This window comes from Miniopterus schreibersii (genome assembly GCF_964146895.1).
Source record: "Miniopterus schreibersii genome assembly, chromosome: 7".
Classification (NCBI taxonomy): domain Eukaryota; kingdom Metazoa; phylum Chordata; class Mammalia; order Chiroptera; family Miniopteridae; genus Miniopterus; species Miniopterus schreibersii.
The window spans coordinates 8,409,163-8,543,301 of NC_138108.1; the positions used below are offsets into that span (position 1 = coordinate 8,409,163).

The window sequence follows — 134,139 nt, forward strand, 5'->3', positions numbered from 1 at the left end:
TGATTCTGATCATCAGGAGGAGATTAAGGCTACTGGAAAAGAAAGACTATGTTTAGCACCCAGATGACCACCCAGGTCCTACCTCTCAAGATTAAGGCATCCATTCCTCCAGTTGCTGGGACTGTTGATAGCAGAAGGCTTTCAGATGAGTGTCCCTCCAGAAATTGCCCTCTGTTAAGTAGAGCAACCTCATACAAGGTCATGCCTTCTTCTCAGGGGCAGCCCACATCCAATGACTGGACAATCCCAGGACGGTATAGAGAATCAACCCCTTTGCTTCAAGTCAGGGCAGTTCTGAAGGGCCTGACTGTGTCACTGACTGTACTTCCGAGGCTGGCAAATGCTCTCCAGGCCTTGAGAACCAGGACATCCTAGGTTCTGGTTGCCTCTGGTTCCCTGGCTCAGGCTATAAGCATAACCCTTCCTGAGATTCTCTGGCCATTCCAGAGTAGCCAGAAGATATGATATCTTTTCTGTACTCAGGCAGTCTGGGGAAAAAAATTGAGTTAAATTAAAGCTACTTGGCGAAGCTAATTAGTTCATTAAAAACACTTCAAAATGCTTTCTGCAAATTGATGCACAAGTTGGCTATGTATTCCACAAACATTTATTATCTTCTCTGGCGTGCCAGGAATTTTTCTGGGTGCTAACTTCTCAGAGGTAGGAATGCCTAAGGAAAAGTAATGGTTATTTCATAAAATGCACATTGACTGTGGTCCACATTCCTACCCCAGACAAGGGCTGTGCATGTGGTATGTCAGGGTAGAGATCTGCTTTGACTCTGTTCAGAGTTCTACCCCCTGACCTTTTACTTAAAGTACTGCAACTCATCCTGCAACCCGCTTGGTTCTGGATGCACTCTCTAGACATGATGTCAGAGGAGACCACTGTCCCCAGGAAACATTGAATGCAGAATCTGCATCCTTCCCCAGCCAGTTAGTACAATCTCCTCCAAAATGCTTTCCAGACTTTTCTGGCCTAAGTAACCCATCCACTTATGGTACTCTGGGCTGAACCACCCAAGCTGACCCAAACATTTATATTATTACTTAACTGCTTTGTTAAGTGTTATCTCCCCGGACTGTGGATGAGCACCTGGAAAGCAGGAACAAGATCCTAACATTGTCCTAGCTCCATAAATCTAACAAGTATTCTGAATTTGCTTTAATGAGTATTGAGTGAAATTCATCAACAGTTGGAAAAAGTGAATGAATCTTGACACTTCCCTCCTCAATGCCTGCAATGGCTTCCCATCACACACAAAGGAAAATCCAGTTGTTCTAGTGGCCAACAAGGCCCTCTGTGAACCAGCCACCTGCCACCTGCAGGACCTCAGCTCCTATGAGCCTTCCCCTTGCTCATGACTCGGGCCTTCTTTGTTCCTTGAACACACCAAACACTCCTTCCTCAAGACCCAGCAAGGGTTGCCAGCTTCAGCAAGTAAAATACATCATGCCCAGCTCAAGAGGAATTTTAGATGAATTACTTTTTGGTAATTTGAGTGTTTCATGCAATGTGTGAGACATACTGAACAAACTTTTAAATCTGAAATTTCACTTAAACCTGGGATTTTGCATCTTATCTGGCAACACTGTGTGCTTCTCCCTCTGCATGGACCCCTCTGGTGTCCACATGGCTCAGCCCCTCGCTTGCCCCAGATATCGCCTCCTTAGAGAAGCTGCCCTTAGCAGTGTCTGAGAGCACAGCACCGTCATCAACTCTGCCCCCTCTATCCCCATTCCCAGGCTAGTTCTGGCGCTTGCAATAACCTATCAGAGTTTATTTTTATAGGCTATTGTCCATCTTCCCTGCCTGGCATGTCAACCCCTTGCGAGCAGGGACTTGTTTTATTTACTGAAACATTTCTTGTTCTTGAGACAGAGTCTGGCACAGGCTAGGCCCTTAGTAACTACTTGTTGAATAAATGAATTCGAATGGCTTATAACTTGTTTTAAATTGTTGATTCCTATAGAGATTACTTGCAGGTAAATATCCAAGTTTTAAGCTTTAGCACTGCTCTCCTTCAGGAGCAGTATTCGCTCACCCTCCCTTTCACCCACCGTGACGGACTCTCCCCGCAAGAAAACCACTCAGACGAGAAGGGAACTTACCTCGATTCCTGGGCTTCAGTTCAGCCTCCCCCCTCCTTTGTTCCACGCCGAAAGCCAGCTTGAAGACACAGATGTCATTTATCCAGAGGTCACAGGAAAACATTTAAGGTCCCATCCTTTAATTGGCAGGAAAGTGTAACATCGGAAGCCCCGCTGACACTTGAATCGGAGGACTTGCTGACCTTGAGTTTCCCTGAGGTGACATGTGGGCCAGTTTCTCTGTGACTGACAGCCTGGGGGAGGCAAAACGGACATTAGAAACTGAGAGAATGACCCACGTGTTCCACTCCGTGCCTCACTTTTCCGTTTGTCCCTGGCCCAGGGACAGGGAGAGAAACTGCCCTCCGTTTTATTACGGAGTTCAGGCAGAAACGAAATTGTAGCTGATGCACAAACTACAGGGGAGGCCCCCCCATTCCCGTTTCTCAAGCCCCCGAAGGATGAGGCAGTTTCTGAGCATCTAATAGGCAGCACCCTGGTTTCTGCAAAGTGGCAACAAGGAAGGGGAACCCGAGCTCACCGTCTGGTACCCAACAGGACGCGTTTGCCTCTGGAATCGCTGCCCAAGGCAGGTGTTGGAGGGGCCCGTGCAGGTCAGCCTGCACCAGGCGGGCTCAGGAGGACCGGAGCTCTCCGAGCTCCAGGAGTGCAGAGGCTCTGTGACTTTCTCCTGCGCCCTCCGCCACCACCCCTCGGCCAGGTTCCACCACCCCTGCCTGCCCCCGCCCACCCACACTTCATTCCAGGCTCTGCTCGGGGATCTGGGGGTCCCTGCCCGGCGACCACCTTCATGATTTCTTTCACTTGTTCAGAAATGGTGAGCGATGCTCTAGCTCCTGCCCCGTGGAGGGCTTCTGCCTGGTTTTCTACTTCCTCCCCACCCGACTCTGATTTCGACCTTCCTTTCTGGTCTGCACGCCACCTCCAAGCCGTCTTTCAGAGAACTCCCTTAGCCATCTCTGCACCCCGAAACCTGCCCCACCTTCAATATCCACACCAGCCTTCACCCGGCTCTGAGTGTCCTAAAATTCCTAATGTAGAACTTGATTATACACCTGCTGCATTTTAGTTTTCTGTTGTCTTTTCTCCCCAACTAAGTCATAAGTGCCTTGAGATCTGGGATAACTATATGGAAAATAAAAACCAAATCTGATGATTAATATATATATATATATATATTGTCCTCACCTGAGGATGTTTTTTCCATTGCTTTTCAGAGACAGTGGAAGGGAGAGAGAGAGAAACATCGATGTGAGAGAGACACAGTGATTGGTTGCCTCCCAAATGGGGCCAGGGATCAAGCCTGCAACCGAGGTACATGCCCTTGGCTGGAATCGAACCTGGGACCTTTCAGTCCTCGGGCCAATGCTCTAAACACTGAGCCAAACTGGCTAGGGTGATTAGTATATTTTTAAATGGCCCCAGTGGCACAGCACCTAACACCTAGCACCAACACCTAAGTTGGTAGCTGTACCTTGGGCTCTCTTCTATAAGCGATAAGAAGAGAGGTCTTTGTTGGTTCAATGGCTTCCTGACAGTGGACTTTAGATAAACTTACTTGACCAAATTTGGGGATCTGCAGAACCCTGATGCTGGTTCAGTAAAGGCTGGTCTATAGCTTCTTTTTTGAGGAATCAGAAATAAACATCAGTGTGCTCAACGCTGATTATACATTTAATCCTTACAACCAACTTATGCAAGCAGATTGTTATCCTCATGTTAAGATTTTTAAAAAGCTTAGTCAGGTAAGAAATATGCCCAGTTCACATAGTAAAAATTGAAGTCAGGATTTAATATAGGCTTAGCTGACTTTCAAGCCGTTGAGTTTTGGCTACCAGGGCATCTCTCATTCATTCTGTGGGTATTAGAGATTTCAAGCACCCAAAACATTTGGAAATAAAGGGGTGAACAAGAGTGTGTGCTCAGAGGAGCAATCTATCAAATGTTTAAATAAACTGGCAGCATTGCACAGCTAGGAATTAGTCAATATATTATTTCTTTACATTTCCATGGATATTTGAAAACACTAAAACCACAAAGTCTTCAGAGAACAACACGTTTGCTCAAATTTTTGACATGCTGAACTTGATAGTGTTCAGAAAATATTAAACATCTAAATATGATTTATTATACTCCTTGGGGGTGGGAATCAATGTTTTATTTTTTCTATAGTTTAGTAGAGCTTTTTTTTTTAAAGGTCTTCCTTTCAAAATCTAAATGCTTAATTCAAATAAGTCCTGGGACTCATAGTTCTGTCATACACTGAAAAATGTATGGCTCGATAGCCTGAAAAGTAATTTACTTACATCTCTTATAGAAAATTAAAAGATCAAATTCTTAAACCACGAGAACACATATCAAACCTTATTTCCTCTCACACCCATTTCTCTTCCATACTGAAGTTGTTTTAAATCCTCTCATTTGCCCAATCCCCCAAATTCTTTCTGAGATTTAACCCACATGAACTCTCTCTCTCTCTCTTCTACTTCTCTCCTTTCTGGTTCACTGTTTCTACCATACTTCTCATTTGGCATCACACACACACACAGAAAACTAGCAGAGTTGTGACATTCTTAAGTGTGGAAAATTAAAAATGACCACAACCACAATATTTCATGCCTTTTTAAATCTATACTTTTTGCAATGTAATTCTGTGGCTTCAACCCTGAGGTTGAAGTGACGTTGTGCCTGTTTCAAGCTTAAACTTGAAAAAAATGCCTTATTTGTTTTTTCTCTTGCTCTCTCTCTCTCAAGTCTGCTGTAAGATGAGTGGAGGCGAGCCTCGTTGATCCAGCAGGTAGCCCTCCAACTCATCGCAGATGCATGAGCAAGCTCAGCCAAGAACAGAAGAACCACCCAGCCAACCCACAAACTCATGAGCTAATTAATGTTAGCTGTTTTAATCCACTACCATTTTTGGTTGGTTTGTTACACAGCACTAGCTAACTGCTACACTAATGAGAGGGGAAAATCAGAAGTGGAAGGAGAAGTGAAATAGCAAATACTCATAAGTACATTTCCTTTCAGTAGAAGCTGATATTTATCAAGGAGAGTTCCCAGCAGTCAGTAATCTGGGGTTTAGTGTTATCATTTCCCTCTTCTTTTGGTGTGATCTACCAACATAACTGTGGTCAAAATTTAAAAAACAACAAAAAAACAACTACCCATGAATTTCCCATTACAAACATAGAACTCTTTTCTAGCCCCTGCTTGATCATAACAATGTAATCTGTGATCTCCCTTATAATCCAAAGCAAAGGCCTTTTTCTACCACCCTCATGGCTCCTGGTCAGAGTCCACTGCTTGAGAGTTTTGCTGCGAGCAGTGCCTACATATCAAAGAAGCATTTATCATAATTGTGAAAGGTTTGTTTGTGAGCAACAGCAATGTGTAAGTTACTGTCTCCTGACAGAGCTGTAATGAAATCCACGTATCAGCCGCAGCCATTTAGGATATATTCCTTTTCTGAAGATGTTTGTTAGCCTTCGGACATTTTGGACCTAAATTGCTTTGAAGTTAAGGTATATACCTCTGAGATACTGCCAAAGAACTGCTTTTATCACACCAAATTCTATCCCTACAAGGTATTCTATAGCTTGGCTTTTAAAAAGCACAGCTATAATCTGATAATGATGACAAAGCATTTCCTCAAGATTTAACACACACACACATTTTGAGATAAATTGAATTAGGAAATAATATGTAATGTCACCATCTGGTGACTCCCTCAAAATGCTACAACTATCTCCATACAAATAATCAACATTTTATTAATGCCTTACAGCAAAAAAAAAAAGAAAGATAATTTTTACAAGAACATATGGGAATTGTTTTGTAGTGTTTAATAATCTCATAAAGAACTGTGTATCAAAATGTCTTTGGGGTCCTTTGCTTACAACACAGAAATCAACCGTAACTAAATTAAGCAACAAGAAACTTGTTGGGAAGGATATGGAATGGCTCTCATAATAATACTAGAGAAAAAGCTAAAAAACAGAATTCTGAAAGGGCAAGGAACATAGTAGCTCCAGGTATGAGGTGTCACCTCTTCAAATTGCCTTTGTCGTGATTAATAATCTTCAGCTATTTTCAGGCTGTTTATGCCATTTTGCTATGATTCCAGTTCCTGGAGAGTGTCTACCTGGCCTAAATTGTGTCCCATGCTCAATCTCTCCAGGGGAGGGCTGGGCCATCGCAATCAGCCGTCCAGCCAGGACTGTTTCCGATGGGGCAGAGTATTTGTGAAAGTCAAGGAGGTAGTTCCCCAAGGCAGCATCAGGGTTCCGTAACCCAAAGGGTGAAAGATGGTTGCTGGAAAATCAAACAACAGAAGTCCATGCTCAAAAAACTTTGGGAAGCTGAAGAAAGCTTAAGTTAAGACCCCTTCCCCAGTTCCTCTATCGCCTTCTGCTCTACGAAGCAGCTTTTAAATATTGTTCAAAAAACTCTGTGCACAAGGTCTAGGGTACAGGTAGGAGACAAAGTATTTTAAGGGTATTTGAAAGGAGAGGGTATTAGGTTTCGGTGTAATCGAGCATAGAGAAGATGCTGTCATAGTCACTAAAGCAAGGTAAGAAAGGGAATCGAGGACATGGGGAAATGAAAAATGGACAGACAGTGAAAGCAAAGGAAGGAAACACATCCATTACCGGGGGGAAAGCCCTGATCACGATTCCTTCCCTACGAAACCATTTAGATGGAACAGACCCAGAATGCGCGCTTGCTTATGTTAACATCGCTGCCTTGTACGTCTTAAATGTGACTTCGAGGATACCAAGAGCAACTCTAATTTTGGTGTTTTTTAAGCTGGTTCTATTAGAACTATCTCTGTCCTTTTGTGTTTGGGCCTAAACTGACTCTTTCCCCTCATAATGAATTTACTCTTGTACTGCTACTGGCGCGGGTGGAGGCTAGCGTGCCATTACCCTTTCTAGAAATATCTTCTCATGTGCTTACCGTTTTTAAACGTGTCCCCAGTCCTGCTATGAGTCAAGCCGAATGATCAAACAACCTGCTCCCATCGGCCCTCTGTATCCAGCCATTTACTGAGCTTTTCTGAAAGATGTCATCTTCACTGTGTTCCCGGACGTCTGTTTGTCTTCCACTAAGAGTGGAAATGACTTTCTTAAAAAGGGAGAATTCTACTGGCCTAACTTGAGGTCGATCCCCCACCTTTCTTTAAAAATATATGCATGTGAACACCTCCCGACACGAATGCAATGGCAGTTCCCAGAGTCACTGAGGCTGCTCAGCCTGGAGATATGCTCGTTCACATCATCACAGACTGCTGGAGAGAAGGGGCCAGGGCAGGGACTAGCCCCCAGCCAGATCAGCCAGTCATGAATAGAATAATACTGTCAGGCAACCGCATGTGGCCCACCTTAGCTCAAGTATCTCACATGCATGATCTCATTTAATTGCCTTATCCACCCTCAACTTAGGGTTATTTCTCTTACCTAGAGATAAAAAGACTATGGACCAGAGGTTGAAAACATTTATTCAAGATTACACTTGTAGGAAGTGTCAGAGCCATTCAGGCCAAGCCAACTGGCTCTGTGGCCCAGGCTGGAAATCACCACGGGGATGCCCAGTGCTGGAGGTGGAGGTGGAGCACCCAGCCTGGTTCTGGGAGACCTTCAGTCTGCAGGCTCAGTGCAAGTAAGGGCACACCCCTCGGTGGCAGGCTTGATCCCCGGCAGTTGGGACGCATGTAGGAGGCAACGAATCAATGTTTCTCTCACATGGATGTTTCTCTCTTGTTCTCTCTCTCTCTTTCTCCCTCTCTCCCTCTCACTCTCTCTGAAAAGCAATGGAAAAAATATCCTGGGTGAGGATTTTTTTAAAAAACCAAAAAACAAGCCTGTTAACATGTCAGCAGTTGCAAACCATAAGGGCCATGCTCAGTGTCTGGCCCTGAGCCTAGATAAACAGTCACCCAACAGTCTCAGATGGAACGGAACCACGGAAAGGAGGTTGAAAGAACCTATGTACTTCCCAGCCCACAACAGCCCCTCTCGCAACCAGTCCTGCACATGCCCAATCACGGTACCCATCCAGGCTCCTGATCCATTGCCTGCTGGACCAGAACCCTTCAAACCTGCTCAGCCCCTTCCTGCCCCCTCTCTCTCCAAGTGACCTGATCTGTGTTCCTCAGCCCAGAGCCATTTGTCAGTAACACTGTTCCATTCCCAATACATCTTCCCTAGATTGACAAGGCATCCATTGACGCTGGCTACCATGGCCACACAGAGAGCTTACTGCTGTACCCTCAGCCCCCAAACTGGACCACTTGGCTCCCGATGCCAGGCCAGATTAAATGCAACCTTACCTGGTAACTTAAGTGGCTGGCTACCTTCCTTGGGCAAGATCTCCCAAATGGCCACTCCCAATTGTATCAGCCCCTGAGGCCCCAGCCCAGTCTGAGTCAGCTTACTCCCCTGACCCACCGGCCTGTGGGTGGGGGCCCCACATACTTGGGATCAAAGCTTGAACATATTATCATAACGGGTTGCAAAGCAGAAGCCCGGTTTTATCGAGCAGCCCCACATGGTGTGAGGCAGGGCAGGCTGTAATGAGTGTCCACACAGATTCACAGCGCTCGCTGCAGTGTGAGTGCCCAGAATCAGGGGCCCTGTGAGCTGCCTGACTTCATATAAGAAGAGCTGGGGGCCATGGGGACTGACATGGCCCCTCTCCCTCTTGCATGCCCTCCCTCTTCTGTGTCTGCACTGGATGCTCTGCTATGGGGGACCTGCTTCCTCTTACCTCTGTCCCAGGTTTCCCCAAGATATCCACTGGCTTTTCCCGTTTTGAAATTGCATCTCTTCTCTGCTCATGGGTTTTTTGGGGGGAAATAGTTGTGAAAGTCCTTTCTGCAGCTGTCCCCTTAGCCCATCTCCATGAAGATGGAGCCCTGGTCCTTCAGGCACCAGGTTCTTAAAGCTGATGGCTTCACTCATTTTGGGCAGAATCGAAGCACATCACACGAGCCTCACAAAGAATAACCTCAGCTTGGCTGCTGCTCAATAGTTATCAGAAGCTCAGCCAGGAGGAGCAATATTTCCAGAGGTCTGCAGCTCTTACCCTAGAGCCAGGACTGTTAATTTGAGAATGAGAATGGTTTTCAGGAGACATTATATATGCATAAGACATTTTGAATATGCCTTCCCATAGCTTCGATCAGATTCTCTCCCTCACCCACCCCTCCTCCATCCTATTAGCGCTGCACCTGGAACATACCTGCACCTGCGTTCCTCCATCATCACCTCGGCCCAAGCTCTCAGAACAGCTTCAATGGCCTCCCGCTGGCCTCCTGACCTGTGTGTTCTTGCCTGTCCCAACGGTCAGACTGTCACCACAACCAGAATAATCCTCTAAAATGCAGGTTCAACTGGGGCGGCCCGTTAGCTTGAGAGCGCGCCACCTTTCCACCCACCCACTAAAATATTGTGCTTTTGCTGTATGTTCTTCCCCGTTTTTTTCTGCCCCCTGCACATGTTCTGCTTTTGCCATCCCAGACCCTATGATTGCTGTGAGCCTGATCCAAGCTGAATGTTTGGAGAGATGGCACCGAGATGAGGGAGAAGGTGAGGTGGTGATCAAACACTGGGCCTGCAGGCTGAAGCTGGGGGAGTGAGGGAGAAAGGGGAAGGGGGAGGAAGGGCTGAGAGGTTCCAGAGCCGCCCTGCAACTGGGGCGGATAGAAATGGTGGTTTTAAGAAGTGCTGTTGTCTGTTATAAATTACATCCTGTGTTAGTCATTGTAGTGGGTCGAATAGTGTCCCCCAAACACATGTCCACCCAGAACCCCAGAATGGGACCTTATTTGGAAATAGGACCTTTGTAGATGTGATTAGTTAAGGTAAGGTCACATTGGATTGGGGCTGACCCTAAATCCAGTGCTGGTGTCCTTATAAGAAGACCATCTGGATACACAGGCAGAGACGCAGACACACAGAGAAGGCTGGGCAAGGATGGTGGCAGAGGTTGGAGAGACGCAAGACAAGGACCGCCAAGGACTGACAATTACCAGAAGCTAGGAAGTGGCAAGGAAGGGTTCTTCTCTAGGCCTTTCGGAGGGGGCAAGGCCCTGCCAAGACCTTCATTTCAGACTTCTAGCCTCCAGAACTATGAGAAAATCAATTTCTTCTGAGAATAATACTCTGCCAAAGATCCCCCCAAGAAGTCACACATCATAATCAGAAAGATGTTTGTCTTTCAATGACAGTGTCCTTCATTTGAATGAAGTACTATGGCAAGACTGAGCCCAAGGTGCCCAAAAGGCACCGATTGAGTTGTATATCATGTCGCACTTGGATTATAGCTCTTCTTTATTCTCTTAGGAGAGAGAAAAATCCTTACCATTGTTTCCAAGATGGATTCTATGTCTTCTAGACCCTGCTGACCTCTCTAGACTTAGGTGTGACATTCTGTCTCCCAGTCTCTGTCCTCTTGTCCCACAGGTCTTCTTCAGGTTCCTCCAGGGCCTCCTGCTGCTTCCCACCCAATAGCTTTGCATATACCGTTCCCCTCCCTAGAATACCTTCCTACTCCTACACTTGCTTTAGGACCTCAGTTCAAGCACCACTTGCTGGGTGACGTTTTACCTTAATTCTGTCAACATAAGAAATGTCCAAACCTGTAGAGAATTTTTATGAATTTATTTGAGCCAAACTGACAACAATTGATGCGAAGCAAGATCTCAAAGGACTGAGAAAACGCTCCAGAGAATGGCAGTTTTGCAGCTTATTTCATGCATTAGAATCAGAGGAGGAGACCTAAGAAGGGCTACATGAAGTCCACTGATGGTAGATTAAGTGGGCAGGAGAAAGCAAAGTGGGGAAATCCCTGGGGTTAAACAGTAAAATGAGAGACACATACTTCTTTTACACTGCTGGGTTCAGAATAATTAATAATTAACATTTATAGCACATAGAGATGTATGCGGCAACACGGTAACAATGAGGAAAGGTTACTCTGACATTTTAAAGGCGTATTATCTTAGGTGCAAGAAGACAATAGACAGGTTCATTAAGTTAAGACTGACCTTTGTCAAGGAAGCTGCAGGTCTAGGATGGGACTACCCACCATCACCCGCTTTTAGTTAAGAATTTTATGTTCAGAACGTCCTCTGTGGTTACTTTTGGTCTCTGAGTTTATAAGCGACGCAGGCCTCCCCTGAGTCTTGTCATGTCTAATATGTGGTCCCTTTTCTATCTGTGACCCCACCCTTTCCCAGTCTATATTGTATCCTTCAGTTATTCTCACATAGTTCCTTAAACTTTCCTTTCTTATTATTTATCATGTCTTGTTGTTATATGTACCTATGATTACTTGATAGGTCTCTCTCTATTGCTGCTCTTTCTCAGTAAATATTTATTAAAAATGAATAAACATGTGAATGAATAGGTGAGTTCTGAAAGGGCCTTGGGTCATAAAAAGTTAACTGTGCTAAAATATTCTAAAGTAGGACATATTCATTATGATGCTTTTAGCTGCAAGTAAAAGAAAGTAACTCAAAATTGACAAGGTAATAAAGAATATTTATTGTCTTACATAACAAGGTGTTCCTTGGTAGAGGGCCTCTAGGGTTGGTTAATTCAGAAACAGTGACATCATGAAAGACCCAGGTTCTTTTCATCTTTGGTCTCTTCCATCCTCGGCATGTTGCCTTAGTTCACACAATGGCTGCTACAGTTCTGGGCAGCAGGTAGAAAAAATGATGTTTTCTTTCAGAATAAATCTCTTTTTATCATCAAGGCAATCTTTCTCAGAAGCTCCCCTGCCAATTGACTTCCCAGTAAATCATTTCTACCTCTAAATCAAGCATTGGCAAAGACAACGGAATTATCATAATTGGCCAAGATTAACGAGAATTTGCTTCTAAAATAGGTACTGGAGAGATAGATGGATATATGTCTGAACAAAATCCAGATTTTTTTTTTTTAGTGAGAAAGGCAAACGGCCTTTCCAGATAACCAACCACATCCGCTATACACTGATTGGCAATCCGTGTGCTGTAGAATGTCACACAGGCATATTGCCAGATTTTTATCTGAGTATAGAATTTATTATACAAATACCCATCTTGATATGTTAACAGGCATCGGATAGAAAAGCTATATTGAGCTGATTGTGTACTGTAGTGCGGCACAGTGTATGTTTTCCCATGAGTGATGGGCAGGAGGCATCGGATGTTACCGCGCTGTGTGTTCGGGAACACGCAACGACATTTTCTCATGAGTAAAGCAAAGTAAGAGTTCAGAATAATGGAGACACAGGTCTAAAGAGGGGCCCAGTGGATCATCTTGTACCTATGGATATATAATTTATGCATCAGCACTTTAGCATAGATGCCTTTGGGAGGTGTTCCACACTTCAATAGCAACACACACACATGATGGCCAGATCTTGGTTTCTAAATGCTGTTCTCCAAGAAAGGGAACCAGGGCTCCTTGAAGAAACGATTGAGTCCAGGGCTGGGTAGAGAAAATGCATGCAAGATGAGCCTGGGGCATCTTACAGTTCCCCAAAGCAAGGAAGTGACCAAAGGACACAAGGATGGGGGCATGTCAAAGGGACTGTCAAGTCTGTCTGTGAGTCTGCTCTTTTTTTTTTTTTTTAAATTTATCATTATTGTTGAAAATATTACAGATGTCCCCCTTCTTCCTCCATCGATCCCCACCAAGTGCCCATCAGTAGATGAACTGATAAAAAAAGCTGTGGGTCTATTTTTAACCACAAAGGGTTTTCAAAATGAGCAAGAGAAAGACAGAAGGGAGGGATGCAGAGAGGGCAGACCTCTAGAGGCTGTTTTAATTGAAGGTGGTGCTGGCTGTCGCAGGGTTTGAGAGATGCCAAGGGAATCCTAGTATCACTCCGCTCTACCTGCATCACCGAGTGATCCATTGCTCACTATTTAGGGTTTAAGACAAGACAAGGCCTCATTAAAATGCAAATATTATTTAAAGGAAGTGAAGTGAGCACTGAATTTGACTTATAGCCTTAGCAGGACAGTCCCCTAGAATGAAGCACAGAGCAGGTGACGTTGGAGGTGTGGAAGGAAGGCCCCGAATTCATCAGGCGCCCCAGGAAGCAGAAAGAGGAGGAGCCCCCCTAGGAAGGTGTAAGGAGCCTGCATGAAGATGCAGGAGGCCAGAGGAGGGGACACCCCCAGCGGTGAGGACAGGGAGGAGAAGGGCCCGGGGGCTGAGGGAACGCGTGGGCAGAAGTCTCCCGGTCCTGGACGTTTCTCCAGGTCGTCAGGATTCTGCAGGTCATCACGGACCACCCAAGCTAGGAGCAGTAGGAACAGCAGGCGTCTGAGAAATCTCAGCTGTACCGCATTTTGCTTACTTTCCTCGGGAGAGCCCCCACGCTTGTTCTCATTCTTTCAAACCCTCGAATCTAAATTAGACATAATGGTCTCAGAAAGACCAAATTTGTCTAACGCACTGTTTCCCATTTCTTTCATGCAACATGGGATGCCTATGAGGCGGCACAGAGCCTGGAAATCTCAGTTAGAATCATAATCACAAGCTCTGTCTCTAGGTGTTTTTAACATGCTTTTTTATTTTATCTTCCCAACAAGACTCTGAGGTCGTGTTACTACTTTAACAGCAAATAATGGGAGGCTCACAGATATATTCAGGGACTTACCTAAGATTTTAGGAGAGCAAAGGGGAAAGCCTAGATTTGAACACTGGTCTCTCTGACTCCAAGCACAGGTTCTCACCCAGTTATCCGCATGTCCTTCTTGTTTACTTGTGTGGCCTTGGTCAAGTCATTTGGGTTCTTAGATCCCAGCTGCCTTGTATATTATATAGATGGGTTAGACCAGTCTTTTTAAACTTTAATGTTCATATAACTCAAGTGGGGATCTTGTTAAAATGTGTATTCTGATTCAAGAGGTTTGGGGGAGGGGCTGACACTCTGCATCTCTAACAAGCTCCTGGGTGATGTTGATATTACCTGTCTAAGAACTTCATCTTCAGAAGTAGGGCTTGGGCTACTTCAGTGCTTAGATGTGTGTGTGTAAGTGACACTTGGCAGGCTTGTTAGAAAACTCAGAATCAGATGAATGTCAAAAAAGCTGACTTTGAAATGCATTCCCAAGTACACTTTTTTAAATCCTTACCTGAAGATATGTTTTTTTTTTTAGAGAGACAGGAAGGGGAAGAGAGAGAGGAACACCAACGTGAGTGAGAAACATCAATCGGTTGCCTCCAGTAAACACCAGCCTAGGGATCGGACCCACAACATTTTGGTGTACAGAATGATGCTCCCATCAACTGAGCCACCTGGTCAGGGCCCAGGAACATTTTTAATAAAAACCTCAAAGATGATTTTGCTGGCTCTATTTGGACTACGCTTTAAGAAATGCTAGGCTATTGATCTATAAGGTCCCTTCCTCACTCTAGAAATCTTTGAAGAGATGTTCAATGCTAAGATGCTGCTGGAATTAACAGCATATGCTAATAGAGGCAGTCAGTGGAAGCTCACACTTACAGGCCGCCTTGCTGTTGAGTTGCTTGCTCCTAAATCCTTTATGGTAGAAATCTATGAAGTGTAGACTGGGAAGGCTGAAGAGGGTCCTCTAGTGGTTCTTTATGGAATTTTTGCTTTAAAAATGACACTAGATCTCCATGTGTAGAACTTAAGACCTGACTTTTATTCTTTAATACAAACCAGTCTTTTCTTGAGGTCTTATAAAGATGGGCGTATCATTAGCCTCATTAAATCTAAAATGGTGTGTAAGCAGAAGTGATAAGTGGAAGCAGATGAAGGGGTGGGACTCAGGGTTCTTCCCCATGATGAAGACACTGGTGACCTGGGACATTGAGAACCACAGCACATAGCAGCACTTGGCAGCTCCTGCACTATGACCAGGTGCAGAGCATGCTAGGCAGCCTGCTGATTTTAAAAAACTGTTTTTTTTTCTTTTTTTTTAATCACTGAGAAGCCATTCTTGAGAGTTTGCAGGCTGGTTTTTTTCACTCTACAATCTGGGTGAGCTTTGATGACTCGGGCGGAGGAGGGTGTTCCTGAAATTTTGGAGACAACCCAACGTAGTTCTCAGAAAGCTTTCTAACCTGCTATGAAGTTAGGAACCCAAGAGAACAAATCCTTTCCTTCTACTTAAAAATGAAAAACTCAGAACATTTATCTTCACTTTCCATTCCCCTAACATCTGTCAATAGGGACTGGGAATAACTAAAATAAATGCTGTAACTTCTACACTGTGACAGGTGCTATAAGAGGTGCATCAGAAGGGTTGGTATGGAGCAGAATCAGCAAGGAACCCAGCTAGACCAATGAAGACTGACTATGTGCTTCAGAATTAACAATTAGTAGTATCACAGACTAAATGCTTTTGTCACACCCAAATTTATCTTTTGTTGCCCTAACTCCCAATGTGTCAGAATTTGGAGATAGGGCTTTTATGGAAGTGGTTCAGGTTAAATGAAGTCATGAGGATGGGGCCCTGGTCCTAGGATTAGTGTCCTCATAAGAAGAGACACGAGAGCACTCTCTCTGTCCAAATGCTCACAAAAGAGAGGTCATGTGAGCACATGGTGAAAAGATAGCCCTCTGCAACCCAAGGGGAGAGCCTCACCAGAAACTGACCATGCTGGCGCCCAGATCTTGGACCTCCAGCCTTCAAAACTGTGAGAAGATAAATTTCCATTGTTTAAGCCACGCAGCCTATGGTATTCTGTTATAGCAACCCAACCAGACTAATACAGGTAATAATATCTATGAAGTTCTTTAAACTTCACAAAGTGCTTTCCCCTAAATTATCATATTCCTTTCTCACAACAATCCTATAAAAGATATTGTTATTCTTCTTTTTGAGATGAGGAAACTGCAGCCCAGAGAAATGAATGACTTGCCCATGATCACGATTAAGAGGTGGCAGAAATGGAACAGGAACCCAGGCCCTCTGGCCTTCAGTGTCCAGCCTTCTGAGTTCTTCTAATAAGCAGTGGTCTAGAAGAAGCAGAGGACAGAGGAAATATACAAAGTGGCAAAGCATAAAAACTGCCAAGGCCCCAAATCTAGCTTCGTCCGTGAGTGGCTATCACTATTTAGAGCAGTAAAATTAATTTCATTTTTTGTTTATTCAACAAACACTTATTAGGGCCTTTTCTGTGTAAGGCATTGTGTGAAAACTTAAAGATATGTAAAAAAAAAAAAAAAATGTGCCCATTGCCTTGTGGTTAGAGCCTAAACCAAACTCTTACATCCAAGGCAGGATGTGGTCATGTGAAATAAGCAACCCATACTTAGAGCTACAGGAGTGCTGGGGGAGGAAACACCAATGTTGGCCTGGCTGAGAGGAAAATTGTGAAGCATGAACATTGTTTCAGAGGCAGAGAAGGGTGGTGGATTGTGCCCCAAAATGGGCAGTCCTCCCTTCCATCCGGCATGCCCTCTTGCAATGTGATTTTCCCCACTCTTGTTATAAACCAAACTGTGTCCCTCCAAAATTCAAGTGTTGAAACCCCAACCCCCAATGTGACTCTGTTGGAAGACAGAGCTTTTAAAGAGCTAATTAAGGTTAAATGAGGTCATGAGGATGGTCTCAGAACCTGATAGGAAAGAGATATCAGATCTCTCTATCATACTGTGTTCTCGGGAGGCCATGTGAGGACACAGGGAGAAGGTGGCCATCTACAAGCCAGAAAGAGAGGCCCCACCAGAAACCAACCCTGATGATACGCTGACCTTGGGTTTCCAGCCCCCAGGACTAGGAGAAAATGAATGTGTGTTGTTTAAGCTGCCCAGCCTGTGGTAGGTGGTTGTCGCAGCCCAAGGTGGCTGCAGTGTCTCTCATTGAAAGGCGGAGTCCGCTTCTCCCCCCAGAATGAGATAGCCTTGGGACTCACTTGAATGCAGCAAAAGTGACACTGTGCCCAAACCACGGCTAGTCCTTAAGAGGTCTTGCGACTTAATTTCTTATTGTCTTGAGCCATAGTGCAAAGAAATCTGCGTACTGCTGGACAATCCAGGTAGAGAGAAGCCTTTCCGTTTGCAATATGACAAGGGGGAGAGGCCCGGGAACATGAAAACACTAGAGGGGAGAGAAGACGGAGTCGCAGCATCCCACTGAGGGGCCACATGTGGGTGAGGCCTTCTTGGATCCTGTAGCTGGGAGAGGGAGGTCAGACAGCCTGGGTGGAGCAGAGAACCATCTGGGATGAACCCTGCCTGGCCAACCCAATGGCTCTAAGTAACCATTTTATTTGTTTACAATTCTGTACTTAAAGCCATTAAGATTGGGATAGTTTGCAATTCACAATTAGATTACTGATACAGGTGCAGTGAGAGAAGGGAACTCAGAACAGAGAGAATGGTTTGAAGAATGACACAGTGGTAGAAAAACTGATTGATTCTGACTGCTAAAACCTTTGGAAACATACCAGAGAATATAAGGCTAGTAAGGTGGATTAGCGTTAGATTGTGGAGAGCTTTCATTGTAATAAAATTTATTGAGCACGTACGATGTGACTCTCAGCTAAACTCTTTTCATGGATTAACTACTTAATTCTCACACAAGCTTACGAGTAGGTTGTGCTATTATTATTTGCTATTTTACAGCTAAACTGAGGCCCAGAGGTTGAACTACTTGGAAACAATTATACAGTGTGAGACTGGAATTTGAACACAGGCAGTCTAACTCCAGAGCCTGTGACCCTAATGTCTACGGAAGATTGCCTAGACCAAGGAGTTTGGACCTGAGTGAAAACCTGGGCCCATTTCAAGCAGGTGGCATGATTGAAGCAGTACTTTGGAAAGATTATGCTGGCAGCGGTGGAGAGAATCTGGAAGCTGAGACTAGTTAGGATGTGATTGGAGGGGTCCAGGTGTGAAGTGATAAGGGACTAAACTAGTTTGAAAAATAATGGGAAAGGGGTGAATAAGTGAGATTGGGAAAGAAACTATTAACTCTCCCCGGGAATGGCTGGATATGGGGTGAATCAGGGGGAGGGGAGGAGTCAGAACCCATCCCCATTTTTCTGGCTTTGGGGACAGGGATGGCAGTCACCCCTGTAAGACACTTTGGGGGGCAGGAGGAAGAACTGCTTTGGGAAGGATGAGAATAGCCTGGTGTTAGACTTGTCAGATGGGAGGTGACGATGGGGTACTAAGCGGGAGTTCCTGCCAGGCGTTTGAAGATATGAGAGTGGGAACTCGGGCCAGCGGTCAAGGCCCTCTGTCGATGCAGGCTTGGAATTCACCCAGAACTAAGCCAAGTTACACACATCTAAGTGTGTCAGTTAGGGGGTCCTTGGTTGCAAGCAACAGAAACTGAATCTGGCTAGAAGCAGAAAAGGCTCACAAGAGTCTGCTGTGGGCCTCTACTCAGGAGGGGCAGGGAACACGGTGGCTCTGGGGGCCCAGGCGGGAAGAATTCACAAACAATCTCACCAAGCTGGGGCGAGGCAGCTCCCATGAATTCCCCGCTCCCTCAGGAGTCAGCGTCCTGGTGGGGGGCCCAGTTAGCCTGGCCATACGCTCACCCCTTGGCTAGAGGCAGGAAAGACACCGTGACTTCCAGTTTCGATGGGGAGGCACACAGAGCAGGGAGGCTGATTCTCCAAAGCAAACCAGATTCTGCAATCAAGACAAGGGAAGAGAAGCCTGCCGGGTGGCCACACGCCAGTGTTCCCTCCTTGGGGAGAGCGTGAGGAGAGGAGGGAGCAGCAGGCGAGGGCATGGCACCCACACTTGAAGGATCTGATGAGCAAAGGCTAAAGCCTGGGTGAGAAACTGGAGGAGAGAGAGAAACAGAGGAGCTTCAAATAATGGGCAGAACACCAGAGTTAAATGCTGCCCAGAGACCAAGGGTGGTGAAAAATGATGGAAAACTACTGGGCTGGCGCTGGAAGTGACTGGTAACAGGGCTTTGGGGGGGTGGGGTGGAGGAGGGAGACAGTCAGTGACACAGGTAAGAAGACAGCTCGGACACCTACACGGGAGTAGGGAGGCAGCACCCGTCGTTTGGGTGTGAAAGGAAGGAGGTCGAGGTTGCTGTTTGAAGGGGTCAGTGTCACAACGACCTCCACGGTTTCCCGTCCTATCTGACCAGATAGTACAAGCAGAAAATAATACTCAGCCACACACTTCGTCAGTGTCTTTCCTCTGAAGCGCTTGGTGAAAAGTAGTGACGAAAATGGGAAAGTGGGAATTGATGCTCTGGTTTAATGTTTCAGAAGTTACAGAACGAGGAAATTGGATTTATTTGAAAGCCAGCTTGAAAGGGAAGTAAAACGACAAATGCCTTTTATAAGCTAAAAAATAAAAAATCCCAACAATGCAGCAGTCCCAGAAACTAATTGTATAAGTGAACTGTTATAACCAGTCTCCTTTCCCCTGGCCGACACAGTCTTGCATAACAGCATTTGCATCTATAATGTTGTGTAACAAGTCGTCTGTGGGGCAATGTGTTTTCAGTGGGGGTTAGATAGGAGATGAGCAGCTATTATCATCGAAACATCATTCTTCCAGACAATACACATCGGCCGTCGGAAGCTAAGGATAGTTTTAAACTTCAATACAAGGTCATACTGTTAGGGTGTTTGGGGAGCAGGGGGGTGGGGCAGGGGGATTTTCATCTTCTTCCAAAGCACTCAACACTGGACCTCTTCCAAGAGAGGAAACGAGACTAAATAGATCATTTGTTTTATTCTGTTTGGGCATTTCTTGCGTTTCTCCCAACTGGGGCTTATGGACACAAAGCCAAACTCAGAGACTGGCTGGAGCTGGCTAAACTCCAGGTTATTTTTTTTTTTTTTTACTTTTTAAAGGAATAAACAATTTGAAGCTCTCTCCAAGGATTAAGGGAAGCCACACAATTGAAGGAGACAAAGTAAAATTCTGCAGTGTATGTACAGTTGCAAAGAAAGAGGCAGGTGGGAGCGTTTAATGATTTGGATTCTTGAACAAGACCAAGGTAGAGAAGCGAGGAGTGTGCTGCTTGCAAGAAGAGCACATCTAGGAGAAACGGATTCCAAAGAGGGTCAAATACTAGCCGAGCTGCTGCTCCTGGACACCAGAGGAGGTAGAGACACAGGTTCTTTGGGGTAGGCCCCTAACGATGGGTGTCAAAGCGCCTGGTGACTTGAATGTCACTTGAAAGCTTGGAGATTGCCTCTGTCTCCTCTTACTGGCATCAGGAAGGCCGGCCAACCCCAGCCATGCACATTCGGTAATAAGCGTAGTTGGTATTCCCGGCGTATGCCGCTGGCAGAATGGGTCTTTGTCTTGAATCATTTCCCTTCGGGAGACGCTCATTGGCAGTCGCATCCAATGTCCAAGGAGAGAGAAAGGCACATTAGTGGTTGGGCTTAGTTTAGCGTATTAGTTAACACTGCATCCTGTCTGATTTCAGAATTGACAAGTCATGTACAGTATTGCTTAAAATGGTCCTTGGGCAGTACTGGATAGAACAGGGAAGTGGATGGCACTCGCTAAAATGTAAACAGAAGAGGTAAGTCCCAAAGGCTTCCGATGGTCCTTTACATATGAAGAATTAGGAACCTAAATACTCTCTAATTGGTAAAATAAACCTTTTTTCTCCCCTAAAAAATGTTGGTTCCATTAAAACAAGAGACTGAAACCCTTTAAAATAGTATTTGTGCATGTCTTTCAAAAACTTAGAGTACCTTGACAAAAAATTTAAAATTATCGCAATTTTCATGTCCTGATTGTGATATTATACAGTAGTTTTCCCAAATGTTACCAATGGGGGAAACTGGACAGAGTTTACAAGGGACCCCTCTCTGTGTTATTTCTTACAACTGCATGAGGATCTACGGTTATCTCAATACAATTTTTCAGTTAAAACAAGTGATTGAGATAAAAATGGATGTGGGCAATCGGGAGGTTTCTATAACCTGGCTTCACCCACATTTCTTGGTTCTAGTTTGTTTCTGCACTGGTCCCTCAAATGACTTCCTTCCATCTGCAAGAGGCTACTCCCAGCTTCTCAAACACACCAAGCCCATACCCGCCTCTAGGCTCCCCCGGGCCCACGTTACCTTCCCAGCCCAGGCCCCCCTCCTGACTAGACCATGCCACAGCACTGCACCCGAGCAGGACTTAACCAGGTCAGTAGCCACTAGGCACTTGTTCCATGTTCAACAATCACTTACTGAGCAACTACTCTATCTGTAGTATTGGCTCTAGGCACTAGGGACTGGGTGAGTTGCAAACTGTGCTGAACTGGTTTATCTTCCCTGCTTTCTGGGAGCATATAATCTCATGAGGAAGGGTGGGAGAAAACTAACCAAGAAAGAAGTTAAAAAAAAAAAAAATAATAAAATAAAACCATGATGAGGTCTATGAAATAAGCAATAGGTTGTGGAAGGAAGTGGTCAAGTGGTCAGGGACGGTTTCCTAAGAAGGTGACATTTGGCTTGTGACCTCAAGTATATGGAGGTAGTCATGAGATCATGAGATCATGGGTGGGGGGAAGGGGGACATTTCAAGCAGGGGAAAAACAAGGCAAAAGGATTTAAGTCCTGCTCTGTGATTGGATATGAATATTAGGTGTGGCTGTAAATAATAAGGTGGACTACTTCCTTTTCATTTAAGGGCCAAACCTCCCATAGCTCTAGGAGAGCTAGCCCAGATTTTACACTTAAGGGCGACTTTCTCACCGTAGCACAGGCGCACACAGTCTAGCAGGGTCGCTTACGGTGGCCTGTGCGCCCTAATTCCCAGCTGCAGATTCCAAGTTGCTCTAATCCGTGGGTGCAGCCTCAGCTCAAGGCTGTGTTTTAGGAGATTTACCACATTGCTTTCTCGTAGCTGGGGCCCTGGGCCTGCTGGTGAGGGTCCTGCACCGTCTGAGGGCAACATGAATTATGCCATTAAGTTGGGTCCCCACAAACCTAAGTTGGCCCGAAGGAGGGCTGAGCGAGGGAGACCTGGGGAACACAGCCGGGGACCGGCGGTGACTCGTCGCGGGCCCCCGGGGTCTGCGCCTCGCCGTTGCGCACCCGCTCCGGCCCCTTAGCCGCAGTCCCGGCTGGGAAGCGCTGGCTCCCCAGCACCCCGCGGGTCCCTCACGCCGTCGCCGCCCCCAGGAATCCAGCTTTCTGAATCCCCCCGTCTACCTTCGCCGACGGCGCCCAGCTGCCGCTCCTCTGTCCCCTTGGCCGGGGAGGTCGGCCCGGGGGCACCCTGAGAAGCACCTCGAGGGGTGATCCGCCCCTTCCCGGCCGCGACCTGGCGCCACCACCCCCATCACCCACACCGCTGGGCACCGTCCCGGGGCGCTCCCGTCCCTCCCAGGGGACAGCCAAGACGACCCGCCCTGCGTCCCAGCGACCCGCCAGAGCCCTCGGGTCCCTCCTCCTCCCACCGACACCCCGATCCCCGCGACCCACGTGCAGCTCGGCCCGAGCGGGCGCCGCACCTCGGGGTCGCCGCGTCTCCCGGCGCTTTCTGGGCGCAGTCCCACGACGGGGACCCCTGGGGGGGCCGGTACCCTCCAGGCGGCGGCCAAGGCGGGGGCGTCCCGGAGTCGGGCGCGGGGACGCGGCGGCCGGCCGGCACACAAAGGAGGCGGCGGGAAGGCGGGGCGGGGCGGGGCGGGGCTGGCAGGAAGGGGCGGGGGCGCGGCGGGCGGCGATAAAGCCCCGCGCGGCGGCCGCGGGCTCGCGCTCCGGGTGCACTGGCTGCTCCCGCTCCGCGAGCTCCGCAGACGCCGCCGCCTCTTCCCCGCGACCCTCCGCCTCGCCGCCGCCACCCTCCGGCCCGCGGCTCCCCGCCCCGCCGCCACCGGCTCCGGCTCCGGCTCGCCCGCCGCGCACCCCAGCGAGGGGCGGTGAGTACAGGCTGCGCGCCCCGGCCGATCCCGGGCGCCCGGGGCCGGGAGGGGCGCTGCCGGCGCCGCGGGGAGCCGGGGACCGTCCCTGCGCGCGCCGCCCGCTCCCGGCCGCGACCTGCCTCGGCGCTCGGAGGCTGCGGCGCGAGCCGGGCCGGGCGGCGGCGTCGGGGCGGAGGAACTTTCTCCGGCGCCCTGCGCTGCGGCGGCCGAGGCTGCGTGCGCGCCGCGGCCCCCGCGCCCGGGGAGCCGGCTGGGACCCGGCGGGGACCCGGCGGGACGAGCGGGTCCGCGCCGCGGGGCCGGCCAGGTGCGCCGGCAGCTGGGGGCCCATCCCCGTGGGCGCCCGTCTCCCCGGACCTGCGGGACCGGGGCGCTCCCGGGCGTCCCCTACCCGGTACTTTGTGCGCCGCGCTCCGGGGAAAGACAAACGGACTCGTACTTGTTGTTTCCCGCTGCCCGAGCGAGGCGGGGTGACGGGTGGCTTGCGGGGGAGCCTTTCCGTTGGCGTCTGGGGCCCGATTTAGCCCCGAGGAGCAGGTCCCCGCCGTTTTCAGCCTGTGCGCCGGGGGCGGCGGGGGCGACGGGGAGGCGCGGCGCGCGGGGGCCGGCGGGGGGGCTCGGGTTACATAAGGCAGCGCCCCGCGCGAGGATGCTGCTGCGGGCGGAGGCTCCGGGGCAGAACAGTCCTCACGTGGGTCGCTCCGGAGGCCTCGCGCGGGGGGTGCCTCGCTTGAGCCCCTGGCAGGGAACATTGTTACCTTCAGCATCCGCGGGAGAAGGTGTGTGAAGGCTGGACGGCCTCCTACGAGCCGGGAAGCAGTTTACTTCTCTGAGCTGTTCAGGAACAGTTTACCTGATACGATTTTTTTTTTTTTCACTTTGGAGATTTTTTTATATCCAGATTGAACACACATAACGGAAAGAAACGTTAAGGGTGCTGGTGTGTGCATCCGGAAAGCGCACTCCCCGAACCGAAGGTACTTTGCAGGCTGTGCGCGTACCTGAGGCAGTGGGTATGTGCTGTTTGCAGTGTCTCTGCGAGAATGTTCTTCAGCCCTGCAGACGGAGGTGCTAGCCTCAGTCACCGAAGGTTTCTTTCAACCCTGAAGTGGTGATTCTCTATTAAAATCGTGTTGGAAAGCATTTCACGGTACGTGGCAACTGCTGAAGGTCATCAGGATGTCATCTATCCTTTATTCTTAAAAAAAAATGAGTCTATACAGAGAATTTCTGCCTCCCAGGAACTTCACATATTAGTCTAATTTTAAAAGGGCAAAAATGACTCACTCTCAAAAGGACATTAATTTTCCATTCCAGACATAGGGGATTAAGTATTAATCAGATCGAGGAGGCAGAGTTTGGAAAGCAGGTGGCGACTTAGCCAGGTCCCGGCTACTCCTCTATGTGGCTTCCTCTACCATCCAGTCATTACCCCACAGCTCGGTGGACTTTGGCCCCTGGGCCTTCTTTCCTCTCCCCTAGTCCCAGAGTCCATGTGGGGGATGCTTTCCATCCTTGACCTCCTGAATCCAGTGACCTCCACCCCCTCTGGCTGCTGAGTGCTCTACATCCGAGTGTTGCCCTCGCCCAGAGATGCTCAACTTTGAAATAAGAAACTTTGGCATCTCAGTGTCTCCGAACCATCCTTCCAGGTTGTTACCTGGCACAGGAGATCTCTTCCCTCCCTTCTTCCTGTTTGGCAGGTGACTTCATGGCCCACTCTACCCAGGAAATAGGGGCCACTGGATTAAAACCTCTCCATGTCCTACCCCATTTCCCTTCTACACACTTTTCCCAATTTACCGAGTCATCCAAGAAATCTTCTTAAGCACCTCCTGTGTGCAGGCACCAATGTATGGTAAATATAGAAGGTCCCTGCTCTGTCCGAATTGTCATTCTTGTGGGAGGAAACAGAGCAAACCGAATTATGCTATGATAAATGTGTGATGGCAAGACATGAATAGGGTAGAATAATATGAAAAAAAAACCAAGCTGGGGTGGGAAACTTGGAGAAGGCCTCCCTGTGGCAGTGCCTAATATCTCCCTATGAACTCTTTTCTCTTTTAACAGTATTTTTTAAATTCTATCACCTCCCTTATCCCTGCATCCGCACCTCACCTCCAGCTACCACCGTGGGTGTCTCCCTGGGCTTCTGAAACGCGTTAACACTTCCCTGATCGCCCCTTCTTTCTGTGCCCTCTGCAAGCTGGCCAAAGCCTCCCCAAAGGAGAAGACCCCACAATTCCTGAACGGGTCACCAGGTGGATGCTCTCCAGACCTCAGCGTGAAATTAGGTGTGACCTTTCCTTCCTTCCCGGAGCTTCCTCCTTCCCCACTTGCCATCTCCTGCTTTTCCTTCTGCCTCCTTGGCACCTCCACTACCCCTGGGGTGACCCAGGGCTCTGTCCTTACTCCTCTATGTAGTTTTGGGCGACCATGTGCCCACTGCTTCAACTGTCACCAAGTACAAAGTAAGTCCTAGATTGGTGTCTCCAGCTAGTTACCCACAGGCTGGTGGACTTATCCATGCCCTTTCGGCAAAACATCTACAGTAAGTCCAAAACTGGCTTTAGTTCCACCATCTATCCTTAGCCAAAATGTGTCCTCCTTTCTCTTTTTTTAATTTTTAAAATTTTTTTATTTTTTATGGTGGCTCTACCATTCACCAGGGTGCTGAAGCAGGAACCTCACAGTGACGCTGGGCTCTTCCAGCACTCCCCACACCCAGACAGCTGCGAAGTCGCACTGCTTCTCCAGGCTGTGAAGTCCTGGAAACCTCCGCTGGGTCACGCTGGCCCTGCCCTGCTTCAGAGCCCAGAACTGGCAAAACGGTGGCCAGTGTGCCATCTCCAGCTGGCCTGGACAAGTATACAAACATTGAGTTTTATTTAGAAATGTTAAGATGTCACTTGGATTTATAGCTTCTCTTAAAAGTCAGAAGGCCTAGAACATGAGGCTGACATTCCCATGTGCCAACACTTGGCTGGCATGGAGTTTCCAGTGCCCGGCTGCGCTGGAGGTTGCTTGCTTTCAGGTTCCCCCTGGACCTGTGGCCCTCACTTGCAATATCTTCCTGGCTCCCATGGCTCTGAGCTAGCAGCCATAGGCTGGGAGACCGTGACAGCCTGTGATTCCCTAGTGGCTCGCCACCTGGTCTCCTGCCTGCTTTCTCACACCTGGTTCTGCAGGTTAGGTGTCTCAGTGGAAAGGTTATCTTTCTATGATCTTTCCATGGCATTGTACCTACGTTTCTGTAAGGAGGGTGGTCAATTCATAAATCTAGTGTTACCTCACCTGTGTCGAGATGCAGTCTCTGCTGCTTACAGACAGTTTCCATAGACTCATCCCCCTCCCACTTTCTCACAACCTCCCTGGGAGAAAGTGGGGCACGGTGGATCCCAAGTCCCAAACAGCAGGGGAGACTACATATGGAGGTATGGCTGCCCCAGGAGCTCTCAGCCTTTGGAACATGGAGGCCCCATTTGATGCGGGGCACCTATGTTCCCAAAGTCACTCAGTTGCCTTTGGACAGTCGTGGCCCAGAACTCCACAATTCATCCAGGGAACATTCCACTGTGAGCCACTGTCCCCCACAGCCATGCCCCAGGCTGCCAGCCATTTGTGAGGACCTGACAAAGTCTAAGCCCTCTTCAACCCTTTCCACCTCCCTGCCTCGTGCCCTTCCCAAAACTTTATTTTCTTGCAAAACGGAATTTCCTGCAGACTCCTCACACCCTCCTTGCCTTTGCCACTACTAAAGCAAAGTAGAATTCCCTAGTGGGAATTCTTCTCTATCTTCTGTCTGCATTGATTGTCTGGGTAACATCCCTCTTTTTCAAGACTCGGGTCTAGTGTCACCTGTTCCAGAAAGTGCTTCCCGGAAAGCACTATCCCAGCCCTCTGTGGCAGATGTGCACACACACATCCACCCTACCCTGTGGATGCCTCCGACGCATGTTACTGTGCCATAGCAACACGCTTTACCCACAGGCTCTAGTGCCATGCAGACACGCCTGGGTGTTAGTTTCACTTGCACCCAAAGTAGTGCATCACCCAAAGGCATTTAGTGGACTACTGAGCTAAATCATATTCCTTTTTTACGTTTACTACATATTTCATGAAAGAGTACTTGTTTTTCAAGCTTAAAGGGGAGCTCTTTCTCCCCAGACCCCCACCCCTGGTTCTGGTACTTCTTCATTTAATATACAGGGTGGGGGGAAAGTAGGTTTACAGTTGTTTGTAAGGGAAAAGACGTGCAGGTTATGATTATTACAAGAGCTTTGTTAACTCTGTCTCGTGTACTCACAACTGTAAACCTACTTTTGCCCTACCCTGTATATCTTCACATTAAAAAAAATCTTGAATCAACCGTGCCTTCTGAGATTGAACTGTACTTGGAAAAAGGCAGGAGGGAAAGAGCAGAAGCCTAACACAGAGGTGCTTCTGTGTCTGTTCACTTATCCTCCTCTGAACCCTTCTTGGCTTGGTTCTGTCTTCCTTGAGGTCCTTTGGCTGGGCTGGGCTCTGTATTTCATGATCTGTAAAAGGTAGAACGCTTTCTGTTTTATTTCCACTAACCTTCTCAGTGATGGCGATGCATGCCCTCTTGCTGACTTCTTTTTTTTCCCATGGCATTTTTTTGGCTAATGTTGTCAGCCAAGTGCAGTGGAAAGAGCCCTGGGTTGGAAGAGGGTCTGGGCTGTGTCTACAATGATTTATATAGCTGACCACCTAGAATTTAATTTCTTTCTCTACAGTGGGTCAGTGGGTATGTTCGCATAGTGATCTGAAAGGTGTCTTATTTTTTTAAAATGTAACTTCTAGGCTAATTTTCCTGTCTGATCCAGCTTTCTCATAACTCTCAGCTCTAGAGGAAAAAAATGTATTGTTCTTTGTTTACATGAAATTCTTCTTTTTCTTTTAAACCTATGAGATCATTCAGCTTGTCTCTTTAGCACTCAGAAATAGCATTGAGGGCCAGCGTGAAGATTAGTTTGTATTCCCACTTGGAGGGATTTATAAAAAATATTAAATAAACTGTGTTCCATATACTTGGCTCTTCTTTGTAAACCTTTATCTTCGCCCATAAATGTGCCCGTCTTTTCTTTCCAAAACTCTCTCTCCTCGTAAGTAGGTTACATGTCTAGATCTGAAAAATCAGTCTTGGGTTTTTAAAAAATACCCTTTGGTGTAGAATGGAGTCCAATGCAATAAGCTACATCTTTACGTTATTGGTTATCTATAGGTTCACAATTTGTTTAAGGACACTGACAGATTAGTATGATTTTATTTCCCTTTTGAGAAATGCCAGCAGGCCAAGCCTATCTGCATAGTCAGTGATTCTGCTCGTGCTCTGGTTAGATTTCTAGGTCTGGACGTAAGCCCGGTCCGGAGAAGTTGGCGTTCCTTCTGGGGCTTTTTGTGCATGTGGATGGCTGCTGGGCCTCAGCAACCTTTTACTTGCAATTCCATTCTTGCATTTGGACAAACACACCCCCCATTTCATCCGTGGGTTCCTTCAAGGGTTGGGGTGGCTGCGCCCTCGTTCAGGATAGATGGGGAACACTCCACGCTCCTGCTTCAGTTTGACCTCAGGCTTTGCCTTTGGCTTCAGAAGATGACTCCAGACTTGGAAGCCACGGTACCTTTCTGTTTTCACCAGTTCATTCTTGAGAGGAAGATAAGGAGGAGGTTTTTGTGTAAAAGGAAAAAGAAATCCTTTGCAAAGGCAGAAGGATTTCTTGTAGCGACTGCGAATCTTGGCAGATATACTTTGTTTGTTTTTGTAATGCCCCCCTCAGCCCTGCAGCGAGAACTCTGGTTACCTGGGGGATTAGCGGCAGCTCTTTCCCCCGCATTTAGTGCCAACTAATACAGCTCTAGAAAAAATAACCGCTTGTTCCTAGCCTAGGTTTTTATGGACCAGATCTTGTAAGCGGGCGTGGGCATGGCAGAGAGTTTAACGCCAAATATGAAGCCCACGTGGAATTAGTACGGCGATGGTACATGAAAATAGATTTTTCTTTCTCCCTTTTAAGAAAATGCTATATAAAGAACTCAGTGTTTGTTTCCTCTACTAATTCTCTTTTCATGTTTTCAATGAGGAATCCACTTAGGAAGAAATTATTTTTATTGAGGATTTGGTTACTGTTTAGATTATATGAGCTATTATCTACTGGGTTTCCTTTTGGTTAAAAGTGCAGAAACCTAAATCAGAATAATGGGCCCAGGAACCTGGAGTGCAGGGTGGAGCTGAGGGTTGGCGTTGCTGCCCTCGAGGCAGGGCGGAGGTGCCCCGGCCCTGGAGGGGACTGGAACCGAGATCAGGGCCCCGGGGCTCTCTTTTCTCCCTCCGGCCTCTTGTCTCTGGAGGTTGTCTTCATTCGGGGACCATGACTGTGCCGGCATCAGGCTCACCTCCCTGCAGCCTCCTGGTCAAAGGGGAAAGGGGGGCTTTCTGCCAGTTCCAGGGGGGAAATCCTCGGGAGGCCCTCGGATTGGCTCGGCGCGGGCATGTGCCTTTCCCTGGCCAATGGCTGTGGTCAGGGGACTGGGGTATGGTGATTGGCCAGTGCCTGAGTCACATGTTCAGGCCTGTGGTCAGCAGGGGAGCAGGAGAGGTGCACTGCCCAGGCCAGTTACCCAGCTGCCCTGGGTTTTGTTTTCAGTTGGCAGAGGCTCTGTGATGTGCCCCCCAGCCGCAGGTAGGACAAATACAGTATCCTCTCGGCGTGTACCCTTGGGAAAGGAGTGTGGAGCAGCCGACGTGTCCTCGGCCACGCCTGCGGCCTGGGTGTGTCAGTGCCAGAGCCTGAGCCCAGGTCTGTAACTGTATGAGCTGGGAGCCGATACCATGAATGTGCGAAGATTTCTATCCCATCCATTTTCGTGACTTCCCAAAAAAGAAATCCCTGTCAGACAGTGTGCCTCCCCTCTGTAGACCACCTTCTCACTTGGCCGCCTAACGTCCTTCAGTCGCACACGGGATGGGAAGAGGCCAACGTTTCTGTGTTATGTTTGAAGTAATGTTTATAGGCCTTGGGCTTCCCCCGCCACAGTTTGTTCCTTAGACACTTGTGTTCTCATGGGACTCAAACTCTAAAATTAATACTGACCTTTGGGTTGAAAAGGTTGAGTCCGTTTACCCAGAGACCAAGGGACTAACTTAGGCTGAGCTGGCTCAAACTCAGCGTGACCAGAGAAAAAGTGGGACATGATTGTTAAAAGATGCCTAATTGAACTCCACAAACCTATGAAGACTTAGGCTATTGTTTGAGATTTAACTTTTCATAGTGTTTAGAATTCTTATTTTCAAATAGCTACCTTTATTTCAAAGTTTGTCACATCTAAATAGTACACGTGCCCCTCTTCCTCCCCTTCCTTAGTATTAGTGTAGTAATCAGGAGTGTGGAAGGTTTGGAGGCCAATGGTCTTTGGTCTGAATCTAGATTTGATCAGTTACTAGCTGGAGGTCAGGAGATCATAGCAAATCTGCTAACTTGTCCAGGCCTCAGTTTCTTCATCTGTGAGTTGGGCATGAAGGTAACCATGTCTTCAGTCTCGTGAGGATGAAGTATATCTCAGGTGCTGAGCACAGGGGCTAGGCTGGGGCTGACTTCCAGGGCGCCAGGTGGTCGGGGTGGAAGTCCTGTTTGTCCAGGTGAGCATTTCATTCCTCTGGGATTCCTGTTTTCTTTCTGTCTTTGACCTGGTGAATGAATGACTTGCTCTGTGTGTTCACATGCTTTGTTTCCAGACGCCTTTCCTGTAACACTCTTGCTTGGCAGAACTCCCAGTGATCAGCTGGTCATCTGTCCTTCCCGCAGGCTTCCGGGTCTTCCAGGTCTGGCTGTGGAGCAAAGCGTGGTCAGTGCGTGAAATAAACGCCCTCTTACTCCTCCTGTGTGAGGAAATGTGAACAGCTGTGTTCCCAGGAGGTCTTTCTAGGGGCTCATTTCAGGCTAACCCTCTCAGGCCCGGTGTTTTTTCTTATGTTAGTTACAAAGAGCGAATAAATGGCTACGGAGTAGGAGATCATCTATTTGGGTTAATATTTCAGTCTTTGCAAGTGTGGCATCCAGAGTCTTCTCTTTTGTTCTTGTTTTTCAGACTGTGAAAAAGTCATTCTTACTGTTACTGTATCTCCAGTAATGTCCAGGATACCCAGACATAACCATTGGAAACATATGCTGAATGTATTTGAAACACGTAGTCATTTAATTATGATTTGATTTCCTCGATATACAGGAGTTCTGTGAATGTTGAAGTAACTTCAGCAAACATTCCCCGGATAGGAAGTGTATTCCGTGCTGCCATTAGTGTGACTTTTGGGGGACGTACTGGCAAATATGCATTTGGGATTTTATACTGTGCTCAGTGTATGCCCACACCTGCACTGTTGCTCGGGCAGGGGATGGGAGATGCCAGCAAGATTCTGTGATGACTTAATTATAAAGAGAGCTTTATTTCTAAAGGTGGGGGTTTTCTCTTTGAAATTAATTTACCAACAGACTCATATCATCTTATGCCAAACCTGTGTTCACTTCTTAATGACATGTTAATTAAAATAGCCATTTGGAGAGTTAGCCAGAGATGCCAAAGTGTTCAAAGTAAACCTGTTCTTGTGCAGCAAGGTGGTAAATTATGAATATTCCAGTGCTAAGCATACTAATGTGAATTAATTCAGCAAGTCCTTTCCACATAGCTGTTCCCTTGCATGTATATTTTATCACTGATTAGCTTAAAATTTCTGTATGATCGTATTTTTTTCACATGTATAATGCCAAAAATATGCTTTTGTCTTACTCTCTACCTTGTGTTCTCCTCATGCCTGTGTCTTTTTTGCCCTGTTAGGAGCCTCAAGGATTGTTTGATCTGTCTTATTTTCTGGGCCCCTTCCACAGTACCTGCCCAAAAGATGCTTGAAGGGAGAAAGAAACGAAAGATGGTGGATCGTCAGTGTGTCGAGTACTGTTGGGCACATTTTAGTTACGATCTTGTTGAATCCTAATGGCCCTCGAAAGGTAGAGATTGGCCCTAGTTTACAGGTGGGAGGACTGAGATTCAGGTGTGGAGTGTGGAGCACCCGCTGAGATTTTCCCCCACGTGTCTCTGCTGTGGAGATTTTCGAGTCTGAAGCATTGTGTCCAGTGACTGACTGAGGCAAAACAGTGCTGGCTGAGCCGCAATGCAGGGCCCACAGGTGATGAGTTTGAGAGTCAAGTGAACCTGGGGTTAAAGCCCAGCTCTAGGCTTGGTAGTTTAGTGGCCCCAAAATACTTCCCTGTCTGTGCCCCACTTCCACGTAGAGAACGGAGATGATCAGGGTGTTACCTTCCCTGCGGAGAAAGACAGTGCTGTCCCCGTTTCACAGACAGGGAAGCGGGAAGTACAGCGATGTAGGTCACTTGGCAAGGTCAAGGCTGTGGCGGGTTGAGAGCGTCTGTCTCTGCTCCTGTCACTTGTCACCGCTCCAGATGCCAAGTCTGGGTACAGTGTGGTGACAGACCTGCCACCACCTGTCACCCACCCTTGACTAGCCCTCAGAGTACCCCATGGACTTGCGGACAGTTACCACCCATTCTTTAAAGCCACTCGGCTGACTCGTGTCTCCTTTTGTCCATGCTGTTCATTCCCGTGATCTCAAAGAGGATTATTCCCAGAGCGTAAAGAGATTCCCCAAGACTTACTCCAGATGAATCTGCCCCGCACAGGTCCTCAAAGGACTGGAGAGTGGCAACCCTGTTGCATTTGGGCGACGTTCATTTAAGAGCTAGATTCTGAGCACTTACTGTGTAATGGGCGCTCTGAGGGACACAGAGGTATCCATGAAGCAGGCTGACCTTCGAGGATCTTGCGTGTTTAGGTAGAGCAGGTGTATACGTGATACTTGAACAATACAAGATCGTCCAGGACAGTGTCAGACCGTGGTGGTGGGAGTAATTGGGGGGTGTTGTCTGCAGAGGATTTAAGCCCCGAGAGTGAGGTTCCATCAGAATTGGTTTCCGTTTTGCTGTTATGTGCCGTGTGATGAACTAGCCCTCCACCGAGCAGACTGTCACCCTGGCCTCAGTCCCGCACTGTGTCAGTGACCTTCTCCCAGACGAGTGCTGCAGGTGAGGTGGTCAGGGGGTCAGACGGGGGTGGCCAGTATGGACTGAATCTCTGGGAAGCTGCACGAGGCCCTGTCCCCTCCCTCTCGGTGTGAAAGGACTCGGGGAGCAGTCACTGGGGCCATTGTGAGCTGTGGACCCCGAAAGCCCTTCACGGGCACCGCCCCCTGCGTCCTCACAGCGGCCCGCGGTCATTCTGTAGGTGCGGGCCAGCCACGGGCATCTCTGGGTCTCCACCGCCTCCCACAGGGAATGAGGGCTGCAGTGCCCGCTTTCCAGGGCCCGGAGGCTCAGCAGTGCTAATGCCAACGCCCTGCTCAGGGAGGGGTTTCTTGAGTGTCAGTAACTGCTCACCGAAGTGTGAGCGAGAGGTAGGTCTGTGTGTGCCCGGTGTGCACTGTCGGCACATCGCTGGTAAACACAGTCGCCTAGCTAGCCCTCGTGGGTGACACAGTCATTTCTTTTTCCTTTCATGTTACTCTCCACAAAACCCCTTTTGCCCTAAATTTTGTAGAATTGCTCTTTCTTGACTTTTATCAATAAAGAGTTGGTCATTTAGTCTCTCACATACTCTCTATGGCTAAATTCAAGGAGCTAACTCCTTCCAGGGAAGAGATTAGATGCCTGAAAAAAGACGATGAAGGTTTTAGTGGACAACTTGAGAAAGTCGTGAAACATTTACCTGTAACTTCCACTTTTGTTAAACACTCATGACTCGAAGACTCTAGAGTGTGCAAAACTGCATTAGTGCCTGCTCTCTCTGGGCCGGGCTCGGATGCCGAAATGGAAATAGTTTCATCTGGGAGGTAGCTGGACACCTCTCCTGACCCCACCGAGTCCCTTCAGAAGGCATGAGCGGGGACCTCAGCAAAGAAGCTCAGTCAGGCTCAAGGAAGAGCCTCAGTGTTCAGGTGACTAAAGCCTTTGGGATCGTGCTTCCAGTCACTTCAGATGGTTTCTAAGGTTTCCAGAGCTTTGCTGGTCAAATGGTTGCCGGGGGAAACACAGGTAAATATAGAGGGGTCATCTCCTTAAATATTCCTTTGAGATTTTATTTGTTTACAAACAATTTGTACTGAAAGAAGAGAGCAAAGGACCGGAGATAAAAGCTGAGAAGCCCTTCCTTTTTTTTTTTTTTTTAAAATATATATTTATTGATTTCAGTGAGAGGAAGGGAAACGGAGAGGGGGAGAGAGAGAGAGAAACATCAATGATGAGAGAGTTTTCATTGATCGGCTGCCTCCTGCATGCCCCTAACTGGGAATCGAGCCCTGACTGGGAATCGAACCACGATCTCCTGGATCCCAGGTCAATACTCAGCCGCTGAGCCGAGCCCGGCCCGGTGAGGAGCCCTTCTTAAAGTGGTCACTAATTATCATATTGTCCCCATTCATCATTCCCTCTTCCTACTTTAGAATAATTCCAGGTCCTTTGCCTATAGATACATATATCTTTATTTACTTGTTTAATTTACTTTGGAAGATGCCTCTCATATAATTTTCCCCCAGAGGTCAAAATGATGGAACCAAGGACTCATTAGCTCTTATACCCATTCCCAACTTCTTCTGCATATCCATTTTACTTGTAATTTGTGCCCCAAACTTTTGCTGTGGCTGCCAACAGTTATCTCAAAGCGCCCTTGGTCATCCAATGAAAAAATGGAATCTATTTTTTTGCAAAATCTTTAATATATTTGGAGAGGGGGTAGGAAGGATGTTGCCTGTCTATTTCCCTGAAGCATTCATCCCTGAACTTCGTAAATGAACCTACTTGGGGACCTAGGTGTGTTAGGAAGGTGACTGAGCTACACTGAGCTCTTCCTTTGTCTTCTCCCTTCTTGGGCTCTGAAACACAAGCTCAGAGCTTTCCTGCCTTCCCTCCATTTGCCCTGGGGGGGGGAGGTTGTAAATACTCAGTGGTGCCTAAAGGAGAAGAAAAAACATAGCATGGGTTGCTAAATGGTGCTGCATTTTATTTGTGTGATGCCCGAGAAGCTGCCTGCTCAGGTGGGCTCTCCTGACGTGGTGTTGCCTAGGGGGATGCAAGGCATGAAGTGTAGGAGATAAGCTAGACATTGTCAGGACCCCCAGAGTTGCTGTGGGTCAGAGAGACTAATAGTTACCAGACTCATAAGAGATGGAAGAATGGAAAGATCGCCCCTTGGCCAATTAGCACATTCCCCACATTAACAAGCTCTTCTTGGGAAGCCCACTTGTTGCTGAAGGTTAATTGATAAGTAAAATATGAAAGCAAGTGAGAGAGATGATGGATTAAGTCAGAGAACTCAACCTGGATTAGTTGCCTGGGGCCAGTTCCTACACAATCAGAGCACAGGAGGCTGTTGTCAGTAGAGTTCCACATAGTAGGTGCCTTCATCCCCGATGGCTGGGGATCTACGTCTTAGTTACAGATAACATAAGACCTTAGCCCTTGGTGACAGGTTATTGCAACAGATCATTTCTGAGTCCTGTCATCATTTCTAATTCAGTTTCTTAATTTATGGAACAACAGCCAAGGGTTAAAGGTTTGCATATCTAGCGAACAACACTAAGTTGTGAGTGGTCCTTTAATTTGGTCAATAAATATGCATCAAGTGTCTACTGTGTTATTTGACTTTAAATTCTGATGCTTTTAATTCTTCGCCACTCTGATGATCATTTGTCAGTTGCTGGTCACTCTCTCGTCTAATAGGGTCAGTTATGGCTCCTTTTCTGATTTTTGCCTCTTTCTAATTTACTGTGTAGAGGGACAATAATGATCTAATTTAATGTGATTGTATGTAAAGTAAAGGCAAATTGACACCTTCCCTGTCTGCGGGGAATTCTTAATGCTACCCACCCAATCTCCTTGTTTCTTAGTCCTTTAAGTTCTTCCATCCTCTGCTCGTCTGCAGCTCTAACCTTCAGCTCTGTCAGTGGGGCTGCACTTCCCCTGCACCCCGTAGTGTCTCTGTTGTGCTGAGCTGTGGGGCAGGACCTCAGAAACTGTGCGTTAACCAGGAGAGCAGGTGAGTCTTGTGCAGGCTCTAATGCTCTATTAGAAATGGAAGATGGTCGTGACTCTGATAAATCCCCTTTCCCCCAGGCCCTGAGCCAAGGCGCTCCATCTTTGGCACGTGTTCCTTAGACAGTCCCCTCCTCATTGTCACAGACTCTACCAACTCCCACTTGATCAACCATCGAGCATATTGAGGCAGCCTTTCTAACTCCAGGGCAGCTCCGTGGGCATTGAGATCACTGCTTGGGCTCCCGCATGAGGGATGTTCTCCATGGTCCCCTCGTCCCCGCAGGCATCTTGCTGCTGTTTTGGAGATTTTCTCTGGGCCACAGACGTTTGAATCAGTCAAGTCTCCTGAGTGTTTGTTTTCTCGGAAACACAGCCCTATTAAAGCCATTGTTTTGAAAGTCACCCAGGGCATTAAAAATCTCAGGTCATCAATCCATAGTGTGAAAATTTAGGAGTGGCTGGGGTGCTTCAGGCAAGCAGTATTGACTTAAGTGTGGGGAGCACTTCAAGACAGCATTTGATTGTACATTTTAAACCAGGGAACACAAATTGAAGTTCCTCCTGGGTGCTTTAAATCATGCGTTATATGTGCAGTATTTTCAATTAGCTGCAGAAAAAGAAATCTACTCCGTGTGGCTCTATTTTTACAGCTGGGAATTGCTCTGAGAACACAATGGACTATTTCATACATGCGAGATTTATTTAAATGACTCACGGGGCATTTGCAATTCAACCAACAATTGAAAATATTGTTGCCGAGGGCAGGTAAAATGAGGAAGTCATTTTGCATTCCCGAAGAGGTGCTCCGAGCTCCACATACCGTTAGTCCAAGGCACGGGCATGGACGGGGTCAGAGCAGCATTGAGATTCCGTCTTTCCCATTTCATTCCTGGGCTGTGCCACGCCGTGGGCAGAAAGGGAATGCTCACTGCCTGAGGATTCTGTGGGATGGTGCTCTCAGGAAGGGCCCCAAGCGCCAAGGCGTTCTCATTTCTCTCTCCTGTTTTCATGTACCAGACAGAGGAAAGATCAGATCAGATACCAGGAGCCCCATCCTTCGCCCAGCTCTTCTCTGACTTTCTATCTCCCCCCCTGTTCTTTGCCACCTGTTTCACATCAGACATCATGGAGGCTACCAATGCAGAAAGCCAAGTTGAGTCTCCAGATGGACCAGCCACGCCCTCCATGGTTCACAAACATGACTAGGAGTTTGGGATTTGTGTTCCCACTGACATGACGTTGTAAACAGTGGTTAGTAGACACTTGATGTTAGGTGACCCCGTATTAAAATGCACTGTTGCTCATGTGGTTCAGACAAAGTATGGGTTAACTAGGCATTTTGTGGGCAGAATTAAAGTCCTAACCACCAGTTTTTAATTTTTCTCTGGATCAGTGTTTCTCAACCAGGGGTGATCCTCCCTCTCTCCTCCAGGAACATTTGTCCATGTCTCCAGATATTTAATTTGGTTGTCACAATTGGGTGGGATGGATACTACTGGTGTCTAGTGAGTAGAGGCTGGGCATAATTCTAGACATCCTGTAATACACAGGACAACCCCTACCACACAGAATTATCCCACCCAAAATGTCAGTGGAGCCAATGTTGAGAAATCTTGCTCTAGAATTTCTTTTAAAAAATGACTTCTCCCAATAATTTAGGTCACAACCTGCTTATAAGCTGGTGGCCTCTGTCACCAAGGTCAGTATGTGAAGTGAACCACGTTGGTTGCTGAAGGCCTCCTTCCTCATCACACTTTAGTTGCACAGAGAGCACCTCCGTGTCCTGTGTGCCACGTTGGATGCTGGGGAAGAGTGGTGAATAGGACAGACGGGTCCCCACCCCACCCGCAGGCACAGAGAGAAGGGGAGATGACACATGTTCTAGTCAGAGGGATGCACCTGCGCCCTGGCTGGTGTGGCTCAGTTGGTTGAGCATTGTCCTGCGCACGAAAAGGTCATCAGTTCAATTCCTGATGAGGGCACATGCCCAAGTTTCGGGTTTGGCCCCCTGTCGGGATGCATACAGGAGGCAATTGACCAATGTTTCTCTCTCCCTCTTCCTTCCTCTCTCTCTCAAATCAATGAAAACATTAAAAAAAAAGAAAAAAAAGAATGCACGTATGGAAGCCTGAGGCTGGAAAGGCTCTGTGACCTCCTAGGGGGAGCGTGTATGTCTAGAAAGAAGCCAAGTCCAGACCAGGAGGCCAAGTCCCAGGCAGTGGGAGCCTTTTATTGTAAGACCTTAAGGAACCATTGGAGGGTTTGACACAGGTCTTGGTGCCGAGGGGCATGGTCAGCCTTCCTTATCGGCAAGGTCACTGGGGCAGAGCAGACAGTGAGTTGGGTACAGGAGACTAATGTCATCTTCCAGGAAGGTTGGCGGCTGGACTGAGGGCAGAGGAGGTGAAGAGAGTGGACCATCCAGGAACCATCTCAGAGGAAGAAGGTTAGAGCTTGTCAGTGTTTCTAATAGGGGCAGGGAAGGGATGAAGGATGACCCCAGACTTTCTGCTTAGATTCTTGGGTGGGTGGGGTGCCCACTTGCTGAGATGTGGAACCTGCAGGAGCAGCAAGGCTGGGAATGAGGGGGACTCTTTCCTCCTATGCTAAAATTTCCGTGGAAATGGGTAAGGGGACTTCTGTATCTTTCTGCCCAATCTTTTTTTCATAAAAAGAAATACAGGGTTTTAGAGCCTGCTGTGCTTGCTAAAACTCAAGCTATTTCTCCTGGATTACCTCTTCTTTTAGCTACCATCGCAGTGGGCTTTCCAGTGTAGCTGAGTTATTTCTAAATGGCTTCCCTGGGCAATCAAACACTTTCTGTGTTAGATATTTCCACCATCTAAGCAAATAACAGTGATGAGCTTCCGCCTACAATCCAGACTCTACCGCCGAGTCTCTCGGCCACTGAGACAGGGCTTTTTACGGGCTCTGCCACACTAAAATGTTTTTAAAATTGTTTCAGTGTAATCAGGCCTTCTTTCCGTTTATGCTGGTAGGAAACACTTTTCCGCATTCATGACCCGGCATCCGGGGAAGAACCAGGGGAAATCAGCAGAGCCTGAGGCCCATTTCCCAATTCACCTGGTGACCATCAGTCGCTGCCTGACCCCATCACCGGGGCCATTCGCAGAGGCTGCATGGGGCCCAGCTGCTTCTCCCCCAGAGGACAAGGCCACGCAGGTCACCTTCCCTGAGGACTTGCGGCCAGAGGTGAAACTCTGATGAAGTCACATACTAGCTAGACCCTTGAATCCCTTCTACAGCAAAGAAATAAAGAAAATGGGCCATAGTTGAAAAAAAGACCAGGAGGAAATAGAAAAGGTAGCTTTTTAAAATTCCTTTCAACTTCTAGAAATTGGAATCTGGACGTATTTTGCAGCTGAGGGAACTGTTCAGATGGGCGGTGAGTAGACCCTAAGAGAGAGACCCAAGGACGCCTCTACCCTCCATGGTAATGGCAGCAAATGGCAGAGCCCGCTTCGAGTGAGCCCTCGGTGTATTTGCTAACTGAAGGAAGAACCTGAGATGTGTTCCCCTTTTTATGCCTCACAGCAGTCCCCGAGGCAGGGGCTACTGTTAAACCCATTGTACAGGTGCAGAAACTAAGGCACAGTGAAGTTACGTACCTGTCAAAAGTCCCACAGTTAATTGGTAGTAGAGCTGGGGTATGAACTTGAGTGGTTGGTCACAGGAGCCTACAAAGGCTGAGAAGTCTAAGAATTGAGGCTGTCACAAATTATGGAAAGGAGCAACTGTGCAAAAACATTACTGGTATTTTTTTTAGAATATTGACATTTTTAGTGTGCTTGCAGGGTGGGGAAAGGAATTCAAATAAATAATAAAAGATCTATCTTAAGGTGCATTTGTTTGCTGACTATAATTTTCAAGTAAGGTTTTCGTTGTTTTTTCTTCTGATGTTGACAGAGTTGTAGATTCCTAGGCAATTATAAAAAACAATAGAGAGATTTCATACACCCTTCACCTAGTTCCCCCAAAGGTAACATCTTGCATGACCACAGGAGAAATACCACAACTAGGAAATCGACGTTGGCACACTCCATGCACCTGATGCAGATTTCAGCAGTTTCACATGCGTGCGTGTGTCACACGTGTACTCACCTCTGCGCAGTCTTACCACCTGTAGGTTGTGTGGCCACCACCACAGTGAAGACACAGAAGAGTTCCATCACAAGGACCCCGCATGTCACCCTTTTACAGTCACAGCCATCTTCTTCCTCCCGTCTTACCTAACTCCTGGTAGCCGCTAACGTTCTCCATCTCTATAATTTTGTCATTTTAAGACTGTTTTGTAAATGGAATCACACAGCATGTACCCTTCTGGAATTGAGTTTTTCCACTCAGCACAAATTCCCTTGAGATCCACCCACGGTGCTGTGTGTATCCATAGTTCATACTTTTTATTGCTGGGAAGTGTTCCGCGGTGCGAGTGTGCCATGGTTTGATTAGCCATTCACCCACTAAAGGACATCTGGGTAGATTCCAGTTTAGGGCTATTACGAATAAAGCTGCTATAAACATCGGTGTACAGATTTTTGGGTGAATGTGAGTGTTCATTTCCCTGCAATAAATGTCCAAGATTGCTAGCTCATATGGTTAAATGCATGTTTAGATTTGTAAGGAACTGCCCAACTGTTCCAGAGCGGCTGTACCGTTTCGCATTCCCACCAGCAATGTGTGGCTTAACCAATTTCTCTGCATCTTCTCCAGCATTTGGTGTTAGCATTAGTTTTTATTTTCGCCCGTGGTGGTTGTAATTTGCACTTCCCTAATGGCGAATGACATTGAACATCTTTTCACGGGCTTATGTGCCATCTGTGTATCCTCCTCAGTAAACTGTCAGTCCGTGTCTTGTGAACATCTCCTGATTGGATTGTTGTCTCTTTGATGTTGCATTGTGAGAGTTCTTTACATTTTCTAGATGCTGGCCCTTGTCAGATACGTGGTTTGCCAATATTTGCTCCTAGTCTGTGGCTTGTCTTTTCATCGTCTTTGCAGAGTCTTGAAAAGCAAATACTTTTAATTTTGATGAGGCTGGTTTACTCGTTTTTTCCTTCTTTGGGTCGTGCTTTTAGTATCAAAACTAAGAAAAAATAGGGTTTCCGTTCCTGCCTCACCTAATATGCAGTGCCCGACGGTTGACGGTTGAGAAGGAAGGCCTGGGGCAGGATGGGCACTGGAATGTGAGTGGCTCCTCAGCTTCTGTCTAGTTTGGACTCTGGTGTGTATCACGGTGAGCTGTTTGTCAGGTTGTAGCCCCAGGGTATACCTTGTCTTATCACAAGGTGACTGGTATAAAAATCCAGAACCTGTTTCCAGAACCATCCCCGGTACCTCCTAACCCCAGGCCTTTTGGCGCTTGCGATGCTCCGTCTGGGACACTGCCGTGTCCCCATTCCTCTGTCCCTTTATCCGGTCATGGCCAGCTCACCCTCCAATGTCCACCCATGCGGCCCTCCTCGGGTGCCCCCTCAGCCCTGGTGACATTGTGGAGCTGACAGTCCTTGTTGGGCAGGGTTCTCCTGGGCCTTCAGGATGTTGAGCAGCATCCATGGTCCCCACCCACTAGACAACAGCTTCCTCCCCACCTGTTGTGACAACCAAAAATGTATCCAGACATTGCCAGATGTTCCCTCCAGGGACAAATCTGCCCGGCTGAGAACCGAGGCTCTTGACCCTCGGCCCCAGGAGAGTGAGGGCTGGGTCCATTTTTGTGCCGGTTCTCACCTTAGCACCGAGCCTGTCACATGGGGTCCCCACTGATATTTGTGAAATACACAAATGGACAAACTGTACCTACCACCTAACAGTCTTTTACATGGTGAGCTTGGAAATAGACCCCTGGTTTCAAAGGAACCAAGTGGGATCAGATGTGAACTCAGCCCCGGAAATGTCGTCGCTGTCTGCACAGTAGAATACGGGCCCCCTGGTCCCCCTCGGCGGATGGGTAAGGCTGCGGGAGTCTTCAGTTCCTGCGTGATTAAAGCCCATATGCTCTCTCACACTGCTGAGCAGGGTCCTCCCCACCTACAGGAGGACCCTCTGTCATTCACGGGGCTCCCACTGACTCCCGGCTCTCCTGGAAAAGACGGCAGCCCAGCGGGCAGGGGAGACCTCCTGCAGGCGGCAGTCTTGGGGTAATTTGGCGCAGGGTGACATTGGAGACCCAGTTCACCATTCACCTGCTGAGAGCCCTTCGCTCTGTCACCGGGCCCTGCTCCCTTTTCATGAGGGAAGGGAGGAAAGTAGGGGTTTGAGCTCAGTTTGGCTTAACTCGTTAGTCCAGACAGTTCCCGGAGTAAGTACAGTGGTCATAAGAGTAACTCAGGCTATATGTGTGTTTTAGGTTTTTTTCTCTGTACCTGAACCTGAATGATAAAGCTGGCTTTGGTTTAAAATTTAAAAAAGGCTGTGGTGAGGGTGGGGGAGCGACCAGGTGGATGGGGCCCACAGGCCGCGGGAGGTGGTGACTGGCTGGCAGCCCCTGGCCTGCGGCGGCTGCTTTGGGGGGAGGATGTCGCCCTGCAGGACGCGCAGCACTGGGAGGCCTGGGCTCGCTTCCTCCTGCGCGAACAGCTGCCTGGCAGGGGCCCGTGTGGACAAACGCCCGCCCTGATGCTCCGCGCAGGAAGCTCCGGGTGACCCGGCTTCCCCACCTCTCTCCAGCAGGCTGTCCCTGAGCCTGGCGCCACGGGGGCTGACAGCTCGGAGCTCTCGTCACGCAGACCCTCCCTTCTGGGAGCCTCTGCAGGGAATCTGCTGGACTCCTTCCTCTCCCACGTGGAGAAGCTTGGATGGGAAATGCCAGGGGAGCCACGGTGACAGTGGGCATCCATGCAGTTGTTGCTTTCACAAGAAGCCATGTGTGACTTGAGACTGAAGCCTGGGTTCTAAATTAAGGAAAGTCCGCGGGGTGCTCCTGTGACACCGTGGGGGAGAGTGGGAATGTGCGCCTCCCCGAGCGCCCTGGGGTTTCCCATCCTTGGCACAGATGTTCTGGGCCCAGCAATTTCTCACGGTGGGGCGCTGCCCTGTGCATTGTGAGATGTTTAGCAGCCACCCTGACCTCACCCACTGGATGCCAGTAGCACCTCCTCCCAGGTGTAACGGCCAGAATGTCTCCAGCAATTACCGCATGTCCCCCAGGGGCAGTGGAACCCACTGCGCTAGAGTAACAAACATCCTGTTCCATTCCTGTTCCTTGTAAAGCTGTGGCCACTTGTTTACTCCGAGCAGTTGATGATGTCAGCGCAGGACAGAGGTAGAAAGAAGGCAGTGTCTCCTGACTTCTTCCTTGGGTGACGCTTTCAACTCCATCATCAGAGGCGCGTGACATTGGCTAAGAGAGTCTGTGTTCAGACATCCCTCCACCTTGTATGATCTGTACGACCTGGGCAGGATAATCAGTTTTTCCAGACCTGTTTTCATCACCTGTAAAATACAAATACTCATGCCTGCCTCTCAAGTCGAGGGTTCAGCTAGCTGCTGAATGTATAAAGCTCCAGGTACAGGGTCTCGCACATGGTCAATAAACGATGGCCATTATTTTCAGTACTTAAGAATGCATTCCACAAGTTTTAAGCAAGTTGGAATTTTTAACGTTAGCAATAAAAGTTGCTGCTGCCTAAAATAATAATGGAATCCATTCATTTTCACTGAGCTACAGTTTATTTCCTAAACATTACTGAGTTCCTACTGCATACCAGGTAGTATGCTAAACGGGGGGAATAAAAAAAATTAATAAACTATAATCCCTGCCATTAAATATCTAATATGTAGATTTAGTCACATGAATGGTTCCAGTCATGTGCATCGAAACAGAACCAGCACTTGCTGGAAAAACTCAGTGTGGAATGGCCTGTGGGCTGTGAAGGGGTGTTATATATAAAGGGCTCTCACTATATTATTTCTCAACTCTTTCTGTTTTTCCAGTGACTGCATTTTTTTATTCAAGCTTCTACAATCCTGAGATTGGACCACTGTTCTTGTTCTCTGTAGCTGTTGTTTTAAGTGATGTGTTCATTGGAGAAATTTTGAAAAATATACAGAACAGTATAAAGAATAATAAACTATACTCATCTTCCCACCATCAGAAATAAATATCAAGATAATAATATCTTGAAATCCATCTTTCTAATCTTTTTGGTGCCTGTGAATTGTTTTTACATATTTAATTATACCATAGCTTTTTTTTTTTCCCAATTAAGATATGTGCAGAATATGTGACCATATCTTTATGATATTGTGTTAGATGGATGTCATGAACTGACCCTTATTGTTGGATGTAAGAGGTCACGGTCTCCCAGATGCATTCCTGAGCCAAGGATAAAGTCCAAATGACTCATTAGGGAAGGGCCCCCAGGTGACATAGTGAAAGAATGGGAGAAGCGGTTATTAGAAAGGGGAGCAGCCAATCAAGGGGGGGATATCAGTCGAAGTCTCACACTCAGCCTAATCCTGGAGACCTCTGGAGATCTGAGCCACCTCGAGGCAAAGAAGCCAGGCTCGCATATTCCCAGACCAGTAGTCAGTGGCTGTCGGCCTCTGGGGTGGAGGAATGGTGTGTGTCAACTCCAGCCACTTAAAGCCCACTAAGAAAATGGGCTCCAACTCCCAGCAGCATTTCTCTGAAGGTGCAAACTATTAGCAACAAAGCACACAGGAGCTAGAGGAGAAGTGCACAAGGCTGGTGGAAGGCCGTCCACAGTGTCCCTTCCATTGGAAGCTGAGGTTGCAATGGCAATTGCTAGGCGATTATTTATTGCAAAGGATATTGTAATGATTTTGCTACTAGAGATAACTATACAGTGAACATTTTTAGACCCAAATTTTTTTTATTATTACCTTAGGGATGATTGATAGAAAGGGTATTAATGTTCCAATAGGTATACACGTTTTTAAGATTATGCATTGATTTACAGAAAGATTTTTATCAATTTACACTTCTAACACTCCTCGTTTGTTTGCTAGCAACAGTCTAGAGAACATTGACTTTTCACCTATGAATTGAGGACCCATCAGCAACATCAGTTATTCTGAGGGGTCAGAAAATTCATGTTCATGGTCCAGCTTTGAGTATAGACTGAGTAAATAATATATCAAAATATAATTTTTTAAAATGTACCAAATCCTGTTTTGAAGAGTACCAAGATAAAAAGAATTTGCAGTTTATTAAAGAGTTTATAAATTCATGCCAGTTTTTTATTATATATTTTCACAAGTACTAAAAATATAGTTGGTGACAAAGTGTCAAGTACTTTTTTTATGTCTAAAAAAATACAAAGGTTGAAAGCCACTGGTCAGTATCACCATAAGCCTTGAGTCATCTCTTTGCTATTGATTAGGAAATCACTCATTTGAACTGTTGCATCTTAAAGATTTGTCAATAAGAAAGTCTATAGGACTCAGTACTATAAATAAAACATTTAGTGACATAGTCAGTAGATCGAAAAACATATCTCAGCACCATTAAAGGTTTTTCACCCACCTCCACCCCCGTTATGATCTAACTCCTTCATTCTCTCATAGAGACATCAAAACACACCAGCGTCGTCTTACTCTATGTCTCAAACAGCCTAAGGAAGCTATAAAGATGCAGACAGGGCTTTATTAAGATGGAAGTGTTGCGCTTGACTCATTTTCTTAGCTTGATCCTTGAGACTTTCTAAATAGTTGTTGAAATAAAAAATCAGGAACTGTTTAAGTTCTTGACTATTGAGGAAGACAAGAAGAAGGGAGCCATCTTTTACTGAGCACCTACTCTGAGCCAGATACCGTGCTACTTGCTGTCTGTCTGTCTGTGCCTATGAAATTCTCATGACCATCCTTGAAATTTGATTTCTAATATGGTACAGGAGAAAGCTGAGGCTGATAAAGATTGTGACTTGCCCTTGAACGCTTGGTTAATTGATCGTAGAAATGGGATTTGAACCTTAGATTAATTTTCCCTCACACTTAGAGGAAAATAGAATAAATATCTCATAAGCTTGTATTTTAAAAGATAGACAACTGCCCGGCTGGTTCGGCTCAGTGGATGAGCATCAACCCCTCATGAACCAGGAGGTCACAGTTTGATTCCTGGTCGGGGCTGGTTGCGGGCTCAGTCCCCAGTAGGGGGCGTGCAGGAGGCAGCCGATCAGTTATCCACTCTCATTGATGTTTCTATCTCTCTCCCTCTCCCTTCCTCTTTCTCTGAAATAAATATATATATTTTAAAAAGTTAGACAACTAACAAAGCCCCAGTTACCATCTTCTTCCTCATATCCTCTCCCCTACCCCCCAAAAGAGATTTTAAGAATGACTGATATGCGGATAAAAGGCATTTGGATGTCAGTTAGAATCTAAGTCATAAAATATGTGTCTCTGCATTAAAGGAACTTTTTAGTTGCCATATACCTTAGTGGCTGAGCATTTCTTTCCTGAGTCTTTTTAAGTTCATTTTTGGCTCAATTAATTACCATCATAGATCAAGAACACACTTTGAAGTGTGATAAAAATTTTAAAAAGAATTCGAGGCGGTCTGTAAGCCTCTCCCCAGTAACCCGAAAGAGCACATTTAAACCACCAGGCTGCTGTCACTTTGATCAGTTAGCCTGTCCCTTGTCTTCTCTGAAGTTTTAAAGATGCTGACTCATTCAGATAACACTCCGCACACTTCCCAGGGCACCAGCCAACATGCACTTCACTTTTGCTGGTTCATTTAACTTCCTGCTTTAAGAAAAAGTCTCTAGAATGCCTCCTGCCATATACCCTGAAGGGTTAGACCTTTGCCTGTTGGTAAAGTAATGGTGAGAAACATTGGGCATGACTGCCAGGCAGCTTCATCTTACTCAAGGCCACGCAGCAGCCTCAGTGTGACGGCCGAATGCCTTTCCTTCACATTTGTTCCTTTGGGAAGAAAAACTGTCAAGAAAAACTCTTGGGAGATGTCATGATTCCTATGTACTCTGATGTACTGTTTCTCTCTACTTCCTGTAGCCCCCCTAGAAAGAAGGGTTCGCCCAAAAGCAGAATATAGAATAATAAGGGGCTCTGGGTACTAAGAATAAAGATCCTAGAAACAGAGAGCCCAGAAGGATAGCAGAGCTTTCCCTGTGCTTGAGAAAATGCCAGCTTCACTGAGGGGGCAGGGGCCGGGCCTCACACCCTCCCACCGAGATAAACGAGGGGACTGTCCTTGTCCTACCATGTTCCAGTTGTTCATTTCAGACCCTTGCATTGTTAGCATCCCACTCTTAGGGTGAGACTAACCGCCTTCGCATGAGGATCATCCACGTGGGTTATTCTAGCCCAGCTTCAGTGCCCAGCTCACTCCCGCTCTTTCACCACCCAGTGTGCCTCCCCTGGGCTGTACGGCACAGGACGCACACCGATTCTTGGGTAAACCGTCTATCGTTTATAATTCCAACTTCAAAACTTGGGTATAGTCCAGAGAGTGATGCCAGTGCATTTTGGACTTTCCACATTAGCAATGCCTAGCATTCCCAGTTAGCGTTTATTAGGCGCGCATACTCAGATTGTGGTCTCTTAAATACTGTCTCCCACTAAAAGCAACCAGAGCCCCCTACAAAAGCGGCTGATTCCACCTGGGCCAGGAATGGGCAAAACGAGCCTGGAACATCTTGGCCATACTGGAAAACAAAGAAACTCATGAGACTCCAGGTCATATGAAAGGTTCAGGAGCCACCCTGGAGAGGCTCATCTTGAACATCAAGATGATAGGATAATAAAATTTCAGTGGATCAAGGCCCTTAAAATATGTTTAAAAATATAAGTTTATAATTGCACTAAGAAAACAAACAAAACCTTTCTGGTCAACTCTAAAAATGCCAGATAACCAATTTATTGTCCTGAGAACAGTACAAGAGATGACTCAAGCATTCACCCTGCCTTTGCTAGACACGTTGAACCTCAGGATAACCAAGTAGTCGGTTATGGAAAATTTCTTTCTGCTCAAGTGTTCCAACTAATGAAGAAGGAATGTTGGAATCACATAGTGCCGTTGGGCAACCTCTAATAAAACAATGCACTTAAGCAATGATCATGAGTAACTGCTAAACTCACACAAAAGGAAAACACAAATAGCCACTGTCTCTCTCTTCCAGCACCAGATACAACACCTCCGTGAAATATTCTTAACAGAAAGAAATTTGAATCTGATCAGCCTCTAAAGCAGAGGAGACAAACTTCCTGCAAAGAGCCAAGCAGTGACTGTGTCTGGCTTTGCTGGTCGTATGATCTCTGTCGCAACTGGGCAGCTCTGCCCAGCTGGCTGTAGGGGCTGCGTAGGAGCTTGAATGCAGCCACAGACAGACCAGAGTGTGGCCAGATCACACCCAGAAGTGTGCAGACCCCTGCTGCTGGTCCCCCAATTCACAGGAAGTCAGCATCACGGGAATGCAGTTAGCAAAATCGAGACTGCGAAACTCAACAGGTCAAGTCACCTGGTTTCTTCAACAAAGAAGTTACAAGGAAAATGTTAAAAATAAAGCAACTAGAGGAAGAGTTTTCAAAAGACAGGCGACATCAACCAGTTGCAGTGTGTGGACCTTATTATAGATCCTGATTCAAATAAACTATAAAAAAAAAAAAAAATAGAAGAGAATCAGGGAAATTTGAATACCAACTAGATATTTAATATATAAAAGAAATATTGATTTTTAAGTGGGATAATGATATTGTATCTGTGTGTGTGTGTGTGTGTGTGTATAAAGACTGATATATATGTATATGTAGAATATATATATTCCTCAGGTTTAAAGTATGTGTTGAAAATATTTTAAATTATATGGTGTCTAGAATTTGTTTCAAAACAACCTTTGATTTTAGAAGAAATAAAATAGACCATGAGTTGATAATTATTTTATTTGGATATTGGATACTGGGGGTTTATTTTATTTTTGCATATATTTGAAATCTTTCATGACCTAAAGATTTTAAATACATATATATAATAACATGTACCACTTTAGATGTTTTTTAGAGAGTGAAAGAGATGGAATACTTTCCATTATTAGACACTCCCGGGTCCTCCTAAAACAGATGTGAATCATCTGGCGAAGAGTGGGAGCCAGAAGAGTCTTTCTAGTGTTTTTTCTCCCCAAACTGTTTACATCTTATTTGTTATAGTAAATAGAGCCGACAGATGTCTCATTAGCTCATGTGGTACGTATAACATATATTTTATTTTGTGAACAAGAATTTATTAGGCTGAAACTAAGCTTCATGTTTTGTGACCGGCTCTGCTGCTCCCCTGTTGTTCGATGGAGTGGCATTGGCTCAGGGCAGGAGTCTGGCCACAGAGCTTTCGCGACCTAGAGAGGTGACTTCAGTGACCTGCGGGTGGTTGCTCTGCCCGATGGTTGCCTGAGGAATGAGAACTCCGTGGTGCTGGAACTTCCATTCATTTCCATTTTTCCTGAGAATAACTTAATTTAGATTGCATGTGACATCTAACTTTTAGGTGCTTAAATGGTTTTATAACGCCTTGTATTCCAAACCAAACAACTGGAGCAGCTGGAAGTCCCATGGGTCAACCTCTGGTTTAGTATCTACCAATGCCAGGGCCCCACATAGGACCCTGTGGGCACTAGGATTCCCAAGGCTCATGGCCCCGCTTTCTGTGAGCTTTCAGTCTAGTTGGGAGAAAAAATACTTGAAGAAGAAAAAGAGGGTGCAGATAGGAAATGCTATGGGAACTCAGAGAAGGAGGCCAATAGCCCCATCTGGGGCCATCCGGGAAAGCTTCCCATGGGCCTTGGAAAGGGTTGGGGGTCTCTGATGCTCAGTAGGTAGGTAAGGGGAGAAGCAAAGGCCTGGGCGTGGGCAAGCCCGAGGACTAGCGACAGGTTATACCACCCTTGAAGGGGACGGTTGGTTGGTTTCACAGACTAAGGTTTTTCAGGCCAAGGTGGTGTTCTGAGCAAGCAGGTGAAAGTATGCAGCAAATGGTTGGAAATATGGCGCTGAAATTAAGCTGAGGGCTTGAGCTACAGATTTGAGCACCATCTGTGGAGAAGTGACAATTGGAGTCATGGGGTGTGTGGAGAGTGTGTTGCTCTGCCCATCGACAGGTGGCACATTTACAGATGGAGGGGTGCGCTCTGAGCCTGGCATTCGCAAAACTGCCAACAATTATTCCCTACGCTCAGTCTCTTAAAGCTCGAAGCAGTGCCCAGATACGTCAGAACTGTTCCCCACACTGAGAAGGAAAGGTTTGGAGGAAGAGAAACCAGAAGTTTTTGGGGAAGGAGAAACCCGCCTTTGGAGGGATATGCCTGTAATGATGCTTTTATTTATAGGTTTGTGATCTTCCTCCATGGACGGCTTAAACTAGAATCTTTTTTTTTTTTACTGTTATGAAAAGATTATTCAAGAAATAGAAACATACTGATGCTATGTAATACAGTTGGGCAACACCTTTAGTCTTTCTCTCTTACTTGAAAGTTTAAAGTGTAATTTATTTTGAAAATAAACGGGGGATTATTGTGTTCTTCCCATAATGAGAATCTGCTTATCCTCTAGAGACTAAGCATGTCAAAGCCTGAAAACTTCGGCAGTTATTCCATGTAAGAGATTGTCTATTTGGACATGGGTATGTATTGGTATTAGGGATTTTATAAGCCTAAAGTAATTTGTGGATCAGTATCCACTCTCCTGGCGACGGAACTTTGGAGAGAAGTAAAAGCTTAGTTTCAGACGTGTACATAAGCCAGGTGAGTTCAGAGGAGTGAGCATTTAGCCTAGGAAACTGAGGCCAAGAACAAGTTATGCCCAGAACATCAATCAAAAATGGCTCTTGATTCCAAGTTCTGCACAGCTCTGACACTCTCTTCATGCACTGTTATGAAACTGCTCGTAGTCATCTCCCAGAAACTCCCCAAGTCCAAGAAACCAAGAAAAACACCCATGGCAGCTTTCCCCCTCTTCATAATGGAACTGTTCTCTTAGCAAAAATTCATAACCAAGCAAAATTCTGCTAAATAAGATCGCTGTTTATTTGGAAGATTGTGTTTGTCAACTCTTAAATTTCCGTCTGTTACTGATCCTTTATACCCGTTTTACAATCTTCTACATAAATCTATAACATTTAAGTGAATCCTCTGTAAGCTATCACAGGCAAAAGCAATTTGATGTCCTTTATGAGTGTGCGGATTCAAATATTTATTCAAATATTTGCTAATATCTCCAGGGGTATAAAAAGAAAGAGAGGGAGGGAGGGAAGACAGACACAATGTCTAATTTTTAGATAAAATGAGCAAAGCTTCCATAATCAGGATTTGGAAGCTCTCCAGTGTCCAACAGACTGAGAGAAACTCGGGAGATTGTCATGGTATTAGAGCCCGTCCTAGGTGCCAAAGTCCAAGTAGGCCACGCTGGCCATAGGAAAGCCCCCAGTAGGTGCGTGTATGTAGGTCAGTTACCTGTTTTGAATTTAGACGGGCCGCCTTTACACAGTTATTTTACTATGGAGCTCTGGAGAATCTCTGAATGCTCTAAATTTTTTAAAAATGTGCTTGTTTCACAACATGTAAGAAAATTGCTACATGACCTTGAATGATCACCTCTGTGGTTCACCTTGTGGCCCTGTGTGTGGGGGTGGCGGGCGGGGCGCCCTTGCTGCCAGCCCACCTCCCACCCCAGTGAATTTCACCCTCCTGGAAAGCGTTTCTGTTTTCCTAGTCAGGCTCAATAAATATGATTTTGATGCAATGGAAAATAATTAGCAAAAAACAGTGCATAAGCCATCAGGTTCAAGCCCACATGTGTTTATTGAACATCCGCTGTGATCTGGAGGTGAAGGTGTGGCACTGAAATTCACCTGAGGACCCGGGCCACAGATTTGCGCATCATGTGTGCAGGAGCGACGGCTGGAGTCATGGGTCTATGGAGGGTGTTGCTCCACCCGCCATGGACAGGTGGCACATTTACAGGTGCAGGGGTGCGCTCTGAGCCTGGCATTTGCAAAGCTACCAACGATCATTCACAACACTAGATCTCATACCTGACTGAGTGAAAAGTAGTCCTCCAATGTGTCCATTTAAGCAGCATTCCAATGTTCTTTTTTTGATCTGATTTTCAGGTTGGCCTCGCCAGCAGGAACCATGTCTTGGCATTTCCCCTTCTTCCTCGTGGTCACAGTGACTTTGCCCTCCGTGTGCCTTCAGTTTAACCCTCAGCCCCTGGAGGAACTGGGCTCTGACATAGGAATCCAAGTTTTCAACCAGATTGCCAAGTCCCGGCCTCAGGACAACATCGTCGTCTCCCCGCACGGGATCGCGTCCGTCCTGGGCATGCTGCAGCTGGGAGCTGATGGCCGGACCAAGGCGCAGCTCACCGCGGCCATGCGATACGGCGTGAAAGGTGCGTGCAATGCGCTCGGGCCTCGGGTTCCCGCAGGGGCCCCGTGTGCGGGGACCCCTTGCTGGGTCCTCTCTTAAAACCCAGATGCCAACGGAGCAGACACATGGGGTTTCCTGGTGCCAGCTGGGGCTCAGCCATTCTGCCCTAAGGCACAGATGTTGCGGTGCTGAGGGCAGGAGAGCTGGAGTCTGGCCTTTGTTCTGTGGCTGTGGGGCTTTGGGTCAACCCCGGGATCTCAGTTTGCTCATCTCTGAAAAGAAAACTGCCGGTCCACCCCACCTCCTTGGCCTACCTACAGGGCTAAAAATGCGTTATGGCTGTGAACGCACTTTTCAAGATGCCAGCGGGGCAGGCGGGCGGGTGTGCCATGGAGGCCCCACGGAAGCCTTGTGGTGACGGGACCATTGCGTCTTGACTGGGATGATGGACGCGTGAATCTCCCGGGGGGATAAACTTGCCTAAAGCTATGTGCGCGCGTGTGCACACACACACGTGCCATCTGAATGAGCTCCGTGGACAGTCCCAATGGAACTTCCTGGCGGGGGCATTGCCATACATAATGTCACCAGTGGGGAAACAGCGAAAGGTATGTGGGACCATCCTGTACACTGTTTTGCAGCTTCCTGTGAAGCTATAGTTACTTCAAAATGCTAGGCTACAAAAAAATTTTTTTTAAGTAAGGCCCAATGGAAAAGGCTTAGTTTTCTTAAAAGAAAACCTTGCCTTTAATGACCTATTTAAACCTATCTCAGAGCTTCTGTGTCCCAGCGCTGTCATTTTGGCTTAGCTCGGGCTTTCTCACCCAGAGTTACCTTCCACCCGCCTCTGCCACACTGCAGGGGGCAGGAAGCAGGGCTAGCTCTGGACCCCCTCAGGGCACTGTGACCGTGAGCCAGTCACTCCTCACACCCAGGTCCTGGTGACTTTATGTGAAAAGGACGGATTTTTCCTACCCACACTCCTTCACTTCTGCTGGCCATGCATTCTAGGAGCCTTGCCTTTGTCACTGCCTTCATCTGGAGAGGAAGATGAGTGAGGTGGGATTTGTGCACTTCGGTCCCCGTTGGCGGTGTTCTCAGCATGGCCTCCAGTGCTGCAGGGACCCAAAACCTAACTGCCCTGCCCTGGTGACTCAGCATGAACATGCTGAACGAGTGTGCAGTTTATTCACCCCTCGGGAGCAGGGAAAGACTAAATACTGGGAACACACTGTTCTGCCCCTTGCTCGGAGGTTCAGAAATTCTTGGTGATTTATAACTTCACAGAGAAGCGCTGCTAGAATTTAGGACCTTTCCTAGGGCCATCTGTCAGCCAGTCCAATTCCAAACCAGCAACTGGATTTATGTTTGTTTTAATGCTGAGCTATTTCCCCCCTCCCACCCCAAACTTTTCTTCCCAAACTGCTGTGTGTCCATTGATGTGACACACTGATCTGAAGGGGCTGGCTCTGCCTCTGAGAACACACAATAGTGATGCTCTCATTGGGGATGGAGGCAGGACAGTGTCGGGCAAAGGAGGAGAGATCTGCTCTCATCTGTTCCCAGCAGGAGACCAGGGTGTGTAGAGGAGGTTGCATGGCTGAAAGGGACAGGCCTGGGACATGGCCTCTGAAGTTTGCTGCTCCTTGACTTATAAAATGGACCTGCCAGGCCTGCCCCACAGAAGGTGTGAGAGGTAGAGTCATGAGAGACCTAACAAAGGCCTAAGGGCCACCTCTTCGTGGAGCTGTGGAGCCTGGGAGTCTCTCCCCTGCCCTGGTTTAAGGGGTCAGAAGAAGAAACACTCGCAGAGTGACAGGTCGACTCTCCAGACGACCATCAAGGTCACCTGCAGGGCATTTTAGGACAGTGTCATTCTGCAAAATGAGTGAGAAGGATCTGTAACACAAGCTCTCTACAAAAACACAATTCATCCTTACAACTTACTCTCCTCTTTCCTGCGCTCTAAAACGAAGTGGAGCACGCACGAACGGCTCGTGTAAAATAAAGCTTACATTGCCATAAAATTAATCCCTGGCTTTTTGAGCTTGATATCAAGCAAAAATCACATTGTTTTTGGATGGTGGCACATGGCCATTTTTTGTAGTCTTTCAAATGCTTATTCTATTCATTTATTTTTTCCAAAATAGAAAAAGGGAATCACGTTGTTACATCTTTGGCAGGAAAGGAGCTAGCTGTCAGGACTCGTTAAGTGAGGAAGAGGATGGGTTGGGAAGATTGCTTCCGTGTGTCCCTCCGTGGCTACACGACTGAGGCGCTTGCCAGTCCCCTGTTGACCCGGCACCGAGAAAGGCCTCCAGGAGCGCGAGGTCCCTGTGGGGAAGGCGCTGGATGCTTGAATGAGCCTGATTTGGCGCTTGAAGCAGAACCGACTTTTAAGGCCTATTAATAGTTGTACTTGATTTTACCCCCACCCTCTCCTCCCGTGAGGACACTGAGAAAACAAAGACGCAGCCTCTCGCTCCTCATGTTATCTTCTTCACACTGTTGTCATTTGCCATAAAATGGAAGATACTCTGGAAATAACTTTTTGAAATTCTTGTGGAAATATTGCCGCGTTTTCTCGTTTCCCCTTCAGGAGTTGGTAAAACATTAAAGAAGATCAACAAGGCCATCGTCTCCAAGAAGAACAAAGATATTGTGACAGTGGCGAATGCAATGTTCGTGAAGAATGGCTCTAAAATCGAAGTGCCTTTCGTCACGAGGAACAAAGACGTGTTCCAGTGCGAGGTCCGGAACGTGAACTTCAAGGACCCGGCCTCCGCCTGCGACTCCATCAACGCGTGGGTGAAAAACGAAACCAGGGGTGAGTGGCCGCGGGTCCCTGGGCAGCATTTTGTGTGATTTTATACTTTGTGGGTGAAAGTGTGAGTTAGGCTCTAAGATTCTAACTCACGTCTGCAAGTCTGGTGGCCGCCTGCTGTGAAAACCAGACCCTGCTGACCGGTGTGTCTTCCCTCCCTGTTCGTGCCACAGCTCGCATGCCCTGGGGAGTTTTTCTCCCTGTGGCACGGACAGCCTTGCAGAGCACAGCCCTGCAGACCCTCTCCTTCCTCACTGCATCTCGTCCCCAGTCCTCGCCCACTGGCCCTTGCCTGTTTTGAAATTTTCACGGCTCATTTCTTCCTGCTTCTGTATCTCTTGTCTCCTTTGCCTGGAGTGTCCTTCTTGGCCTTTGAGACTCAGGATTGACGTCTCTTGCCTTCCCTGCCCCTTGCTTCTGTCATCTCAGGCAGCAGGCGCCTCCTCGCGGTGGTGATGGGCATATGATGGTGCCTCTTCCACGCCCCTGCCTTACAGCACTTGCCACACTGTAAAGATTACTTCTTTACCTGTGTCTCTTCCCCATGAAACTGAGCAAATGTCTGACCTGTTTTAAACCTGTTCATTTGTAAACTGGAGGGCCGGGTGAGAACATCCGGGACGAGAGGTAGGTCCAGAACAACAGAGGAAAGCTAAGTCTGGAAATGTCAATTTGGGAGCGATTTTTCATAGAAGGGGGAGTTAAAGGCACAGGAGTGGAAGCAAAAGAGACTCAATAGGGAAACGAAGCTCAAAGATAAAACTTGGAGAAGCTCTGGCTTTCAGATCCTGTTCTCAGTGTGGTTCCTGAAGCACCTGTGTGAGAATTACCTGGGGCGTATGTTTAGAATGTAGATCACTGGACCCCAAGGGAAGGACCTAACATTCTGCATTAAAACAAGTTCTCCTGCCCAGCCGGGCATGGCTCAGAGGTTGAGCGTTGACCTAGGATCCAGGAGATCGAGGTTCGATTCCCGGTCAGGGCACATGCCTGGGTTGCGGACTCAATCCCCAGTCAGGGGCGTGCAGGAGGCAGCCGATCAATGACTCTCTCATCATTGATGTTTCTGTCTCTCTCTCTCCCTCTCCTTTCCTCTCTCTGAAATCAATAGATATATATATTAAATAAATAAATAAAAAACAAGTTCTCTTTTCACCTACCTCCACCACCCATCATCAGACTTACATACATGAATGTTTGAGAACCAATTAGGGACTAGTGAAGAGATGGGCAAGGAGGGCTCTGCAGGGTGGAGGAGAGCCAGGCTGGTCTGGGGAAATCCATGGCACCCCTTCTCAACAGGATCCTGGACTGTTTAACCATGAAACCATCAGGAGACCAACAAATGTGAAGGGTTTAGAGGTTTCTCTGAGCCTGTAGTCCTAAGAACAGTGGTAGGAAGCTGATGGCACCAAGACGCTAGGTGGCTATTTGACTATGGTGTGTCCCTGCGCCCTCCCAGCCTCCTCCTGTACTAGGAATGTTAAGTCACATTAGCATGCCACTCGACAGTTTTCAGAGCACTTGAATGCACGTCCTCTCAGTCAACTGCTTACTGCATCTGGGGAACTGAGGGCGAGAGACCCGAGCAGTGCTTTTTAATCCCAAGGACCCAACTCCCTCTATTTAAACAAATATCTTTAATACTCTCTTTACTATACTGAATGAAATTTATAGCTAATATAACCAACACATCAGACACAAAATTTTAAAAATGAGTACCAGGAGGGGCAAAAGTAGGTTTGCGGTTTTTTGTGTGGAAAATAATACGATTAATAAATAATAATACAAGAATAAACTCTGGCCTGGCCGGCGTGGCTCAGCAGTTGAGCATCGACCTATGATCCAGGAGATCGAGGTTTGATTCCTGGTCAGGGCACATGCCCAGGTTTCCAGCTCTGTCCCCCGTAGGGGATGTGCAGGAGGCAGTTGATCAATGACTGTCATCATTGATGTTTCTATCTCTCTCCCTCTCCTTTCCTCTCTCTGCAATCAATAAAGACATATTAAAGAAAAAAAAAGAATAAACTCTATTGTGCACTCACAACTGTAAACCTACTTTTCCCCAACCCTGTGTAATGCCAAACTGTAATACAAGGAGCGACAAAAGTCATTTTATATGTAGGTCAATAGGTAAACTCCTGGGCACAGACCAAGACACGTATGTTGTACCCGTGACATGAAAACCATGAGCTGCCTTACCATTATTGATGCAATTTTTTTCTGAAATGGTGCAAAACTCTTCGTAAATTTCTAAATAACATAAATATAATATAGTCTCTACTCGATTTTCGTGGTAGCCACATTCCCAGCAAGTTCAGCACATTAAAAGTACTGCCCCCAAAAGATACATGCGCTAACATGAAAAAGAGTGAGGTCCTGGGCTCAGATCATAAGCTGACCTCTCGCCAACGTGAGTATCCAGCGGGTGTTTGAAAGTTTTGCAGGGAGAGAGAGAGCAGCTCTTCAGTGTTTTCGGGCTCTGAATATTCAGGACCTGTCGCATCTCTCGCCACTGCCCATTTAACCAGAAACACTCCCACAAATTTCCAAACTGCCCCTTGGGGCGACCTGCCCCACTGAGAAGCGCTTGCCTACAAGACGGGTCTCAGAGGGACCCTGGAGACTGAGCGGTCCGTGTGCAAGGACCGCCAGGTTCGTGCGCGGAGGTGCAGCTCCTGCCCGGCCGAGGGGAGCAGCGGACGCAGGCCCTTCCCAGCGCGCCGGGGACGCGGCGGTGGCCCGCAGGGCTGCCCTGCCGCCGCTCCACAGCCTCGCCTGCGCGGGAGTCCCGCTACCTGGGACACTCCCTTCCCGCCTTAAGGCCCAGCCCTGTGCACGCTGTCGCCTGACTAGCACACGTTAAAAGCGTACGTGCGTTCCGAGTTTGCGTGTCAGTTCTGCCGTTGATTGACTGGTAACCTTAGCAAGTTATCTCACCTCCCGGTGCCTCAGTGTCCCCATCTGTAAAACAGGCATCGTAGCGATACGCCGAGAACAGCTCTGACAGCGTGCAGGCTGTCACGGGAATACAGATGATACACTGAGAGCATTTAGCAGAGGGCCTGGCGCTTCGCACCCGGGCAGGTGTGCGCTGTTTTTACAGCCTTTGGCTCAAGTTCGTGGTGCTTCCTCCAGGAAGCCACCGTGCCTGCCCTCGCCGACCGGCCAGGTCCCCCGCGCCCCGCGCCCCGCGCCCCCGCCTCGGGCGGCTGCACAGCTCGGCTGGGTCACGGTGCCGGCCCGCTCCTGGGGTCCGCAGTTCTTCGGGGACGGTTCGTTTTCTGTTTCGTTGTCTTCTCTGAGAGCACTGGCGCCGGGGAGGCGGGCAGCGAAGGATGGAGGGGAGGCGGCGCGAGGGCCGCGTGGCCGCGGGCGGCTGACCCCCGGAGTCACTGACGGAGGACCGCGCGCCGCCTCGCGCTTCCCGCCTTCTCTCGCCCTCTTCCTCCTTTTCGTGCCTCCCCCTGATATCTTAGTCCTCCGGGTGGCAGTCGGGTTCCGTTTGTTTAACAGGAAAGGCTGAAGGGGCTCCTTCAGACACCCGCACTGACTGCGGAGCGCGGGCGAGGCGGGGCTGTGCGGGACTGGCGCGCCCTCGGTCTTGCGCAGGCCGTGGCTCCGTCGCGGGAGACGCCTTACACCTGCCGCGAGCGGGCCGCCACGGTGTCCCGGCGGTGCCGAGCGCTGGGCCTCCCGGAAGGGCCCGGGCGGCGAGGGGGGTCGGAGGGGCGGCGGAGGGGCCCGGAGCTCTGCCCTGCGGGCAGGAGGGCCGGGCGGGGCGGTCCCCGCAGAGGCAGGGACATTCGCCGCGGCGCCAGCTGCGAGGAGCTTGCTGCCGCGGGGGCGCGGAGCCCCAGCTTCCTGCCCGCGGCCTGGCCCGGGCGCGGGGCGATGGCTGCTTGAGGGGAGTGGATTTCCCTCGGGCCCTGCGGCCAGGGGCGTTGGTGCCCCCTGGTGGAGGGGAGCGGGCACGAAACCGCCCCTCCGCGGTCAGGGAAACCCAGGTCTGCTTCTCTCGTGGTTTATTTAACGTTTGTTTATTGTGCATCGGAATTTTCTTGTGCTTCATGTAAAAGGACTTAAATCTCTCTACTGAATTAGACATTCTTGCTTCTTCTCACACTGTTGGTTTTACTCTCACTATTTAATATATTGTAACTTGCGTTTAATTTTTTTAAATATGCTTGGGCTAAAGGCTGCATTGAACTAATTTTTAATAGCTTTGAGTATTAGTGATCTCTCTTGTGCATGCACGCACACGCACACACACACACACAGCCTAATCTCCCATATGGAGCCAGAGGAACCTAGATGAAAAATCAGAGTGTGAAGCCCAGGTAGCACTTTGCAGGATCCTTGTGACTTCACAAGAGCCTCCCGGATCAAGGTGGCCGCTCCTTCACTCTCGGCACAAACAAGGTGACCCTTCTGACGTCTTGTGAAGAAACTTTTCCTTCAAAATCAGGAGTCCGGGGTCAGACCTCGTTTCTTTTCATCTCTAGCATTAGCACCTAGCTCGATCCTTGACTCAAAAATATAGACACCAATGTTAACCTCCACTCTTCCTTAACCACAGATTACAGACCGATGCTCACCATTTCTAAGATCTTAAGAGGAACCAAGCATTCACCTGTGATAACATTGCACAGGATAAAGTGTTCCTTTATTTTGAATGGAATTAAATCAACTCAGGGGTTCAAACAGCCCGGCTGCTTATCTTGTACTGACCAGAAACCATCATTGGTGTTGTCATGCATGTCAGTTATTAGCAAAAAACAGGGAAATTAATAAATACAGCTTGTTTGGATGAGCAAAATTTCCTAAAGCATGAGACTGATAAGGAATAGGTATAAAAGAATTTCTTGATGAAAAGTTTGGTAATCCCTGCATAGAGCGTCTCTCAAGTTTTTCCTGGACTCTGATTTTTTAACTTGTTTTCAGCTTTAATTTTTAGTGAGAAAAAGAATTGGAAAGTACCAAAAGGGTATTATAAAAAATTGCTTTTTAAAACCTCAGACTCTCCTTGATTTTTCATTCTGATCCAGCAGCTGCTTTGCCCTCGCGTGCACTGCCAACCCTGAGTTTCTTCCTTGTTGTTCTGTGACTTCACAGGTAAGATCGACAATCTGCTCTCCCCAGACCTCATCGACGGTGTGCTCACCAGAATGGTCTTGGTCAATGCCCTGTACTTTAAGGGTTTGTGGAAATCACGGTTTCGACCTGAGAACACAAAGAAACGCCCATTCGTGGCAGCCGACGGGAAGTCCTACCAAGTGCCCATGCTAGCCCAGCTGTCTCTGTTCCGGAGCGGTGAGTGCACACTTCGAGGGTCTGTTCCGATGTATGGTTGGCTTCAGACAACATGTCGTAGAACCGTAGATGCTGATTCGTGTAAAATACTTGTTCTACATTCATACTCCTCTAGAGACCTGACTTTTTTCATCAGCTGCTGTGATCAGAAGCAGAAGCGGGGCCGGGGAGAAACGAATCATCAGGCAGAGGCGTGAGTGACTGGATGTCGAATGGCTGGTTAATGATGTCTCCAGTCGAGGCTGGATTAACTGGTGGAAGTAGAAGCTGTCTCCCTGCCTCAAACACACTTGGCTCATAAGTTTTTATTATTCATGACCCCAGTCCTTCTCTGAACATTGAACACTTCTAGAAGTGGATAATGAATACCTCCAGGTTCTTATTTCATGCCCTGGAGTAATCACTTATTAACTGCTTCCCAAATTTCACAGTTTCTAAAAATTAGCTCTGCCAGAGCAGGGACCTAATGTTTTCTTTGAGGATTAAAGGGCTTATAAGAAAGTGATTTTTTTTCTCACTTTCCCATTGATTTTTCAGTTTCTGCTGAGACCATTGCATTATGCAGGGTCAGTAGAGATGAAGGGTCCTGTCTTTGAATCACAGGTAGCGCCAGGACAGACACGGGGTGGAGTGAGCATTCACGTGCATGAATTGCCACATGTGTCTTTCTTAAGAGGAACCTGCAATGTCATCCTGTAGTGTCATTCTGATTGCCTCACTATTTTCATCATATTTTATAGCTAAAAGTGTTTGTTGTGTAGCAAAGACGAGTCTGCTGACTCTCCCCACCCCCATCTGTGGAGACCTGGCTTATCGATGCTACCTGTCTCCAGTGCAGCGATTGGCAAAGGTCACCCCCAGAGAAAAGACCAGTGAAAATCATGAGATCAGTTGCTTTCTCTTTTTTGTCTTCCTTAAACTGATGTCCTTCTAGGTCATTTAGAAGGTGAGAAGGGGGGGTTGGTGCTCAGGGGGCACCCACCACGGGCCAGGCCCTGCTAACTCCCTAATGTATTTCTTTCTCATTTTATCACCTCAACAGCCCTATGAGGTGCACTCTTTTGATTTCTTGATACCTCGGAGGCACACAGAGGTTAAATAACCTCACTGAGGAGACCAAGTTCTTCTCAAAAAGCCTGAAGTATGTTTAATAAAACTTTTCAGAAATCCCCCATAAATCTAGAGATGCTGGTTTTCCATCCATCTCGTTAATTTTTACAACTCTCTCAGTAGGCGGGAATGTAGAGGTTCCACGGGACCTGAGGCGTGTTCTGTAGAAGACTCTTTTCCCAGGGAGTTAGCAGCCCCTCCGGGCCCTGCCCCACCGGGCTTCTCGCCAGTGCCTATCGTGACAACACTGTCATTCACTCTAACCGGCGGTGCTCAGGCGTGCTGCTCAGGCGCTGAACGTTTTGAATATTTTACATGGGATAAAAGGGTTCTAAAATCAAATTAGTTTGGGAACCTGGGGATAAGTAGACTTAAACAGTTTTCTCCAGAATATCTCAGAGCCTTTATAATACTGCTTTTACGTTACGTGCAAGAAGAATCGAGGGCCCAGGACCAAAGTATCTGAGAGCCCTGAGGATAGCTGCTGGGGTGCATGGAGAGCGAGCAGGGGGTCGGGTGCTGAAGTACAAGGACGGTCTTTGGCGTTGGACGCAGAGCCCGAGTCCCGGAGCTCCGCTGCTTAGCCACGTGCCCCTGGGCCAGTTACATAATTTCTCTAATTGTCACTTCCCCAATAGTAACACAACGCTTACTCCTGCCCTGTGGGGCACTGCAGGTTATAAACGTGCTGAAGGGGTTGGTACGGGCCTGGCAGAGGTCGGGCCCCACGCGGCCGAAGCGGTTTCTCCCAGCACTGCCTTCTCGTCAACAGCAACGCGCAGGCCCGGCCAGCAGAACCCGTCTGAGGCAGCTCCCGCTCATCCCTTTACTCAGGGGTCGACTTCTGCAGAGCACTGTGCCCGGAGTACCCTGTGATCTACGATGTCATCTTAGTACCGCCCAAAGGCACGCGTTTAGACGGTCCAGACTGAAGGAAGGGAATTCTCTAGCAGGGAAGGGAACCCAGTCGGCCGTATTTTTGTCCTTCTGAGGACGCTGTTTTGCATTGCTCTTTCCCCCAGCTACCCTGCCGAGCGCAGTCACTGCCGCGCCAGGAGGTCGGCGCACCCTGACCCTGCCTCTGATTCCTCTAGGGTCGGCGCGCCCTGACCCTGCCTCTGATTCCTCTAGGGTCGGCGAGCACCCCCAGTGGCCTGTGGTACAACTTCATCGAGCTGCCCTACCACGGGGAAAGCATCAGCATGCTGGTCGCGCTGCCCAGCGAGAGCTCCACCCCGCTCGCGGCCATTGTCCCGCACATCAGCGCCAAGACCATAGACAGCTGGGCCAGCATGATGGTCCCCAAGAGGGTGCAGGTCGTCCTGCCCAAGTAAGTGGCTCCTTTCCCCGAGGGAGGAGACAGTGGGAGTGCTGGATCCTCGTAGCGATTGTGTCAGATTCCAGCCGACGCAAGGCTGAGATCTGGCCCCCGGCGAAGCCCTTTGCGTTGTGTGGAAGTCGCATGGTAGCAACGCAGGGCTGTGCTTTTGGAAAAGTTTCTTGTGACCCCCGTGCCTCTGACAGGGCAGGCCAGTGACAGTGGAAAAGGAGAGAAGGCCGCCGGTCTCGGCCTCCGCAAAACCACCAGCTCCGAACGTGCCTCGTTCTGTTCGAGAGACTGGAAAACGCGCATGTCATCGTATTAGTAGGACGAAATTACAGTAAAGTTTAGTAGTGTTCCATTTTTTGATAAAGGGCTTCATTTTAACTACCTAAGTTTTAGCTGGAAGTTGCTGAGGACCAAGGTCCAAAAGCTAGGTGGTAAGGACACATTTTGAAACCACAGGCAGAATTCGTACATTAATATCTAGGGAAGCTTTCCTGTTACACCCTGAACGTATAAGATAGATGGAATTCGAGCCGTTAAGACTTGAGTCCAAGGGAAAAGTAATCCCAGACTCGGTCTGAATCCTGAATTTCTAACAGGTCAGAGAACACTTTGCCTAGACCTATGAAGGAGGGAATGCTGGCCCCGTTTTAAGAACTTTTTCACATTAGTGTTCTGCTCATCTCTAGGGTTTTTAGCCACCCAGACCTCACGGGTGGGTGGTGCCTTCTGGCTCTACTTTAATTTGCAGTCACTGAGTCAAGAAATCATAGTAGTACATCGATAACAGTATTAGTAATCTTCCCAAGATTATTTTCTGTTATAAAATAAGCCTTCACACAGGCAATGCTTGATATAAATGAATGAGATGGTGACATTGTGGGTAAATTATAAGGGTTAATTAGCATTCCGGCTCATCTGTGATGAGAATCCGCTCACCTACCTGTTGCTTTCCCACAGGATGTGGTCAAATCTGGTAAAACATCCTCTGGTGACATCTTTAATAGCTGACATGGATGGCTCTAAGGCCAGATAGCCCACAGATATCCAAGAAACCTGTATTACACCCAAATGCAATACCACGACACCTATTCCCAATGCTTGCTCTCATTTTAACAGTAGGATGCTTTCTGAATTCCACCGTGAACTAGCGGGAATATGTCTCCTCTCTATCCCCAACCCCCGTAAGGATGGTGGTTCTTACAGCAGCCAAGACAAGGGCTCTTTGGTTGGTAAGGGGCAGGACTGTAGACACTGCAGAGGGTAGACACTTGCCAGCACCCCGCGTCTCCGTGTCCACACAAGTGAAGGCACTTCTGTGGATCTTCCTGAGACTGGAACAGGGAGCCTGGTGCGTGAAGGGGAGAGCACCCCTCTTGCTGTTACTCTGGGGTGCTAGTGCCAGCTGAGGGCATGAGGGATGAGTTGTTCTCTGTTTACCTTGGGATTAAAATTTACAGTGCGATTTAGATTGGTGTTCAGAGCGTGCTTAGAAAAGAACCTGTTTGTGAACATGTGTCCACTGCCACTGATACCATTTTATATCACCTAGAGTCTAATGATTTCCCCCCCCTTCTCTGCTTTCACGCTAGGTTCACAGCTACAGCACAGACAGATCTAAAGGAACCGCTGAAAGTCCTTGGCATCACCGAGATGTTTGATCCATCAAAGGCAAATTTTGCAAAAATAACAAGTATGTTCAGTTTAAAACTAATTCTTAAACTTGAAGACTGTGCTGGAAACTGAGTCTCTCGTTTGTTCAGAAAGAAAAGGTCAAAATTATAAACATGTTGCCCTAACACTCTCCAAGGTTTAATTTGGTTTATCGCCCAGTGGCGCTATTGATCCTTGATCATTTAAGTCAGCGTCAGTCAGTCTCCCAGCATTTCACACGCACGTTTCCCGTGAAGCCCAAGTGACTCTTCCTAGGTAAAGAAGTGTTTTGTGTATTGTCTCTATTACCGAAAAGTATGGCCCTTAATTAGGTATTTGTTTTGGTTTTTTTAATGTACACTTTTTCCCTGTGTTTTAAAAATGAAGATATTTTGGGCTTTCAAATACTTGCTTATTTCCACCAAACAGGCATGCAGAATATCCAGATGTGTATTGTCATTTCATGCCCATTATTCTGAAATAATATAAATTCAAAGGAGTCTGATTAGAATTTTTTCCCCCCTAAAACTTCTAGGACACAGTGGGTATGCTATCTCTTCCTTGCTGACATAGGTACCTTTTCCTGGAGCTATGTGTGAATGGTCAGTCCTCTCTCTTTCTCATCTGGAGCACAGCGACCCCCCACCAAAGCGAATTCCTGGCTTAAACATTACCTGCCCTCCAGTCTGTATTCTTTCCTTTGAGTGCAAAGGTGTTAGTTCACCACCAGCCCTTTACCTGAACCCGAGTGCCTGTCCCGGGGATAAACCTGACTCCCTGGTGACGCTGAAGCTCCATGGACATTCCGACGGTCTCATCCTGTTAGTCAGACACTCATCCCTGTCCAGCGGTGGCCACATCACCTGGGAACTTGCTCGAAATGCATGATGTGGGGTCTGACCCAGACCTACTGGTTCAGAATCCTCACTCTACCAGAGTCCTCAGCCCACTAACATTTGAGAAGCACGGTTTTAACCTGCACTTCCCCTTAGGGTTATCCTGTGTAGCCTAAACACTACCTAGTGTCCCCACGGAGTTCACAGGTGTTCAGAGGGAAGAATAGGCGCCCCAATTCTCCCGAGATGTACTGTTTAACTCCTCAGGTGACTTGGGCCCTGCACAGGGGCCCCTCACTCACCATTGGTCATATTAGAGCCAAGCATGGGTGCAGCCAACTTAAAACCAGGTGGGGTGGGGAATGCACAGTGCAGTGTGCAGCTGATGGATTATAGAATTGTGCACCAGAAACCTGTATAATTTTGTTAACTAACGTTACCCCAATAAATTTAAAATAAAATAAAACCAGATGACGCAAGCAGCACTATTTCCCTTTGCATCCAGACCCACGTCCAGCCAAGGCCAACATTAACCTCCGTTTGCATTGTCCCTGAGAGCTGCCCCCAGTGGGGTGGTAAGGATTTGCTGAGAAGGAAAGTGAATTCACTAGAAGGTTCCAGCGGCAAAACCACATTTCTGAGTCTGATCCTCACAACAGAACCCTTCTCATGCCCGACCTTCTTCTCTTACTGATATGCCCCTAAGATGAGTGGCTCTTGTTGTGAAAAGCCAGCACTTACTCTGCCACTAACTAGCCGTGTGGTTAGAGGGCAGACTTTTTTTAAAACCACCCCGGGCCTTGGTTTCCCCACCTGTAAATGCCATCTGAAGCCCTTCCTGTATCTGACATATGTAAGTGGAAATGATGTTGGCCCACTGCTTCCAGGTAGCCAGGCTTCCTTTTAAGGCTCCACCCTTTTTATTTGTTTATAAAATTCTCAGTGATCGGAGTTGAATTGCTAGAGGCACGAACATATTTGGGGGCTGGAACTCCCTCCTCTGGAGTGATGTCACAGTTCCCTTAGCAGACACCACAGGTGACAGTCCTACAGCCTTCGATCCCGGGACTGTACAAGGTCGCTTTTCCTCTTACACCTTTAAGATTTGGAATTGGCCATGGCTGAGGTTCCTTTTCCAACTAAACAGATGGTCTGCATCTCAAACAAATGCTGTTGTTTTTGTCTTATTTTCTGGAAACAGGGTCAGAAAACCTTCATATTTCTCACATCTTGCAAAAAGCGAAAATTGAAGTCAGTGAAGATGGAACCAAAGCTTCAGCAGTCACGAGTAAGCTGGGGTCCTGGAGGGGCTGGTCCTGGTGCACGGGCGAGGGGGGGCAGGTGGGCTCAGCTGCTCATCCACTTCTGGTCAGGCACTCTGGGTGACTGTCAGGGCACAGTGGGGAATGAGACGGATTGGGGACCTGTGTCCATGGAGCTCCGAGCTGTCTCATATTAAGGGCAGTGCTTCAGTGAGAGAAATTCCTCCAGGACAACAGTCAACAAACTTTTTCTGTAAAGAACTAAACGATGTATTTCTGCTTTGTGCGCCCAAAGCGGCTTCTCAACTTCTCAACTCTGCCATTGTGGCGACAAAGCTGCAGAGATGGTACAAGGCAATGGGCGTGGCTGTTTCTATAAAACCTGATAAAGACAAGATCTGCCCCCTGCACTGGCCTGAGCACAGCCGTGGGCTGAACCCTGCTCTCCAAGGACAGAGCGTGTTCTGGCTTCTTACTGGCAGAAAAGACCAATCTACAGATTGAAACATGAAGTAATAGCACTTAACTAATAGGAAACCAGTCAGTCGGGTTTATCCAGGACAAAGTGAAGGATTAGCACACAGCCACTGCATTGGAGCAGGATGCCGTGCAGCCTGTCTGGGTAATCTGAACATGCACATCTGCTTCCCCTTTGACGGCTTATATAATGGAGGAGGAAACAGACAATCCTGAGTTGTTTTCCTTTTACCCCCTAATTATCCACAGGGGTTGCCTGAATAGATATGGCCAATCTCATAAAACAATATCTCAGCGACGCTTGTCACTGGGTCAAATATTTCTGGTCATTAAAAGGTACCATTTATACCCACAGTAGACACTTTATTGCCTTTCCAAAATGAACATTTAATATTTGTTCCTTTGAAACAGCATTTAAAGCAAAGATCTAGAATAAGGGCTTGGAATCCTTAAGATGCCTCCTGTCTTTTCTAGGCGATTATAAGTGACATCTAAATTTTGCCAAAGTTAGTGACCAATTTTGCCAACAGTATAACTATCAGGATGGGCTACATGGTTTGCAGGGCTCTACACAAAACAAAAATATGGAGCCCCGTGTTCAAAAGTGATCGAAAATTTCAAGACAGCAGCAGCAGATCGCTAAACCACGGGCGGGGTCCTTGTGAGTGTGGGGCCTGTGTAACTGCCCAGGTCTCATCCACGTGAAGCCCAGCCCTGCTGGGTTAGTCTGCTCAGGCTGCCATAGCAAGTACCACGGACCGGGTGGCTTAGCAACAGAAATTCATTTCTAGCACTTCTGGAGGCCGAAGTCCAAGATCAAGGTGTTGGCAGGGTTGGTTTCTCTTCAGTCCTCTCTCCTTGGCTTGTAGATGGCCACTTTCTCACTGTGTCCCCATATGGCCTTTTCTCTCTCTCCGTCCACCCCTGGTCTCCCTGTCTTCTTATAAGAACACTAGTTTTACTGGGTTAGGGCTCCACCTCATTTAAATGAACACTCCTTGACAGCCCTATGCACAGCTACAGTCATGTTGGAGATTAGGGCTTCTGCATAAGTTTTGAGGGAATTTGATTTATTCCATCTGCTAACTAGTGAGTAGTTTTTAATAACCCCGAGTAAGTGGTTTACCCAGCATAGCTGCAGGTGTTTTCTCTAGTATCAAGCCCCCGTCATTAATGCTCCCTGGGGCTTGAACAAGAGGACCTGGTCATCGCCGCGAGCACGGGGCAGTTGTGCCTGCACCACCTGCCTTCAGGGCCTTGCCACAGGCTTATTAAACTGAAGCCACTACTGGTGAGCAGGGCAGAGCAGGCACGTCTCAGACCATGAACTAAAGAAGTCTGCTTTCTAAGTCTCATGTCTACACCAAGACGAGCTGGACAGCACAGTAGGTCCCAGATGAGGGGGTCTGTGTTGCCAGTGGAAGAAAACCTAGCTCGTGCCAGAGGAAGAGGCAGACTCAGTGGCTGAGCACGAAGCTGGGCCTTAATGTGCAGAAGGGATTGGTTAGGCTGAAAGGCCCAGCTCCCTTCACCAGGGGGCAGATGGGATAAATAAAAACCAGCCAGTACTGACAGTGAGTATGCACTGGGTGTGTGTTCAGTGGCAAACAGTGTGCTGAGAGCTGCCATGTTTATGTCACTTAATCCTCATAAAACCCTACAAGGAGTCGGTACTTGTATTAAAGAGGGTGCTGGTGTGGACTAAACAGGATGGTGAATGTTTCCTTTCCCCCCGCAGCTGCGATTCTAATTGCGAGGTCATCTCCTCCCTGGTTTATAGTGGACAGACCTTTTCTATTTTTCATCCGACATAATCCTACAGGTGAGTGATTCTCTCCCATTGGTCACAGTTAGAATTCAGAGAGGTAGGTTGCCATTGTAGTTAAATGCAGCGGTTCTGCTTTTAGTCTGTTTCCCATGTGGCAACAATTGCAAGCACATCAACTATACACCCTGGAGAGAGGAAAATCAGGCTGTGGTTACACAGTGTGATGGGATCTTTCAAAAGAGGACAAGATTGTATGTTTGGTTGTTTTACTTTTAACATATAGAGGACTCTGCGACCCTTTGGAGCACTTTTGACATCTATTGATTTTTTAAAAAATAAATCCAGTAAAATTTTACAAGAAATTAGATGTTGTCAACCTCTGTGAGCCAACTCCATGGTTATGACTTGATTTGTTAATTCAGTCCATCTTGGCTCTGTCAGCCATTGGTTCAAACTTTAGCTCCATATAACAGTAGTTCCTACCCTCAGTACAATTTTGAAGAATAAATAAGATTGTCTTTGATGAGAGGTTGGCTTCATGTTGGTACAGAAGAGAAACTAATACATTTTAACTTTTACTCTTTTTAAAGCAAAATATAAGCTAGTTCCTTACCCTCTTGTCCCATTGCATCTTTAATGTCATAATTAGTGTGCCCTGGAACCAAAGAGTTCACCATGGGAGCCTCTAGCCACATGCACCTATTTCATGTTAATTTTTAATTCATTGACATGAAATATAATTAAAAATTCAATTTCTTAGTCACACCAACTATATTTCAAGGGCTCAATAGCCACATGTGCCTATTGGCTGCCATCTTGGACCATGAAGCTAGAAACCATTCCATCATTGCAGAAAGTTCCATTGAGAGGAGTAGGTTCAACTCAGGCCAGGGACCGTCCCTTAAATGTGCCTTCCATCTCATTTTAAAACTGTAGTCACGCATTGTTTTCTTTCAACTCTGTAGGTGCCTTCTTGTTCATGGGGCAGATAAACAAACCCTGAAGAGTCCTATAGAAGCCATGCAAGGCAAACCCGACTTTGCTATGAAGAGAAGACTCCTTGCCTATGTCTCTCATAGTTCTGTTAAATATTTTTGTACGTTACTTTCTTTTTCAAAACTAGTTCTTAGGAACAGAGACTCAAGGATGCAAGCATTTCTATTCCAGGATGTTAAAGGCGGGAAGAGGCAGGATGGCCAGAGCACTGTACTGAGCAATGAATAGAAAGGCTGCCAGATGTTTAAAAGGTTCTTTAAACTACTGAGTGGTTACCTAGGTAACAACCCTCTTGAGTATTTACTGTCCAGTTCAGGATTTGTGTTTTGTTTTGTTTTTATGTATGGCTTTGCAGAAGAAATTCAAGCAGTGTGATGGGGAGAAAAAGACATTTTATGGTAGCTTTTACATTTTTATGAAAAAAATATTATTGGCCTTTTAAATTTTTTTTTTTTTTTTTTTGGTCTCATCCAAAGTCTTGTTAGTAAGCATTATTTGGGGGGTAGAAATAGCGAAATCTAGCCTCTGTGTTTTTGATGTTGTTGTCGTTGTTGTTTTATATAGTGCATGTATCCACTAAAATAAAGTTTTAAAAACTAATGTCTTGCTAGACAAGGTTTGCTGTTGTGCAGTGTGCCTGTCGCTACTGGTCTTCTGTACTCTCTGGATTTGCATTTTTGTATTTTGTACAAAGTAAAAATAAAGTGTTATGAGTAGTATAAAATTAAATAAAAAAGCTATCTGTCTATCTGAAAATACAACACAAGGAAAGGAGTCTTTTGAAAAGACTTCAGCCTCTTCCAGTAAACCTGTGCGCTTTGATAAACCGCAGAAAACCCAAAGCTCCTGGCTTTCTCCTCTGAACCGGCCATCAGACTCTTCCCTGCCTCGCCCCTTCTCCGACGGCAGGTCCCTTCAGAGCAGTAAACCCGCCTCTGATCTCAGCTGCCTGTTCACTCCCGTGAGGGCCAAGTATTACCTCAAAAGTGGAGCTTCCGTAGCCAGCGCAGAAAGAAGTTGCTGGGGACTCCTACTTTGGAAATTGGAGTGAATGGTGGAAGTATCATTTCTGGTGACAGGCTGGAGTGTTTATTTTTTTTGAAATGACAAGGTATTTTGGGGGGAACTAATCGCAATTCTAATGCTACCAATTATTTTATCACCTAAGGACATTCTGAGAGAGAGACAGAGACAGAGACAGTGACATGAGAGAGACACAGGTCGGTTGCCTTCCGTACGTGCCCTGACTGGGAACTGAACTGGCAGCCTTTAGGGGCACAGGATGAAGCTCACCCAGCCGAGCAACTCAGACAGGGCAATGTTACCATTTTTTATTTGCCTGTTTTTTCCCTCTCCCATCCCCACTAATTTCTTCAAGATTTGGGTAGTCTTATCTAAATCAGAAAGGTTTAAAATATTTTTTATCGAAATTTAAAAACATTTTTTTAGCCCACGAGCTCTACTTATCACTCTTTATACATTAAAACTTCACATTCAACACTCCACCAATTTGTCGTTTGGAATTCTTATTGTTTAGTGGGCTGAGCTCTGTGGTTACGACTAAGTGTGGAACTGGTCAACCCTGAGAGAAGGGGCCATTGTTTTCCATATTTAAAATTAAATGGCACGTTATTCTGAAGGGCAGCCCTGTACTCTAGCAAACATGCTGGCATAGTTATTAATGCCTATTAGAGTTAGTTTTACAGGTTTCTGGTCCCATTCAGTTATATTATTTTGAATAGTTTAAAACATGTGCTTGTAATTATAACTTTTGATTGCATGAATTTTGTCCTGGAAAAATTCTTAATTTGCAAGATGGAATTCAATCTAGCAATCACCTTAGTATTTATTCTACAGAGAGAACCGTATCTTTCTAGTGCTCTGAGTGCCAAAGTTGGGAGCCGCAGCTGTAGGTCCCAGAGGACCATGGCAGAGGATTTTACAAACTGAGGTTTGGAGAGACAACCTAGGGGTCAGATGAAAGGAAAAGTGAACTTAGGAGGTAGACGTGGGCAGCATGCTGCAGCTGGGCATCCTCAATAGGCATCCCTCAGCTGGGGACGTTGTGAGCTGGACCCCTGATGAGAGGAATGCCCACATCTGGTTTTACAAACCGTCAAGATGGACACTAACATATCCTTGCCTCTGCAATCAGTGCATTTTCTTCCATCATTAAAATAGGAGAAAATAATAGGACGACGTGGCCAAAAATAAAGTATTTTAGAAGTTTTATTTATGGAAGCTCTGCCATTTTCCCTTTCCAGGAAATATAAGAGCTAAAATATCCAGACCTTGGCATCAGATGAATCGTTCTTATAGGAAATGCTCAACTTTACATCCTGAGGGAAGAGGTGAGCTAGCTTCTGCACATATTCAGACTGTTAGAACTGTGAGGGACCAAGAAGTCATGTGTCACTGTAATCACAGACCCTATACATACAAACATACATAATCTCCCCTGCACAGGGAGGAAAGGTAGTGTCCCCCATAAAGGCACTTTGCGCACTGGGTAACTGTGAAGTGGGATTAGAGCACCATCTTGTGGCAAAAATATATAACGTGCTGAACACAATAAGCAGCCCCTATTTCATTTTCGGTATTTGTTTTTAGTAATATAGTTCACTTTCTCATGACCACATAAAATACTTCAAGAATAATATTCTCTACTTCATATATGCAAATAATAAAAACAAATGTACTATAAAGAATAAGGCTTATATAGTTGAGTCTGTAGACATCAATTTACATTTTTGGCCAAGGAACTATTTGGTGCCATTATATTTTGGAGTTAGGGAACTGGAGTGGGAAGAGGTGAGAAAGGGAATCAGAATTTCAAAGTAAATGACTCTAATGTCTTCTCCTATGCCAAGTTCAAGTATCAGTACTTTTATATCTCACCAACTTCCTATGGTCGTTAACAACTGTCTTCTCAACATGGATTATAGACAGTCAAAAACCTAGTCCTCAAATGGTTGCTGAATGCTTAGTTACATAACTCACAGGTTCCTCTTGCCCACACATCAGACTTACTACGCAGGATATATTGTTAGAGCAAATGAGTTGTCCAGGTTGGTTCCAAGTTTTAAGCTATTTCATACAGAACCACTCAAGCATGCTAATAATTTGTTTTCTACATTCCAGCCCACATGTTCAGGGTGCATTTAAAAAGTACCCCTTAATGTAGGTTCAAAGGAGACTTTACTTAGATATATGCTGAAATCACATTCTCCATAAGGAATTCGGGTCTGTTTACTTGCAAATTAGATTTTATGAACTAGAGCTAGCTTTGTTCTGTATATAAATCTAAAAGCATTCAAGGTTCAGAAGCTTGACAGTAAGATGAGGACACTTCCTCTCCAACCTCATAGGTTAAGGTACTGCAAACGGGCCTGAACAGAATTTAGGGGTCACATTATCAGCACTACTTATCGGGGAAAGGACGACTGAGTTTGCAACTAAGTTCTTTAACAAACCCTTTGAAAAAGTCTTCACCTAAAATAAAATTCAAATACTCTAGCTAGAACCTGATGTTTTTGCATATGATGGATGAATCAGTGGTTGAGAACATTTACCATCTTTTGCTTCCCTGAAACCTTCTGTAATCTCTTTTCTCTTTAGGTATCAATGAGCTGCTTATCAATCATGTTTACTTGCTGTGGGTGACAAACATAAGTGTGGCATTTTACTACTGGGCTTGGCCCTCTGTCCCTGTGTTCAACTATTAGTAGTTAACTCTCCAAAGAATGGTGAAATAATTTACATTTAACCCACCAAATTCAACCAGCTCCAGTAATTCTCAAACCTTCCAATCCAAACAGTCTCTGCATTAGCTGTGATGTCTGTAAACTCTCTTACATGTGATAAGTTCCACTTTCCTAACGAGTCTCAGGCAAGTTTCAGAGGTCCTTCATGATCCTTTATAAAGATTTCATGGCAATAGTGCTACCAGCTTAAACATTTTACCTTTTCTATCCTCAACTCCCAATTCCCACTTTTCTTGTTAAGCCCTGGGCATAACTATTGGCAGACTGAAACTGAAAACTGTTGCTAAAAAGTTAGAGAAATAAACCAAAGAGAATTTGCAGGTGGGTTACAGAACTGACCACAGAGGATTAGAGCCAGAGGACACACTTAAGGTTTGTCCTAGACTGAATTAAATCTTACAGTAAAACACTTAGAACAGTGCTTGGCACATAGCAGCTATGATTATGATTATAGAATATTAAATTGATAAATACATCCTTTATTTTTCCACGAGCATTGGCTTCAATACTTCAAGCTGCTGCTTTTGATCTTCGTGTTTTCTTTTAAAAGCATAAAATGTACCTTTCCTGCCATTTATTTTATAGAAATTGAATAACTATGAAATGAATTAGTATACAGATTTTTAAACCTATTTACATGATTTAGAGATTGCTAATTGCTAAAATATGCACCTTACATTTCTGAAGGTTAAGTTATAACATCACTGTTTTAGCTAAAATTACTTTAGAAGCAAAAGCATTAGGGTTAGGGGAGTTCACTCACCCAGGTATATCAAATTAAATTACAATGAAACATCACGGAAATACTAACTTTTTCAATGGTATTACAGCAAAGTTCACACAGAACTTATATTCAAATTATGATACCTCAAAGCCAGAAGGGAATAGAGTACACCTATTGTACGAGTTACATACGGTAATAAAATCAAGGGCCTGGGAAATTTAATGGGAAACATCCAAAAAGAGAACGAAAGAAAAACAACCTAAAAGACATGTGCCCTGATGAGAGCCCATTTAATTTTAGGGGCTGAGTATGAGGGTAAACACATTTCTTTACAATGTGGAAAACGTCCAGCTCTGAGCATCTGACGCTTGTCTCAATATTTTGCTTACGAATTTCAGGTCCCATCTTTGGCTGGCTAGCTAGCAGTGATGGTCTCTTCTGCTCTGAAATTCTGTTTGGGCTTTGAATAGTCCCAAGGCCGCCTGTTCTCAGCAAATCCGTACAGTTTCCTGAGCGCCACTCGAGCAGCTTCTTCTTCTGCAACCAGGACTGTCTCCCCAGGTCCCTCTGCAAGCAGCTTCTTATCACTAGAATAAAAACAGCAGCAGCAGTCCAAAATTACCTGGTGCATCATAAAGCACAGCCCACAAATCAGTTTTGCCTTGTAAACCTTACTTTGGCAACATCATCCACCAGAATTAACAGAAACATTTTTCCTTTCTACCAGCAATAGTATATGAACTGCTAATAAAGGATGTGTTTAAGGGTTGCCAATCTGAGGAGCAAAAGAGCATCTTATTGTTTTGCTTGGACCTGAATGAAAACTGAAGGTGAATGTTTACATTGCCACCCACTTTCTCCTTATAATGTCCTCCACTGCTATGTATGGGGCCAGGTACTTGAAATATCGGAGGATCACTTTGTAAACTACGTAACTGTCTAACCACTATGCTGTACACCTAAAACCAATATAAAATAATATTGAATGTCAATCGTAATTGAAAAATAATTTTTAAAAAAGGAAAGAAAATCGGGGGGGGGGAGATACTATTAGCAATCCACAGATGACTTACCTTTCCCTAAGAATGACCAGCTGGAAAGGAAGTAGTAATCATGGGAATGAGATATTTTTAAGTCTTTTCATGCAATCAGAGGTTAAACTGAGGAATTGTAAAGTCTCTCTTTTTTTAATGCTTCCAATCAATGTTATGAAATTAAGATTAAAATTGTACTAACCAGTATAAGCCAACAAAATACAGAGGCAAAGCTGTGGTGCTTCCAGACTGCCTGGTAAGTCTGGGTTCCGGAGCTGAAATATTCCTTTTCCTCAGTTCTTCCACCAGCAGCCCCATGGGATTGACCACCTTCCAAATCTCAAAGAGTTCCTTCCCAGTCAGCTGAGTAATTAAGAAGTCCTGCATATAAAAATATAATTTATACATTTAGATTAGTGTAAAAAAAATAAGGACCATAATTCAAAGTACGACTTTAACAGAAATTAAACACTTAATGGGAAATGAAAGAAAAAATGTACTATTCCTTTTCATCTATTCCACATATAGTTTTCTCATATAAGTTTTATTTAAAAAATCACGGTTGAAGGTGAAATCCTGTGTCACCATTTAGAAATGTATTCTTATTAATAAAAGTATTTTTAAAAGAGGGTTTAATTAGTGAATAAACTAATAACTTCTGGCAGAAACTTGTAAAAAGACACTAAGGGCCTTCTAGGTAACAGTCCTTCTTTGTCTAAGTTCATGATTTTAAAAAATCATTTAAATATTAACTTCATGATTTCGGCAGCTGTGAAGCTGGGAGATCATGGCCAGAAGAGGATGTGAGATCTCACTGTCCTCCCAGCCCTTGACCCTTCCCCAAACACCTTCAATAAAATGCTTTGATTTACACCCCCCCAAATATAGTAACTTCACTTTAACTGCCTTTTAAAAGTGTTTATGGCTTTATATACTTTCAATTTATAAAACTAAAAAACATGAGGAACATATGATGAACATTCAAAGCAAAAGAGAATGTTTTGGCAATAAATTATATTGTATAGAAAATATGGGAACCTACACTAATTTTCACAATATAATGCAATTAACTTGTGTTAACAAACACAGTATATAACAGGATGGCTAAATGGGGGCAGACAGGAGAAATAAAAAAGATTTCTCAGTTCACAAAATAGAGTCAATCTCGTTACATCACTTCCCCAAGCGCCAGACCTCTATTTCAGTTTCATGAATCAAAAATATTTCTAAGTCCATTCTCAGTTGGGAATTTTGAATATTTTAATGTACAGAGACAAGATTTGCCTTCTGAGACATAAATTGTTATTCACCTATGTATGAATCACCGGGTTGTTTTTTGCCATATAGAATAACCAATCGCAGGGTGAGGAAAGCCTCCTGACTTAGGAATAGGTATCGTAATTACCTAATATGTTCTATAATTGGAACTGTCAAAGAAGCACTAAAATACAGTAAGCAAATATGTCCAAAATGACCTCATGACTACTTTATAGAAATTTTTAAAAAGTGACCACCCAGCTGGTATGGCTCAGTGATTGGGCACTGACCCATGCACTGAGAGGTCACTGGTTCAATTCCCGGTCAGGGCACAAGCCCAGGCTTCCGGCTTGATCCCCAGCAGGGGGTGTGCAGGAGAGAGCTGATGGATGTTGATTCTCTCTCATTGATGTTTCTCTCTCTCTCTTTAAAATCAATAAAAACAACAACAAAAGAAACATATTTAAAAAGTGACTAAAAATCGTTTGGAGGGTTCTAAGACTCCAGAGAAGCTACCATGATAAAAATAATGGAAATCAAGGGAGGACTTGAGACTTTCTTTAGAAAAAGCTATTTAGTTCTGGGAGGGGAAAGTAGGCATGTTTCCTTTTCACCCCAAGCCTAGAGGCCTTGCAAGTGTTCGCTGGCCTCTGAATCTGGGGTGAGGGATGTACAGTGAACTGGCAGCCAACACACATTCCTGGCTTACAGGCAGCATGCTGGCAGAAGCTGCCTGTAGTAGTGGGGAGAAAAGTCTGCAACCGGTGTCTAAAGCATAAAAACCCTTAAGACCTGATGTGGAACCCACAGAGGGAGCCATTTTTAAAGTCCTTCTAGAAACCAGAAGCTGAGAAGGGAAGGAGCAGCCAACACCATGTCAAGGAACACGGTAGGAAAGTTCCAGCAGGGCACACGATGCCCTTTAGAGTCTGTTTTAAACATCAACCAGGCTCAGAAAGCACTACATCACCTCACAGTCATCAAGTCAAGTAAAAATCTTCTGCTCTTCCTTCTCCTCTTTCCCTGAGCTCCCACTCCAGAGGGGACAGTTAACATACCTACTTCCCAAAGGCAAACAGGTGCCCACCCATCACAGGCCTTAGCTGGGGACAGAAGACAGGTTTTACCTATGAACTAAGCCTGAGAGTTGGTTAACATAAGTATCCTTCTCTACAAAAGTTGTGACACTCAGTATCAAACCAAGTGGGTAAGTTCCAAGAGCAAGGGATGCTGGTTTAAAAGACCCAACATGCAAATACCTGAATCAAGACTGTGTGTTTTTCACTTAATGTGACTGTGTGGACTTTTCATTATGTAAGAGTAATCAATAACTCGTTTTCATCCAACGCAGAAGATAAGCATTCTCCCAGTTAATAGATTCTAAAAGGACAGTGGGAGTCAAGACATACCAATTACATTGTTTTACTTAGCTAAGCTACTGGCTGATAAGAAGTTAGGTGTGCATCACAGGAACTCAGAAATCCAAGATTTTATCACTTAAGCATGACAGTTCCAAAGCCAACAAGGCCCTCCCATAGTGTCCTTCGTCTAACTCACTGCACATCTACTGAGCATCTGCTACGGGGGCACTATCCTTGGACCTACGGGTGTAAAACTAAAGACATGGCTTGCAGTCCTTACGAACTCACGACCCAGTACTTAACATTCACCGCCGATGATGTCCTCAATGAGAGATAACTGGAATAATTCATGCATTACCAATTCATATATCACCATTAGGTCTTTCTCAGTTTTGGTAGCCAGAAAATTACACACAGAACCTTCCATGGTCATACAGCATTGAAATGAATGAGGAAATTTTTCTTTCTGTCCATCTCAAGTATGTCCAGGTATGCGCAATTAATAATGACCTACCCTGATGAATAGTGCAGTCCTCTCAGGTCCACTGCTCTGTAGCAGGGCTCCAATTACTGCAAAGAAAGTCTGCTGTAACACAGTCGGGGGGACTGGAAATTCCGCACTCAGTGTTAACTGCTCCACAGCCAAGTTTCTAGCCACGTGGCACACGACTTCCTCACCACTGAGAAAGTCAACGAGACTCTGAACGCCTTCAGTGGGCAAGTCTGGGAATGCATCTTCAAGAAACTGAGTGAGGCAAGCTTGTGAAAAAGATGACCCTTGCTCAGAGAGTTCTTGATTATCTTTAATATTCAGAAGAACTGCTTCTTTTTCTACTCCAAGTTTTTGGCGTCTGGCCTCCTCACTTTTAATATAGCAGCTGTTAACAAATGCAGTTTTGAGAAGATCTAAGGAAAAGGTTTCCTGTAACCGGTGTCCAAATGCTTGTATTTCAGCATGGTAATCCCAGTTGGGCTTCTCAGAACTGAAAGCGTAAAACAAAAGACAGGACAAGATGTTGCTACGGTGCAAAAAATTTTCACTGTGATGTAATTTTCTTAATTATATAAAGGAAATTGAAATTTTAAAAGATTTTCATTTTAACGCCTGGCTTTGATTTTCTAAAAGTTAAAATTCAAGTCATATGATAGTTGTTCTTTGCTAGATACACTGTTGGATTAATTTCCCCTTTAAAGTAATTGCTACATTAAACTGCTCTAATCACGGACCTACACTTAATACCTAGGTGTGAAATATAAATTATAATTTCACAGGTTCAAGCCATAAACAGTAAATATATTTTATTTACCTTGTACTTTACTGATTTAAATTTTGAAAACATACATTTAAGTTACCGATTAAGTAATCTAGTATCAATATTATACGTAGGTAGGTTCAATGTTCACAATCATTCCCAAGAATGACTAAAAGGCCTTTTTTTTAAAAAAAGAAAAAAAAGAAAAAAAGACAATAAAACCAAAATAAAACTTTTAAGTAAAAGAGGGCAGCAAAGTATAAACATCTGGGTTGTAATATTATGATGTATACCTAACCCGTAAGTTTCTTCCAAGTATAAAAGTCTCAGGTGACTAACGGTGCAATCACAAAGAAATGTGAATTAAAAATAAAGGCTATTTTTTTGCCTATTAGGAAAAGAACTTAATATTTGTGTTCAAAGAGTATAGGAATACAAACACACATATTCCGACTGGTAGGTGTATAAACTGGATTAACTCGGGGGGGGGGAGGGGCAATATTAAAGTAGCTATCAAAATTTCACACTAAATCTCCAAAGGAGGGTTAGCTTCAGAGCTGGTCCCTGTTACATCGGTTGTAACAACAGCACGGAGCTCAAACACCCATAAATGGGGCCATGAGGGGGCCCAGTGCAGCTAATTGTCCCGCCGCAGGTCAGACAGGCCATTGAAGACAAGAGTGTGGGGCCCGACGGGGACCTGTAAAGACCCGCGCCCCTTCCACCGGACCTGCTATCGCTGGAACAGGATTAATCAGGGCAAATGCCTGCAGCAAAAATGCTTCCCTTTCACTCCTGTCGGTGGACTGCGTGGAGCACGCGAGGTTTTTCTCTTCCTCTAACTCGCAACGCTGGGGAGTGTTTCCTCCCTGGTACCCGCGCCCACAGACCTCTCAGGCGTCACGAAACCGGGGCGACAGCGCACAAGGCCACGCGACGGTCGCCCCGCAGCCAGCCCGTCTCCCACGGGGGAGACAGCGCCCAAGGCCACGCGACGGTCGCCCCCAGCCGGCCCGTCTCCCACGGGGGCGACAGCGCCCGAGGCCACGCGACGGTCGCCCCCAGCCGGCCCGTCTCCCACGGGGGAGACAGCTCCCAAGGCCACGCGACGGTCGCCCCCAGCCGGCCCGTCTCCCACGGGGGAGACAGCGCCCGAGGCCACGCGACTGTCGCCCCCCAGCCGCCCGTCTCCCACCGGGGCGACAGCGCCCGAGGCCACGCGACGGTCGCCCCCCAGCCGGCCCGTCTCCCACGGGGGCGACAGCGCCCTAGGCCACGCGACGGTCGCCCCCCAGCCGCCCGTCTCCCACCGGGGCGACAGCGCCCGAGGCCACGCGACGGTCGCCCCCCAGCCGCCCGTCTCCCACCGGGGCGACAGCGCCCGAGGCCACGCGACGGTCGCCCCCCAGCCGCCCGTCTCCCACCGGGGCGACAGCGCCCGAGGCCACGCGACGGTCGCCCCCCAGCCGCCCGTCTCCCGCAGCTCGCAGCGGGCCGGCCTTTACCTGCGAGTCCCCACGCGCCGGGCGGCACCCATCTCCTGGGGCTCGGTCCACGCGTCTCCGTCGCGTGCGTGTCTGCATCGCAAACCTCCCAGGCTCCAACCAGGACCCACCCTCCCCGCGGCGGCCCCGGGCGCTCGCCCGCCTCCCCGACCCTGGCCCAGGCGGCTCCTACCGGCGCGCGGGCGGCGGCGGGTTCCGGAGCAGGCGCCACCGCTCCAGCTCCTTCTGGAAGCGGACGGCGGCGCGGAAGCTCTTCACTCCCCGGACCGGCGGGGCGAGGGCGGGGGCGGCCGGCGCCAGGAGGCAGCGAGGGCCCCGCAGCAGCAGCCTCCTCAGCCCCGATGCCATGGCGGGGAAGACGGCAGTGGCGGGCGGAAGGAAAGGCGTCGGACCCGGGTCGCTGTAACACCGTCCCCCGGACCCGGGGCGCCGCGCTCGGCTGGGGCGGGGCCAGCGCGCAGTGGGCGGGGCGTCTGCGGTTTCTCCCACCAATAAGCGCAGCGCAGCGAAAAGAGGGCGGGAAGATCTAGAGGGAAAGGAGCTGGGGACCACCAGGCGGACGGAGTGGGGACCTGGGTTGGAACAAATCAAGTGCAAAACAAAAAAGTGGGTGATTTAAATACTGACAAGTTCTTTAATAATATCAGAGAATTGTTGAGGGTTTACAATGGTAATGGTTTAGGCTTTTTTTTTATTAAAAGTCTTTACATTTTAGAGATTTACACTGAAATATTAACTTGTGAAAAATAAGGTATCTCAGATTTTCAAAGTAAGTAGGGTGGGAATAGGTGGGGTTATTCTTGAAATAAACATGGCCCTGAGAGGCTGTCAAAAATAAGGTAAAATAAAGTTGAAGGCAGATTAAGCCAGCCTTCTGTTCAAACCCTCCAATGGTTTTCCGTCTCAAAGTTAAAAGCAAAGTCCTTACCATTCCTCAGGACTCGACGTGGTCTGCCTGGTCCCCTGCCCCCCCCCCCCCCCCCCCCCGGTTCTCTGCACCCCTCGCTCACTCTGCTCCAGCCACCTTAGCTGTCTGGCCCATTGTAGAGAACCCTAGGCACGCCCTCACCTCAGGGCCTTAGCACCTGCTGTTCCCTTCTCCAGGACAACGCTACCCTATTCCCACACAGCTTCCTCCCGTGTCTCCTTCTTGGCTCAAATGTCACCTTCTCTGCGCAGCCTTCCCCGGCCTCTCGTCTCAGGTTGCACTCTCTGCGAGCAGGTGCTGACACAGAGGTTGGCGCCGAGTGCCCATTAGAGATCCATAGCTGTGGGGAAGGGAGACGTACCGGGAGAGGCAGATGAAGCCAGCCGCAATGCAGGCCTGGCAAAGCCCTACCAGCCCAGCAGAGAGTTGCGGAGCCAGGATCGCCCGTCAGCGTGGCCCGGCCCAGGCTGACGGGGCCCGGCCTTTATATCCAGGTCCCACTTACTTACTGCGCTCAGGCTGCCCGGGGAGGGCACGAGCCCCCGCGGCTCCCTGCAGCTCAGGCGACTCCGAAAGAGGGGAAGCTGGCGGCTGCCTCCCACCGCCCCCTCCCATGAAGTCAGGCCCGTGCAGAGCATCTCAGCACCCACCACGCCACCCTGTGTAAAACTGCCACACCTCCTAGAGTCCCTATCACCCTTCCAGCTTTTTTTTCCTCCACAGACTTAACATCTGTTAATATACAATGTAATTTAGTTATTTATTGTATTACCTGGTTCTTTCACTGGAATATAAGCTCTAATGACGGGGCGACTTTGCCTCGCTTAAGCACAGCTGTATTTAGAATGGTGCCAGGCTCGCAGCAGGCACTCAAGAATAGATAAATGCTGTGGTTGAAAAAATAAGGTGTTCGATAGCCGCTTTAGTTACTATACTGTACAAGCCTTGCAAGACCCACGTCTCACTCATCTCGTCGGCGCATGGCACACAGCCGTATGCAACGCACGACTGTTGAACAGATGGATACACAGATCCACGAATGCACTTTCTTTCCGCTACGTTTTCAGCCGTTGTAACTTGCCCTACTTCTGGGCGGGCGTCCTCTGTGGTTCTCTCCGGGCCGCATCATTCTGCTGCGCCGCTTCTCCAGACAATACGGCGCGGGCCGGCGGGCGGGCGCCGCACTCGGGAGTTTACGGCGGCGCGGCGCCCACGCGGCCGGGAGCCCGAGCGAAACCGGCGGGTCCCTCCGCCCCGCCCGCCGCGCCGCCCCGCGGTCAGCTGATGGGCCGCGCTCCCGGGAGGCCGCCGCCGCGCGAACATGGCGGCCGAGATCCACTCCAGGCCGCAGAGCAGCCGCCCGGCGCTGCTGAGCAAGATCGAGGGCCACCAGGACGCCGTGACGGCGGCGCTGCTCATCCCCAAGGAGGACGGCGTCATCACCGCCAGCGAGGACAGGTCTGCGCGGGCGGCCGGCGGCGGGCGGCGGGCGGCGGGCGGCGGGCGGCGGGCGGCGGGCGGCGGCGGGGGCGGGGTGCGCGGCCCGCGGCCCCCTCTCCGCTGGGGCGCCCGGTCCCCCGCAAGCCCGCCGGTGCCCGTCCCCGCCGCTCCTCTCCCGTCCGGACCCGGGTCCCCGCCACGCCCCTCCGCTCCGGGACCCCTCACTCCCGGCGCCCGTCCAGCCGGGGGACCCCCTTTCCGCGGCGCCCCAGGGCGCCCCTTCAGCCCGAGACTCGGGGTCCCGCCGCGCCTCTCCTCGCGCCGGCCCGTCCCCCCGGGGCCCCAGCGCCGCTCGCTCCGTGGGATCTCCACCCGACCTTTCGGGGTCCTTGGCCCCCCGGCGGGTCCCGCGGGCGCCCGTCCGTCTCGCAGCTTCAGGCCCCGGGAGCGCTCGTTTCTGCACGGCCGCCGGCACCCCCTGAACTCTTACTTACTGAATAGCTGGGGGGGGGGGGGGTCCTCCTAAAAGCGACTTTTTTTTTTTTTTTTTTAAGCCTTAGATGCTTCAATTTTCGAGGAAATTTTACATTCCCACCATTAATAGGAAAACCAGTATCACTTGCCAGAAAGAATTAAGCCCAAGAGTAAAACACGTCCACCCGCGCCCCCAAAGCCCCCCCTGGCTCCCGGGCGTCGTGCCTCGAGCGCCCGCCCTGCTTCGGGGGACACGGAGGGGGCCCATTTTCCCATTTCCCCCAAGAGGACACTGAGGCCCCGGGGGTCGCCGAGGCTCTGGCGAAGCCAGAACCGCAGCCAGGACCCCACCCCGGCGCCCGGCCTCCCCGCGCTGTGTGACCGACTGGAAGGATACTTGTTTAAAACTTGAGCGTTTCTAAACCCCTCGACGTGTAAAGGGCTCGTGCGTTACTGTGGGAATGTGGGGTGCCGGGGGGGGGGGGGGGCGATGTTTATTGCCTGAAACTAGTTCCTCGGAATACTGAGGGCTCTTAAATGGCGATATTCCAAAAGTTGAAAGGCTTTCTTTCGGGAAGGCACGAGGTGCTGCTGTTCTCTGAAGGCGCCTGTCCGGCCTCTTGTGAGCATGTTTGGAAATAAGTAACTTGGCGAGCCTGTCCTGAGTGGGAGGAGGAAACGCGAGGCCCCCGGTGCCCATCGACCTCTGCGTTTTGCTTTTGAGTGGGTGTGTTGTGAGCAGGCAGGGGCCTCTCCCTGCCGGTTTGCAAGCTGCTGACCTCAGACCAGCTGGGGAGTGATTGGTGGGGCCTGGGTGTGGGGGAGAGAGGGGTGCGTGAGTCCTAAGGAGAAAAGGGGGGTGTAAAAAGGGGGAAAGGACAGGATAATGATATTTGCATATGAACATAGATGGGGGCACTTTGTAGAAGTTTTTATTCAGTAAAATATTTTACTTATGACTCATGCACGTCGGGTAAATTGCTGAATATTTGAGATTATTGGCCAAGAGCAGTACTGTAAATGTTTTGCGGGAAGTGATTAGGTAGCTGCTCTGGGACTGAAATATTCTGGGGGAGCCTTAGATCAGCTCATTTTTTCACTCGGGCACAGCAGGGCCCTGACAGATGACTCTACCAGGCGAAGGTTGGCTCCTTGAGATTCTAATTTATGTTTCAGGCTCATGGAAATTCCTTGAAAGTAGGACAGCCTTTTTAGCCAGTGCTACATTTTATAAGATTTAGTGAAATACCTTGGCTATGGGTTTGCTTGTTTTGGGTTTTTTTTGGTGGTGGTGATGGTGGTTTGTTTTTACATTGTCCTAAATATGTGTCATACTCTTCAATCATTCATTCATTCGCTCATTCATATATTTAGAAATGCTGTGCTTATTGAGTACTAGTCCCTAGGGATACAACAGGGATCAAAAACCTGCCCTCATATTACCTCTGATTCATTGATTTTTATGGCTCTTGACCTGATGGAACCAGCATGTTGAGGAAACAGAATACTCTTCATCAAACAAGCATTTATTGGACATTTACTGTGTACGGACCCATGGAATCGAAAACAGCTGACTCCAAAATCGCTGTTTCCAAAGGGGCTGGATGGTGTGGTGAGAAATGGCCCTGTGCTGTCAGCTTCCAGGGTGCTGGGAAGACACAGGAAGGAGTGTCATTAGGTGAGGGCCAGGGTTCAAGGAGAGCCTCCTAGAGGAGATGTCACTGGAGAGAGGAGTGGTCGGTGTGAAGGAAGGGTGTTGTGCATCCACCTGCCAGGCAGAAGGAATGGAGAACCACTGTTATTTCTTGGTGACTGAAGCAGAAGGTGTATTGGTGGCCATGACAGGAGAGAGTAATGCCAGCTGGAAGGCCCCGTGTCCAGTTTTGGAAGGGACTTCGTTAGGAAGTTCCCTCGTTAGGAACCACTCTCAGGAATTTGGACTTTATTTTGTAGGTAGTGAGTAACCATCAGAGTTCAAAGCAAGCGGATGACATGATCAGAATTTGTCCTTTAGAAATAACAATAGCTTGCTAACCTTTTAAAAGTCCCTTGTCTATGTCAGTACAGAATTGGACCTTATGTATGTTACCGCATCCAATCCTCACATCTCCCCACGAGGTGGGTGCAGCCACCTTCCCTTACCAGCAGTTCCAAAATTCAGTACATTCTAAAACGTTAAAAGTGGGGGGTTTTATGGTTTGTTTATTTGTTTTCTAAGCTGGTCCTGAAAACTGTTGGTGCTAAAACTGGCCTGACTAGGGTGAGAGTATTTGTAGTCTTTATCCCATGCAACGTGAATATTTGTTTTCCTGCGTTTAATTGCTGGTGCTGTCCCGGGCCCCCCTGGCAATGTTATTGGATACACATCCTATTGCAATGGACATTTGACAGTTCAGAAAACTGAGGTACAAAAGACATTGAAGTAACTGCTCAAAGTCACATAGCTAGTAAATAATAGGACTGAGATTTGAACCCAGGTCTGACTCGGCCTCTAGTTCTTTCTGCCATGCATCCAGTTTTTGTACACATTTGGAGAAACTGAGTCCAGGTGGTATCAGTCAGTGATGGACGACTCTGGCAGGAAGTGTAAAATACTAGGATTCTACCTTTTGCTATGAATCAGTTATCCTTCCTTTATACTCATTTTCAGGGTTTTAAAAAAATGGCTTGCACCTTTTCTCTACAACTGCTGCTTTCATACTCAGAAAAGTAACTTTAAAGTGGGGTCCTGCTGAAGTTAATTCACTTATAATAGCTAAAAGTGGTGAGAACTGGCTGAAAGCGTTTTGAGAGGAAAAGTGAAAGATATGAGGGTTGTCCTGAATTTAGTGCCCATTTCTCTAAACTCCTGGCCAGTGATTCTCAGCCAAGAGTGACTTTGCCCCCCAGGGGACATTTGACAATATCTGGACACATTTTGATTGTCACCCCTGGAGGAGGTGGCACCGAGTGGGTAGAGGACAGGGATGCTGCTCAGCATCCTATAGTGCACAGGACGGTCCCTCATGAAAAGAATTACCCAGCCCCAAATGTCAGCAGTGCCGGGTTGGGAGACCCTGGTCTGGACTTAGTGTGCTTGTTTATTTGGCCTCTCATTTGAGCGAGCGGCAGATTCACAGGGAGGCCTTGATAACAGGCAGATGGCTGCGCGCCACCCCAGAGATCTGCTTCAGTAAGTCTGGGGTGGAGCCTGAGAGTTTGCATTTCTGCCAAGTTCAGGTGATGTTGATGCTGATGCTGTTGTTGATCCTGGAACCACAATGTGAGAACCACTGCTCTGCGGCAAAGACTAGTGATTGGCATGCTGCTTGCCCGTGTAGACCCACTGGCAGACAAAACTGTGTATACTGTATCTTCTTTTTTGTCAGCTTCTGGGATGTGTTTCCCCGGAGTCAATCACATGTACCCACCTATTTCCTGGTAAAACCAAACTATATATGACAGAGCTAAATACAAGTGATCCCCCCAAAATGTATTAAACCAGTGTGAATGTCAAGCTGAATTCCTTTATAGCTGGAGTTACTGGTCATGGTTTGGGCAGTGAGCCTAGAGATCTTGTATAATAGAAATCTACACCTGAAACCTACGTGATCCTATTAAGCAATGTCACCCCGGTGAATTTAATTGAAAAATAAATTAATTTTTAAAAAAGTAAAGAAACGTTCAAAAGGTTGACAGAGGATTGGCTGTGTTCTTGTGTGTGCATTTGTTTCTGTTTTGCTGGCGTAGTGAATGCCCCAAGCTCTTTTGTTTGAACTTAGTGTTTTTAACTTTAGTTTGAGTTGCCTGCACTTTGGAAGTAGACTGTTTGAGCAAGCATACTTTTCAAAGTGTAAGAACGATAAATTTGTAAAGTTTAAAAAAATTCTTGAGTCAATAAAGTATGGCTATCTTTCTAGTCAGGAAATCGTAAAACTAAAATAACCACAACACTAAGTTGAAGAATTTGAACTGCAGCCCTCATGTTCCTGATGGGGAAACAAAATGAGACTCACTTTCAGAACAGAACCGAATATAGTGAGACAGCAGGAACTGGTTCCCTGGACACAGACACATTTGCTTTTGAACTTCTTTCCTGTGGAATGCACCAAAAACTTAGTCGTCAGATGGTTGAAGGATAGACTGTTTAAAAGGTAAAAGCTTTATTATAAAGCCTTATGAATAAGTTAGGGCTGTAGGCCTGCTCTCTTCATTTTCAGAAATTAGAGTTTGGAGATGCGCACACTTATACCATTGCTTCAGGGCCAACACTGATTTGCATCAGTCTTGCAGAAGAAACTCACTGTTGTCTGGCCTAAGTCAAGCATAGACAGATCTCATTTGTGTTAGAATATATTAGGGTATTGCACTTAGGCTGGTAACAATAAAGATCACAGAAAACCAACTTTTAAAACTCTCGAGGTAGCATCTTTTCTGTTGTTATACCAGCAATTTACCTTAATATATTTGTTTCCCCTTAGACATTTCTAAACATATGTAGATGGTTTGAGGGGAAAGTTGTATATTTACTAACGGTTCACATGGAAGCAATCTTAAACATCTTGATGGTTAAGTGTTGTGCTCAGAAGGAGGCCTGGCGTAGCTGGGAGCTGGGAGTTGATCGTTTGTACAGAAAACCAGGCCGCTCACTGCTGTATTTATGTCATATGCAGTGCCTAAAAGTAGACCCCTTAATTGTGTTACAAAATAAAGTGAAATGTGAGACGTCAGGCAGCCTGGGTGGGAATGCCTTTATTCCTCTCTTGTGAGAGTGGTCCTTCGTTGTTCCATTCATTTTCTTTTTATAGCATGGTTAAAAAAAGGTTCTGGATCCAGGATGCCCAAGTTGGAGTCCCATGTGACATCGGGCAGGTTACTTATCATAGTTTTCTCATTTGCAAAATGGAGATTATAATAGGACCTGCCTCATAGGGTTTTGATATATGTAAAGTACATAGAACAGTGCCCAGCACGGAGAGAGCACTGGCATTGTGACTATTGTTTTTTTTACATTTAATTACTGGAGTGTCATCAAAAGCTAAAGATGTCTCTGCTTACTCTGTGTGCGTGTGTGTGCATGTGCGCAAATAAAATGACATTTTTCCTTCTGAATAGGACAGTACCATTTTGGGGTCCCTTATGGACCTAAGTTATAACTATGAGTCATGCCTTTCATCATTTCCTTAGTAGTTTACTTATAAGCCATGTCAGTCATAAGTTTTCCCTTATAGAATCTTTGCCCAGATGTGCTAGGGGATCCAAGACCGCCCACAGGTTCGTTGAGTCACTGGAAGGACTGTCACCATATGCTCTTCCTTACGGCCATGATTCATTACAGCAAAAGGACACAAAGCCACATCAGCGCAGGGAAAAGTATGGGGTAAAGTCCAGAGGCAACCAGGCATGAGCTTCCACGGGTCCTCCCCCGTGCAGTCACCCGGGAGGTGCTTCCCTCCAGCGCTGAGTTCAGACCACGTGTGTGAAATACGGTCTTCCAGGAAGCCCCGAGAGTCTCAGGACCCTGGGTTTATGGGGGCTGGTCGTGGAGACCCCCTCTACCAGCACGTGCCAGAACCCCAGACTCTCCGGGGTGGTCTCTCAGCTGCTAACTCAGTGAGTCAGGCAACATACCTGAAGGAATAGGAAGCGTGGAACATGGAAGTTTAAAAACAGGCTTCTCTTCCTTCCTGCCCCAAGCTGGTGCTCTTTGGGGTTAGTTGCACCTTGTGTTTCAAGACTTAGAGGCTATGGATAGAGCTCAAACTTTGTGGGGTTTTTTGCAAGTTAAGAAACCGTGTTTCCTGGACCCTGCACTGACCCTGTCCTGTCTGGATGGCTCCTGATCTCAGAGGTGGATGTGGTTTTTAGCCTTCTTGGCGCAGAGCTCACGAGCAATCATTTTGTTGCTAAGTGAAAAGATAACAGCAGGAATTTGTTTCTCAAGTGAAAAAGAACACATCTGTGTCCAGGTAGATAACCACCCACCTGGCTTTAGGAGAGGAGTTACTCATTTAGGTTCTGGTACAGATGCCACAAAAGTGACCCCCACCGATCCCTGCTTAAAAATCTGCCAGCCAGGAAATCCAGTCTGAGCGTCATCATCATCATGGGCCCTTGAAGCTGCCCGGGATGCCCTCCCTAGACTAGAAGGGATGGGAATTTCAGTTTTTCATAGCCAATCTAGTACTCCCTAAAAAGAGGCCAGTGTCTCTCCGCCTTTCCATTTAGATAATAAATTCAGTAAAAATCTAGTGCTTCCCCCCTTTGTTGCCAAAGGAGAAAGACTTCTTTCTGCAGCAGGAATGCAGGGGGCAGAGTTCGGGAGACTTAGCTGGAGGAAACTGCTATTTAGTTGATAAAAGCAGACTGTGCTGATGACCCTGTCTGCTCCCCCCCTTTCAGGCTAACATCCTAATGTTATAGGATCCATCCAGGCTACCAGAATGACACCTTTCCGTCAGACTAGGAAACAATGTCCTTTTCAATAGTTAACAAATGTTGGGAGATTTACCAAGATAAGAAATTGAATCAGCAGCCCTAAGAGTGACTGGAAAGTACATTTTCCTCAAGCTTACTATTTTGCTCAGCGTTTAGAAGAAATCAGGCCTTGGGCTTAATTTGTAACATATGCTATACTCTGCATTCTCTTTTTAATTGATGAATCGAATAATCCCTCGGTTGGTTTATAATTGAAATATTGGTTAACTTGCTTTAATTTAGCTGTTGAAGGTGATTAGGATATTTATGAGAAATTTTTAAGAAGATCTGATTTTAGAAATGCTGATTTGTCAGGCCAGGTGAAACTTCGCCTTGTGACTTTACAGAAACACTCCTGTGCTTATTAGAATCTGCCTATCCACGTGTGGGCACGGTTTTCACAGTAATCATACTGGAAAGTAACGTACTGAACCCAGTGTATGTGCTTATGGAGCAATAGGTTTGAAAATGACCCTGATCATGATCCGCACAGACCCTCCTGGCTTGAGAGATGGTGCTTTCAGAAGAAAACATCCTCTAAAGGTATCATGCTCCCACTGTATTTAGCTTAAGCAGATGAGGCTTTATAAATTTGATGATTCCTTAAAGTATTATATTTTTAACTTCCTTTTAGTCAGCTCTTTGGAGGATTTAAACAAAGGGGCTGGAAGAAATTAAAAGGAGCCTCTCTAACTGTGATCCTCGGGCATATCTCTGAGCAGATCAAAGATTAATCTTCCTGGAATAAATCCTTTATTCTTAGTGGGAACTGTGTCTGCTTTTCTTGCACCTACTGCAGTGAGGGGAAAGAACACAGAATTATTGCCCTTGGTAGAGAAGGTAAAAAACACCAAACAGCATTTGAGGAACAACTTCATTTATGCTTTTACAGTAATTTCTTCAGCTTCTGAGGATTCAAGTTAGCATCTGTGCAAAGTGAGGATCGTGTATTTCAATTAAAAGTTAAAGTGGAGTTGTTTGTTTAATGAGTACTTTGGAATCCTTGCCACTCAGTTAATAGCAAAGGCTCTTTTTAATTTTAAGGTCAGATTCCTAAGTATTCTCAAAGGTATACCGTTTGGAACAGATGACATTGTATCAGCTAGCTACCGAGACGTAACAAGCCACTTCAGAATTCAGTGGCTTACCGCAGCCAGTATGACCAACCTTCATGAGCCTCTGGTCACCGGGACAGCCCTTCTGGCCACACAGCCAGGCCCACTCACATGCGTGTCAGCCCTGCTGGCCTCGGCTGGTCCTTTCACGTGGGGGGTCAGCTGGCTGTGGGCTAGCGGAGGATGGCCTCAGCTGGCAGTGAGGAGGTGTTTAAGTGTTGGCGTGTTAGTGCTTACTGAGGGGACCTGCTTTCCCCCTTCTCAGCTTAGCTCCAAGTCTGTTCTCTGGGGGCCCCACAAGGAGCCAAAGTCATTGTCTGCCTCTCAGGTGTTACCTTCTGTCCTACCTGCGTCCTTCCCTGCCCTGCACAGCCTGACTCAGCATAGTTATGGAATTTAGTTATATCATTTTATATTATGCTTTTTTTAAAGGTTAACATTTCATAAACTTTTTTCATGGTTCCATGGTCTTCATAACTAATTTTTAACAACTTTATAAGCTACTGAATTAATATGTCATTAACCTATCATTATTTAACATTTTGCCCAATTTTTATTCCTTTGAATGATGCTCATATGAACTTTTTAAATATATAGTTCTTTTTCTTCCTATTAAAATAATTTCTTCAGAATCTGTTGCCAAGCCTGGAATTCCTAAATGAACTTATCATTGTTATTACTGTTCCTAATATTTTATTATTATTATTATTGTTACTATTAGGTAGGAAATGTGATTCTCACTGTATGGAGCAAAATTGCAAAATTCTTACCTGAGAGTCAGCTCTAATTTACAATGCTGACAGACATTAGGAGGACCCTGGAAATGGCACTTTGTATTTGTCCAGCCTTTCCTTCGCTCATCCCTGCACTGTAATAATACATCATAAAAACATTTCAATCTCAAATATTTAAAATAAAGGACTACAATCTAACTTTGGAATTCCACTTATTAGAAAATAACCGGGTCCTCCCCCATGCTGAACATCCACAGACAAGGGATGGCAGTGGTGTGTGTGCCTTGGAGCTATGTGTAGACAACGTCACATAGAGATGCCTTTCCTTGTCTGTCCATGGAAGATGCTGCAGCTACACGTGAGTCTGTGCTGCCCCAGCTGGAAGGCCAAGGAGACCGGTGGTAGCGCCCTTCACAGGGATATTGGCCGCATGGGGAAGTTGGAAAACCATTTACGTGGGCCCTGAAAGAAATGACACATTTCCTTTCTAAGTACCCTTTGGAAAACTATCAGACTATTGTTTCCAAATAACTTAAAAATAGAGCTTGACACGGAACGGACATGTTTCTCAGGTTTGGGTTTAAGAGACGACTTTTTCTTCAGATGGACATGGTCTTGGGATATCAAAGAAAACCCATTCACTAGAAAAACGGATGGGATGAGCGCAAGGAGAACAAAGTGAGTTTAGGCGAGTGGGTGTAAAGTTGTCACAATATTAAAGGAAAAGTTAAGCTGTTTTAGGGGAGAGAGCAGCTTGGATATTCATCTAGACAGAAAATGTTGTGGTTTTTGTAAAAATAGGACCATCTGATCTTGACACTTTAGTGATTATGTGGTTTATTAATATCATCCTAGAGTTTTTAATAGTTTGCTCCTGTAAAGTGTTACTAAACTGTATTATTGTGTTGCTTTCCACTTATTGAATAGTAGATTTTGCTTCCAGTTTACTGAATAGTAACTTTTTTTGTTTGTGGAACTTGTTGACTTGAACACACAGCCCACCTGAAGCCCGTTTTTACCACCATTCGTTGAACTAGTGAGACGTATTTTGAAGAAACACAAAACAAACTCCTGTACCACTTAGTAGACATCACACAGCTTTGTTAGGTTCTTGGGAGTGTTAACATTGTTTTGATTTAGTCTTGGAAATGGGGGATTTCAATGCATTGTCTAAGGAAGGGAAAGAATAGGCCTGAAAGACCGAAGGAAGGGAATTCCAGGTGGAAGGTGTGAATGCAGAGGCGGAGCAAGTTGTAGTGCTGATGCTTGTCCAAAGGACATAATACTGTCTCAAGAGTGCTGGGGTCTAGGCGGGCTCCACACTGACCTTGGGCTAGTTTAAGTATCATCCTGACGCTGCATGAAATTAAAATTTGACTTTTCCAGGTTAGATGACTGATTGGAAGAGACAACCTTCACTGTTCCTGGCTCACAGCAGACTCCTTTGTTGCCTGAGTCTGCTCTTCTCTCAAGGGGACACCAGGGAGAGCACGTACCCAAGTCCTCTACTGAGCTCTCTGCATATTCATGACCCACACTTTTGGGGTTGATTGGAAGGCCAGTGACCTTGACAAGGCACTGCACGAAGCCCTGATCCTCAAGTGTTTTGGCCTTTCCCTTTCTCTGGAAATGGAGCAGAATCCTTGAGCAGATTTAAGGCCTCTGGGAGAGTTGGCCTTTCACTTACTACACAGCTCCTTTGGCTTCATCCCGTATGTTGCACATAAGTAATAAGATGTATCCATAAGCATTCTATGTTAGGTGACATAAAATATAGTCAGCAAAGTGTAGTATAGTGTTAGTAGTTCAGGCCTTGGGATCATCATTATGAGCTTCTGCTGATCGTTTTTGATGAGGGAGTCATACAGCAGTGGTACCCATCCTGCGATGTGCCCAGGTAAACTACTGCCTGGAGAGAAACATTCTTGGCGGGGGAGGAGGGCTTAGGACCACCTGAACTACTTGAAGATCGCCTCTCCCTGAGATGCAGGCAGGCCCAGGGTCGGTTGATCCCCTGATTTGAGACAATCAACCCCTAGTGGGCCCTGAGCACAGGGCGGTGGGATGCATGGCTCCTTGGGAGATGTAGGTGCTGGATGACATGCCCGAGGTGGACCAGAGGGAAGAGCCCAGGTAACCCGAGAGGAAGCTGCTCTGCGGTGGGCATGCTGAGTACAAGGGCCAGCGCCTTACTTAGGATTTATTGCTGCTGCTTTAAAAACAAACAAGCAAAAACCTGCACCACCATTATCACACCTGAAGAGATGAACAGCACTTTTTAAACATCATGAAATATCTAGTCAGTGTTCGTATTTTCAGTTGTTTCATAATGATGTACAGGTATGTAACAGTTTGACTGACTCAGAATCCAAGTAAGTCTGTGCCTTGTGATTGCTTCATGTGCCCCTTACGCCTCTGTTCACCGGCTGGTCCTCCATCTCGTCTTTTCCTCCCTTGCAAATTATTTGCAGAAAAAACTGGGTCATTTGTCTATAGACTTTCCTGCAATCTCTATTTTTTGCCAACTGCACCCCCGTAGTAGTGATTCTTGTGTTTCTCTGTATTTCCTATAAATTGGTAGTTGGATGTCAAGGTTTGGTCAGATGGCATTTTAAAATAAAGTTGGTATCACACTGCATTTATCCATTTGTATAGGGCTTTCACTTAACATATTGTGAATATTTCCCCGTGCCATGAAGTATTTTTCATAACTTGATTTAAATGGTTCCAAACTGCCAAGAGGCATACCGTGAAAAAGTTTTAACCTCTGAGGGTTGTGGAAGAAGAAAGCCAAGGGGTCATGAACAGTAACCAAGAACCCACAGATAACAGCCCAGCGGTTCACCCGTTACCTCAAAGAGTGTTACATTTTGAATTAAGATGTTGAATTACAAACTGTAAAAAATCAAGTCTGTTCATATGTGCATTAGTCTGATCGCCCTCTCTCTGTCTTTTAATTTTGGGTGTGAACTTGGACTTTCTACAACTTCCTGTCACAATATGGGTACCTAAAAAGAAGCCCGCCTGATTATCTGACCTTGTTAAATGGCATTTGAATGAAGAGACTGTGTGTGGGATTTTTCTTGGTGTCTCATGCAGACATAGTGTATCAGTCCCTGCTTATTGCAAACAACAGAAATCACTCGGGCTGCCTTAATCCGCCGAGGGTGTGTATGGTGAGGATGCTGGGGTGTCTGCCTCCCAGAACCCAAGTCTAGCTCGGCCTCAAGCAGCTGGCGTGATGGATTTTCCACCTTGACTCTCTTCAGCTCTTTTCTGCTTCTCTCCATAGGTCAGCTTTGTTCTTTCTCTTTTTTTTTTTTTTTGATGTACATAACCCTCCAGTCCCAATTGCAAAACATATGACCAGAAACGGCCCTTTCAGCCACTGGAGACATGCTGCTCTCTTCTCTCTCCTGGTCTCCGATTTCCCAGGGAAGGAATTGACTTATCCACCTAGGATCAGACGCCCATTTCAGGTCTAGCCAGTTGTGATCAGGGGTGGGGTGTCAAGAGAAATTCTGAGTGATTGAGCTTGGCAAAGGCTCCGTCATGACCGTTGGCAGTGGCTGGAAACGAAGGCGTGCTGTGCTAGTGCCTGCTCCTGCCGTGAGGCCGCGGCCAGTTCACACACAGCACAGCATCCTGCCCACCGCGCTGCCGGGTCATCTGGTGTATCATCTGATTTATGTGGGTGAATGAACATCAACATCTAGTCTTTGTTGTCTTTTATTACGGTCTGATCCTACAGTAATCTGTATAGCTCTTCAGCGTGGTTGGACAAGTCCTGACAAGCGCACCCACCCATGTAGCCACCTCCCCAGAGCTTGCCATTCCTTATTCCAGCAAATTCCCTCCTATTTGCATCCGATCCTCCCCAGAAGTAAGCACTGTATCCTCGTGGACCGGTCTTACTTGTCTTGAACTTCAGTTGGAATGGGCACACGCAGTGTCAACATTTAGCCTCCCTGTATCTTAGTTCAAGGTTGTGAACATTAATCCAGTGCTGGCTGGGCGCCAGTCTGTTGCTTTAGGAATGCAGGGGTGATTGCGACAGGCTGACAGTAAGGGACGCCAGCTAGGAGCCACCCAGAGGCAGAGCACCGCCGCGCTGAGGCCTCGAGGGTCCTCGGGGTCCAAGAGACGATGCCCTGCGAGCCAGCGAGCCAGGGTCAGAGTATTTATTCCTGTTGCTCCTCGGAGGCGATAAGCCAAGATATGAAGCTGGCTGTTTCGGCGATGTGTCATTTTCCTGCCTGTGCTCCGGGTTTCCGCATCGTCCTGCGTGTCCTGATAACAGCAGACCCGGCGGCCTGGTGTGGAATGACTTCCTCTGGGCCATGAGACGGGGCGGGGTGGGGAGGGGGGGTTCTGGGCGACTGAGCCACGGCGTGGGCTCTGCCTTGGCCGCGTCCCCCGTTCTCCAGACACATTCCCTCCCACGCGGACCTGCGCCTCCCCTCCCGGCTCGGATGTCGGGCGACCAGGTGCACACAGTTCGTTTTTACCAAGGACAGCCATTCATAATGCTCAGTTTTCTTTGTGTGTAGATCATTATATCGTGAGCATTTTCCATATGGTTAAAGTTATTTCAAATCCTGACTCCTAACTACTGCGTAACTTACCACATATGGTCATACTATATGTAACTAAATGTGTGTGTGTATAGTACATGTACTATATATAAATGTACTATACACTGTGAACGTGTGTGTATGTTACAGGGGTGGGCACACGTAGGGTTACAGTTCGCATGGAAAAAGACACACAGGTCAGGATCATCACAGTAGCTGCATAAACTGTTTCGCGTGCTCACAACTGTAAACCTATGTATGCCCACCCCTGTATATGTTTGTCCAATTGATTAAGTTTATAAGGCCAGTTGGGACATAGTATTGAACATAAAATAAATACGTTTTACAGGAGCATAAAAGAAGATAAAGTTACTATTTTTTCTCTCTTTTTCTCCACAGAACCATCCGAGTATGGCTGAAGAGAGACAGCGGCCAGTACTGGCCCAGCATTTACCACACGATGGCCTGTGAGTAGCGGGATGTCCAACTTGGGGAACGTGTCTCTGCTGTCATTGGTGATTTAAATGTTGCAATATCTGATTAAAAAGTGCAGCCAGATTTCAGACCGAGTTCCTCAGTTGCCTAACACCTCCCACAGGCGGTGCCTAACTGCAGGAAAACTCCTTTTCTTCTGCAAAGGAAGTTGGGGCCACTGGCTTAACTGAAGCAAACTTGAGCAAAACTGAAAAAACAAAGAGGAAAGGGCATGCCGCTCCCCCCCAGCCCCCACCCGGCTTTCCTTAATTTTGCCAGCTTATACTGGTAGTGACTTTGTACCTAGCAGTAGCTGACACTGGCCTCTGCGCACTCCATACCCTCCCGCCCGGCCTTGTGCCCAGCCTCTTCCAGACCTCTGGGTTCCAGTGAGAGATTTGGTCCAAGGTACAGCACATTTTATTTATTTTATTTTTAATTTTTTAAATATATTTTTATTGATTTCACAGAGAGGAAAGGAGAGGGAGAGAGAGAGAAACATCAGTGATGAGAGAGTCATTGATCGGCTGCAGCCCGCAACCTGGGCATGTGCCCTGACTGGGAATCGAATCCCGATCGCCTGGATCCTAGGTCGACGCTCAACCGCTGAGCCACACCCAGCGGGGTTTTCCTTTTTTTTTTTTTTTTTTTTTGGTATAACACATTTTAAACAGAGTTTTTACAGTAGCTGAATGTGTTCTAAAAATAAATCTAGAAGATCAGCCGTTTTCATTGAGTTTTTTGACAGCCCTGACCTGTAGTGACATAAAATCACATTTAAATGCCAGCCCTTCATGCAGATCCAAGTGGCATCACCACTCTTCCCTCCCACTTCCCTCATCCTTTCTGCGAAGGACAGCTCTGTGGGGGCACCTGGTCCTACCCAGGCCCAGCAGGGGCTGAACCCCTGCTGTCCCAGATGGCCACACAGGCATTCAGAGCTGTTAGTTTCCTGTGGTTTTGGTCCTTAATGAGGGATTTTCCTCAGTTAAGGGTTCCAATGATTGCAGGACCCTGTGGGAAAAGAAAAAAGGCTTTGGGGTATGCTGGATGGTTTTACTTCTGAAGACCTCCAAGTCTCCAGAAGTTCTCCAAGGAAGGCCTCTTGCCACTTGTCCCACACACTGCTGACAGCTTGCCTAAGGGCTGTTCCAGAAGCAGTGGAGTTTGTTATAAACATAGAGCAGCCAATTATTCAGCCGATTCCCTGCAATCAGTGCAAACCATCCTCCCAGGCACCTGCTTTCTGGGCCAACACTGTCTCATTTGCACAGTATTGCAGTGAACATGCACTGTCCAGACCCTGTGGTCAGTTACTGCAAAACAGGAGCAGTTTGTCAGGATTTTCATTTGTCCTGTTTTCTGCCTGCAGCTTGGGCAGGCTCCTCAGCTTCTCTGCCTTGATAATCATTCAGTGAAAATGAAGTAGAGTTTTTGGACTGTTGGTATAAAGATAACTATTATAAAAGTCACCATAAAACTTTATAATATGGAGCACACTAGAAGAAAACCTAATCTTAATTTACTGTGCCAAGCAGTAGTGTTTCCTATTTCCCATGTGCTGTTGATGTGTAACCTTGGTCACTCCTCTGAAATATGAAGGTGCTCATGGGGCCCATTTGATAAATTTACTTTGGGATTTCTTTGGAGCAGGGGGCAGAGGCGGGTGGGACATCTTGGGCCTCTGAGCCTACCCTTTACCCAACCAAAAAAGGGCTTCTTTTAGACTGATGACTCCTTCCAGCGGCCCAAGGATGGATCTGATAACTGGAAATAGCAAAACCCGAGGAACCCATGCCAGTGCTGGGGAGTGTTTCATTGTGTTTGTGGACCATCTTGTTAAAGCTCTTGCCATTATTCCTCCCATCTCTCCTTCCCTCATACTTCATATTTTGGCTGTAGGCTAATCTCCTTGAGCCCTCAACCTTGGAGTTCAAGCTCATTCAAATAGACACTGAGATGGATTTTTTTCTGCATTTGGTTCAGTTCCTCTTTGACTTGTATTTCCCGCAAATGTTTAGTACACAGCATTGTGATTGTTTTCTCTCCCAGGGCACTACAACCTGGAAGTAGCAGTAGGTACTCTTCCCTGGCTCTTAGGTCTTGGGGACGTGGCTTTGGCCATCGCTTGCTAACCTGGCTTAATGGTACCCTCTGGAAGTAGCTCCTAGAACACTGTGGCTGGAGAGACCAGTAAAAACTGGAAGAACAGGCACAGTGTCTCTGCTGGTGGTGGCTGACCCCATGTTTGTACCTACACATATTTGGCTTGTTGCTTCCGGAAGCTTCTTTATTGCACCCACCTGGAGATGTATCTGCCGATAAAACTGCAGGAGCATTGCCAGAAGAAAACAGAATGGATGAATTATGAGAAGTAACTGCTTTCTCTTTTAGGATGACTCTATTTTAAGAAATAAATTCAAAATATGAGAAGAAAAGTGCCATATTTGCTCTAAAAACTCTCTGTAGATTACCCAATTTAGGACATTTTAGTGGTCGTCCAGCAATTTAGACTTTTTCCTATGACCTGCCTGTGATCAACGAGCCAGACCTTAGCATATCGCCATGCATAGCCCCATTATATGTCAGAACGCTCACCTCCCACCCCAAAAATAACCTTCAGAATCTGCTTTAGCTGAAGAAAAAAGGTAACTCCTAGTTTCTGTATCTACTGTGTGCCTCATGCATTTTTAAAAAACTGATACCACTTTATGAAGGCATCACAACTTGGGAAGAGATGGTATTTTCATCATGAATAGGTGAGGAAACAGGCCAGAGGGGTTGAGTTTATTGCTTGCAGTTGGAATTCCAGTCCACACCTGTCTGACTCCAAAACTCTGCTCCCCACCAGTTATGAGGTGGGTCCATGAGCTTTTTCTGAACGGGCCAGACAGTAAACATATAGACTTTATGGGCCAAACAATCTCTGTGGCAACCGTTCAACCTTCTGCCCTTGCAGCATGAAGGCGACCTTAAACAGCGCCAAAGGAAGGAGTCTGGCTGTGTCTTAGAAAAACAGAAACTTTATTTACAAAACTGGAGTTGAAGCATAGGATTCCGGACAGCAGTGACGCCTTTTTAAAAGGCCACAGATTTGTATCTTGTTTGTTTATAAAACTATGTGAATATGCAAACTTTACAAAAAGTATGTTGTTTATCTCACTAGAAGCTTCTCTTCTAGGAAAAAGAGGCAGGACGTCTTTATATACAAAACAGATAAAGTGGGGAAGCTTGCTGTTTAAACTGTAAGAATTTCATAGCCATTTGTGAACAGTTTGTTAGAGGGTTGGGCATAAAAAGAAGTTTAAGATTTAGTACCAACTGAAAAGTAAAAACGATGACAGTGAATCTTTGAAATCATCAGAGCATGATCTGATTTGTCGATGAAAATTTCATGCACGGTTATTCGAGAGCGCTGTGTATGAAGATTCATATGATTTTGTGATTATAATCCTTAAACAGCAATAAGGTGGATAAGGGTCACCGGCTTCTTGTCACTTCTAATTGTTATGTGTACAGACAGAGTCGATACCTCCCTTTCAACGAGGTGGTTCTTTGACTGCAGCTCAGTCTCTTTCTATAAGCTGATCGTGCAGGTGGCAGTGTTCCTGCCTCCGAGTCCGATCCAATATTGTTTATTGTTTATTTTCTTCCCTTGGTGGAGAGTATCAGCCCATTGTAGAGAGAGAACTTTAAACAATTTTCAAATGGTGACTTCGGGTCTACTTCCCCCCCCCCTTTTGATAAGAAATTTTGTTTCAAAGTAAACTCAAGTTTGTTTGTTGTTGCCTGGCATGCATTTCCTTGTTGTGGTTCCTCCTTGGTCAGTTAACATTCTGAGGCTGAAATGAACCCTCACATTCCTTGTTCGAAATGTTCCGTTTCTTGAGTCACGTTAATTCTGATGGGTGGCAGGAGGCGACGTGGAGCTTCTCCTCTATGAGACTCACTGCCTGGGCCTGCTCTCTGGGCGCGGAGCCAGAGCCTGGAGGGGTCTGTGCGTGAGAAGCAGCAGGTGCCCCAGTCGCATGGCATGGCCGTGGGCAGAGAAGAGTGTCTGTCCCCACCTCGCAGCTTCACTTACTACACACTGGGGCTGGGTGTCTTTGAACAAGGGAATACTTTTTGGCCTTTGGGGAGAAAAAGTAATTCCAAAGTGGCTTTTTCAGCTTGCTCACATGTGCCTTGGGGTGGGAACTCCGGTGCTGGGGGCCCTCTTTCCAGGATCCCAGCCACTCTTACCTGTGATGGGGAAAGGGGGCAGGGGCAGGATGGCCCGCTGAGTTTGGGGTGCAGATCGCCCACTAAGCATGCCCCCAGACCTCCAGAAACTGGTAGGAGTTTTAATCAGATGAAATTTCGTGCTGCATTGCCTCACCCAAAGTTTTAAAAATAATTTTATGTGAAAATTTTAAACTAAAACAACAGAAAGAACTTTAATAGTGTTTTCAATTCACATCACTATTTTTTACAAAACCGTTTTGCCCGCTTTTTTTTAGCCTCGATCGTATAGCTCTTTTCAGTAATGAATTTGCACAGCAATGCAGTGCTTAGCCTCGCGGTGATGTGCTCTTTGTCCTTCCGGCAGCTCCGTGCTCGGCTATGACCTACCATCACGACAGCAGACGGATATTTGTGGGCCAGGATAACGGAGCCATCATGGTAGGTACCTTCCAACATCGTGAACATCTTCATGATGTTGACCTCCCCATGTTCATGTCTGTTGGGCATTTTAAATAACGTTAACAATGAATGCCTGATGGCATAAACAATGTTGAATTCAATGTAGGTATTAGACCTAAAATGGATTCATTTCAGAGCAGTTCCATGGAAAGTTTTTGGGCCACTAATTTAGTCTCTTCACTTGTTATAGATTTTCTGTTCTTCTGTTTGCATTTGTTGTTTGTGTCTTTTCTGGCCAAGAAGGGAAGAGCCAGAACCGAGACAGGCCCTCGGCCCAAACAGTTCACTCAGGGCTGGGGGCTTCAGGTCGGGGGTTGTTGAGCTTGATGCCCATGAGCTTGGGACTGCTGGAAGTTCACTCAGGGCTGGGGGCTTCAGGTCGGGGGTTGTTGAGCTTGATGCCCATGAGCTTGGGGCTGCTGGAAGTACATTCTGCAGCAGTAAATGCCAACGTTCTCACGCTTCCCTTTCTGGAAGTTTTATAGGAATGTCGTGGTGATGTGCATATACAAGTACAGCAAGGAGCCAGGGACTGCACGCCTCAAGTAGTTTCTCCGAGGTGGCAGTGGTTCAGCATTTACTTTCTCAGGGACCCTTCTTGTGGCTCCTGGTTCCAGGTCATAAGGAGCAGGATGGCCTCTAGCAGCTCTCGCGGCTCTTAGTGGAAAGGGCAGTGCACATCCAGTCCGTCATTAGCTAGCTATTGATTGTTGATCTCTCATCCAGTTCAGATTCGTGTCTTTAAAATGTGAATACGTGCTTGTAGTTTGCAAAACCAAGGCCGAGAACAAGGAATTAGTATTCCCTTTTTTTTTGTTTTTTAATCGGTTTGAGCAGTCAACAGTTTATAAAGTCCATGGATCCTAGAACCTTAAGTACTCCTCACTTTAGCATTGGTCAGTATAATTTTTTATTAGACCTTTTTTTAGAGTATTATCTTCTTGGTTTTATGTTGAAGCTCATTTTCTCATTAAGCATATACTCCTAATTTCTTCCCAGTTATAAAGTATTACATAGCCTATAAATATTTGGAAAATACAAGAGTATAAAAAAAAGAAGAAAACCACCCACAACCTCTTAATTTCCTTTTTTTGTGTGTTTGTATATTAAATATGTATAATTTCCCCCTTACATTGCTTGAAATACACTATGTTTTATTTTCACTGGAGCTGAGATCTTTGTTAGTAATGGGTCCTTGCAATTTTGCTTTATATATCATCTTGAGGAGTTTTTGGTGTAACGAAGAAAGAAAAATTAACAAGATACCTCCTTTGCCATTAGAGGGAGAGGGAATTCACAGTTCTCACTTGTGGAAGGAGAACTGGACAAAAATGCTGAGCTGGTCAGCGGAACTTTCTTTGTTCAGTCTGGTCCCAGAAACAAAGGATGGCCCGAGGACAGGTCTGGTGAAAGGTGCAATTTCGCATTCTTGTTAGATAGCCCATCTCAGTCCCAGGTCTGGTGATTGCTAACTTTGGATTTCACTTTGTTTCGAAGGTTAAGTTCCTGTTGTTTTTAAAACCATAGCTGTTTTCTTATTGCATGTGCTTCCTTTTAGGAATTTCATGTTTCTGAAGATTTTAATAAAATGAACTTTATCAGGACCTACCCAGGTAATTATAATACACACACACACACACACACACACACACACACACACGCATACATAATACACGTAGATCTACACACACAAAACTAGGACACCATCTCTTATGGTCCAAATTAGGTTTTCACATTCACTTTTTAGTTTTGTTACTTCAATTATGTGAGAGGCTGTTAGCTCTTTGGAGCTATTTACCATCATTTCCTGCTCATTAACATTTAAAATGTTGTATACTGTGCCATGTGGCTGCATGTACCAGGTGTAATTTAATCATTCCTCTATTTCTGAACATGAGTAATGCTTCCATTTTTTGATAATACCCACTCACTAACATATATGATAGTGTGTACGTATTTTTGTGTGTGTATATATATCTGTGAGTGTGTATATTTCGTGTATCTGTATATACGAGAGAGAGAGAGAGTGTGTGTGTATCCTTGACTGTTACTCTGACCCTAATTACTTCTATTTAAGACAAATTCATAAAAGTAAAGTAACTGGTCAAACATTAAAAAGTTTTTTAATGCTCTAGATTTATTTGCAAACCTTTCCCAGCAGTTGCAAATTTTGCAGTCCTATGAGTGGTGGTGGAGAGGGCCTGCTCTTTAAATCTTTACATTACTCTTTATAAATGCTTTTTGCCATTTTGATAGTCAAAATAGTTCTCAAGTTAAAAATTATTTAAGCTGATTTAATGTTAGCCCTTTGTCATCTTCCGTGAATGTCTGCTCATGCTTTCGCCCATATTCCCAGGGAGGAGTTGTGTTTTCTAATTAATCTGTAAGACAGAATTCCTCAGTTCTTCTGAAGCAGCCTGTACAGCTGATACCAAGGTTAGAGGGTTCTCTGTGTAGCCTCTGACTTCATTCATCAGACTGGTCACTTACTAAACACCTGCTGCATGCAAGGTGCTGTACCAGATGAAGTAGACGGGTCACTGCCCCAGTGTGGCTTATAATTAACGTGGAAACACGGATATTCCAGGAGTCGGGTCATAGACAGAACACTCGCCTCACTCTCAGCTACTATTTTGGAATACAGACCTTCACAACACTTTGTCTTTATAAATAATAAAAAGTTACACATAAATCTCTTACACTACTTTTTAATGACAGAAAATTATAGTTGCTCTTGTTTGCAATGCCAGTGTTTTCTAAAGGGTCAAAACACTGAAGTTTAAACAGTAAAAAAATAGTCTTTTCTAAGAAAAGACTGCTGCTTTCCATGTGGAACTCATTGGTAGGTAGGGTTTTTTAGAGCAAAGTAAGAATCTATTCCCTAGTCTATTACTGGAATCCCTCCTGAACATTGTCATTTAATGATGTGTAGCTTCTGACTGCTGCGCCGGGAGGCAGAGGTAGGGCCTGGGAAGCCCGGGAGAGGGAGTCGGGTGGGGCAGATTATCCAACACCCGCTCACGGCCAAGCGTTCCCATGGTGGGGTGCTGTGCATCCCCAGGCCAGCCTGGCTGAGAAGTCAGCCTCAGCTCTCGCTCCATGAGACTCGATTCTGAAGGTCACACGTCTTCCTGAAGGGCACAGACCTTTTCTTTCTGTTCCTACAGCTCATCAGAACCGGGTATCCGCAGTCATCTTCAGCCTGGCCACGGAGTGGGTGGTCAGCACCGGTCACGACAAGTGCGTCAGCTGGATGTGCACCCAGAATGGGGACATGCTTGGGAGGCACGTCTTCACGTCCTGGGCTTCGTGTTTGCAGTATCCTTCGAAGGGCTGGGCCCTCAGGCCTGCTCTGGGCTCCTTGTCTCAGTAATTAGTGTTGAATCTGATTATAAATTGGTAATTGACAAAAACACCCAAAAAATAGAATGAAAAAGAAATCAAAAACAAAAAAATGGGAAAAAACTAAAAAGAAAATAAAAAGAAAAAAGAAAAGATACCAGAAAAATATACAAAAAGGAAAGAAAGAAAACAAAGAACAGATTGTTAATTGAGATCCAAAGACTGAATGATTCCCGATATTTCATGTAAAGGCTAAGAATTGCTGTGTCTACCTTTCTTGGTATAAAGCTGGTTTATTAAAAATAATTATTAAATGACTTGTTCCCTGCTGGGAAGTGCTGTACGTTTTTAATACAAAGTCTGGGAAACCTAACCCTCATTAATGCAGACCTCCCCCTTCATTCCTTTACATTTCAGAGTGAAAGAAAAGAATTTTTATATAAAGAAAGAAAAAAAAAGGAACTCATTTTCTAGTAATCGGTTGTTTGCAGACCCTGCAGTAGAATATAGAATATAAATATAATAAGGCTTGTGGCCCCGAGTTCATAAATGGGCTACGAGTTTTACAGTTTTGTGTGTGTGTGTGTAGAGAGGGTTCATAATTCTTATAATACTCTCAAATGTGCCTCAGCATCCCCGAGATGTTAAGAAATTGCCGCTTTGAAATTTGTTTACTGGTAAATGGAATCTTTTTCACAAGGAGTCGCCGTTGCTCACGGCCAGCTGTGCAGCTGTGCGTCTTGGTGACAGCACAGTCGAGGCTGCCAGCAGCAGGCCCTGCCCCACGGCGGTGCTCTCGGAGCTGGACACCTGGCATAGTAAAACCCTTTTTCCCCCATTGAGAGTCTTCATGAAAAGTGCTTGCTACAAATGAATGTACAGCATGAGATATTTAAAATAAGCATTAACAATAGTATCATGCTCTTTAGAATTAAGCAAGGGAAAACACTCAGATATGTTTTGTGCGCTAAGTAAGCGTTTCTGTTCTGAGTTGGGCTTTTCATGGGCATTGGTAGAAAATGGCCCAGTGACACGGTCAGGGCCAGGCCCACGCTGCTTCTCCTGACCTTAAAATAGTAGTTACCCTACTGTGTGTGAACGACCGGTTTGTAACATCACCGAGAAAGTGATGAGTTAATATATTTCTAAAATTTAAATTTACTACTGTCCCAAATAACTGCCTTTTGGTTGATTGAACTCAACACCGCAATTTAAAGGGAACCATACTCTGCTTCAAGCTAAACCTAGGCCAAAGGAAAGATGGATTCATGTCCGCATTGGCTGTCGGTTTTACATTATTTCTGGAGATATTCCATAAACAGCCATGTTCTTCCAGTTCTTTCTTGCTTTTTTTCATTATTGAGTGTTGTACTTTTTTTGTATTTTATTATAGTTTGATTTTGACTGCCTCTCATGTCTGTCTGCTCTGTCAGCTGTTGCCTTTTTTATTGCCAAGTTCTAGGATATTGGTTAGAGTAGTGACAGGTGCTCAATGAATTCTTGTTGAATGATTGAATATTAGTTTTCCCCATGATTCCAGGCTAACACTTTTTCCTTCAGTTTTTACATATTACATGATTTCCAGTCGGGCGTTTCCTTTCTCAGAATTCTGGGCTTGTGCTGACTCTCTTTAAAGTTCCCGTTTTCTGCTTTGCGACTTTGAGGTGGACTGTGGTAGAGATCCTTGACCGCGTCCCCACAGGTACGACTTCGACACTCACTATGCCTTTGTTGGCGATTATTCTGGGCAGATCACCCTGCTGAAGCTGGAGCAGAACACCTGCTCGGTCATCACAACCCTCAAAGGACATGAAGGTAGGTTGTCACCCGCAGGTTTTCCACCTGAGTCGGGCATCCGAACTTAGTTCTCAGCTCTGTGGTTTCATGAATGATCGGCTCCCTGTGACCTGTCAGATTTCAGTTTGATTGGCCAAACGGGATTTAGATCTCAGAGGGAAAGCTAAGTGAAGGTGGGTGCCAAGCTGGGTTTTGTATTGTCAGAATCCCTTCCAGATCGCCTGTGTGGATTGTACTTCTACTTTGTTTACTTTTTTCAATGAAAGTACTTTCAGAAGACCTTTTACATTTCTTATAAATGGTAAAACCTTTGCAAGAATGCTGCTGTTATTTTTAATTTGTCCGTTTCCAGGACCTACCTAGTAGATCAATACAATTAAAAGAAATGTATGGGCTGGGTCAGCTCTACTTGGGAAACCTCCCTGGGTAGGGATTGAGGGAAAAGAGTGGTCTGGTGGAATTGCATTGTTTCTACCGTGCAGCGAGGCTCCAGGAAAGGGTTTTAAAACTCAGCTGGCTGCATTGGGTAACAAATTAGAAGCTCTGAGGCCATCTGATTTAGATTGAGGGGGTTTTGTTGAAAGAATTAATGATGGACTTTTACCAAAACAGTATCTTAATCTAGCAAGTTAAATGTCCTCCATGCTGCCTAACTATTCTACTGAGGTGAAATCAAGTCTGTGGGACAGGAACCTAGCAGAGGAAAAAGGAGAGAGATCAGTGAGTTAGAATAGATGTGGACAGGAAAGCGAGCCCCTGAGGACACCACTTTCCGTTTATGACTCATAGTCTTGTGACTACGGGCTCGTAAGCGTTCTCTGGTTGCAGGGATAGAGTGGGTTCTGGTAACTGCTCATTCGTGTTTGTATATCATACAGAAAGATCATGTTTATCTGCTATTGGCCCTGTAGCTGAAGGGTGTGGGGCATAGGTTCAGACAGGGTCAGGATTCACACAAAATTATCCTGAAGCTGGTTTTGCATAATATTTTCTTTCCCCACTTCTGTTAAGTTTCGGTGAGAAACCAGTTGTGTTGTTTGCTTTTGAATATGGCTTCGTTCATTTTCTATATACCCACCGAAAATACTAGCTCGTATGACCGGTTCAGTTTTATTAAGCTTTTTATTCATTTTCTTCTAGGCAAGCAGTAGTCCATGGACTAATGATGAGATCTGTTGAAAGATACATCTGTAGAAAGAAAGATTTTCCCAAGGGTGTCTAATTGGATAAGTTTAGCCAATGCAGAGTGTGAAATGTGAAGCTTGGATGTTTTATCTAAATTCCCCGGCGTAATTGTGTGGTATACCTGCAGGCCTTTCCTCTGAGACCCTGAATTTTCTCAGACTCGGGCGTCTTGGGGTAAAACCACCTGCAAGGCCCCAGAGGCCTGCAGTAGTCTAGATTGCTGTCTTATATAAGGTGACCCAGTAAAGCTAACTGCCTCTTCTCATTAAATATCAATAGTTAATTTTTTCTAAAGCTATTTCTGAAGTAACCCTTCATATCCAGCTGTTTTAGAATTTTGTGGTCCAGAACAAGGGGCCATTTATTTGAGCATCTTTGCCCTTTTGTGCATCTTTGATGTACAACTGAAGGTTTTAGTCTTACGACTCGAGAGAGTGGATGTGCTGTGTCTTCTCATGACTCGTGATGACATGTTGAATGGCCCTTTGTACAGTGAAGATACATATTTCCTGAAAGACTCAGCTGTGCTAGTTGGGTCTTCAGTTGTCAGATATGCGTGTCCTGACATGGAGTTGTGTTTAACCAATCCTGTGTCTCTCCCTCCTTCCCTCACCCCCAGGTGGTGTGTCCTGCCTCTGGTGGGACCCCATTCAGCGGTTACTCTTCTCGGGAGCGTCTGACAACAGCATCATCATGTGGGACATCGGCGGAAGGAAGGGCCGCACACTCCTGCTGCAGGGCCACCAGTGCGTGGCTGTCCTGGGGGTGGGGAGAGAATCCAAGTTTGAGGAAGGCAGGGGAAACATTAGTATTTCGAAGACAGCCATTTGCTAGGGCTCACTGAGTCCACTTGTAGCTGCTTTTCTGTTAGTCCTGAGTGTCTGGCGTTCTGTAGCCAAAAGGAAAAAAGAGGACCCAGGGTTTTCTTCCTTCTTAGTCCACAGGGCGCTCCCCACGTTTCTGTCCCGGGGAGGCACCCTGTTGAAACTGCCTGCTAAGGCTGGGGAGCTCTGGCGAGGACCCTGACCGGGAAGGTTGTGTGTGATGTGATGCTAAGCCATCCTCGAACTGGACGCCTAACTCGCTTTCTTAAGTTCTAGAATGTGTTTCAGTAAGAAGGAAAGTACTGTTCCACGCGGTCGCGTTGCCTGAGCTACAGCGTAACACTTGCCGTCTAGTCTTGGAAAGGAAAAGGAGCCCTTTCCCCGTTGGCCAGGCCGCCACTCTTTACCATGATGAGAATCAGGCCGAAAGGCGGCCAAGGAACATTCCCCACACAGGCCTGCAGCCCGGGAGGCTGTGCCCCAGGGCATCCGGGGCGTGTGCACATGTGAGCGCCCGTGTGCCCGCGTGCGCGCGTGTGTACCTGAATCTCCGTGGTGTGCGATCACTGTCCTCATGGCTGTGGTCCAGTGAGGGAGTCACAGCTCCTTCTTCGCTTCTGACTTGAAAGTCACGTTTGTTTTGTAGAAACTGTTACTCCGTACAGCAAGCTGTAGAATGGCAGGTGGCTGGCGCCAGAACCCGTATTGTCACCAGAGAGGCAGTGGTGGACCGGCCAAGGCTGACTAGCGGGGGGAGGCGCCTCCACGAGGAGGTTTGTACACACTGACACGTGCTGTGTGTCCGCAGTGACCGGGTGCAGTCGCTGTGCTACCTTCAGCTCACGAGGCAGCTTGTGTCCTGTTCCTCGGATGGTGGGATCGCCGTGTGGAACATGGACGTGAGCAGAGAGGAGGTAAGAGAAGGGCAGGCAAGGCCGATGGAGGGGGTCCCCAAGATCCTGCCTCCACGGTGCCCCACGCTGCCGGCCGGGAGTGCCCGCCGTGCATCACTGCGCTGCATCCCTGCTCGTCTGAGTCTCCGCAGCAGCAGGCGGTGCACGCAGACCGAGCGTCCACTAGTAGTGTCCACTGGGGGGACACTGTGAGAGACAGCGTCCAGCACGCAGGGAGCAGCTGCCCTGTGCGGTCCCACGGTGCGCCTGTTTCAGAAGCTGAGAGGCGACTGCACCAGGGGCGAAGCTGGGCGCCTCGCGTTTTCCTGGGAAAATATCTCTCTGTTGTCTGCTTTCATTCCCCGCTGAGTTCTGTTCCACTGAGCCCATGTTGACACTGTTCTTTTCGGGGGGCCTGAGTTCTGACTAGTTTAGGCCGCTAACTAGTTGGGAGGCCTTGCTTAGAAAGTGCCGTAACTTCCCTGCGTCTTTGTTCCTCTTCCATAAAGGGAAACAGTCGAGTGAGGTGGCTCCTAAGGCCTTTCAGTTCTTTAGACAGACACTCTAATTGTCCAAACAGTCTGTCTTCTTTTCTGTTTTAAATAATGTGCAGTGAATATTCTTCACCCTGTCATTGTGTGTGTTCAGTTATTTATTGTAGATGAATTTGTGAAGACAGACCTTTTGGGCCAAGGATATGTCCGTTCCTAAGGCTCTTGATAGGTATTGTCAGATGATGCCCAGGCAGGATTTCCCGTCTCAGCGCTGCGAGCATGGGCATCCCCGCCTCTGCCACGTGCTGTCCGCAGCCTGCGGTGTGGAGAGCGAGGGAGCCGAGTCCCGAGAGGGCTCAAGAGTAAGAGGACTTGACAGCAGAACCATTCCTGAGCCTGCCGTGGACTAGTGAGTGGCCGCAGAGGCTGGAAGCCTAGCGGACGTACACCGTGACGGTCTGTCGGTGCTGCAGTGCGGTGCGGGCCATGCCTCCTGAGCCGCCCCGTTGGCCCAGGGTGCTGTGCACTGTCGCAGCAGACGCGGGCGGATGCAGAATCCCCACCCCCGCAGGCACCTCTGCTTTGTGTTCCCGTGCCTGCCTGTGAGTCTGACCCTCGCTGATAACCCTGCGTCTGCATCTTTAGCATGTCCACAAAGACAAAGTGAAGGAAGTTCAAGCTATTAAAAAAAGTAGTGCTGTTACTCACTTCCTGACTTTATGGTTCCCAAGTTCTGTACACAAAGATCCCTGCCTGGAAGAAGCTTGTAATCTAGTGGTGGGAATAAATACCCTATAAATAGTAAAGGGCAGCCCATGGTACGGACAGGTAATGACTGCTAGTTTTCTAGTGACCTTGTAATACCAAGTAGAGGAAATCTTGATCATGTGTCTACTGGTTAATTCCTTTTTTGAATTTTCTGAAAATCTTTTGGTAGGGCTTAGAGTAACTTGTTAGGAAACATACGTAACATTGATTAATGTTAGAGAGTAAGTCAGACTTTCTCTGCAAAGATTTATTGAACTGTGTTTTATATTTATCAACTGCTTCATCTCTGAGCCACTGTTTCTTTGCCTGTAGAATGGGTATAATGTTGTGCGCTCTCTCTTAGGCCTATGATGCAAATTAAGTGAAATAGGCATGTAAAGTGCTTGGCACACTGCCTGGACTCACATGACGCTTGCTGTGTACCAGGCACTGTGTGGGGGAAAGAAGTGTCCATAAAGAATAGCAGTAGAGAGTTCCCTGCTGGAATGAGGTCTGTGGGCCAGCTGTGTGGGGGCACAGGCGGGGACACCCACTGGGAGAGCTGGGAAGGGGGCTGGAAAATCTGTCTAGCCTGGTGCCCACCCAGAGGAACTCCGGTTAGTCACCGTTCAGATCCGCAAGCTGCCCCAAGTGGCCCTTTGCCAGTTTCTGCAAGAAATGGGTTTTGCTCAGCTGGTGAAGATTTCCAACAAATTTGGCATAAAAGAAGAGATATACAAAGACAACGCTAAGAGTGCACAGTGAGAATTGAATTGTTTCCTCTTATCTATAGATCGAAAATTGAACAATCCTGTAAGCATTACTAAAACGATAAAGATTACCCAGCACACACACACAGTATCGATATGGCAATAGCTGTAATATAGTGAGGGATTTTTTTAAAATGCTGACCTCAACCATGTCCAGAACTGTTGTGAGAATTTCTGAAAAGCCAGTGTAAACATGCGGCCGGGCTGACGTTGACTGTGTCTGTCTCCTCTAGGCTCCTCAGTGGCTAGAAAGTGATTCTTGCCAGAAATGTGAGCAGCCCTTTTTCTGGAACATCAAGCAGATGTGGGACACAAAGACACTGGGGTTGAGACAGGTGCGTAGCCAGCATCGAGTCACCACCGGGTTAACCATGTATTCTCTCGTTTGTGTAATTAACCTCGCATTTTTTTTGGAATCACACTTTTCCCTATAAGTGCTGTTAATTCATTCTTTTTTGATGTCACCATCCTTGCCTGGTAATAATGAGCCCGCAAGACCATTACCTAACTGTCGCTCTGGGTGTCCTGCACTGGACGAGCAGGGATACATGGAAAACCCAGAGCCTGTTTGTAAACAGATACAGACTTTCACTTTGGGACTGTTGTTAAAGTCACTGTTTCCTAGTCACTGAGCACCAACAAACCTCATGCTTTTACAGACAAAAAGTAACAATTCAGCCCTCCCTGGAATACTGTGACACTAATAATTTTAGATTAATCCCAAATTCCACATAAATCAACCTGGAATATTTTTTATTAGGTATGTTTCAGGTACTACTTTTTATTTTTTAAATTAAAGAAACATGTCCCAAATGGCCTGTAGGTTTCAAAGATGCTCTTATCACTAGGCATGTACGTAAGACTAAAGTTCTACAAAAAGTAAATATATTTCAACAGCAGACTTGAAGGCAGCCTCTCACTCAGCTTTAATATGAATATGTGCAAGTAAATAACCAAAAGAATGCTGGTCTTATCCATCTTGTTACTGCTTTTGCCGCTGTGAAGGGCTGGTCTAGAGTTTGTGTGGTAATAAGCTTCCTTTGATTTTACTTACATTTTGTAGTGTTCTTGAAGCTTATTTCCAGAGTCACAATTTGAAAGATTAAAAGAAACAAAAAACATCTGATTATGGATGCTGATTTCTTAATGAGGGCATGTTACATTTAAAACCTTATTTCCTAGCTTTCCTTTGACACAGGAATAGATTTTCCTTCCCTAAATCTCTGGTCATTTGGGCTCCTAAGTGAACTTCAACTTGGTTTTAATGTTTGTCGACATCATGACAATACGAATGAACAAAAAGCAGTATTTGACCGATACAGTAAGGTTTTTTGGAAATCCTTGTCAAATACTGAGATTGGCTACCTTTTGCGCTTTAATTGCTACACGAACTTGGGATGATTATAATTCAAGGCACGTCTTCCCCACTCCCGTCCATTCCCCTGCTCTGGAGGGAAACCCCGGGCGTTGCAGCGAACGTTAAACTCTCTTTCCTCCTTCCCCGGGCCCTGAAGCACCACTGCAGGAAATGCGGCCAGGCCGTCTGCGGGAAGTGCAGCAGCAAGCGCTCAAGCTACCCCGTCATGGGCTTCGAGTTCCAGGTCCGCATGTGTGACTCCTGCTACGAGTCCATCAGAGAGGAGGAGTGAGTGTCTGCGTGTCTCTGTCTCACTGTGCGTCTGAGCTGGGGAGTGACATGGGGGTACTTCTGCCCACCTGTTTGCATCTCCCCAGTTTCATAAACGATTTCCAAAGAGAGGATCCCATGCTAGCTTTACGACATAGGACAGATTTCTCCCAAACACCGTGAGGAATGATGTTGCTAGGACCAGCCCAGCCATCGAGTGGACATTCTTGGGCCCCTGTGTCACGCAGGGTGCTGTGCGGATCCAGGCCCTGTGCACACCGATTCAGTAGCTGAGCTGGTTCTCTTCAAAAGCATCTGAAGCTCTTAACCTGTGCTCACATGTGCACAGGAATTTAATTACTGGGAAAACTCTAGAGACCAATGTTTTTCCCACCAAGATCTGACCTAGCAGTCTGTTCTTAAATGACTGTTTGTGTTAAGACATTTCTCTCTGTCCCCCATTTGGTCCTGACTCAGGCAGATCCGCTAAGGCAGAACCATCATTTTCTTTCCCTTGCCTTTGCATCGTCTTTGAAAGCAATAGATGGGCAAACCTTGGCAGAGGCCCAAGTTGGAAAGCTAGTGGGCACCGCTGGTGTGGGTCGGTGAGCTCATGGTGGAGGCTGGGCTGCGGGCTTCAGGGCAGAGCGCTGCTCCCTGGGCACCAGAGAGGGCTGGGAGCCTGCCGCCTTCTCGTGAGTGTGGCCCATGCTGTGTGATCTCATGCGAGGCAGTTTCTCTTCTGCACGAAAGGTTCTTGTTTTTATGTCTAGGAATATGTGACCTTTCCACTAAAAAAACAAAAAAACAATTTGGGGAACTTTATAAATCTTTTCTAAAACAGTCTTACAGCTTATCATGCTTTCTCACCCTTCAATTATAAAGTTAGTTTTCCAAACTGTAGCCATGTTTTTTGGGAGGAAATTTTAACACTATTATTATAAGTATATTTGACCCTTGAACAACATGGGGGTTTGGGGTGCTGAACCCCTGGCAATTGAAAATCCACAAATAACTTTTGACTCCCCCAGAACCTAACAACTCATAGCCTACCATTGACCAGAAGCCTTACTAATAACATAAATGGTTGTTTAACACATATTTTGCACATTGTAAGTATTATATATTGTATTCTTACAGTAAAGTAAGCTAGAGCAAAGAAAATGCTATTAAGAAAATTATAGGTAAGTGAAAATACATTTATTGTACTGTACGTGTTTATTGAAAAAATGTGCATATTAGTGGACCCTCGTAGTCACACGTGTTGTTCTGGGGCAACTGTATTACCATTATGTTGCTAAGAAGATGTTTCCCTTGGCCCTGGGTACAGTCAGTGAGTTCTAATCAGTCTCCTTTCTCTGTTAGTCGGACTTCTCTAGCAACCTTCCATGAAGGAAAACATAACATCTCCCACATGTCCATGGATGTTGCCAGGGGACTGATGGTGACCTGTGGGACTGACCGCGTTGTAAAGGTAACCTGCTTAATTGTCCCAGTTAGCATCTCAGCGGATCCCTTGGCCAGTCCCTTGCTCTAGTCATTCCTTCCAGGCTAATGTTTCTTTCATCCCGGGCAGAAGACTTCTAGTTATAAGAAATAGCCACACTTTTTTTTTTTCTTTCATTAATTCCCACTAACACAGAAACTGAAAGTAACTGTCTTATACTTAGTACCACTTTTGAGTTGTGAAACTATGACATACATTACTTCATAATTAAAAAACACGGGCTTTTTCCCATGGACTTTCTTGGAATAAAATTAAATTATAGTAGAACATCCTTACGCCGTCCTTTTCAGGTGTCTAGACCCTGCGTCAGCCTCCCTTACGCTCAGTGTGTTGTCACGGTGTGGCAGTGGGAGGAGAGTGGGGGAGCGAGGCCTTGGCCCCTCTCCGGCCCCCGCTTTCGTGCCCGCGCTGGCCCTCGGGGCGGCCCAGGTGACCGGCTGCCTGCGGGCTCTCCTTTCTTGCAGGTGTGGGACATGACGCCCGTGGTGGGCTGCAGCCTGGCGACGGGCTTCTCTCCACACTGACCCGGGAGCTGGCGAGCTCTGCGCTTCCCAGCGGCGGCCGGACCAACCCACCCTCCCTGTGGCGCATGGTCCCCGGCACGTGAACGGACAGTAGCCACTTAAACACAGATCAACACTTTTCAAAAGAAAAAAATGTAAAGGTGGTTTTTGGGGCATTTGTGGACCTACTGTGGGGACAAATGGGGAAAATCTCATCTATAGTGGTTCCAGGAGCAATGGAATTCCTCCATCGAAACTTCCTCGCAAACCGTGGGCTGGCGTGGCCGAGATTAGTCCAGCCAGTGGGAGTTTTAGAGGAAAACACTGCACTAAAGAGTTCAGGCCTAGAATGTTCCTACAGCAGCCGCGAGCACACACGCTTCCCCTCACCTGCTGGGCCCCCGGGGCCCCTGGGGCTCGGCCGCGGGAGCGGGGGGGGGCCTCGGGGATGCAGGAGGAACTTGGGGTCCCGGAGCGTCCTGCTCCTGCGCGGGCAGGACGTGGCCATGCCTTCTGGGTCTGACAGACCTGTCCAAGGCTCTGTTCTCTTCGGCACCGTTGTCTGCACCTAGTGCTTGACTCTCCACGTGTTCCTCCTGCCCGTCAGCAAGCCCTGGGCGGTCCTCGTGGTGGCTGTGAGTGGCTTGTGAAATTTCTCTCTTAACCGAGGCGGTCCCCGATCTTCCCTCCCCCCACGTGCTCCGAGGACACGTGCCCTTACCATGGGAGTCACCCAAGCCGCCTGATCGTCTGTCATTGCAGTTAGTGACGACCGATGGAAAACCCCGCTACCAGCACTCGTGTGGTGGGGAATGGCCACTGTTCCCTGGGACAGCCTGCGCAGTCCTCCCAACGGACACATTCTGTTTCTAGATCCAAGAGGAGCCCCCGTGATATTGGAGCAATTCAATATATGCCTCAGACAAGAACTCCAAGGCTTTTTAAACAATGTTGACTTGTAGTTGTAACTAATATTATTAAATATTTCATAGGAGGAAGCTGGGAACCCAGAGCAGTAATGGTTAACCAGGTCCTGCACAGTAATTCCCAACTTATACGTTGCTTTCCTAACAACTGGCAAAAATCTATTGTATCAAATGGTGTTTGAAAGGGTTTTGGCCAACTTAGTACTAGGATGGGGTAAGAGGTTGGGTAGGGAAGCCAACTTTTAATATTCAGATATTTATCATTTGTTTTTAACAATAATACATGTATGTTACTTTAGGACTATGGAAGTCAATGGAGAGAGGCCTACTTTTTTTTAAGGGTAAATTTAAAAATAGCAACAGTGTTTTTGTTAGTCTTACTGAGGGATATTGGTAGACTCACTGCTGTGTTACTGTGTTGGGATCATATCAAGACCACATGTCATTCTGTGTAATACAACTAAGGGACTCAATCTTTTTTTAACAGCAGCTAAGAGGTACCGTAACGGTTGATAGGCAGTAAAACTGAAATGTCTTCATGGCCGAGGGACACAAATACTAAGGGAAGGGAAGGAGCTCAGGCACCTCCTGTTGAACCATCTGCATTGAACGTTGACTTCAGAAATAAGACTGAAGGGTGTGTTTGTCCTTGTAATTTTTGTATTATATCACCTGAAAAAAATGTTTCCTTTAAAAAACTTTTCCTAGGCTTTCTGCACAATGTACATTACTAATACATTCTGGAAGGAAAACAGAGCAATGGTAACTTTTCCATGGCACGGTTGATGTGGGTTCAGTCGAGGTTCAGCCCACACAAAGGTGCTATCCTGGGGAGTCTGTGAAGTCCTAGAAGGAAAGTCGAACACGACCGATTCCTTCACAATGAAGAGTGCTGAACTGGGGTTTTGTAAAATGTTTTATTCTGTAAAATGTGGTTTTCTAATGTCTGTGTTAGACTGAACAGATCATCTGCCGGAGAATATGCCACAGCTTTCAGATTTCTCTTTATTTTAAAATACTTTGAATGAAGACCTCAGTGCTCCATAGAGACTGTGAGGTGGTGATACGCCTTCTAAGGGGTTAAGCTAATTAAATCAAGGAGGAAATGCATATTTCTGGAAGAATTGGAGTGTGGCATCAGAAAAGGGAAGACGATGTTTCCATATAGTTTCTCTCCACCAGAGCCTGTTAGCATTTTTCTGTGTGAAAACGTACATGGCAGCCTCGTCTCCTCTGTCACACCCTAAGTAGCAAATGGGGTCATATTTTCTCCAGAGGTGGGAAAAAAATTATCTTTTCCATTTTACTCGCTGGGCCCAAAAGGAAAGTACAGCTAGGCTTATAGTTCTTGCCTTCCTTTGACTCTGTTACTCTTAAGTGGGTCATTTAAGATAGTTCATCAAGTAACATTTACCGGTTTCTCCATTCCTGAATACTCACGCTCATTTGTACAAACAGGAGTACTGAATGTTAGAGAAGATCCTTATGTTTAGCTCTAGAATATAGAGGATAAAAAAATGCCAATTCTTCCTTTTAAACATGTTTTTAAATTGCCCTTTATTAGTGCAAGTGACGGAAATGCCCCTATCACATTAGGTGGAAACATCATGCATTTCATTGTATATCTCTGTTCGCCATCCCCTCGTCCAGTCCTGCTCCTAGCAGATCTGAGCAAAACATGTTTCTCTAGACGGTGTCACTGTTTTCTCCCTGTAAAGAATTCAGGTTGTTAGTGTCCACATCTTTAAACTGTTGAAACTGCCCTAAGTATGTAATAAACTCCATAGTGGCTCAAACCCAAGGAGCTATTTTCTAAAATCGGTTTTCTTTAAATTACTTTCTACTTCCGTTACTGGATCTGGTGTCCCTTAAAATATAAGAAACCAGTTACTATTAATGACAAAACATCTGCTCATTATAAATTCGAGGTTTAACAAATGAGTAATACATGCTATATTTATTAATTACAAGCAGATTACAAATGCCTACTCTATTTTCTGCAGCTGATTATACAGTGAACTCTTTGAGTAAGTTGAAGTTTAACTGTGCGACACATTTGCATTAGAATATATGATTTAAAGTGTTTTTCTCTGTAGCCTTTTTTGACTGGGGAGGCAGGGCAAGGAGTGTTAGTACATTTTGTCCCTGTACTAGCTGTGTTTCTATAAGATGCTGTGCCCTGCGGCTCCCAGAGAGCTAGGAAACTCTGTCCTTTGCTCCTGTTTGTGGGTTCTGTTTTTGTGGGGGGGGGGGGGGGCGGGGGTTGAGAAAATGTGTACAATAAAATACCCCTTGCTTGTTACTCTGTTGCTTAATTTAGCTCTTGTTACCTTTGTTCTGGACACAGGGCAGTGAGGGCAGCTACCGTGTGTGTAGCGCCCCCTGTGTGCTGCGTGCTGCACCTGTCACCGCTTCAGCCAGCCCTTCATTATTGTCCCCGGTTTACAGATGAGAAAACCAAGAAGGTTCTGTCTGTCTGTCTGTCTGACGTGAAAGCACATGCCTTCCTCATACCACCTGCCTTAATGTGCTAGTGCGCAGCGAGTGTGTCACGGGGGGAGGGGGCGGTGGTGTCTCTCTTGGAGTTTGTGAAACCCTGCGGTCAGGTGGCTCAGCATGTCCAGGCTCTGGGTGCACTGAGCTGTGAAGAGACACCAGATCTGTGCCCCGTCCCCCCCTCACAGCTGTTTTGTCAGTAAACACGGTGGTTCTGACCTAGGAGAAGTGATTCCTTGGCCTAACTGGTAAGAGGTTGGTTTGGAAACCGAATGGCAGTGTACTACGCTATTAAAGAGATGTAGCTTTATTTTTTCTCAACCTCAAAATAATGTTTATTATAATAAAAAGAAAAGCACAATAAAAAGACAATACCAAAAAAATATTTAAAGGATTTTTTTAAAAATCTTTAGTCCTGCTACCCAGAGAAAACAGTTAAACTTACGCTGTGTTTCCTTCCAGTGTCTTTCTAAATGCATGTATACATGTGCAACACAGGCTCATAGGATATATTTTTAATGGGGCCATGCTTTCCCCCCACTTCATACGTTATGGATAGCTTGCCTTGCCAGAAAACAGAGCTCCACTTAGCACCTGTAGCTCTGCACTGTGGCAGGGGACAGTGGCTCTGCTGTGCACTAACTGGGATCACCAGTCTCCCACTCTTTGCGGGTAGGTCAGGCCAGGTGACTTGCTTTAGCCGGTGGAGTACACGCAGAAGCATTTATTGTGGGTGAGAGATTCAGCCACGGCGGTCACGGAAGCACCCGGTGAAGTAGGACACTGACCCATCCCATGGAACCCAGCTTCCCTGGACCTGCAGTGGAATTTGCATCAGGAAAAAATAAATCTTTGTTGTGTTAGTCCACTGAGGTAGGGGTGTATGTGTTACCCACAGCATAATCTAGCCTGGACAGCAGTAATCCGTTGTTCGATTATGTGGCTAAACCATCATCAGTTTCACAAGTCCCATGTTGAAATTAGATTATATGTTTCTAGGATATTTATAGTTTTAATTAAAACACTACGTAAGAGTACTAAACTCAGCATTCTTGTATGTTCATCTTCGCTCAATTATTTTCTTAGGATAAGTTCTTAGAAGTTGGGATTGCTAGGTCAAAGAATACGCATATTGTGTAAGTTTTTTTAATTCTTACTGCTAATATCTTCACACCATTGCCAACAACTGAATTTGTTCCTTTGAATAGGTGATGAAGAGGCATATCTCAGTGCCTTATTTTATGGAATTCCTGTTTATTAATTTACAATGAGAGTTTTATCTGCCGAGCAGACCCCAGTCAGTTTCTGTAGGACCGTCTAGAGAAAAGCCAAGTCGTCCCTCGAAGGCTGTTTCAAGGAGGCAGAGGAAGAGAGGTGGGCTGGGTGACGCCGAGGCCTGATGTCCCCTCGCCGGGGTGCTTGAGGTCAGCTGGTCTTGTGTCACTTGCAAAGTGGAAACACCCCAGCGGGTTCTCGTTTCTGGCCTTCCCCTTTAGTGCCACCTAGTTGCCACCCGTTTGTGAAGACATTCTGGGCGGGTAAGGCAGGCCCCTGAGTCTCGGCGTCCTTCCCCGCCTCAGCCCGCGGCTCCCTGACCACACGTCGGCCTCTCGCTCAGTCCTCTCGCCACACACGCGGACTGTGTCTTACGAAGCGCATTCATGTTGATCCATGGGTCTCATGAAAGCTGAGCAGCACATGCTGGGACCACCTTCTTGAGTTCAGTCTCATCATTTGAAGTATAGACATGGAGCCTAAGGGAGAACTTCCCAGGTCAGACCCCAGGGGGAAGCCGAAGATTCAAACTCAGGTCCGTCTGACCTCAAAGCCCATGTTCCTTCTTCTAGTTCCCATCTGGTATCTCCATATTTGAAGAAATTTTGGATCCTGAATTTGACATTCTGGAGAAAGATAAAGTCATAGGAATTTCCTTATACCATTAGCAATGTCAGTATGACAGATTTTCCTGCAGCCTAGAGTTTAAGATCAAGAGAGGGGCCTTAGAACTCGATTTTGTTTTTTTCCTGGGGTCAGGAACCAATGGTGGCACTGATAGGTGACTTTTATGGTGATATAACTCCAATCATTTGTTTCCCATGCATTCTAAAGAGCAGTGATCCTTAATCCGTACTTTAGGATACTCTACTATTTTTAAGTCATTTTGGAACTGTTACAAAAATTTTATTAGAAAGTGAATTTTTATCTCAACTAGGTTAATGTTAATGCACAGTAAAGAATATAGAGTCATCCCAAAATCAAGCTAATGAATTTGAAATAACTTAAGAAATCACTCTTCTAAAGTATGGCTGTTATAAATGTCCCTCTCAACAGTAAAGATTTTTTAAAAAATAGGTGTAGATAATCAATTCTGAATAAAATTTTAAAAAAGTATGGCTGTTAAACCTATAACACTCCTAAGAGACTGTTACTTAAAGCTACCTGTGTAACAGGGATTGTCATCTATTCCTATAACATTTAAGAATAGCCAATAGCCTGTAGACTCTACCATGAAAATCAAGCCCAACTACTAGTCACAAAACAGTCACATGATTTTAATATTTCAGAATTACAGGTATCATTCCCTTATTAAATAAGTATAACATTAAGTTTTGATAAGAGAATGGAAAACAACCAGATATCTCAATAGCTGTGAATTCTTTCAGTTAATCCTGTGATGACAAAATTTGCCTGATGGCAGTTTGTTGAATTCACGATACTTTAAGTCACAGAAAGGATAACTGTATTTGAACAATTGCAAGTTTATTCAAACCATTCTTCTGGACCCACCACATGCTTTGACTCCCATCAAGAGAGTTGACAACGTGCATGGTAATAGCCAGCTCTGGCTCCAGCTTGGTGCTCTGACAGGCAGGGACCAGCCTCTACGTCTGTGTCCTCAGTGCCCATCACACGAGATCTGCTGAATCCTTAAAGGCTTTATTAGCACTTAGATTGTCTAAGTATTTTCTGTGCTTCAGCTATTAACAGATTGGAGCACACACCTTGGCATGGTCTCCCCACCCTTTGACAATGTCACATTAGGCTGAGTATGCAAAAAAGGTGTGTGATGTGCACTTCATTGAGCTGTTACCTGGAGTTAGAGGAACTATTGGGGAGCAACTTCTATAAATAAGTAGGCACATCTGGTTGAATTGACCCCGTGCGGCACAAAAAGGGGAAGAAAGGGAGAGGGAAAGCATGTGGTCAAACCGAAATTGGTTCATTTCTGGACTTGCTTGTGTAAAAATAATTTTTTACACAAGTAATTTGGGACTTTATTTCCAAGTTATTACTGTACTTTTGTATTTCTTGTATTTTATGGTCAGATGTGACCTCTGATAACTTTTGCTTCAGGAGTCACATCTGTGAAATCCTTCAAATGAATCCCACGTTGCAGCTGTGTGCTGAGAACATAGGCGAGCTTGCAGACACAACCCCGGTGCAAGCCCATCGGCCCTGCCTTCACCTGCATCCCAGAACACTTCTCACCATTCGACTGCAGTTAGCCATGGTCCAGCCCGCCCTCAGCTGGATTGCTCTAGTGGCCTCCTGACCAGTCCCCCTGATCCTGTCCCTGTCCCATCAGCTGGATCTCAACACCCTTGTTAAAACACAACTCCGATCATGCCATTCCTGTACACGAAACCCTCACAGCTGCCAACCCCGTGGAAGACCAAGTTCTAGAGACAGGTTGCAGAGGATAAGTACACAAGGGACATGAGATGTTTCTTGTTTTCCTCAAACATCAACCACTGGTTCCGGGTGTCTGATCATCGTGAGACTGACTTTAAGACAAGTCCACTTGGGGGGCTCTGCTGGTTTTGAACTGTTTCTGCAAATTCTTACACTGTCTTCTTGAGGGGTGGGATTTGAGTCTGGGCCAACCTTACTGACTCACTACTAGACTATGGCAGAAGTGAGGAGTGACACTGCAACCTCTGAGGTTAGATCAGAAAAGGCCGTCCCCTTCCACCTGTCTGTCCATGGGGTTCCAGCTGCCGCTGAGCCCAGCACAGCTGAGCTGAGGCCCCAGCTGACAGCCAGCATTAACCGCCAGCGGTAGACATGCACCGTCTGAGGTGTCCAGCCCGGCTGAGCTCGCAGATGGCTACACATCCAGCCGACAAGCGGCGGCAGTGGCAGGAGGGCTGCCCATGGGAGTCTTCCGAGTTCCTGACACCCCAAAAATGTGAACAAAATAAAATGGTGGTTGTAAGTGACTAAGTTGTGGAGTGGCTTGTTACCCAGCAACAGTAGCTTGAGGAGTGGGCCCCTGGACCCTTCATTCCTCATCTGGGGGCCACAGCAGAGCACCCCAGCCCCACCCCAAGCAGGAGGGGTAATGTGGACACAACGCAGCGGTGCAGATGAGCTGCTTCGGGAACAGTGGCGTTACTGTCCCGGGAGGGTGCTCAGAGCCCGTAGCCAATGGTCATGGTCTCCTTGCCTTTCTTCCGACTTCCTCCGCCTTCCTGCCCCCACCTCCCCTCCGAAGTTCTCTTAGGTTTTCCTTGTGACCACACTGAATTTGGTTTTGAACTAACCCAGTCCGGAGGAAGCACATTTAGATTTTTATGTTGGCCGTATTCTAAGACAATGAATTTCTTCAATGTTTTGCTCACTGTAAATACAAGTTATGTCCCAAGACTAGAGCAGGGAGAGTTCTGAACTAGGGAACTTTCCGTTTTACAAGCACTGAAACATAGCCGTGTACCACATGTGACGTGTGTTATTTAATATATATGTGTGTTTTTATTGATTCTGGCTCTTACTAGAAAACCCTTCCCTATAGACAGGTTAAAGAGGAATTTAGGTATGTTTTCTTCTAGTACTTCGATGGTTTCTCTCTCTCTCCCTCTCTCTCTGCTTTCTGTCTCATTTCTCTCTCCCTCCTTCCCTCCCTTCTCCCTCCCTCCTTTCTTCCCTCCCTCCCTTCCCTTTTTTTTTTTTTTTCTCCATTTCCCACCTGATTCCTGTGGAGTTTACTCTCATATGTGGTATGAACTATGGACCTAATTTTATCTTTTCCCAAAAGTTAAATCTGTTCTAGCACCATTTATTGAAAAAGCCTGTCTGCCTCAGTGATAGGACACTCCAGCTTTGTCATAAAGTTCCACATGTACCTGGGTCCAGTCCTAGACTTAATATGCCATTCCACTGGTCCGTCTGCTCCTGTGACAGGTCTGTGCTGCTTCAGTTGTAAAGACTTTATAGTACATGTTAGTGTCTAACAGGGCTAGTCCCATGCATGCTTATTTTTTCCATAGGAACTTTATTTCTACTTGTCTAACTCTGTAAGCAATGTCTTGGTATTTTTATTGGGAGAACTGACTAATTTATAATGTTGAGTAATCCCGTGCAAGACAGAGAATGTTTTCTTTGGTCCAAATCAACTCTGTGCCTTTCAGGAAAATTTTGGTTTTCCTCTAAGGTATTGCATGTTTCATGTTAAATTTATTCCCAAGTTGTTGTTGGGGTTTTTTGGGGTGTTTTTTTGTGTGTGTTTTTTTTTTAGTTGATATGGTTAATAGGAGTTTCTCTACTATTATATTCTTTTACCAATGAATGTGTATATAAAGGTTATTAATTTTTGTCTTTTGAATTTATCTTGCTTTTTGGCTGAATTCTTTATTGTTTGAGTGCTTTTAAACAATTTTGTGTTCCCCTCCTCTCAAAAACCTTTTGATTTTCATAAAACCTGTACATCAGTGACATAATGAATTATTTGAAGATTTTTTTTCTGCCACGTTTCAACTACAACTTGTGAAAGTGGAAAATTAAGAAATGTACATTTTGACATGGTATTATCTCAAATCTTCATACTTAATTATGGTAAAAAATTTCAGTCCTAATTATGCAACAAAGTTTATTTTGTGGCTGGTATCTGGCAATGTGAGGTATACTTCTTTCGCATGGTTTCTTACAAATTTTTTAGAGAAACTTTAACCACTGTTTACAAATATTATGCAGATTAAATGTGTGGAAATTTGAACCATTTAAAACTTTAGTAATGTATTGAGTAGAGGGTAGGCAGAAATCTTAATATTTTTAAGATTTCCAAAAGGCAGTGGGCAAAGGTAGTTAAAAATACCTCTAATGTTTTATGTGTTAAAATGTATTAACTAAGGATAGTACACAATTAAGCATCTAATTGTGTTGAAAATGCAATTGCACATTTAGGAAAATCTCCCTGGTTCTGAAGTTGTTTCTATGCTCCTGTAATCATTTCCATGGATCTTTAGTCTCCCCATTTAAACTATCTGCATCCTAATGAAGGCAGTAGAAGCTTCTAATTAAGTGCATAGTGCTGGATTTATTTACACCGATTGCCCAAGCCTCCAAACCAAGTCACAAGAAGATCCAGGGGAGCAGTTATATCTCAGAAAATAAAATACAATTACAGGATTTATCTCAATGTTTGCACTTAGTGTCCAGAAATCAAATATTGAAAGGAACATAAAAGGAAGTGTGTGCTTTCATTATCCATCTCTTGACTATAGATTTCATTTCCTTCTTTGTGTCTCAAAATTTTTCATGTGTATGATTTGTATAAAACACTGAAAAAATATTTTTCTCTGGAAAAGGGCACACCCTTTCTTGTGTCAGACCGCTGGGATAGGCTGGGTCCATTTTACTTGATTTTGGGGCGTCAGTTCTTTCTGGAACTTCTGTTATTGAAATATAGAACATCTTGGGCAACCCTCTAGTTTTGCTATATTTCCCCCTGTGTTTCCATCTTTTTGTCATTGGTTCTACTTTCTGGAAGATTCCCTCAATTTTTATCTTAAAACTTTCTATTAAATATTTTATTTTGCTAACATGCACTGGTGTGCTTATTGTTTTCTAATCACAGTGCTAAATTCTTTATCTGGGTTATTTGATCCTTTGAAGAACTATTTCTACTTTGCAAATGAAGAAATGGTCCTCAAATTCCAGTCTTTCTGCTTCCAAAACACATCCTCTTATTCCCGGCGCCAACGGTGATTCTGGAATCCTAGAGAAGGCCAACGGGAAGTGCTAACGAACACATCAAGGCCGCGTCCCCCAGCTGAGCATGGACTCCGACCCAGGCTTGGCTGCCTTTGAATTCCAGTGCTGCTGCTCACCTGCTCTGCCCACACCTGCGAGTTGGGCAAACATTCTGGGCACTTTTGCTTTCATTACCTGTAAGGTGAGTACAAATAATGTCAGGTATGTAAATACTAAGTAGCTAGCCTGGTATCCCTCCATCTAGAAATGGTGTTGATGAAGTGGAGACGGGACCTGCTTTGGAAAAGTGGATGGAGAAGACCAGAGCACCGTGTGGGACATGCCCCTCGACGCACAGCTCACTTTTGGGTGCAGAGTTGAGGTGTGTAGCCCATCCCATCCTGAGTTCCTGGGTCGCAGCCTAAAAAGAACATAGGGTGCTTTCACAAAAGGTCGACAGTGAGCAGTGCCACGAAGGTTCTCTGGCCAGCCCCTAGGGGGCTTGTTACCAGTTAAAGAAGGAACCGACCAAGTCTGAGCGAGCAGAATTGGGGCTGTGGGTGAGGCCCACTCATCAAAAGTGGCCAAGAGTGCTATGCAGACATGGAAAAGCCCTCAGGGGTCCGAGATAGAGCTGCTGGCCAAGAATCACAGGGTTCAGAATGGCACGGAAGGCGCTAGAAGAGTCTGGAGCCCAGGAATGTGTCTCAGTGAGATCTTAAAGTGGTTTTATTTTGACTCATTAAAACATTCCTTCAGCAATGATTCATTCAACAAGTTTGCATTGAGCACCTGCTCTGCAGCCGCTGTGGGGGTGGGGGCATTAGAGGGTGGCCACCTGGATGGAATCCCCCTTAGGAGCTGTGTGGTCTCGGACCAGTTACTGCTCTTCCAACCTTGCTCTCCCTGCCTTACAGATACTAATTATAAGGAAATCTAGTGCCAGATTTCTTTATCCGTAAGGTGACCTCCAACAAGTGTACTGAAGTTTAAGACGTTAATACATATAAAGTGTCTTAAACACTGCCTGCCATGTACTCAATGCCCAGCAAATTTGAACTATTTTGATGTGCCAGAGTGGGCCAGAAGTCAGAAATTCAAGGACTAATAAGTCTCAAGGCTCAGAGGCCCCTGAGGCCCCGCAGGTATCCTTGTCAAGGCAAAGATAGTGTCAGCAGAGCCCAGGCCTGTTCCCAGTCCTGCTGGATGAGCTGGTGTAGGAAAGCCCAAGTTGCACCCCACGGTTTCGTGCCTGAATCTTTCTCCTCTGGTTCCTGATCAGCCTTTGCTACTCATGCACTTTCTTTGGGGGACAGAGACCACAGTGTGATGGAAGCTACACCAGCCTGAGAGCCAAGCTTGGGGAAGTGTCATCGGCTTAGATAAGTTGCAATGGTGACTCTGTCCAGCCTGTGAAGTTGGGTGGGGATTTTGAAAGTTACATGTTTAAAGTAGCTGAGAACTGACTAAGAGAGCACTGAATCCAATCTTCTACCTCTTCCATGACCTTGAGACCTGGTAAGGGTCAGGGGCTGGACCACCCAAGTCAAAGGCAAGGCAACGGCAAGACTAGAACACGGATCTCCAATTCTCATCACAGGCTCCTGGGATTTTAGAACTGAAAAGACCCCCGTGCGGTACACAGTCCAAACTTCTATTTTTACAGATGACAACACGAAGGCTTGGGGGTTGAAAGGCAGTTCACTACTGACCCTACTTCTTAGTTCCACTTAATTTGAGCTGATGGTCTCATTTATTAAGTTGTACTTGGAAAGGTGACCAAGTGAAGTTCATAAGAATGGGCCTAATGCATAAAGAATGTTTCCCCACTTAACACCTTGAGTTTTCTTTAGATAGGGAGAGAAGAGGTTCAGACTGGTAGCTATTCCTCCAAATGAACACAGGGGGTCACCATGGCCATGCATTGTCCTCAAGTTAGCTGTCTTCTGGTCTTTGAAAGCCTTACGACACCAAACCCGGACAAGACTGTTAGCATCGAGTCTTCAAGCCCAGCAGGGAGAGACGGGTATTTACTGCTCTAGGAGCTTTATTTTACCAAAATCAAACACCTTAGCTAACATTCAGGCTCTCATTTTGCCTGGAGGTGTCAATTCGATGTCAGAGAACTATCCAAGCAAATGTTTAATGATTACAAAATGGGAGAAATGAAAAAATGGAGTATTCACAATAATCACATCCAAGAAAAATATTTTTCCGTGTTGCATAGAGGGGCTCAGGTAAGCAAAAACCTCCAGTGCCAAGCCTGAGATAGGTGATGTCATTTTAAAAAGGATTGAGAGAGGGGAGTGTGGAGCCAGCATTCTGTTCATGATTCTTTAATCGTGGGAACCAATAAGATGTGGGTGCTGTTTTGCACAGAAGGCTAAATAAACGAAGTTCTCTTGAAAAATAAAATCCCAGGATTTTAGCAGAGCCCACAAAGCCTGCCTCACTCGAGACCAAGATTTTGGACTGTTCTGCTCCCTCCGATGCTCCAGCCCCACCTGCCTTTACTCCGTCCCTCCAAGCACCCGCCTGTCCTCTCCCGTCCCCGTCACCTGGCTGCTTTCCCTTCGGCCTGCAGGTTAGTGTCCCTTCCTGGGTCTTCTCCTTTATTCCCCTTTGACGTAGCTTCCCACTGTTCTCTCTCACTGACCCCTGGTTTTGGCCATCACAGAACTCATCCAATTACAATTTCCAATGACACAGTTTTGGTTAGTGCTGGTTTGCTGCACACTAAATGATAAACTTACCTAAGGCAGTCCTATCTGTTTCAATGTATGTGCACCCAGAACAGTGCCCAGCACACAGTAGGTGCTTAATACAGAACTGCCAAGTGTGTGGTACCTGTGAATAGGGAAAGTGGCTCTGGAGTCTTCATAAGCTGTGAGCTCTCTAATCGTTGATGTTAAAAGCCAAGGGATATGTGCCCTAGCTTTGGGGCTCTCTAGCTAGGGAGCAATCTGGGAGAGCTTCTTATTAGGCAGCGTTGGGGCTGATCCAAATTGAAAAATAACTGACTTTGGGGCCTGTGAAAAGTGCGTGGTTGCCCGGAGCAGAGAGGGAGAACTCAGAACCCAAACTCTGCTACTGGTCTTGGGGAAGGAGCAGTCTGGACCAGAGCTTTGTTTTTGCCCAAGAAAGAGGCTCACAGACTTCAGTATCAAAGAACGGTTAACCTTTATTAAGTGCTTACTGTGTACCAGGCACCATGCGAAACAGTTTACAGGCATTATGATTGTGGTTAATTCTCACAGCAAAACTATGAATTGCATAGTAATATTACCTCCATTTATAGATGAGAAAACTGAGGCACAGAGACATTGCACAATCAATCAAGGCTGCAGAGCTAAGCAGTGGCAAGGCCGGGACTAAAATCAAAGCCTGTGGGAGACTCTGAGCACACGGCTGCCTCCCTCCAAGCCCTGGAGCAGCTCTCCCGAGTCAGCATTTCTCCGGGCAGGGCTGGGCACCGTATCTCCAGCCTGTTCCCTCAGTGGTTCCCTGCACACCAAGGTTGGAAGTCCACTGGCTCCAGTGAGGGGGCCAGAGTTCTCGTGGCTTCCTGTGGCCTCGCCAGGACGCTTCTCCTGGGTGCTTGAGTTCGCCCTTAAATCAGTGGGGCCCCAACAGTGCTTGAGTTCGCCCTTAAATCAGTGGGGCCCCGACAGTGCTTGAGTTCGCCCTTAAATCAGTGGGGCCCCAACAGTGCTTGAGTTCGCCCTTAAATCAGTGGGGCCCCAACAGTGCTTGAGTTCGCCCTTAAATCAGTGGGGCCCCGACAGTGCTTGAGTTCGCCCTTCAATCATTGGGGCCCCAACAGTGCTTGAGTTCACCCTTAAATCAGTGGGGCCCCGACAGTGCTTGAGTTTGCCCTTAAATCAGTGGGGCCCCGATGGTGTCCAGGGTGGTGGCTCCATACCTCAGGCTAGAGGAAGAAGTGTGAGCTCTGAGTGCGGGACAGGGGACCTGTCAGACTCTTACTCACAAATGCTGAAGGGTTTGGCTAGAATTAATACAGCCCAGGGCCTTGGGAATGGAGAGGACCAGAATAATGGAAAACTCAGTCTGGGTAGAGCCTGCTGGTGGCCGTGAGATGGCTGCAGTGAAAAGATGACGGGCCCGCCGGGCGTGGCTCAGCAGTTGAGTGTCGACCTAGGATCCAGATGATCGGGGTTCGATTCCCGGTCAGGGCACAGGCCCGGGTTGCGGGCTCGATCAGTGACTTTCTCATCATTGGTGTTTCTGTCTCTCTCTCTCCCTCTCCTTTCCTCTCTCTGAAATCAATAAAAATATATTTTTAAAAAAAGAAAAGAAGAAAAGAAAAGATGACGGACCTCGGAGCCAAGGTTGCCCAGCGCTGAATCCCCGCCCTGCGTTTTGCTAGTGAGCGCCGACCCTAACAAGCTGATTAACTATTGTGAGTCTCGGTTCCCCCTCTATAACGACGGATGATGACTCACAAAGGACACCGGGAGCAATCTCAGTGCTTTCTCAGATGTGGGAGTGGGGAGAAAACAAGTGAGAAACGAGTGTGGCCGGAGAGGAAACAGTGACTAGAGAGGACACGACAGTGGTTTAAGGAAATAGCCCGTTGTAGTCACTACGTGTGCTGTCGGGTGGGGACTAGGCTTACCGGGGCGATCCCTTCGTCAGGCATATAAATGTCTGACCACTATGTTGTTTGTACACCAGAAACTAATGTAATGTATGTCAACTGTAACTGAAAAAATTTTTAAAATATACTAAGCCATATAATTGTAGAAAAAAATAAAAAAGAAAGTAGACAAAGAAGCGTGAGCCTGCGCAGAAAACCCACCGCTGCGTGAATTCCTTCCTGGCACTGTGCGGCCTCGCCCAACTCTTAAAATACCAGATCAAAAGAGCAGAATGTGCTCCTTAAAGATAAGATTAACAGCCAGTATTTCTCACCCTAACACTGTTTTTAGAATACTGACCCATCCCAGAAAAAAAGCCAACATGTAACGGTATTTATGACGGCATAATGTCATAAGGACAGAAATTAGAAGGCAAAGGACCTGATGGATCTCCTTCCATGGAAGAAGGGAAAAATATTGGCTCACAAATTCCTGCATGTAGGAGACAGCTTGCTGACATTCCCTCAGGCGACAATTAATCTCTGCCTTTGCAGATCCAGCAAACAAGCATATGCATTCCCGTTGCTCACCCTAAAGAACCTGGAGGCCCTGTGATCGTCCAAATCCTGCTGTGTGTGCAGATTACTGTTCTGCCTGTTTCTTGAGTTTCATGTGAAACTCGAGTGGGGCGTGCGCTGCTGGGGACCAGTTTACGAAACCACGAAGCTACCATGCCATCCTGATGGCTCAGCTCAGTGCTCTCCATTGCTTTGAAACATGCTTTTAAGAAGGCACCTTTTGACATGCTTTGGAACAGTATTTTGGTCATTGAGTATACAAGGCAGCTTTTTTTTATTATTCTCCATTCAAATATTTGTGGAGCAGCTAGGGAGATAAAACGTGGTCAAAGAAGTGAGGTCAATGCTTAAGGAGCTAGAAACCAAAGTATAAGGGTCACTGAGTCACATTGGTCAAAAGAAAATACTGCAGGAGGTCAAGCTTTTTTAAAAAGTTAATACAAATTAAAATTATTACTAGTAGTGGTAACAACAATAATTATCGAACACTGACTTTTTAATCCTGCTGGTGTCTTTAGGAGGTGTGGATGAAAACCAGTTCTATGGAAAGTAACCTCACAGGGTGACCTGACCATAAATTCCTAACTGGGCAGGTCATGGTGGGCACTCGCACCCCAGGCACATAACTTTTTAGTGAAATGTCTATCTTTGCCTTAAGCAAGTCCTGTCCATTGTTTCTGAGCATCTAGGTTAACACACCTTGGAAATGCCTCTTTTCAGACCCCTCCTCGAACTTATGACCACCCTCAGGAGAACACAGAATCTTAACCCAACCCCTGCCTGGCTTTCTCCCACCTTCACATAATCGTTTTTAGGTTCCCTCCTTCATTCCAAATGCATAAAGAAGCTGTAATCTGGAAGCATTTATCTACGGAGATAAACACCTGTCCTCCTGTAAGACAATCCCAGCACTCAGCACAGGGTCCACGGAGCCACATTACCCAGGGCAGGGGTCACTCTCAACCCTTCCCCTGTCCCAGCTCCCTGGAGGGCCAGATGGTTCTGATTGTTCTCCATCCCCCGCCCAGATTTTGAATCATTGGTCTTGCGGTTCAGTCTCTTGCCCAACATGTACATTTATCTGTTGACTCTGCACTTGTGCTCAGCCTATATGTGGCCACAGGATTACATGAGGAGTGGAGCTAAAAGCTGCAAAATTAAAGGTGGCTGCTTATCAGGAGCACCTGGGCTAACAATTCTCTAGTTGATGTTGAAATTTAAGAACCAACCAAGGAGCTCCATAGAAAGCTGACAGCGTCTGACACCAATGTGGCATCCAGCTTCAGACCGAACGGAAGGCCTCTCAAGTAGGAAGGTGTCTCTTCCTCCCCAGCTATACATCTGGCCCCCAAACATCACAGCTATGTCTCGGGAGATCGATCAGTGTCACCACTGAGTATGTCGAGCAGCCACAAGAACTTCCTGGAGGGTGGCAGTTATGTGAGCGCCCAGAGTTCCAAAGTCTGGCAGAGATGTAGGGAGTGAAGAAGTGGGAGCAAAAGTCAGAGAAAAGTGGGGTGCACTTCTATTTTTTATTTTTACACCAGTACCATGCTGTTTTGATTACTAAGGCCTTGTAGTATAGTTTGGTATCAGTGGGATGTAGTTTTAAAAGGAATGATGCCAATCCTTTTAAACCAAGACCCAGAGTGGGGAAGGGAAGTCTCCAGACACTGACTGGATGGTCAAATCAAGGGCTGGTCCTCATATGTGAAAATTTTTTGATTGTTTCAATATCTCTCAATCTTTTTTAAAAATGGAAATATCATTAATTTTATTTTTTATTCAGTTATAGTTGGTATACAATATTTTATTAGTTACATTAATTCCAGGTGTACAATATAGCGATTGGACTTCCATATGCCTTACAATTCTAGTAACCCACTAATTCGTATACCACTAAATCTAGTAATCATCTGTCACCCTGTAAACTTGTCACATATGACAGCCATCCCTTTGGTCTCTGTTTCTGTGAGTCTGTTTTTATTTTGTTTTATTTGTTTGATTACACAACAATAAAAATAAAAAAAAGAAATCCTGTCATTTGTGACAATATAGATGTACCCAGAGTGTATTATGCTAAGGGATGTAAGTCAGACAGAGAAAGACGAAGACTGTGTGATTTCAGTTATACGTGGAATCTAAAAACCAAAGACTCTCAGTTTTACTCCACACCCACCACGCTGACATCTACCGCATTTTCAGCAGTGACTGCAGCTGCCAGGCGGTCAAGGTGTATCTGTGTCCCATTTTTTCTTGTTGGTACAGCGGCGATAACCATGAGCCCTTCTGTTGACGAATCTTGTATTTAAGACGACGACCAAAGTGAGAAACCCAGCGGCTCCTCCCCGCATTCCATTTATCTTTAGTTAACATTTAACCAGGTTACCATTACGATGGGAAAGAAAGACTTCCTGACGAACCTTGTTTCACGGCCTTGTTGTCTTTATTTTTTTAAACTCACAGCTTGATCTCTCTCAATTTCTGGAAAACTAATATTTTGGTTTATGGACAGGCTTTGTCTCGTCCCTCACTTGTCTGTCTTCTTCCCCGTGGACGCGGTGGTGGCCTTCGCTGCATCTTCTGTGTCGCCCGTTGCTATGCACTGATGGGGTGATCTGAGAGGCGAAACTCGTCAACCGAGCTGACCGATACCAGGGCGGGCAGGGCGCCGCGGGAGTCAGTGCACACGCACGGAGCCAACCTGATCGGAAACACAGAGCGCACTGTGCGCCCCGGCGTGTGCCCCTCGTCAGAAATAACAGACGGGCCACTTTAAAATGGACTCGAAGCTGCCATCCCAGAGGAGCTGCCTCATATGCCTATTCCTCAAACGTCTGTCGTGTGGAAACTGGGCAAAACAACCTTCAGACTGGGCCTAAGCAGCACCGCATCCCAAACAACTGTTCCTTATGGCTAGACCTGGAAGTTAACGACCTTCTTTAGAATGAGCATCGCTAGTCAGCCCATCTGCACCTTCTGTTTCTTCCCATTGGTGTCATCATTCCCCTTCCCTGTCTCATAAACACCCCTTCCCTTCACTTCCTAATGGGAACACTATTTGGGTTTCTACCTGAATCAGTGCTTCCCCAAAAGCTATGCTTTTGGATCT

General features: G+C 46.5%; 3 protein-coding genes across 6 annotated transcripts; 2 read left to right on the plus strand and 1 right to left on the minus strand.

Annotated features, from left to right (window-relative positions):
- Positions 1–22,750: 22,750 nt before the first annotated feature.
- SERPINE2 (serpin family E member 2) lies at positions 22,751–70,504 on the plus strand. 4 transcript variants are annotated; one of them, XM_081143362.1, is made up of 10 exons: positions 22,751–22,947; positions 23,836–24,100; positions 52,171–52,451; positions 55,029–55,256; positions 60,369–60,566; positions 62,808–63,006; positions 64,596–64,696; positions 66,694–66,780; positions 68,970–69,053; positions 69,965–70,504. In XM_081143362.1, the coding sequence occupies exons 3-10, from the start codon at positions 52,193–52,195 to the stop codon at positions 70,000–70,002; spliced, it is 1,194 nt and encodes a 397-aa protein (XP_080999488.1). In that variant the 5' UTR covers positions 22,751–22,947; positions 23,836–24,100; positions 52,171–52,192; the 3' UTR covers positions 70,003–70,504. The 4 variants fall into 4 exon arrangements, with proteins under 4 accessions (XP_080999488.1, XP_080999491.1, XP_080999490.1 ...); XM_081143365.1 differs by lacking the exon at positions 23,836–24,100 and having other exon boundaries at positions 22,763–22,947; XM_081143364.1 differs by lacking the exons at positions 22,751–22,947; positions 23,836–24,100 and adding an exon at positions 28,455–28,591.
- On the minus strand, positions 70,399–81,310 carry MRPL44 (mitochondrial ribosomal protein L44). The gene is made up of 4 exons (XM_081143366.1): positions 81,066–81,310; positions 78,650–79,118; positions 75,720–75,898; positions 70,399–75,070 (listed from the first exon to the last, which is right to left on the minus strand). The coding sequence occupies exons 1-4, from the start codon at positions 81,239–81,241 to the stop codon at positions 74,899–74,901; spliced, it is 996 nt and encodes a 331-aa protein (XP_080999492.1). The 5' UTR covers positions 81,242–81,310; the 3' UTR covers positions 70,399–74,898.
- A 1,719-nt stretch (positions 81,311–83,029) lies between these two features.
- On the plus strand, positions 83,030–118,701 carry WDFY1 (WD repeat and FYVE domain containing 1). The gene is made up of 12 exons (XM_081142800.1): positions 83,030–83,279; positions 97,014–97,081; positions 101,677–101,750; positions 103,330–103,384; positions 104,939–105,089; positions 106,816–106,928; positions 108,715–108,841; positions 109,728–109,833; positions 112,057–112,158; positions 113,338–113,468; positions 114,816–114,924; positions 115,422–118,701. The coding sequence occupies exons 1-12, from the start codon at positions 83,143–83,145 to the stop codon at positions 115,479–115,481; spliced, it is 1,233 nt and encodes a 410-aa protein (XP_080998926.1). The 5' UTR covers positions 83,030–83,142; the 3' UTR covers positions 115,482–118,701.
- Positions 118,702–134,139: the final 15,438 nt, after the last annotated feature.

Excerpts from the sequence above, each read along its gene's own strand:
- SERPINE2 (XM_081143362.1), top strand. The coding sequence starts at position 52,193 with ATGTCTTGGCATTTCCCCTTCTTCCTCGTGGTCACAGTGACTTTGCCC. Across the intron at positions 66,781-68,969 it reads CAAAGCTTCAGCAGTCACGA|CTGCGATTCTAATTGCGAGG; the intron begins GTAAGCTGGGGT and ends TTCCCCCCGCAG. Across the intron at positions 69,054-69,964 it reads CATCCGACATAATCCTACAG|GTGCCTTCTTGTTCATGGGG; the intron begins GTGAGTGATTCT and ends TCAACTCTGTAG.
- WDFY1 (XM_081142800.1), top strand. The coding sequence starts at position 83,143 with ATGGCGGCCGAGATCCACTCCAGGCCGCAGAGCAGCCGCCCGGCGCTG. Across the intron at positions 97,082-101,676 it reads CATTTACCACACGATGGCCT|CTCCGTGCTCGGCTATGACC; the intron begins GTGAGTAGCGGG and ends TCCTTCCGGCAG. Across the intron at positions 105,090-106,815 it reads TCCTGGGCTTCGTGTTTGCA|GTACGACTTCGACACTCACT; the intron begins GTATCCTTCGAA and ends GCGTCCCCACAG.
- MRPL44 (XM_081143366.1), bottom strand. The coding sequence starts at position 81,241 with ATGGCATCGGGGCTGAGGAGGCTGCTGCTGCGGGGCCCTCGCTGCCTC. Across the intron at positions 79,119-81,065 it reads CCGCCGCCGCCCGCGCGCCG|TTCTGAGAAGCCCAACTGGG; the intron begins GTAGGAGCCGCC and ends TTACGCTTTCAG. Across the intron at positions 75,071-75,719 it reads TATTTTGTTGGCTTATACTG|TGATAAGAAGCTGCTTGCAG; the intron begins GTTAGTACAATT and ends TTTTTATTCTAG.